The sequence below is a fragment of the Carettochelys insculpta genome, chromosome 10 (genome assembly GCF_033958435.1).
Source record: "Carettochelys insculpta isolate YL-2023 chromosome 10, ASM3395843v1, whole genome shotgun sequence".
NCBI lineage: Eukaryota > Metazoa > Chordata > Testudines > Carettochelyidae > Carettochelys > Carettochelys insculpta.
This window is the reverse complement of record NC_134146.1, coordinates 1,397,705-1,519,600: the sequence shown is the minus strand read 5'-3', so window position 1 is coordinate 1,519,600 and position 121,896 is coordinate 1,397,705. Positions and strand designations below refer to the sequence as shown.

The 121,896-nt window shown below is 45.0% G+C and overlaps 7 protein-coding genes across 15 annotated transcripts in view; 5 read left to right on the top strand and 2 right to left on the bottom strand.

Annotated features, from left to right (window-relative positions):
* Window positions 1-402: 402 nt before the first annotated feature.
* FBXO45 (F-box protein 45) lies at window positions 403-15,665 on the bottom strand. Its single transcript, XM_075003908.1, has 3 exons — window positions 15,285-15,665; window positions 14,248-14,604; window positions 403-4,224 (listed from the first exon to the last, which is right to left on the bottom strand). The coding sequence occupies exons 1-3, from the start codon at window positions 15,543-15,545 to the stop codon at window positions 4,039-4,041; spliced, it is 804 nt and encodes a 267-aa protein (XP_074860009.1). The 5' UTR covers window positions 15,546-15,665; the 3' UTR covers window positions 403-4,038.
* Window positions 15,666-15,790: 125 nt separating this feature from the next.
* On the top strand, window positions 15,791-26,261 carry WDR53 (WD repeat domain 53). 3 transcript variants are annotated; one of them, XM_075003998.1, is made up of 4 exons: window positions 15,791-16,099; window positions 18,333-18,446; window positions 19,235-19,730; window positions 23,907-26,261. In XM_075003998.1, exons 3-4 carry the CDS (start codon window positions 19,251-19,253, stop codon window positions 24,492-24,494), a joined length of 1,068 nt encoding a protein of 355 aa, XP_074860099.1. In that variant the 5' UTR covers window positions 15,791-16,099; window positions 18,333-18,446; window positions 19,235-19,250; the 3' UTR covers window positions 24,495-26,261. The 3 variants fall into 3 exon arrangements, with proteins under 3 accessions (XP_074860099.1, XP_074860098.1, XP_074860100.1); XM_075003997.1 differs by lacking the exon at window positions 18,333-18,446; XM_075003999.1 differs by lacking the exons at window positions 15,791-16,099; window positions 18,333-18,446 and adding an exon at window positions 18,477-18,851.
* A 2,128-nt stretch (window positions 26,262-28,389) lies between these two features.
* Window positions 28,390-33,972, top strand: SMCO1 (single-pass membrane protein with coiled-coil domains 1). 2 transcript variants are annotated; one of them, XM_075004001.1, is made up of 3 exons: window positions 28,390-28,445; window positions 29,875-30,024; window positions 33,177-33,972. In XM_075004001.1, exons 1-3 carry the CDS (start codon window positions 28,390-28,392, stop codon window positions 33,598-33,600), a joined length of 630 nt encoding a protein of 209 aa, XP_074860102.1. In that variant the 3' UTR covers window positions 33,601-33,972. The 2 variants fall into 2 exon arrangements, with proteins under 2 accessions (XP_074860102.1, XP_074860101.1); XM_075004000.1 differs by lacking the exon at window positions 28,390-28,445 and having other exon boundaries at window positions 29,416-30,024.
* A 513-nt stretch (window positions 33,973-34,485) lies between these two features.
* Window positions 34,486-47,072, top strand: RNF168 (ring finger protein 168). Of its 2 annotated transcripts, none has more exons than XM_075003996.1 (7): window positions 34,486-34,548; window positions 35,839-36,188; window positions 38,343-38,419; window positions 41,191-41,367; window positions 42,071-42,195; window positions 43,682-43,769; window positions 44,469-47,072. In XM_075003996.1, exons 2-7 carry the CDS (start codon window positions 35,888-35,890, stop codon window positions 45,537-45,539), a joined length of 1,839 nt encoding a protein of 612 aa, XP_074860097.1. In that variant the 5' UTR covers window positions 34,486-34,548; window positions 35,839-35,887; the 3' UTR covers window positions 45,540-47,072. The 2 variants fall into 2 exon arrangements, with proteins under 2 accessions (XP_074860097.1, XP_074860096.1); XM_075003995.1 differs by lacking the exon at window positions 34,486-34,548 and adding an exon at window positions 34,789-35,079.
* Window positions 47,073-50,213: 3,141 nt separating this feature from the next.
* Window positions 50,214-91,336, top strand: UBXN7 (UBX domain protein 7). Its single transcript, XM_075003804.1, has 11 exons — window positions 50,214-50,317; window positions 59,375-59,522; window positions 61,839-61,906; window positions 62,972-63,037; window positions 66,551-66,663; window positions 74,656-74,802; window positions 75,173-75,263; window positions 79,518-79,645; window positions 81,648-82,041; window positions 82,669-82,748; window positions 83,881-91,336. Exons 1-11 carry the CDS (start codon window positions 50,245-50,247, stop codon window positions 84,040-84,042), a joined length of 1,470 nt encoding a protein of 489 aa, XP_074859905.1. The 5' UTR covers window positions 50,214-50,244; the 3' UTR covers window positions 84,043-91,336.
* Window positions 83,968-119,527, top strand: TM4SF19 (transmembrane 4 L six family member 19). Of its 5 annotated transcripts, none has more exons than XM_075003808.1 (6): window positions 83,968-84,105; window positions 113,368-113,563; window positions 114,906-114,983; window positions 116,668-116,837; window positions 117,591-117,772; window positions 118,489-119,527. In XM_075003808.1, exons 2-6 carry the CDS (start codon window positions 113,387-113,389, stop codon window positions 118,521-118,523), a joined length of 642 nt encoding a protein of 213 aa, XP_074859909.1. In that variant the 5' UTR covers window positions 83,968-84,105; window positions 113,368-113,386; the 3' UTR covers window positions 118,524-119,527. The 5 variants fall into 5 exon arrangements, with proteins under 5 accessions (XP_074859909.1, XP_074859910.1, XP_074859906.1 ...); XM_075003809.1 differs by lacking the exon at window positions 83,968-84,105 and adding an exon at window positions 110,185-110,325 and having other exon boundaries at window positions 112,820-113,563; window positions 117,591-117,766; XM_075003805.1 differs by lacking the exon at window positions 83,968-84,105 and adding an exon at window positions 110,185-110,325 and having other exon boundaries at window positions 112,820-113,563.
* A 1,018-nt stretch (window positions 119,528-120,545) lies between these two features.
* The window catches only part of NEU4 (neuraminidase 4), a 9,523-nt gene continuing 8,172 nt past the window's right edge, over window positions 120,546-121,896 (bottom strand). Inside the window, exons 4-5 of the mRNA XM_075004587.1 lie at window positions 121,207-121,633; window positions 120,546-121,074 (exon numbers count right to left, since the gene is read on the bottom strand). Of these exons, the coding sequence (XP_074860688.1) occupies window positions 120,546-121,074; window positions 121,207-121,633 (956 nt within the window). The remainder of the gene's footprint in view (window positions 121,075-121,206; window positions 121,634-121,896) is intronic.

The following is a 121,896-nucleotide window of genomic DNA, read 5'->3' as shown; positions in this document are numbered from 1 at the left end:
AATAAGATGGTCTCATGTTTACTCATCCACTCTTAATACAGATCACTGCTTCTAATTAAAGACTTATTTTCAGATACACAGCTTTAGAGTGCATGGCTAAACTTCACTAATGCAACAAACCAAAGCAGCAGAAAACTTTTCATTTGGGACACGTTTTCTCAAAATTCAACCATTTTAAAAACAGCATCACAAAGAAATTGGTTTGGGGGTAACAGCATAGTTCCTTAAATCTTCCATTCCTAGTGATTCTACCCATTAAATGCATCATTTTAAGAATGAGGAGGGGAAAAAAACCAGAAAGCTACAAATAAGCATATTTCTATAATACTGAAGTAACAAAATGCTTACCAGTGAGAGGGTGAAAAAATGTAAAACCTCTCTGTAATGAATGCATTTGCCATAAAGTCAATCATCCAGGAGAAGACCTGAAAGGGCATGCATGTCAGCAGGATGATAAATCTCAATGAGCAAACCAACCCTTTGATGATTGTCCCTCCTGTGTAAAATAAGGGATGAGTTCTTGCCCCAGATTTATACTATTCAAAATAAAAGGACAACTGGTTTTCTTTACTCTGAGTGATGAGTTCAAGGTGGTAAAAATGCCTCAAGAATTCTTTATTTAGCTTTTGCCATACAAACAACAGATTCATCATCACGTTTCGCTCTAGAACAGCATTTCTCAAACTGGATGTCCTGACCAAAAAGGGGGTCATCAACAAGGCTATGTCATAGGGGAATTATGAGACCCACTCTTTTGGCCTATTTATTGGTCATCTCAAAGCAAGATTACCACGCATTCAGGTTTTCCTGGACACCACCTCTTTTTTGGTCCTCTGATCACCATCAGAATAGATTTTTGAAATAGGAACCCATGTTCATGACTTGGTATTGCCACCTTATTTCTGTGCTGCCCTCATAGCAGCCTCCTGAAGAGCTGGCCGGGCACCCAGTTCCCAGTAGCAGTGCAGAAGTGAGAGTTTCATGGGATGGTATCGCCTTCAGAGCTGGGTGGCTGGAGAATGATGGTGCTGTATCCCCCACTTCACCCTATAACCCTGGTAGTGTCCTCTATTGAGGCACCTGAAATATGGTAACTCTGCAGGAGAAGAGGGTCATCACAATATGCAATATTTTCAAAGTGGGGGCAGCAAAAAAAATTTGAGTACCTCTGCTCTGGAGCCTCTTATTAAGAGGGGAACTTTAAAGGTACCCAAAATCTTTAGTTTTCACATCAAGAGCCACAGAGTGGCAGAGAGAAGCCTATGCAGTACTGCACACACTGCAATACAGTCTTCAAAATCAATATCAACTCATCTCCTGGTATGAAACTTGAACCAATATCTTTCTGGTTCTTTGGGAGCGTGCCCCCAACAGAGTCAGCCACCCGTGAGATTTTGTGTGTTTCAAAAAGTACACAAGTACATAGACACACAGTTACACACTCTTCACAATCATCAGTCAAGTTCTCTCCCTCTGTCTTTTTAAAATACTCACTCCAAAAATCAAATAGCAGAAGTCAGTCAAAGTAGCCCTCACTTTTTGGCCAGTTGGACTTAATGAAACTCCTCTGATTCAACACTCTCAAAACTGCTACTTCAGCTTCCCCACCAATGCCTCCTGAGTGCCATTATTACAATAGACAAACATTTCCTTTCATATTGTAGCACAGTTTATTTTAATATTTTGTACAACTAGCATTGGTCTCCAGTAATAAGTTATAAGAAGTGTACACAAGAAAGATGTTCCCAATCCCTACCCCCAACAAAATAAATGTTCAGCTTCCACCATTTCTAATTTATAGGGAAAGAGAGAGTAAGACATTACTTGAAAAACAAAGGGAAACCAAATTCATGAACAAAAGCTCTCTGGAAAAGTTCTTGGGATTAGCTATATCTACTTGGATTCCATAAACAAGTACAGAGGCCACACCTTCTGAGATTCACTGAAAGCACATTAATCTAACTGAAGCTCTTCTTTCATTTTAGGACAGTTTTTAAAACTGATGCCATAATGTTCTGCTGTACGGAAAACACAGTGCACAGTCTAGTACAAATAGCAAATGTTTGTAACAGTTTTTTTTTCCCTAAAAGCTATTCAAATCTACCAATCTGACTTCATACAACATTTCCATCTTTAAGTTCCCTGTTTTAAAAGTTCTTTCATGTCATAATGTGCATTTTGTTTTCGAACAGGATCAACTGACCTCAACCGATCTCCCTATAAGTAACAGATGATACGGAAAACAAATAAATATTTTAAAACCTTCAAGTGGCAACAATGTACACAGTCTGTGTTAGGGCATAAGCCTGTTATATTTTATCCAAAAAGCATGCCAAGCCTAGTTCTTCAGGAGCGCTCCAGTTATTCCCGACAGCTACCTGCACCTTATCTCCTGGCTTCACCAAATTACAGAAAAAAATCAAAATCAATAAGTTAAGAATTTCCTGTCATGCCCATACACAGAGAACTCAAAGATAGGTCTGAGATTAAATTATTCATATTCTCTTGGAGACATATTAAAGATTTGTACAAACGTTTCCCTTCTCCATCCCTCAAAGCATTTTGCCTATAGCCCTGAATCTGTTAAGATATTTCTCCAAGCTGCACAGAGCTATAAACAAACAAGAAATAAAATTTTAGTACCAAGAGGCAGCCTCAGGGCTTAGAGATTAAGATGTTACTTCTAGGTTGTAGGCTAACTTTGCATTTTTATCATGAAGGCTGGCAGTTTTCTGAATCATTGCTTAGCTTTCAACCACTGGAGAAGGCAGCTGCTACAGCACCTACATATTCTCCCTTGGGGCACAAGTGATTGAGCCTTCTCAGATCCCAGGAGGACTGTAATTCTGACAAGTTTGTGAACATAGTTTTTAGGAGAATGAAATGGTGAAAACTCCACACACTGGACCTGATCCAGAATTCCTGTCAGAGGCAGGTGCAAGTTGGACTATGGCCAGCTGTAGGTGGACGGAGCCCATTCCTGGATATTTGGATCATTATTTTTTTTAAACAACTCAATTTAAGCCAAGACAAAGGAAGCCTCGAATCCTTATAAAGCATTTTAACAGGAAAATTTACTTGGAAAGATTCAGTACACAATATTAGAAAATGTATGACTTCATAAATATTGTTGTTTCAGCATCAAGAGGAAGATCAACCCAATAAACAGGTTTGCATCCCCTTGTCAACAGAGAATCAAGATTTACGGCAAAATAAAAACTCCTGGGAGACTTCTTTTTGTGACAGAAAGCAAACAAAAACCACTCGAGACAGGGAAACTTTCTGCCACACCCAAATGAGCCTATGAAGCACCTTCTTCCACAAAAGCATCCCAAGATGCTTTCCACCACTCTCATGTATGCTGTCTCTCTCAAAAGAGGCTGTCCTGATACCATGTAGTGGTTTCTCCCTGTACAAATTATATCCAAGTTTGGAACAAAGTCAACCTTTTGTTTTGTTTAACAGAATTTTTACGTGTTCTGTATATACAAGCTTTAAAATACATTTAAAAATAGCTGCACACATTTTATATCTCACTATATAAGAGAAGTGCAGTCTAGGCAGACCATGCTTCTCAGCATGTTAAAAATATAAATAAAACCCAACCAGTCTTTCCCCTCTGGCAGCTACACTGGCCAGCCGGGAGGGAGGGAAGGCAGGAACACATTTTTAAAATGGGAGTCTTTCACAAAACACGCTACCTACAAATCTCAGGTTAATTTCCTCCAGCGCTTCTATAAAACCTTTCCTTTTGTATCTGAGCTCACATACGGCCATTTTAGCAATGAAATCTGTTGCAACATGCATGTGTTAACTGCCCACTCTACCAACTTCAACCCTGAGGATTTTTCTGGCCTGACAGAAAAAGGAAATGTAACAATTCCTGCAGTATGGCTGGTCTCCAAATCACAAATCTTTGTTTTCCTGGATGTTTCTTGAACATGCGCCCATATTTATTTCAAGTTCATGTTTCCCTCTAACCAACATGCAGATTTCTCCTCCAAATCTTCCACATCTTGATGTTCAAATTAAACAATGTCATCCATCTAGAGGTTTCCCCAAGTAGACCAAAGTCACTTCTGTGTTGCCATACACAGCAGACACTGCTGGATATAGGCAGGTCTTTGGCAAGCCTCTGAAAGCAACTCCCAAAAACTCATAGCCCCGCTCAAAGGCTAATGTCTTGTCTTCCATGTCCAAGATGACTCGAATCCTCTCACCTATCTGCAAAAAGAGATAGGAAGAAGAGTCAGGAAATAGTTAGAGGAAGAACTAATAAAGAGAAATACAACAAAATTGCACATAGAGTACAACAGGAGACCTTAGGAGGACATTTTTCTATTTCTAAATATAAATGAAATAATTTTTCTGGGGCAGCATCAGTTTCACTGACATGCATAAGTTTCTATATAGCTGCATAGAAATTTTCAAGGTAACAGTGTTTGTTTAATCACCACAATGTTAAATGCCCCATATATGGTTCAACCACTAAATGTGACCATTCACATAAGACTGTTCTGGTAGTAAGAATTAATACACTGCATAATATCTACTTTAGTCTTGTATGGTATGTAGCGATTTTGTAATTGCCTCCACCTCATAGTTCCTATGACTGAACACAGCTTTCATTCTGATAAACAGGAAAGGCCTTTGCACAGAGACGCTGAAGACATGGAACTGTTTTTAAGAAAATAGGTGCTATATGCCAGGTGCACTGAAACACTTGTTTGGCCAAGGGTGCACTCTGAGCATTAGCATTACACTCTTCTTTACCAGTAGCAGAGAGCTTGCCATGTTAACAAGCAGTCACATAGCACTTTAAAGACTAAAAAAATAACTGAGTGATGAGCTTTTATGGGACAGACCCACTTCTTCAAATGTGGAGACAGTGCTATACTGGAAATGGCATGATGGTTTTATAACACAGAGATACAAAAAAATGTAAATAAAAACTGATAAAAAAAGATACGTAGGGCAGAAGGCAGAAGATTCTCTCCCCTTCTTCCTCACTCCCCACCTTCTGCTCTATGCATCTGATTTGTCAGTTTTTATTTCAATTTTATTTGCATCTCTGTGTTATAAAACCATTGTACCATTTCCAGTACAGCACAATCTCCAGATCTGAAAAAGTGACTCTGCCCCATGAAAGATCATCACCTAATAAATTATTCTGTTAGTCTTCAAAGTGCCACATGACTGCTTTTTTGTTTTCTTATTTACCAATAAAGCAGGAAATTGCAAAACTACGTGTAGGCTTTTCACATTTGTTTTTTGTCAAATAAAAAAAAAAAAAGACATCTGAGAGCAATAAACATTGAATGCACCAAGAAAATCACAGATCAGCATATAAACATGATATTGCACGTCAGCTCATTTGCCTAGAGCATGATTTAAAATTTAAATAAGTCACAGCTCCCAACACCAAGCAGTAACATGATACTGCATAAGCTTCTATTTTGTGGACAAGTCAAGTCACCCTCAAATGCAGTCAGGCTCCTTTTACCTCAAAGAGAACACTTAAGCATCTGTATCCTGTATAGTCTTAATAAGAGGAAAGATTTTATTATATGCTTTATTTAAGCAAACATCAAGTTGAAATCAAGTCAAATTAACAATCAACGAGATTTTGTCTATACCATAACCCTGAGTCTTCATAGCTATGTTTACACCAAGAGGTATATTTTAACTTATTAATACTGATCTTGTAATGCCGGATTTTATAAATTTGGGTTTGACTAATCCTCACTGCCCCACATGCTCCTCACAAAATCAACTTATTGCTGCGACACTCAATTGGCAAATCGACTGTTGCAGTAGTACACTGTGGGAACCTATCCCACAGATCCTTCATCCACGCAGCATTCTGGGTATGCTTGCTGGGCTTTGAGATCATCTTCCCACACTGCATTGACCTCATTCCCCTCCCATGTTAAGCAAGCGTCTATTTTGCCAGTTGGAAGGAAGGAAAAGTAGGGCATTGCAAAGATGGCAAAGTTAACACAAATCTCTGTCTTCTGTAACTGAATTACCAAGGATTTCATAAGAATTACCAAGTGTGTGTCTTCTCAACTGGCTATCCATTGATTGCCCACCCCCTACCACCAATTGCATCTGGTCCCTGAAAATAACACAGGGACAATGAAAAACAAAGAAAGAGTTGCTAGTAAAGATTTGAGAGAAAGGAGAGTTGCTAAGGGGAGGGTATTTGGCTTCCCTGTTCATTATACAGCTTCTGTACATAGTCTGTATTCTCAGCTGACCGCCCCCCATGCCCCTCCCTGAGTGCAAGAGGTACAGAGTTAGAAGAAAGAGGATAGAAAAGGCTAGGAAAAAATATTTTTGTCCTCCCTCTTCACTACACAGAATTTGCTAACAAGAGGGATGGCAGCAAGCACCCAAAAATCTTGGAAGTGGAATATTGCGCATGCAGGGGATTGGACTCAATCACCTATTGAGGTCCCTTCCAGTTCTATGACACTGGTGCGTGTGTGTGTGTATTATATATCTATGGCACCTTTTTGCCTCCAGACACAGTGGTTAGCCGTGGTGGTGAGGATCTACGGGCAGCATTTGCGTCTGCAGCTTCTCTCATGGCTTACCCATCCAATATTGGATTTGCACAGTCGACTGCAATAACCATGTCAGTCCATTTCCTGAATTCTTGAGTCTAAGAGCTCTTCCTTCCAGGACGAAGTCTTTTGCATGGCTTGCACATATGCACATATGCTATTCCCTGTCGTAGCAACACTGCCATGTATTTTGTTCTGGTGATGTAGAGTTCCAGGATTTTGGATCGATGTTGAATTTTTTCATGAAGTTTTTGCACATATCCTCGAATCTTAGTTTTGGCCTTCCTTTTGTTCTCAATGCACATGCCTGTTCACTGAAGAGGATTTCTTTGGGAAGACGATTGTTACCCATCCTTCTCACATGACCAAGCCAATGTAGTTATCTGCTGTAGAGGATCGCTATGAGGCTGGGTATGCCTGATCTCAACAGGACATCTGCATTTGAAACTTTACCTTGCCAGCTGATATTCATAATTCTGCAGAGACAGGGAAGCTGTTCAGTATTTTCTCCTGGTTCGAGCAGGTGGCCCATGCCTCAGAACCATATAGCAGGATACTCAATACACATACCTGGTAGATAAGTATCTTTGTTTTCACTGTCTGCTTAGGATTGTTCCATGCTCGTTTCGTAAATCTGCCAAAAATAGTAGCTGCCTTCCTGATTCTGATGTTCAGTTCTTCGTCCATGGCTAAGTTTGTGGTGACAGTAGATCCAAGGTAACAGAATTGTTGAACCACATCTAATGGGCTGTTATCCAGAATGACACTGGGTTGCTAAGTTGTACCTTGAGTGAATACAACAGTTTTCTTCATGCTTATGTCGAGGGAAAACAACTCTCAGGCTCTGGACAGAGAATCCATCGGTGACTGCAGCATGTCTTCATTATAAGTGACGAGAGCTGCACCATCTGCAAAGAGGAGTTCCCTAAGGAGTCCTTTCTTGACCTTAGTTTTGGCCTTGAGTCTTGCCAGATTGTGGAGAGAGCCATCTAATCTTGCGTGGAGAAATAAAACACTGCGTGAGTTTTGAAATGCACAATTTAGCAGAACGGAGAAGAATATGCCAAAGAGAGCAGGGGCAAGAATACACCCTTGTCTGACTCTGCTGTTCATTGCAAACGATTCTGATGGAGATCCATCATGTTGCACTGCTGCTTTTCACGTTTTCACAAATGGACGTTATGAGTTTGAGTAGGGTTGGAGGGCAGCCAATCTTGGTTAACACTCTGTATAGTCCTGGTCTACTAACCGCGTCAAACGCCTCTGTTAAGTCCACAAATCCTATGAATAACGGCTTTCCTTGTTCTCTGCATTTTTCCTGTAGTTGTTGGAGCGAGAAAGTCATGTCCATGGTAGACCTGCCAGCTCTGAAGCCCCATTCTGCTTCTGGATAGACTCAATCTGCAATTATATTCTTGAAGCTCTGCTCCAAGTCAGGATATGTCAACATCATCAATGTTCATGCACCCATGTTGGCGTCATGCACCAAACACAAGGACTGCTTTAATTATAATCTTCAGAAAGCTATTGACTCCTTTCCAACTGGTGAACAACTGTACATCCTTGGCGATGTCAACGCATGAGTTGGACGTGACCGTCAGTCCTGGCCTGTCTGCCTTGGTCATGATGGTATTGGGAAAATGGAACGAAAATGGTCAAAGGCTTCTCGAATTTAGCTCTCAGAATCAACTCTGCATCACTAATACTTTCTTTAACTTGAAAGACTGTCACAAGGTTTCATGGCGCCACCCCAGATCTGGTCACTGACATCAACATGACCTTGTACTGGTACGTAGGAAACACCTCCACACCATCAAATGTACACGCATGTACCACAGCACAGATTGTGACACTGATCACTCCTTGATCAGCAGCAGAGTGAAAACTGTCCCAAAGAAACTCTATATAACAAAGGAATGCAGTAAGCCAAAGATCAATAACCTCAATGCCAGAGATGCATTGAAATGCTCTTTGCAGACACAGGTATATCTCCACATAAAATTGCTCTATTGTCTTTCCAAAACGTGATGTCAGTGAAATCTTATACACTGAACTTATAACGGAAACAGGAATCTCAACTGTATATCTCAAATGCACATTTAACGCAGGAGGGCCAGTTGAAGTAGTTCCTCCGTACTGCAGCAAGTACCCAAATATCTTAGCTGCCAGGGAAGACTTCCCCCGAGGGCAGCCAGCCCCCTGGGTCCTTTTTAGGGGATGGGGGGGTTTCAGTGTGAGGCCTGTTCAATAGACCCCGCCATGCGGCAGCAAACCCTCAAAAATCTTAGCCATCGGGGAGACTTTGCCTGGTGGCAACAGGTCCCTCAGGTCCTTGTTGGGGCATGGGGCATAGAGGGCCAGCTGAAGTAGCCTCTCCATGCGACGGAAAGGCTCTGAAAATCTTAGCCACCAGGGGAGACCTCCCCCCCCCAGCAGCAGAAAGGCTCTAAAAATATTTTTGGGGGGGGGGGGCGAGTTGAAGTAGTCCCCCTGCGTGGCAGCAAGCCCCCAAAAATCTCAGCTGCTGAGAGACACTTCCCCCCGCTGGTTGCAAGCCCCGAAATTCTTTCCTACCCTGGGAGCCCTAAACACACGCAAACCAGGACATGGTGCTGCCTGGCACCAAGGTCAACACCAGCCAGCAGGCACTTCCTTTTATTGGGCTGGGGGCTACCCATGTGATGTGGCTGAGCATGGGAAAGACCCTGACTGAGCAGTGCCTGGGTAGGGGGGAGGGGGCACCCACAAATGTAAACAGCTGAGGAGAAGTTTCTTGGCCTCTTATGCAAGCACGACCCCTATAACAGCCTTGCTGGCACCAGGCAAGGCAGAAAAAATATCAAGTGTAGAGACAAAAAACACAAACTCCATGCTAGGGCCATTTGTAATGGGTAGATGCACTCCCAGCGCTAATAGCAAAGAAAGAAAGACGGACATTTCTCCGGCTCTCATACCAACATGACCTCACAGCGGCAGGCTTCCTAGTCCCAATTGAAATTCACAGTCTTCCTTTTACCTAATCCCTGCACACCTGGAGAGCAGAGGCCAGAGCAGAGGACTGAGGGCATACGAGACACCTCTGGAACTTAATAAATTTGATTCTAAGACATGGTGCTTCCACATTGGCCTTTAACCGAACTTTTAAATTTGAGCTTCACACCCAGAGGGTACTGATGATATTATGGTATCGATATTAGTGCTCCTTAAATTGAGCTAATGGTATTTGCAGTGAAGACAGTCACATGCTAATATCGAGCCAACTGCCTCAAATCTGAGTTTATATCAAAGGGTAGAGGCAGCCTATGACAATTTTTATGGTGTTAGGTTCTTCCACTCCCTCCCTTCCTGTCTGTGTGAAAGGTCAAACACTAAAGGAATCTGACCACAAAAACTAAATAGGTAGAGGGACCACACACAATACAGTCAAATGCAGAAAAAATAATTTCGCTGATCTGTAAATTACAGTAATCTTACGTTTTCTCATAAGACGGGGGCAGGGGAGCAAAGCCTGCAGGTAAGTGGAGAGCATGGATACCTGGAAGATGAACTTGAAATGGGAGGGAGTATGGGCTACACTGGGAGAGTAAAAAGAGGGCCAGGGCAAAACTGGGAGGCAAGACCAAATCAATGTCTGAGATGCCTATATACAAATGCAAGAAGTATGGGAAATAAACAAGAAGAACTGGAAGTACTAATAAATGAATACAACTATGATATTGTTGGCATCACAGAAACTTGGTGGGATAATACTCATGATTGGAATGTTGGTATTGAAGGGTACAGCCTGCTTATGAAGGACAGACAGGGAAAGAAGGGAGGAGGTGTTGCCTTGTGTATTAAAAATGTACACACTTGGACAGAGGTGGAGATGGGCGTAGGAGATGGACAGGTTGAAAGTCTCTGGGTTAGACTCAGAGGAGTAAAAAACAAGGATGAGGTCCTACTAGGCGTCTACTACAGGCCCCCTAGCCGGGTGGAAGAGGTAGATGAGGCTCTCTTTAAACAGCTAACAAAATCATCCAGGGCCCAGAATTTGGTGGTGATGGGGGACTTCAACTATCCAGGTATATGTTGGGAAAATAGTACAGCAGGGGACAGACTGTCCAATAAATTCTTGGATTGCATTGCAGACAACTTTTTATTCCAAAAGGTTGCAAAAGCTACCGGGGGGAAGCTGTTCTAGATTTAATTTTAACAAATAGGGAGGAAATTATTAAGAATCTGAAAGTGATCATGAAATCATAGAGTTCACAATTCTAAGGAAGGGTAGAAGGGAAAACAGTACAATAGAGATAATGGATTTCAGGAAGGCAGATTTTGGTAAACTCAGACAGCTGGTACGTAAGGTCCCATGGGAAGCTAAACTGAGGGGAAAAACGGCTGAGGAGAGTTGGCAGTTTTTCAAAGGGACATTATTAAGGGCCCAAAAGCAAGCTATCCCGCTGCGTAGGAAAGATAGAAAACATGGCAAAAGACTGCCTTGGCTTAACCAGGAGATCTTGCATGATCTCAAACTAAAAAAGGAATCCTACAAGGAATGGAAACTAGGACAAATTACAAAGGATGAATATAGGCAAACAACACGAGCATGCAGGAGCAAGATTAGAAAGGCTAAGGCACAAAATGAGCTCAAGCTAGCTACGAGCATAAAGGGAAAGAAGAAGGCTTTTTACAAATACATTGATAACAAGAGGAAGAACAAGGAGAGGGTAGGGCCATTGGTCAGTGACGAGGGAGAAACAGTAACAGGGAATTTGGAAATGGCAGAGATGTTTAATGATTTCTTTGTTTCGGTCTTCACTGAGAAATCTGAAGGAATGCCTGACATAGAGAATGCTAGTGAAAAAGAGGTAGGTTTAGAAGTTGAAATACGAAAAGAACAAATTAAAATTTACTTGGAAAAATTAGATGTCTGCAAATCACCAGGGCCTGATGAAGTGCATCCTAGAATCCTCAAGGAGCTGATAGAAGAGGTATCTGAGCCTTTAGCAATCATTTTTGGAAAATCATGGAGACGGGAGAGATTCCAGAAGACTGGAAAAGGGCAAATATAGTACCCATTTATAAAAAGGGGAACAAAAATAACCCGGGAAACTACAGGCCAGTCAGCTTAACTTCTGTGCCAGGAAAGATAATGGAGCAGGTCATTAAAGAAATCATCTGCAAGCCATTGGAAGGTGGTAAGGTGATAGGGAACAGCCAGCATGGTTTTGTTAAAAACAGATCATGTCAAACCAATCTAATACCTTTCTTTGATAGAATAACAAGCCTTGTGGATAAGGGAGAAGCGGTGGATGTGATATACCTAGACTTCAGTAAAGCATTTGACATGGTCTCACATAATACATTTATCAATAAACTACTCAAATACAACTTAGATGGGGCTACTATGAGGTGGGTGAACAACTGGCTGGATAACCGTACCCAGAGAGTAGTTATTAATGGTTTTCAATCCTGCTGGAAAAGTTGAAGATCAGACAGCTAGCAGAGGAGAAGCGAGCGCACAGAAAGCACAATAAGGACTTGCCAGACACCCACTACATCTGCAAGAGATGCAGCAAGGACTGTCACTCTCGTGTGGGTCTTCATAGTCACAATAGACGCTGTAAACAAAGTCCTCAATTGAAACTTTAAAGGGCGCGATCCATAGTCTATGCAGACTGAAGGATGCCTACTACTGGAAAAGTATAACTACTGGGGTTCCACAGGGGTCTGTTTTAGGACCGGTTCTGTTCAATATCTTCATTAACGATTTAGATATTGACATAGAAAGTACACTTATTAAGTTTGCAGATGTTACCAAGCTGGGAGGGGTTGCAACTTCTTTAGAGGATAGGGTCATAATTCAAAAGGATCTGGATAAACTGGAGAAATGGGCTGAGGTAAACAGGATGAAGTTTAATAAGGACAAATGCAAAATGCTCCACTTAGGAAGGAACAATCAGTGTCACACGTACAGAATGGGAAAGGACTGCCTAGGAATGAGTACAGCAGAAAGGGATCTAGGGGTTACAGTGGACCACAAGCTAAATAAGAGTCAACAGTGTGATGCTGTTGCAAAAAAAGCAAACATGATTCTAGGATGCATTAACAGGTGTGTTGTGAACAAGACACGAGAAGTCATTCTCCCGCTCTACTCCGCGCTGGTTAGGCCTCAGCTGGAGTAGTGTGTCCAGTTTTGGGCACCGCAGTTCAGGAAGGATGTGGAGAAATTGGAGAGGGTCCAGAGGAGAGCAACGAGAATGATCAAAGGTCTAGAGAACATGACCTATGAAGTAAGGCTGAAAGAACTGCGCTTGTTCAGTTTGGAAAAGAGAAGATTGAGGGGGGACATGATAGCAGTTTTCAGGTATCTAAAAGGGTGTCATAAGGCAGAGGGAGGGAACTTGTTCTTCCTTGCCTCTGAGGATAGAACAAGAGGCAATGGACTTAAATTGCAACAGGGGAGGTTCAGGTTGGACATTAGGAAAAAGTTCCTAACTGTCAGGGTGATCAAACACTGGAACGAATTGCCAAGGGAAGTGGTAGAATCTCCATCGCTGGAGATATTTAAGAAGAGGTTAGATAGATGGCTTTCAGGGATGGTCTAGAAAATGCTTGCTCCTGCCATGAGGGCGGGGGGCTGGACTCGATGGCCTCTGAAGGTCCCTTCCAGTCCTACTCTTCTACGATTCTATAAAAACAGAGATAAATGTCTTTTTTTTTTTTTTTTAACATTTAAGTGCCATTACACAGATCATGTTTGCTATATCATTCAAAGACAGCTAACTTTACTTACAGGAAGCATTTAGAAATATTATATACGTTGAACAATGTTCACCCACTGAAATGCTGTTACATCTTAAGTGCAACCATCACACAAAAGCACTATATAGCAGTGTAAATCAGGAAGAACAGCCTCTTCAACTGAAGTTGTAATGCCAGAAAAATCTAGTAGGCAGAACTTAGATGTCCAAAGGTGGAATTTAGCCAAAGTGACATACCACTATTCTGAGGGGGGAAAAAAAAAAAAGCCTCTCACACTTCAATTATGGCAAATTAGCTGAACATCAATGTTATGTCTAATCCAAAACATGTTATCTTGCAGAATACCAATTACTGAATTATCACCACTTGAACATCATTCAGGATTTCCTTGGAGAACATTTATCCACCCACAGATTAGACCCAGCACATTTAACATAAAGATGCACACACAAAAAAAAGTTTACCAAATAGTTCTGTTATTAGCAGACAAATCCATGGTTAAAACACATAGAATTCTCTTGTATCTCTTATTTAAAAAAATATAGCTGCCTTTCAGTAAACTTTATGAATGCTGGATAATTTCAGATAAGATCTGAAATCAAAAAGGTACAAGATTAATTTCATTCATCTCGATGAGACAATGCTGGATCCTGAATCGGTTCACCATTCAGTGATGTAATTTAAAAAAACTAGTAAATTAGGAAAGAAATTAAGGTAATAAGGTAAATCTTCCCTTCAAAAGGTACACATATTGTATACCCTGCCATGTAAGACCTGTTTAGGAAGCGCATATTTATAGAAACAGAAAAGGACCCTATTGAAAAAGAGTGTTAAGGCTTATTGAGCAATGAAGTCTTGTTCAACTCTTGCTGAAGGAGAAAGGTATTCACAGATGCAGTAAAACCTGTAGCTGGTGTTTCTTCTCACTCACCTGGTATTTTGGTGCATTATTGCACTGTGGGAAGCTGCCATTTACTTCTCCATTATGTAGCAAATTATTGTCCACCAGATTCCATCCCCAACTCTGGTCATCACTTCCGAGAAGGGCTACGTAGCCCTGACACTGCATGGGGGCCCGTTTCGTGGCAATTCCAATTACAGCCACCGTGCCAAGGGGGCCTTCCCACCAAACTTCCCAAGCATGGCGACCCTCGCTGAAACCAATCTTGGTCCTTGCCCCATCTGTGCTCTGAGCAATGGGGTTCCGGTGCAATGTAAATCCATTTTTCTTGATGTACACATTCCTGGAGCAGTCATTGGTGCTGAAAGCATGTTGAAAAGCCCGTACCTAAAACCACAAAAGAAGGGATTTTTGAGTGGAAGAAAATCATCATAAACAAATTAATTCGTTAACATCTTACACCTCATTCCCACCAAACGGGATGCTTTTAGAGACTCCAGCGAAGAAGCCAATGCAAGGGCATTCAGGCGAGTGGGTTTACAGGCTCAAGACTCTGGAGACCGGCAACCCGGACCGCCTGACACAGGGAGCAGCGAAGAGGTCTGAGGGCACTGGCAGGCAGCAGTAAGATAAACCCTCACAAGCCCGGTCTAGAACAGGGCAATTTTTCAAGCCGCCATCCCCGGGGGAGGCAGCCCCGGGCGGGCACCTCCCTCACACACAGGCACCAGAGCCCCTCGAACAGCTGACAGGACGCGGGGCAGGGTGTGCACTCCCTGTTAGAGCAAGGAGTCCTGTGGCGCCTTAGAGGCTAACCCATATTTTGGAGCATAAGCTTTCGTGGGCAAAGCCCACGAAAGCTTATGCTCCAAAATATGGGTTAGCCTCTAAGGCGCCACAGGACTCCTTGCGTGGGAAGACACAGACTAACTCGGCTACTATTCCCTGTCAGCTGAGCGCTGGGGCGGCGGTGCGCGGAACAAAGTTTACTCCGCCCTGCATGGACGGATCTCGAGGGAGCCCTGGAGCGGGGCGGCGGCTGGCTCCGGCCCGGCGCGGCCGCTCACCTTGCCCTTGTAGGTGGGCACGTTGCAGAGGATGTCGGTGCGCAGCGCCTCCTCGGCCAGGCTGCGCGCGGCCAGGCTGCGCCACACCTCGCTGTTCTCGTCGCCGTGCAGGACGCGGTGCCACAGGCGGCAGACCAGGGCGCAGCTCCGCAGCTCGCGCAGCTCCAGGTAGGAGAACACCAGCTCCAGCACCCGCCCGGGCAGCCGCCAGCCCGCGCCCCCCGCCGCGCCGCCGCCGCCGCCGCCGCCTCCCGCCGCCATCGCCTCAGCCGCCGCGAGCCCCCGAGGCGGCGCGAGCCGCACTCGCCAGCCTCGCGCGAGCCGGCGGCGGCGGCAGCAGCAGGCAGCAGCGCGCGTGCGGGAGCGGGAGCGGGAGCGAGAGCGAGAGCGAGAGCGAGAGCGAGAGCGGGAGGGGCGGGGCGGGGCGGGGCGGGGCTGGGGAAGCCGTTGGCCCTCCCCCGACGGGAGACAGGCGCGGGCGGAAGTGAGCGCGGCGCTCGGGCAGGAGGGGCCCCGCCGGGGCTCCAGCGCGCCGCCGCTCACCGCAGGAACACGGCCCTGAGCGGCGCCCCGGCCGGCCGTGCGCCCCGCGCTCGCGACAGCGGCTGTCGCGGCTACTTTGCGCGAGGAGAGAGGGACGGAAGCGCTGCCATCTTGGTTATGGGCAGAACCGGCCCACGATCCCGGAAGCACATGCGCTGCAGTGGCGCGGCGCGAGCCGCCGACGGAAGGAGCGAGCGGCGCGGTGCTATGACGCAATCATAATGCGCCGGAACAGGCGGTGGGGGAGACGCGACTGGTCGGTGCCGTGAGAGGTAATACGACCGCCCGCCACCCCAGCCCCGTAGCGCGGTAGGAGCCGAGCCGATTGGATCGGCTCAGATCGGCCGGGCCTTTCCCCTCCCCCGCTCACCCCACCCCCGGCCTTTCTCCCCACACCGCCGCTCTCCGTTCCACCCGTCTCCCGCCTGCTCGGGTGACTGCGCAGGCCCGGGACGGAGTCCTGCTCCGCATCGCAGCGCTTGTTTTACACCGTGTGCGCGGGCCCCGGTGGTTAGGCTGGGTCACGCCGCACCCCTCAGTAGCAGTTACCTGACCTAACCCCCGGTGGGGACAGCGGGTCTTGTGTCACCAGCTGCACAGCGGGAGGAAAGTTTCCTGCCAGCGTTGACAATAGCTTTGATGCAGTTGTTGGGCTGCACTGCTCCGACTCTGGAAGTGTGCGGTTAGGTCAGAGAATTTTCTCCCCCGCTGTCTTCAGTAAGTAAGTGCATTAGAAACTTTAACTTATGTGTAGTGATCACACCTTGAGACTCCAGGGACCGCACTGTACTCTGCATTATTACATGCAGACAATGAAAAGAGGGTCCCTTTTGCAGAGGGTAACTTCCATCTAGACAGCTACTGAAGATTAGCAGAAAGTGCTTTGGCATAGCTCATGGACCGAACGTGGCACTTCTCACAGCAAGGAGGGCTGGGGCACAATCGTAGAGTCCTTGGGCTGGAAGGGAACTTAGGAGGTCGTCTAGTCAACTATATCATCCCAGCCAGAACTTTCTCAAGCTGAGACTTAAAAACCTCTAGGGATGGAGATTCCATCACCTGTCTCGGCAAAGCATTCCAGTGACTCTCCACTCTCCTGGTGAAATACTTTTTCTTAATATCCAAACTACACTTGTCCTTTTGTAACTTCAGACCATTGCTTCTTGTTCTGCCATCTGTCACTACTGAGAAGAGACTCTCTCCATCCTCTTTAGAGTGCTCCTTCAGAAAGTTGAAGGCTTCTGTCTAATCATCCCATCTTCTCTTCTGCAAACTAAATAACCCCAAATCCCTCAGCCTCTCCTCATATGTCATGTGCTCCAGCCCCTTACTCATTTTTGTTGCCCTCTGCTGAACCACTCTAATGCGTCCACTTCCTTTCTATATTGGGAGCCCCAGAACTGGACAGAGTACTTCAGATGTGGCTTCATCCAATGCTGAATAGAGGGGAATAATAACTTCTCTAGATCTGCTGGAAATGCTCTTCCTAATGCACCCCAGTATGCCATTAGCTGTCTTGGCTACAGGGGCACACTTGATTCATAGCCAGCCTCTCATCCACTGTAATCCCCAGGTCCGTTTCTGCTGCACTGCTACTAACAGTGGATCCCAAGCACGTAACACGTCCCCTTGTTGAACCTCATCAGATTTGTTTTGGCCCAATCCTCCAATTTATCTAGGTCAGTCTGGACCCTCTCCCTACCCTCCGATGTATCTATCTGTCCCCCTAGCTTAGTGTCATCTGTAAATTTGCTGATGTGATCTCCATGTGTTTTCAGAGATAACAGCTAAAGTCTCTGCAATGACATCTGCCAATTCCCTCAGTACCCTTGGGTGCATTAAATCTGGACCCATGGAATTGCGTGCATCTAGCTTTTCTGAATAGCTCTTAACCTGTCCTTTCCCAACTGAGGACTGTCCACCTCCTTCCCATACTGCACTGCCTAGTGCCGTAGTCTGGGAGCTGACCTTGTCTGTGAAGACTGAGGCAAAAAAAGCCTTTCCCACATTATCTGTCACCAGATTACCTCCTTCATCCAGTAACAGCCCCACACTCTCCTTGATCACCGTCTTATTGTTCACATGCCTGTAGAAACCCTTCTTGTTGCCCTTCACATTCCTTGCTAGCTGCAGTTCCAGTTGTGCTTTCGCTTGTCCTAATTACTCCCTGGCATTCTCCAGCCATATATTTATACTCCTCCTTCGTCGTCTGTCCAAGTTTCCCCTTCTTGTACGCATCCCTTTTAAGTTTCAGCTCATCTAGAATTTCCCTTGTAAGCCAAGCTGGTTGCCTACCATATTTGCTTTTCTTACTGCACATCAGGATGGTTGTTCCTGTGCCTTCAGTAAGACTTCTGTAAAATATTGCCAGTTCTCCTGAACTCCTTTCCCCTTCATATTAGCTTCCCAGGTGATCCTGCCCATCAGTTCTCTTAGGGAGTTGAAGTCTGCTCTTCTGAAATCAAGGGTCTGTATTTTACTGCTCACCTTTCTTTCTTTTGTCAGAATCCTGAAATCTACCATCTCATGATCGCTGCAGCCCAGGTTGCCACCCACTTCTGTTTCTCCTACTAGTTCTTCCTGGTTTGTGAACAGCCGGTCAAGCTGCACACAGCCCTGGTCAGTACCTTCAGCACTTGTACCAGGAAGTTATCCCCAACATTCTCCAAAAACTTCCTCGATTGTCTGTGTGCCGCTGTATTGGTCTCCCAACAAACATCTGGGTGATTGAAATTTCTCATGAGAACCAAGGCCTGTGATTTGGAAGCTTCTCTTAGTCGTCTGAAGAAATGCTTGTCTCATCTCCGTGATCTGGTGGTCTATAGCAGACACTAACCAAAACATCACCTCTGTTGCTTACACCTCTATGCTTAAACCAGAGACTCTTCACTGGCTTTTCTCCCTCCATATAGTGGAACTCTGAGCAATCATACTGCTCTCTCACATACATCGCAACTCCTCCTTTTCTCCCCTGCCTGTCCTTCCTGAGCAGTTTATACCCTTCCATGACAGTGCACCAGATACGTGAGTCATCCAAACATGTCTCCATTATTCCAATCGTTTCATACTTCTTTGAGTGTGCCAAAGTCTCCAATTCTTCCTGTTTGTTTCCCAGACTTCTTGCATTTGTGTACAAACCTTAGATAATTAGCTGATTGGCCTACTTTCACCTTTTGAACCAAGGATGGTCTTTTGTTGTTCCTTCCTTTTTCCCCTTTATAGTGTCAGTACTGTTTGAGCCCAAGTACCAGCTACTGTTTTTACCTTTACAAGAGTCTGTTTTACCTGAAGAACACTAGCATCTCATACCATACGTGTTACTGAGTTAGCCAAGCACACATGCATTCCTAATACTTCATTGTAGTAGAAAAACCTCTTGTGTAACATCTGTTTGCTTTCCTTTACAGACTCCCTTGCAATATCATGGCAGTCAAGTGGAGAGATGGACATTCCTCTTCTATATTGTGCTTGAATGTAAACAAAGAAGGGCTGGTAGCTTCTGGAGCAGAGAAAGGAGAACTCACGATCTGGAATGAGGAAGGGATTCGTGTAGAACAGATACAACTCCCAAGGGTAGATGATGTCACCTGTGTTGTATTCTCTCCCACCTGCCCCAGCAGGCTGTACACCTCCCATGGTGAAACCATTAGCTTGCTGGATGTCAGATTCATCAAGGGGCCAGTTGAATGCTTCCAGCTGAATGAGGAAGAGATCAATTGCCTTGCAGTGAATGAGACTGACAGCATCCTGGCTTCTGCAGATGACTCTGGGGCAATAAAAATTATGGACTTGGAAAACAAGAAAATCAGCCGGTCCTTGAGGGGGCATTCAAACATCTGCTCCTCAGTTGCCTTTCGACCTCAACGCCCTCAGAGCTTTGTGTCTTGTGGACTGGACATGAAGGTGATTTTCATAGTAGAGGGTGGATGATGGCTTGAGAACTTAAATGTCATCCAGATACAAGTTAAAGATATTTGCTGTACTACTTTTCCATTCTAGGATAATTAATTTGATTCTCCAACCCTTTTAATGTGGCCCCAGCATGATAATCAGCAGTGTAACGAGGATGTTCATAATGTTTTCTTCATAGCACTTAGCTTGTTTCTCTTGTTGCTTTCCTTTAAAGAGTTGCGAAAGTAGGAATTAGAGCAGGAATACTTGGGCTTTTCAGCCACAAGTGTCTCTCAATGTGCCTCTTGCAGCTTTTTACAGCACGTTAAAGTATGATTTAATTATTAACCAATCAGAATGCTTTCTCTGCATATCACTGAATACAGTATTCTGTCCACAGGTGTTGTGGAAAGTGGCAACAGAGCTAAAATAAGCAAATAGCCTAAGACAAAGGGGAACAGCCCTTGGATAGTTGTGGACAAGGACTTCAGTCTGTTGTCAGCAAAGAGACCGCTGGTCAACTGCGTGCCCATCACCGAAAGCCTAAATCAGCTAGGCTGGGTCTACAGTTGCCATGGAAGGTTCGATCTTCCAGGGTGCCATTCCACGTATGCGCAAAACGGCACATTCCAGGGTCACTGTCAACCCTGGAACTCCTTGCAAGTGGCAAGGGTTAAGGAGTGCCGGTGGGAGGAGCACTCTCATCAGCATTCTGCAGTGAGGACAGGGACAAATATCGATGGCTGCAAAACTGATGTTTGATATGCAATTGGCATTACCTAAAATTGCATAGCCGCTGTCGATATTCTAGATAACTGTAGACCCAGCCAAAGGTTCAGAGGTTTTGTCTGGTGTGGAGAAAAGAAAAGAAATCTTGACAGAAGGTGGCAGTAGAGAACTCTGCATTACGTCAGCTCTCATTCTTTTTCTTTATGCGTGCTGACTTTTCCCAAGAGACTAATGCAATATTGCAAACAGAACACTGTGATAGGTTTTCAAAATGTGCTAACTTGTGAACCTAGTGTTCTGACATTTAGTGCAGATTTATTAAAAGCACATTTATATGATTGGTACGTACAATAATAACGGGGTTTGTTTAAAATTTCAGGATTTTCCTTTGCTTTAAATAACTTCATAGATGCTTGAAAATGAATTCAGTTACTTATTTAAATTTGTCCTGTTACCTCACTTCAAATTCCAACTTTTATTTTAGGTTTACTAATTAGGACTATATTTTTTTTAAAGAAAAATATTTAAATATTACTGAATCGCATGAACTTTGCAAAAAGACAAGGAAATTCAGTGTGGGGTCTTATCCTGATTTTGGCAGTGAACTCTTTGCTAATCCTATAATGGAAAAACACAGCTCAGCTTACTCTGAGTATGGAGATTTTGTTTTCTTTTGTTTTTTTGTTACTTGATGGCATATAATGCACAGGGGACTAATACAAATGTAATGCAAACATCATCCCAAACACAATGCCATACCCAGGTTTGGATAGCTTGTTGGGATACTGTCTGCTGAGACTCATTCGTCCAGATAGTCCCCTTCATGCAAAAGCACTACTTCTGTATGTAAAGGCGTTGAGGTTCAAACCCTGATGCTGGATATCTATTTCCACATCACGAGGGATAGAATATACCTGGGATTGGCATAGCTATCTATTCGTCACTGCTGCTCTATTTACTTGTACCTAAATTTTAAGACAAGAAGGCTATGTATACTCTTGCCCCCCTCTTTGAAGGGGGCATGTTAATCAGGGTGGTGGGAGATTACTAATGAAGTGCTGCAGTACGTATGCAGCCCTTCATTAGGCAAATTCTCCTCCGTAGCAACTTTGCAGTATTAAACTTGGAAGTGCCAGCAAGCTGTGTAGCCGCAGGCTCTTCAAAGTGCCTTTGCTCCCCAAAGTTTTGGTGAGTACAAGCACTTTGAAGTGGCACAGGCACTTCAAAGTGCCCGTTTGACTCTTTGAAGTTGCCGCAGGGGAGAATTTGCCTAATGAAGTGCTGTATATGCATCGCAGCACTTCATTAGTAATTTCCCATCACCCTAATTACCATGCCCCCTTTGAAGCAGGGGGCAAGTATAGACCTAGCTAAAATGTAAAAAGCCATGTTAATCCTATTATTTTAGCTGCATATATACTATTAATTCCCACTAGCACTCTCACATGTGTCATGATCTAATTAAAGCTGTAATTCAGTAAAGGCCAACTTTTTACATAATCGTCCAGATTTGGAAAACTGGTTGCCTAAAGGTCCTTATATTTAAGAATTTTGATAAATAACCTCAAAAGTGCTGAGTACCCAAAAAGTAATTGAAATTAATGGGAGGTGCAGGTACTCAGCACCTTTTGAAAATCAGACCACTTATTGTGTCGTACCCAAATATAGATTTAGGAGCTTAACTTCACAGACCAGGTTTCAAAATTTGGGCCAGAGTTTTGGCCTTTATGTGTCTTTTTCCTCACATATAGGGGGAGGGAATAGACATTTTAGTTTCTGATGCTTACTTGTGCTCCTGTAGCTCATTAATATAATTTGTTTGCATTACCTGGCTTGTCTGTAGTTCTAACTTGCAGTTCTGGAAGTCAGATGCGCCATCTGAAAGCAAACGTATTCCATTATGGGGATTCTGCAGGAGGTAGAGTCTTACTAAGTTTTATCATCTGTAGAAGTGTTCTTGCCTGATTCTAATGATATGGGAAACTGTTCTAATCATTTTGTATTGTCACATCAAATAAGTGAAGTCAAATGTTCCGTGAGGTGAGTGTGGAATTTGAGTTGTGTTTCCTCTCTGCCTCTGCTAATGGGATCCATGTAGGTAAATCTGGGTGTGGTATTGGAAACTGAGGAGTTGCCGTTAAAAGGGCACTATCGTGCTAAAATTGATAACATTTTGTTTATATTTTACTCAGGTAGGCTAGTGAAACTAGACTGGCCTCATTCTTATCAGTTTCATATCTCATGCGCTAGCACAATGCCACACTGAAGGAGGCAGTGGTGTAGTGTGATGAATTGGGAATTTATCTGTATAAATAGTGGATTGTGCGTGACATTATGAACCCTGTGTTTGTCAAGCTGCAAACTTGATTTTGAACATGCAGCCTTTTGACTTCTCTACACTGTGATTGCTTCCATGCTGGCTTAAATAAAAACTCTAACGGCGAACAGTAGAAGAGAGTAGTTGACTCCTAATTATCCAGTCATGGGAAATCTAGTCATTCTAGACAAGAGTGGTTCTAGCCCTGGGAAGGGCTTAGTGGGAGAAGTCACCTTGACAGCCAAGTCACCTGTAGGGTTTGCCTTCATCTGGGGAAGCTTCAGCCTTCCATGCTGGTGTCACCTAACCTGGAATGCTGAAGGTTTGAGAAGACAGAGGATGCTCTGCCAAGTGGGGATTGGTGGCCATCTGTTCTAGTCTGTGAGCAGATCACTCACCATGGAACACCTAGATGGTACTCCAAGGAAAGGACAAGCTAGAAGATGAGGAATTTTGCAATTTCCAATGTTTGTTTTGTACGATCTGTAGCCTCCTGTGCTGTATAGATTAAAGAGCCATGGTGCTAGAATCGGTGCAAAGCCTGACTACTGGTTTGCACTGAGCACTCGTAAGTTTGTCCCTGAGACAGTTCAGGTAAAATTAGTAACTTCACACTTTGGGTAGAGTTCAGGGAGTGGCGTGTGTTTACATACCGGCGGTCTGATAGGCTAGTGCAGCACTCAGAGGGGCTAGCCCAAGGGCAGTACATTCCAATGCTCAGAAGGAGGTAACAGAAGCTCTGCAATCTGAGCATCAAAGGGCTCATCGATTGGGGCAATGGCTGGATTCCATTCAGGGTCCTGGAACTTGAAACACCCTGGGTGTATAGATCACAGAGTCTTGAATTCTCCTGAACTGTTAGCACGTTATCGTGAAAATTAGTTAGTAATTACGTGGTGTTCAGATACCTTCAGCATGCTCTCCAAAGTCATCAACCCCCCACACCTATGAAGCATGTGTTCTCCCTATTTTACAGGTAAGGAAATGAAATGGGTCACCAAAGGCAGCAGATGCCTCTAGAAGCATTCAGTGTGGTCTCTTCACCACCCACCTTTTGGGTAGGTCAGGTCAGGGTCAGGTCTTAGATACCCCAAGTATGGGTGTTTCAGCAACTAAGTCATGTTTTGTGGTTTGATTTGAAGGTTATACTGTGGACTCTGCAGAAATCTCGCCCGCTGTGGACTATGACCCTGCAGGAGAACGAAGCAGAGGAAGTGGGACAGCAATCAGCTGGCCAGTTCTTTAACCCTCCCCTGGGCCACTCTCTATCTGTTGCAGCATGTGGTAATGTCGTTGGTTGTGGAGCTGAAGATGGTAAAATCAGGATCTTCAGAGTAACAGGTGTCAAGTTTGAACAAGAGCTGGGATTTAAGGCTCACACTTTGGGCGTGTCACAGGTCCTCTTTTTGCCAGAAGTATATTGGCTGCTTTCTGGAGGAAATGATGGCAAGGTGTTACTATGGGATGTCAGCAATGCAGCGGGGAAACAACTGAAGAGTCCTGTGAAATCCATCCACAGGAGAAAGGCCAGAACACCAACTTTCACCAAGAGAGTTGGAGAGCCTAACGCAATGGGTACAACTGAACATGCCAGAGTTTTACCTAAACTAAGCATAGAACATGGAGAGAAGGTGAACTGGATTTCATACTCTGAGATCAAAGGCTTCAGGAGGGTGTTAGTTGCTGATCAGAGCAGCTGTATATCTGTGTATCCTCTGACAGCAATCTAGACATGCTTTTAAAGAAGTCTTGGCAAGTAGCTAGACTTTTTGAGTTGTTGTGAGCTGGCCTTGGTTCCCTGCAGAACACACTCCTCTTTGTTACAATAGAGAGTAAATTTCCTGTATCGTAAATAATTTCCAGTTCTTCTGCATGTTTAGAAGTGGCCAGGAATTTGCTGTGCCCCATAAATTACGTGGCTTTCTTTTTCAGGAGTGCCATATCTTCATTGTGAATATCTTCTTGTGGGGTTGGAAGAAGGTGCATCCTGAATATAGGCATGACTGTGTATGACATGGATGGAGAGGAATTGCAGGCTCGAAAATGGGCAGATGCTGGGGCAGTTTCATGGTGTGGGTTGTATTATTTTATGTTTGTCTGCAAATAATATATTTGATATTAAAGATATTCAGTCCTGCAGAAAAACAGGGCCTTTATGTAGAAATTAAATCACTGGGTTTGGTAAGCTTAGCTGAATGTGTAATTGACTGGAGTCCTCCAAAATTGCTGCACTATAACAAAATTATTTATTTTCCTTCTTTGCCTTCTCACCTCCTAAGTTCTTTGCTTTCCCTATTTCTAGCAAGGGACTAAATTGGACATAATCTCAGAAATACAGCAACTGAAAGTGTTTGCCAGCATGTTTGAACCATTTTTAATAAGGATAATATTACTGAAGTAGGTTAAATGGCTAAATTGATATACAGTTCATCATGAAGTGGAATTTTCAGACAAACAAAGTGGGAGGGGATGTTATTTGTCGTGTCCTTTAAATTCATGTGTTACAGAAGCAACCATATCTTTTAAATCCATCTCAATAAAGGCTTTTTCCCTCTCTGTGCTCCTGCTATTTCCTATGACTATCCTACGTAACCCTGTATGCTGTGCAAAAGTAGGAAGTTCAGCATTTTATAACTTAAATGCCAGACGCAATAAAAATACAGAGGGCCAGATGCTGCTGTCTTCCTTACACAGTGTCCCTGATTTCAAAGGCTCCATGCATGATTAGGGCAAGCAGGCTTTCACCCTACGTGGAAGTTAGCTTACCAATGTCAGGGGAGGTGACCAAATGTGAATCCTGTGCCTTCAAAGTTATTTCATAAACTCTAAGGGTGTGTCTACACTAGGAACTAACTTCAAAGTTAACTTTTAAGTTAGGCACTACTTCAAAGTAGGCAGCAGAGTCTACACAGTTTCCCTTTCTTTGAAGTTAACTTTGAAATAGGGAGCCCAATTTCAAAGTCCTTACTCCATTCCTGGGAATGGAGTAGTGCCCTACTTCAAAGTTTAACTTTGAAGTAGGGTGTATGTAGACATTTAACTTCAAAATTGCTTACTTCTAAGTTGTACTTTGAAGTAAGCAACTACAAAAATAACTTTGAAGTCTAGACACAGCCTAAGTATTTATGGGGGGTGCAAATAATTCAGAAAATTTATTTTCCCAGGATATCCTGTATCGCTAATGTGCTGTACAGTTCGGAAACCAGTTGGATGTTTGGTTATTTTCTTCTCATTGAATATACGTGTAAAAGTGATCTTTGCCAAAAACACTGAACTTTGAAGTATTTCTGACATTACGAGTAAGATTAATTCATGTTTGTCAGTTAGAAGCTGTTTTGGGAGCAAGTGGTGAGAGAGTTGGAGAGACGGAATGTCTTTTTATTATAAGAAAAGAGTAAAACTATGAAATACTTGGGAGTCATTCCCTTTTGGCTCCCTGAGCTATCCACTGTACATCTTATGCATCAGTAAAGATTAAAATATTCTTTACAATCGTGTATGTTTGATACTGTCGTCTTATCCTCTTCTTTTGAATATTTAACACTTACAAATTTCCAGGTTGACATGGTAATGCCTGTGATCAGAATGTCAAGATATAAAAGTAGCTGCTCTATGGCAGTGGGAATCTTCGTGCTGCTCTCATCTTTTGTGATCCTCACATCCTGAGCAAAAGGACAGGAATTTACTTAGCAATTAGGAGGTCTCATTCATCACTTCAAACATCGTTAACATTCCTCACAGCCACACAGGAAGCTATGGGAATAGGGGGAACAAGAAATAAGGTGGAGCCAGAAAAGGGAAGAACCTGAGAGGAAATGGCAATGCAATGAAGGTCCCGTAGCAGAGAAAGAAAAAGAACTAGAAATGGTGCATGTTGTTAGGGTTAGCAATTGATGTTTACATCTGACTCTTTACCCACCAACCGAGACCTATGCCGGCTCCTCCTATATCTCTGCACTACCACAGCTCATGGCGGGTCAGACATGGTAGGGTCCAGCCTCCCAATCTGAGGATGAAAAGGAAGTCTGAGGTTAAAAAATGACAAAAAGCCTTATTTCTAATTTCTCAGATCTAGTGATGCTAGTCTGCTAGCGCACAAACATTTGTGGTGTCCAGAGTAGCATGGACAAATGTCTTCGCTAACTTAACTGGCAGTCAACTTAAGTGAAATGAGTGTAGTGACAAACCTTTGAGTCCTGTGATGTCAAATTTCACTAGATACCCAGCCATCAGCAGTTTTCCAGCTTAGACGGTCTGTGTATTTGTTATATAAGGCCACACTTTGTTTTATAAATACATTTTAGGCCATGGTTATACACCTGTCCCCCCTGTCAATACCAGCTTCCATTGTCCACTTCTCCCATTTTCTACAATTTTCAATAGCTCCCTTCTGTTTCCTTTGCTGTGCCTCACACTTAGGAGAAGCTCTCTCTCACCCTTCTCCAAGTCCATATCACTTTCCTTTGGAACCCACAGAAAATATGATCACTGTTAGATTGCTGATGTCCTGAGACACTGCCTATTGTCTAGTGGATACAGCACTTGACTGGGACTTATTGAACCTGAGCACTTTTCTGGGACTGCTGCTGGCCTGCCAGGTGACCTGGAAGGACGTTGTTCTGTGTCTTTTTCCCTACATGTAACAATACTTACCATACTACCTTTGTAAATCACTTTCAGAGCTACAAATTATAAGCACTATATAAGAGCTACATGCAGTGCTATTGTAGCCATGTTGGTCACAGGATATTAGACACAGTGGTTGAGGTAATACTTTTCATTGGATCATTATGGGTGCGTCTACTAGTGCATTCCTCGTTCGAAAGAGGTATGCAAAGGAGGCATAAATTTGCATATTTCACATATTTGCATATTCTAATTTCAAAATAGCTTCTTTCAAAAGAAGACAGCCAGTGTAGATAAAGCTGCTCTTTTGAAAGTAAACCCCATCTTCGAAAAACTCCTTCCCTTTAAATAAAAGGAAGAAGGATTCTTTTGAGGATGGGTTTACTTTCAAAAGTGCAGTGTCTACACTGGCTTTCTTCTTTCAAAAGAAGCTCTTTTGAAATTAGAATATGCAAAATGAGGTGCCAAATATGCAAATTTATGCCTCGTTTCCATTTTCAGTTTGCCTCATTTGCATAGCTCTTTCGAAAGAGGAATGCAAGTGTAGACACACCCTGTCTGTTGCCAAAAGAGATGAGCTTGTCTTTCACAACAGAAGTTAGTCCAATGAAAGATCAACCTCACTCACCTCATCTCTACATGAAAGCGTGGTACGTTTCTACATGAGCTAGCACATTGGAGTCCTTGTCAGTAAATGCAACATGAATGATGTATCAGAAAGAACCCTAACAGGGCATAAGCCCCACTTTCAAATCATCTTTAAATAAGTAATCTGTATACAATGACAGTGGGGTGTTTGTAATTCATTAAGTAACCTGTTAGTGGACATATGTTTGTGTGCTTCTGAACTATATTTGGATGTACTGGCTATAAAAAGCCTTCAGTGCAATATGACCTTCCCTCGAAAAGTCAGATCTTCTCTCCATGCTATTGCTGACTGCCCACAAGAGAAGATCAAGCCAGGATTCAGGCCTACTAACTTTGCGTTTCTTATTCCCCATGAAGATGACCAAAGAGGCTGTATCTCTGCATTCCCTGAACGAGACACTAAACAGGTTACAAAGCTCTCTCTCATTCTCTGCCTCTGCCTCAGTAGTAGAGGGAGGAACAGGCAAGACTACATTTTCCCGGGAAGGGGCTATAGCACATAGGGCAAGGGAAGAGACTCAGAACTATTGGAGTGATGGATCTGTACATTAGATTAATCTGATGTTGATTCTTATTTATGGGAAATGGAGGGGGTACAAGCATGAACTTAGGGGGTCAGAGCACAAGGAAGTTCCTTGTTACTTTATCTCTGAAAACAAACTACCACCTGTTTTGTGAACAAAACTTTGCACCGTTCACAGGCTTTTAACCCTGTAACCCAGGTGCACGAGTGCTTTACCATCAGCCTGAACGCAACCACTTGATTCCCAGTCATATATAATTTTTTTTTTTAAGTTGCAATTTCATTAAGGGCCAGCAGGAAATTCTAGTATTTCCATGTTGAATTGTATGCTCATGTTCTGATAATGTCCAGTTCTGAACAAGCGTTTTTAGGTAAGCCTCGGCCCAGGATGGATAAGAAGTAAAGAGCTCAGAACTCTCAGTGGATTTAAGACAAGGAAAGGGAAGAAGGCAGCCCACAGAGGAATCTCTACTTCGTATTGTGTCTCATCAATTGCTGGGTCACATAGTCACTTTTTTTTTTTTTTTTTAACTTGAAGACTTTTTCTAATTTAAATAGTTAATAGTTCATATGAAAATTAGAAGGGAAGGACAGAAAAATATGTGAAAATGCTCCTACTGTTACTGGAGATGGATAAAATATAGTTCCTTTTTACTAAAAAGTATTTATATGGGAATTCCAAACCTTCTATTATTGTGCAACTTTCATCTAACATTAGAAGCTGCGGTATGTATAAAGCTGGCATCTAGTTAAATAAATATTATAGTAAACGTGGCAGCTGTAAAACAAATGTTACTGCTGCTGGGATGCAGTAACTTCAGTTAATGTTTCTAATTTCTCAACAGCTGCATAGTTGTAAGTACATTATTTATATTTACAGGAAGAACAGCAGGAAGGGTTTTAAAAGTTTTCTGGTAAAAGATCAGTATTTGATTTATGCTTTTACAGAACAATGACACAAGACAATAGTAATTTAGTAGTAATGTCATTAGTTACCAATTTCAAAAACTAAAGAGATTAATCACTCTACATTATGAGTGTTTCACCAATATTAATAAATTCTCCTAAGACCCCAATGAAATTAGGAAATGCACAGATAACCTTGACAGCCTTTGAAGAAGGCTATGGAAGACTTACAAAGGTGCCCACACTACATCAAGCAACTGGAGTCAGAAGGACTTCTAAGTAAAATGGAGGAATCTTAAACTGGATCTGAAGTTAGTCATAATGCAGCAGAAGTGGAGTCTTCTTTCAGTGCAGAAGTTCAGCTACGTTGGTTCTAATAATCTGACTCTGGTTCTTATATTACACAGGGTGGAAAACAGGCTGCAGACCTTGGAGTCTCAGTTCAAAGAGTTGAACTCTGCTATGGAGAAACTGACACAAAAGCTACAGTTTCAGGGTAAAACTCTGGAGAAGCAGGTGGATCAGGATGAGCTGTGGATATCCTTGCTGGAGGACAGGTGAGCCACAGAAAAAAAAGAACCAGATCAGTTTTCATTGTGCACCAGAGAGGAGACTAGAGAAATCTGTGTAACATTCTATACATGCTGGTAAAGATGAATAGATCTATGCTACATTGAATAAAAAGAATACAACTTTCTTTGTATATCCAGGGTACGGCTTTGAATTGGTTTTTACCACAAATGAATGCACAGTCTGTTGATATCAATAAGACAAATTCTATTTCAATTGCAAAAAAAAGTAAAGAAATTTCAGATATTCACAAAATACTATATCTTTAAAAAAACCCACAGCATTTCCAAGACTACTGGAGACACCATGTGCTTTCAAAACCTTTCAGATAACTTTGTTGTACTGTATGCATTAACAATCAGAATTGCATTAGTACCCTGGTTTTTGTCTGCTCGTAAATAAGACCAAAATTTACATTACAGTGCTTGGAGCTAGGAACCCTGAGCACCAGCAGGAGCCATAGAAGGCCAGGTGCCCCAAGCTCAGCTCTGGGGCTGCACGCAGAAGTGGTGGTGCAACACGCTCACTTCTGCGCTGATGTTCCCACCAAGAGCGTCTGTTTAAGGGAAAGACGAGTCCTGTCCATCTCCAGCCTGGCAGAGACTGGCAGCTAAAAGCCTCCATCTGAGGTGCTCCTAACTACATGGGGGAGATTGGACCCTCCTCCAGCTGCAATAAGCTCCAGGGCTGTTGACCAACCATAGAGCTTCCTGCACACTCCAGAGGTGGGTCTGATCTCCTCTTAGGGGGTCCAGAAAGGAAAGGAAAGGAAATTCTGTCTCGTAGAGCCAACCAGGACCAGCAGGTAGGCACCCCAGCTTGGTTTCTCCTAGCAGCACAGGAGATAGGATTTCACGTGGAAAGACTTATTTCACAGTGTGAGACACACTTTCCACTGCCATGGAATTGGTAGAGCCAAAACATGCATAAAACATTTGTTCAGATTACAGCTGCCAGGCATCTGTTTTTCAACCAGAACACCCGGTTGAAAAGGGAAACTGGCAGCTCTGCATGGCAATGCTGATAGAGCCATTAAAAGTCTAGTTGGTGGCACAGTAGCGTCCAAAGGCTAAGGCAGGCTCCCTACCTGCCCTGTCTCCACGTGGCTCTGAGAAGTAGCCACCAGGTCCTTGTGGCCCCTGGGCATATGGACAATCAGAGAGACTCCATGCACTGCACCTGCCCCAAGTGCTGGTTTTGCAGCTCCCATAAGGTAGGAACTGAGACTAGTGTAGCTGCCTTCTACATTTTAAAATACCTGGATTTCAGTTACAACACACAACAAAGCAAACCCTCAATTTAACAGACTAATGGTGGAAAGGGTTGTCCGTTACAGCCAAAAGTCCATTAAATCCAAATGGTTTACTGTATGACAATGCACTGACCTTCCCAGACCAGCACTGAGTCCTGTCCTTTGCCCCCAGCCCCACCCTGCTCCTGCCCCATTCTCTTCACACCTCTATCTCCCTCTCCCATTTACCAGGAGCAGAGCTGCGTGCTGGCTTGGCTCCTTCCACCTCCTGCTGCTCTTGGCGCACTCAGTGCTGCTGCTCCTCCAGCCCCAGAGGCCCCCCGCTTCCCCAGCTGCTGCAGAGGCCCCGCTGGCTCCTTTGGCCCTGGTGGCCGCAACGGTGGCAGTGGCTCCCGTGAGTCACCTGCATTTACTTTCATTGGAGGGAGGGGGGCTGGCAGACATCTGTTATTTCCCAAGTCTGTTAAATCGGGGTCCGTTGAATTGAGGGTTTACTCTAAGTGGAAAGTGCTCGCTTTATGTTATTGTTCACAAATATTTGCACCGTAAAAAACCCAGTATCTTTCAATTCTCATTCAAATACGACAGAGCAAACTCTTTATCCTGAAAGTGCAATTTATAAATCTAGATTTGGTTTTGTTACACAACTGCACTCAAAACCAAAACAATGAGCCTACAAGGGCACTCAGTCCTCCTTCTTGTTTCGCCAAGTGCTAAGGCAAATGAGTTTATTTATATTTACAGGAGATAATGCTTTCATGTGACATTGAAAATAAGCAGGCAGCAAAATATTTATATGCCATATATGCTAAACTTACATAGGCCCCTTTGTGCTTCAGACACCATTCCAGTGAACATGCTGATGACACTTGTTTTAAAAAAAAAAAAAACCATCAGTTAAATTTGAGAGAGGAAGAACCTCTTAGGGGAGAGAAATCTATGTCTCTTGCTCTGTTTTTCCTGCATTTTGCTATACTTCACATTACAGCAGTTTTGGGTGATAATCCAGCACATTGTTTGTTTTAAGATCACTTTTTGTGTAGATTTAACAAAACACAGAGAAGATACCAATTTGAGAATTCTGAAGATAGCTGCAGCATTCAACCCAAGGTTTAAGAATCTGAAGCGCCTTCCAAAATCTGAGAGACACAAGGCCTGGAGAATGCTGTCAGCTTTAAAAAAGTAACACATCAATGCTGAAACTACAGCATCCAAACTTTCAGAATTAAAACATCAACCTTCTGCTGGTGGCAGCAACCTGAGATGACAAAAATGAATGTGCATCATTCTGCACTGCCTTGAGCATAAATACCTGTCCTCTGGAATGATGCTTGAACCATGAACAGGCATACTTCTAGTGACACTGTAAATAAGAAGTGTTATCTCCTGCAAATGTAAACAAACTTGTTTGTCTGCATGATTGGCTGAACAAGAAGTAGGACTGAGTGGACCTGTAGGTTCTAAAGTTTTGTATGCATTATTTTTTTACATAATCCTATACTGATAAATTCAACTTTCATGATAGAGATTGCACTGCAGTACTTGTGCTAGGTGAATTGACAAATACGATTTATTTTGTATTTTACAGTGCTAATATTTGCAATAAAAATGTGCATGGTACACTTTGTATTCTGTTGTAATTGAAATCAACATATTCAAAAAACTAGAAAACACCCACAATTATTTAAATTAAATAATTAAATGCATGATTTCTAATTAGTAGTAGTAGTGATTAATTTTAATCACTTGACAACCCTAATTACCAGTGGCTGCTGAGGTTTTTAGAGACCACCAGAATTTTCCACTTATTACCTAGTAAGAGTGAACTGAAGTCTATGGGAAGTATTTTTGTCTGAGAAGTGGTTTGTCTCTCCATCTCCCTGGCAGGTTCACTTCAGTGGAGATAAACCTTTTCTACAGCTATGTCAGTGAAATGCTTTGCTACTTGCATTCGTGTGTGAGAGTGAAGCTGCCAGATCTGGCAGGAAGCCTCCCCACCTTAGCCTCTGTCATGAGGCGCAAAGACAAGAACCAGAAAATTAAGCTGGTATGGGAAGCAATGCTGGAGATGCTAGGACTGCAAGACAGAGATGTCCTAGCTCTATGCACCTTTTTGCTCATACACTGCTCTGAAGCACAGTACTATCCAGCTAATCAGAGGCAAAAGTACACAAGAGATATCAGCACAATGGTAACCAAGGTGGTGAAGAATCAGATCCTTCGGGAGAGTCTGCTGTGTGCTGTACAGGTGGTAGAGAATGACAGAGCACAAAAGGATCCAAAAAAACCAGTAACCCTTGTCCAAAAATAACCTCTGTGGCATATGTCTTAAACTTCCTTAGCTATTTACAACAAACAAGCTTACAACCTAAACTGGTTCCTACATAAACATGCAGTTACATCCTCCAGCTGCTTCTGTGCACGTTAACGCACAGATCCACGTGTAGAGACTCTCCCAATCGTGACAGGCTAATATGTAGCGGTAGTCTGAAAAACCAGGCAGATTCCTAAAAGCAATACACCAGTCATGCAAGATTTGCGTCACCGTATTGTACAAGCTCAGTATGTACACACGACTCTCTCTTAGCCAAAGGATTCTGACGCTTCCATCGTACAGAAGAGTTCAAATGCCAACATCTTTCAGCATCAAATCTGCTGTACTTTGTATGCGACACTAACCTCTTTCAATAAAAACCCTTGGTTTATTGTTTAATGAGTGTTATTGCTCTATGGGAAAAAAAATCAGTCTTTTCCCAGAAGCCTACAAATACAGGTCTGAAAAAGGATCTCATGAAAACAAATCCATGGGCCAGATCCACCTCCCGGCTTATCTCGATCCGGCCCATGTCACGATTTGGGGCTCCCCCCCCCCACAACAACAGGGTGGGGTAGCGCTCATGCTCCAGCCAGTCTCGGGGCCTCAGCACTGGAGCCTGAGCGCCAGTCCCCGCCAAACGAGGGGAGCGGGGCCAATGTACGAATGAGATTTTAGTGGCTGCTGCCCAAGGCCCCAGACGAAGGGTCGCTTACGTTCCAGGCCGGCTCTGCCCGGCAGGCGCTCAGAGCCCGCTCCTGCACCTACCTCCGAGCAGGACCCCACCGCGGAGCCCGGGGCGCCCCCGCAAAGTCTACGGGGGGAAGGGGCAGCTCAGCGCTCCGCGCACCGGCCCTGCAAGCCCCTCGAGGGGCCGCAGGATGGCGGCAGGCGCGCGCAGGGGACGGGGCTCAGTGGCCTCACGAGGCCCCTTCCGATGCCCGGGTACGTGTCGCTCCCCGCGGGGCGGGGGCCCCGCCACGGAGTTACACCCGCCCTGGCTCGTCGCGCCTCGGCCGCTCTCCGCCGGCCTTCCCCCAGCTCCAGCCCGCGCCCGCTCCCTCCCCTCAGGAGCCCGCGCGCCGGCGGCCGGGCCGGAAGGGGCGGGGCCAGGGGGCGGGACGGCCAGAAGCGCGGGCAGCGCGCGCGCCTGAGGAGACGCCCTCCGGTCCGGGAGCCGTTGGGTTCGCCCCGAGACGGGCCGGCGCTGAGTGTCAGGCCGCGGCTCCGGGGCCTACGACCGAGCGCTTGGCTCTTCCTCGGCCCGTCCCACACCTGCGGGCAACGGGCCTCTGGGACCCACGCTGGAGCGAAGGCCCGGGTCGGGGGAGAGGCGCCTGAGCGGGGTGGGTCAGCTTGCAGGGGAGGGGTGGCCGAGCCTGTCCTGTCCTGTCCTGCTGGTGCTCGGCAGCCATGCAGAGAAGGAGGCAGCAGTGAGGAGCAGCAGCAGTGCCTAGAGCTCCTCAGTTGAGCCAGGTAAATCCTGTGGTTAAGAGGGCGGGTTTGTGGCTGAAGAGGTTAAATCTGAGGTTTTGGGGGGCAGTTTTGGGACTCAGCGGGGAGGTGAACATGGAGATCGGGGTGTGGCTTGCAGGGTGGAGGGGTAAAGCTGGGGCATGAGAGCAGCTTAGCTCTCTAACTGGTAAAAATCGTTGTGAGCGTGCTGGTTTCAAAATAGGGGGTACAAAACGTACAGCTCGATGTTGTTTATTATTTTTTAAATATTTATTAAGGACTGTGCCATATTCATGTGCATTGCAGCTCATGAAGTATTGATCTCATAACTGAATTTGGAAAAAAAGGCTCTTGGTGCTATTTCGCTTTCAGACCTCCGTTACAGGCTGACGTATATTGGAGCATAAGCTTTCGTGGGTAAAGGCTCATTTGGCGAAGTGGGTCTTTGCCCGTGAAAGCTTATGTTCCAAAAAATTTGTCGGTTTATAAGGTGCTACAGGCCTTCTCTTTTTCAAAACTCAGCATCACATTAGCTGCCCTCTTGTCACCTGGAACAAAAGCTAATCTAAATGGCAGGGTCCACGCCACAGTGAGGAGTGCGCCAGGTTCATGCCTCAGTTTCCTGAGAGTGCTGGGGCGAGTGCTTTCCTCTTGCCCTATTACAATTGAAAGTACCAGCCTTTTAATACATTTCATTAAGCTTTTGAATACATTTTTCCGCAAACCTTTGAACTCTGTTATAAATCGTGTTCAAAGTAAGGAATGTGTTCTTTGTTTTAGTTGCAGATACTGATGCTGCATTAACCTCCTTCCTTTACCTGGAATCAAAATGTCGAAGAAATCTGAGGGTCCCCTTTCTTTGGCTGACTGTCTTTGTCAAATCTGCATGGAAATTTTTGTGGAGCCAGTGACCCTGCCGTGCAGCCACACACTCTGTAACTCTTGTTTCCAGTTGACAGTGGAGAAGGCAAGTCTGTGCTGCCCCTTTTGCCGCCGTCGGGTCTCTTCTTGGGCACGATATAATGCCCGCAAAAATACTCTTGTCAATTGGGAGCTGTGGGAAAGGATTAAACAGAATTATCCAGAAGAATGCCAGCGCAGAGTTAATGGACAAGATCTGGAAGAGGATAGTAAGTGAAATTATACTTGTCTTGTATCTATGCCATAGCAAGATAATTTGTATTACCTTGAGCTTTTGTGGGTCATGAAGTGATATCATGAAGTATTTACTGGAGTAGCTAAATTATTGAACCACCTTACAAATGCAGTCTCTCCCTAGTTTGCTGTAGTTAAACATGACTTACAAAGGAAATAATTGTGCTTATATCTTTTTTTAATATAAAGGGTAGGTTGATTTAGCTCATGGTGACTTTAAAATATGATTAAAATCACCAAAAAATCATTGATATAGTTTAAGTTAACAAAAAAGCAAAGATTGATTGTGCTTAGTGTACTTAATTTTGGAGTAAGACTCTTTGAACTCACTGGCACTTACGTTTTTGAGGAAACAAGTATACAGTCTGGTTCACTTGGATAAGATGAGTTGCACTGAAGTAAAACAGGAATAGAATTATGGTTTTGCCACTACAGTCTGAGACCATGATTTTCCAAAATAAGGGGCATGTATTAGGTAATATAAAATAAGAAAATTACCCTGGCACCTGGCAACACTACATTTCTGTATTGTGTACTTGGAATGTATCATTCTTCTATCAGTCAAAGTGAATTATTGACACTACTAACCAGATGATCCAAGTAGTCAGATCCACATAATTTTTTCACAATAAGCAGTTTTCATTATGACATTTCTTCTTGCACTTGGGCCCTGCATCATCATCTTCCTGTACTGCTTACACTTCATGTGTTTTCCTTTTTCACCCTATCAACAGATTTCCTCAGAATATTCCCAGATTGGATCTCTCTTATGCCCAGAAGCCATAAGAGATGTTCTGCAGCAATATTGACCTCCTAATATTCAGCAAACTTTCTGGTTTGGCACTATTCAGGTCCCAAGGGTCCAGGACGAGAGAGGTGCAGGCCTGGAGAGGCTAGAACAATGGTATCCGATAGTAGCTCAAGGATTTCCACACTTGTGGTTGTCCTCCTTCCATATTCGCCACAGCGCCCTCCCCACCCCACTCTAAATAGATGCCCTCCCGCAGAGCCAGGCTCTGTCAGCCCCCCCTCAACTGACTGCCCTCCCCCTGAGGCAGGGCCCCCCCCGCCACCTCTGAGTGAATGCCAGTGACTCACCAGAGCTGCAGCCACCGGAGCTGCGGCCGCTAGGGCCATGGCCACTGTGCCAGAGCTGGAGCTGCAGGGGTCACTGCTGCCGCTGCTGCCACACGCTTGTCTCACCAAGTGGTAGGGTGCATGCACACAGTGGGCGGAGGGCACACTACGTATGCAGCTCTGAGGAGCTGCATTTAAAGGCTCCAAGAGCCGCATGCAGCTCCAAAGCCTGGAATCACCACACTGCAGTGTCCTGTTCGCCACATGTGGCGAGGGCAAATGTTTTGGATACCACGGTTTTATTAAATGCAACATGTGTTAAGCTACTTAATCAGGAGTGAAAATCTTATTATGGAATCCTTTAAAAAAGGAGATTACAGGTCTCTTGCTTTTGGACAGTAGCTCAAGGGATGGACCATAGTTCCATTGAATAATCTGCACGTTAGTGTTTGTAAAATAAGGGCACTTCTAATTGATCTGAGAACCTTCAAAGCCTAATATTGCAAAATTTCAAACAAGTAATCAGGGTATCATGTTCTCCATCAAGAAGGAATGAGATATGCTTAATTCTGCTTCTTTGGAAATAGTATTTTTCCAAGAATCTCACTTATCTAAGATCAACTTTGTTCCCTAGTGTAGATCTAGCTTTTGTGAAGGTTCAGTATTGGATATGGCTGCGTTCTGTATGTTTAATGTTTAAGTTAAAATAGGGCTAGAGCTACATAGCTAGCCATTAGCATAGCTAGAATCGATGTGTCAGAATCAACTTTCTGCCCTAATGTAGACTGGGTCTCTTTGGGCTCACGCCAACGTCCCGTACGCCATACAATAGTGTGGTGTACAAGGGTCATTTTTTTGCCATGTCTCCATACGTGGCAAAATTGAACTCCGCATGATCAATTGTAGCGCATTGATTGCCCGGTTAAGTATAGATGTACTCTCAGATAAAAAAACAATTGTAATGGGCGGTGTTATGAAAACAATCTATACAAATAATGTCTAAAGTGATTATTTTGTTTTCCCCACATTTCTTCTCTTTTTCTTTGGATTAGTTTGTACATCCCAACCACTACATCAGCTAAGCAAGCCTGGGGAATTGAGACAAGAATATGAGGCAGAGATTAGCAAGGTAAGCCTAGAAAATCCTGTTCAAAGTAATAATTGCCTTGCGTATTTATGTATTTGAATCATATGTATAGAATGACTTCGGTATTTGACTCTTTTTTTAGGGTAACTTATCTTCCGTTTTAAAAGAGAGAGGAAGGTATAGTAATGTGGTGGAAAACTGAAAAGGAAAGACCTAAAAATTGTTTGGAATCATACCTTATGTTAGAGACACTTGAGTTCAGTTTTTTTCTTACTGAAGCAAAGGTTATGAGATGACTTGATCATGATGTACAAGAAGCTAACCAGGGAGAAGATCTTTGATACCACTGGACTCTTTAATCTGTTACAAAAGGGCGTAATGAATCAAATGTCAGGAGATCAAAGCTATAAAAATTCAAACAAGAAATAAGGTGTACATTTTTAAGTCAATATAATTGACCATTGGAATAGCTTACCAAGAAATGTGACTAATTCTCAGTCTTCATCTTTGAGTAAAGATTGGATGTTTCTCTAAAGACATGCTGTTCAATAAGAAATTGTTGGGCTCAGCACAGGAATTATTTAATTAAATTCATAGCATGTTCTGCAGGAAATCATATTGGATTTATCATAATGCTCCCTTCTGGCTGTAAACAGTGAAGCCGTATCCTCGTGTGGATTTGAACATTTGGTTTAGGTGTAAATGTGGCATAGCACTGGCAGTTCTTGGATCTCATCTATGTCTGAGCCTTCTCCAGGAGGGCTCCAGAAATGAGGCAGCAGCCTCCTTATACATGCATACCTACTCATCCATCCTATGAAATAGCATTGTTAAGTCTTTACAAGCATGTCCACTGATTTCATGCTTGGACACAGCTCCTATATGCTTATAGTAGGCATTTGTAACCTGTCTGTTTTTTACCTGTTACCTTGCTTATTCCATTTTCCTAAAGGTTATTACCATGGCTGCCACTAGATGGATCACAGTATCAGTCATCATTGTCCTTCATTCTTATGTGTTTCTGGCAAGTCTTCCAATGTTTCCTCAGCTATACCCCACATTTTTTGAGATGGGTTTCCACTGCTTTTTGCAGTTATATCAACTTATTATTCTCTTACTTAGTGAGTTCATGTTGATTCAGCTAGTAGAGAGATAAAGTGGGTGAGGTAATAACTTTTATTGGATCAGCTTCTGTTGATATGAGAGAGAAACTTTCACAGGGCTCTTCTGATCTGAGAAGCATATTCGGAAGTGTTACAGGTAAATATGAGATGGAACAGATTTCTTAGAATATTCTAAGAGACGGCTCTTTAAGGTGAAGTGGCCCATTAACATCTCTAGTTATTAAGACAAGCATGTCTTTCTCCAACAGAAGCTGGTCCAATAAATGGTACTACCTCATCCACCTTGTTACTAATTTCATGGGGCAAACACAGCTGCAATCCCACTACAAAAATATGCAACTGCAGTAGATTGCCTAGGGAGATGATGGAATCTTCATCCTCAGAGGTTTTGAGGGGCAAGCTTGACAAAGCTTTGTCTGAGATGATTTATTTGGTGTTGGTCCTACTTTGAGGAGAGGGTTGGACTCAGTGACCCCCCTGAGGTCTCTTCCAACTCTGCTTTTCTATTTTTCTACTGTAGAACAGACACAATGCCTTTAGTCCGACTGGGTTCTAGTGGGTTGGTTCACTTCTTCTCAGGAGCATCTTCTGCACCTTTCCTCAGGAGTTCTTGAGGCCATGTTCTTCTTCCTGTCTGGTCAGCCCCCTTTGAGCTGTTTGGACACCCTTTAAGCTCTACTTCCTCCTGGAGCATGCTCTACAGGGATGGCTGAGTGAGTGGAGTTCTTGGGCACAGAGTTGTTGCTTAACCTTTTTTTACTCCCAGTGCTAGGTTTATACACCCCCCCTCAGAAGGGTGCACAAAAAGAGAGAATGTACGAAAGGTTCATGGGGATGCCTAATACAATAATTGAACGCAGGCGCAAAATTTTAATTTTGATACACAGGGCAGTGGGAAGCCAGTGAAGCACTACTGCTATTACTGTTCACTCTTCTCTAAAGTTAGAAGCAAGATTAGATGCAAGAAGAAGACAGTCTTCAATCTTCATTTAGTGTTGTTCAGCGCTTTCTGGGGTGGTTTTTGCTGGCTGATCTCCCAAAAAGAAAGTCTGCAGAGGTAATTCTTAAAGGAAGAAGAAAATTTAACCCGTAACTGGGATTCTCAGTATGTTGTGTCAAGAAAGCCCCATTCACCCACTCCACTGTTAGAGTTCTTTTGAAGTTTTAAAGAGCTAGAAAGGAATTAAAAGGTGAGGGCTGTGCCATCTTCTCTATCACTGAACTAGAGGATTGGCTGTATAAAAGAATGAGCAGTTTTTCTGTAGTCATTGCATTGCGAATGCTTTCCAGTCTGGTGTGTTGAGGGCACGTATTTTTCTCAAGATTATCTGTAGATACACATAGTTGGAGAATACTGGCTCTCTAGGTAAGTAACCTTTTCACACTGAATCACTAATTCTTGCAGATTAACAAGTTTACAATTGTAGTTTCCTAAGAATCAAAAAGGAACTCATTAGTGTACTTGGTTCTTTTTATTATTGAAACTTTAATTAGTGAAGTCTTAATCATGAAGATTCACAGCCTTCTTCCATTAAACTTTTGCTGCAAAACATGAGTGCTTCTTTGTGAGTTATGGGATGGTAATATTAACAAAGTTAAGATAGAGAGGTTTTACTGAATGTAATTAATGTGGTGTCTGCAGGTTCACTTGAAATTTAATTTGAGATCTTTTAAAAATGTCTCTTTCAGGTGGAGGCAGAGAGGCGAGCACATGAACAAGAGGAGAGCAAAGCAAGTGAGGAGTACATTCAGAGGCTATTAGCAGAGGATGAAGAAGAGCACAGGCTTGCTGAAGAAAGGCAAAGAGAGATGGAGAAACAGCTTAAACGAGATGAAGAGCTGGCATGGGAGCTGAGTATCAGTCTGGTGAGTTTGGGAGTAGGGCATTAAGAGCAGTGTGTTTCTAAGAGGGAGTGATCTTTGCATCTTCCAGGGCATATCCAAAAATTCTTATGAAGAATCCACCCACCCACCCCCAATTATTTTTTTAATATTTAGGATGTTAGATTGGAACCCTATATTAAATATTCAGTGATTTAATAACTTAATGGATAAGTGTTAAGTTTTAAAATCCAACAAAAGAGAGGAGAAAATAACAATTTCCACTTTCAAAATACACTTGAAACACTTACCAGTAGTTAATTTTAAATCTTCCCACATGCCAGCCATCTTCTTGGATACCAGGAGCTCCTTTCTGTATTTTAAAAATGCTTGTTTGGGGGAAGTTAATGTCTGTAGCCTATTTTCAGAAGTGGAAATACAATGGCAGTGTCTAGGAGAGAGTAACTTTAGAAGAATCCTAACCACTGATATATATAGGTGTGGAACATATGTGGTCCTAACCTGCCATTTTGTGATGATACTAATGAAAAACGGTGGATTTATCACTAATGGAAAAACTCTTCGCCTGCTATTCCTGCTTCCAGATACAGTTAAGGCCTGTTGAGTGCAGTTCCCCGTCTATGCTTATTGTTAGCATCAAAGATTTCATGCAAATAACTAATTCTGTATACAGGATCACACTTAATTTCAATTTTGTATAACTTTTGTATGTTTTCTGTCATTAAAGAACAAGTCTACTGATGAGCACGTATTCAGCAGTCCTTTACTTCCAAACAGTCACATGTCTGGCCCATCTCCAGTTAGTTCATGCAAGACAAAGAATAAATCAAGCAACTCTGGAGACATCCAAAAGTAAGTAAGCCAGCTTTCAGTCTAAGATTTGTTGGTATAGTTGTACAACATACACAGCATCTGAAAGGATAAATACCCTTGTTGGTTTGGAAAGAACTAAATGTAGCTAAACTTTGAAAAGCGCCACTGTAGGATAGCATGCTGGCATCCTTTGTTGAGTCTCTTAAACTACTTCATTATCCAGTTTTCTCAGGTAGCGAGTAAAAAGGTGAACTTTCTATTTGTCACTAGAGCAAATTCAACTTGGAGCTGAAAGTCAAGCTGTATTCTTCCTCTGAGATGACACAGCAATAGAGATTCTGCAGTTGGAGCTCAGTTAGTATTTCTGTTGATGTAGGGCTAGCATAAGAACAGCCATAGTGGGTCAGACCAAAGGCTCTTTTAGCCCGGTATCTTGTCTTCTGACAGTGGTCAATGCCAGGTACCCCAGAGGGAATGAACAGAACAGGTAATCATCAAATAACCCATCCCCATCGCCCATTCGCAGCCTGACAAACAGAGGCTAGGGACACCATTCCTGTCCATTGTAGCTAACAATCGTTGATGGACCTATCTTCCATGAATTTATCTAGCTCTTTTTTTTGACCGCTGTTTAAGTCCTGGTCTTCACAAGACACTCTCACACACCCAAACTTCACAATATCCTCTGGCAGGAATTTCCACAGGTTAAATAGAATCAGTCTTGTTCTATTGCAGCTTCAGTGCACATAGTGAAAATGTCAGTAAACAGGTAAGATTTGACACATTCTGTGCTATTGAACAAGTGCCGCCTTTACGTAGCAGATTCTTTCGACTATAACCTTACTTTAAGAACATTGTGTTCTGCCTCTATATCTGTTGTTGCCTTATTCACCTACTTAAATCGAACTTATTTTATATTTGCTTTAAATTTTATCTCTGTGGCCCCTTTTGTTACTCATCTTCAGTTCTGTTCCTAGCAAATCATTTTGTTAACTTTTTCTCTTTAAGCTCTCTTTTTCAGAGACTCGTTATTCAGTCCCTATACACTTGTATGCCATCCAGTCTTCCAGTTAATATCAGAGAATTTGACCCTTTGTTGTCCTCCATCTGTGTCTGGAAGCCACACTGGACAATAACTGTTGCCTTTTAAAGTAAATATGAACTGCTTCTCGTGGCTTCCGTGAGGCTTGGAAATATAATGCCAAGCATTTGTTTGTTGTTGATGCAATAAATCACCTTCAGAATAACTATTAAGTGCATGATTTTTCATTTGTACAATAAGCTAACCTTTAATTATTTGAATTCTAGTGGTGAGCTGCTTTACTTTTTTGGCATACCATATCTTTTGGGTAATTTGCGGTAACTGGAGGCTACTGAATGTTGCAATATTTTATGACAGGGTAACATGGCAGATAATAGTGGGACTCTCACCTTCCCTGATCTGAAGGTTGAGAGAGAATTGAATATCTCTCAGACTTTAATTTGATGCTTGTTGATCTTAATATGTGCCTTTTTTTCCCTTAAGGTATCTATCTCCAAAACCGTCTTGTGCCTCGGTACCATTGTCATTCTCTAAAAAAGCAGAGAATGGCAGGAATAACTCCTTTTCTGTGGTAATGAGTGTTTCTATATGAAGTTATGTAGAACAGAATTTATTAGTAGTTGTATGTTCTTTTCTTTTTGTTGAGGGTATGTAGACTGGATGTACATATTTAGCCATGAAAAAGAACACATGATCTTAAAAAGTAATGTCGTATTTAAAAATAATTTCAGAAATTTTGTCCAGACTGAATCTGTCACTGATTAGGCAAAATATATTTTTGTTACATGGTGAAATCGCAAGATCTGAATATGAATTCTGTTTCTCTGACATTCAGTGTTGGAGCCAGAAAAGTCATTGTTAAGATCTGCTAAACAGGAGTCGTATCTTCTTAAGTATCAGACCTTTACTTTTCTGACCAAAAATGTATTCTAACTGCTAAATCAGCATTGCATCTGGAAGGCAAGGTTGTACTCATTTTGATTTGTGCATCATCCCTAACAAGTATTGGATGGTGGTGTCCTGGTTAATAATTCTCATGGTGGATAGGCCAGAAAATAATCCAATTTAATACCGCCTTGCTTTCAGAGCTAATGTAGCCAATGCAATGAAACCTGCTGTTATTTTATCAAATTTTCTATTTATTATAAAGCTAATCAGAGGACAATAAACATTTCTGAACAGAAATAAAAGCTTATAGAAGATTAACTTTTCGCCAAGCTCAACTTTAAAAGTTTTGTTTTCAGTTTTTCTTCATTTTTTTTTTCTGTAGGAAAATTGTAGTACTGAAGATGACATCTTAATGTGTAGAGAGGAAATGCCAACACTATCTCCACAAACCTCCACTGTTCAAGACAGAAATGTGACGGATTCATTTTTAGAATCATGTCTGACTTATTTAAATACCTCTCCTGCAGTGGGGTCTCAGTCCATCGATTGGGAAGGTATACCACAACCAAACTATCAGGTAGATAAAATTACAAACGCACTTAGCAATGTCGCAAAACAGGCAACGCCTAATACTGGACCTCCTAATTCCAGTGGAGAGTTAGCCAGGAGTGCCCTTGAAAATGATAACTCTACATGTACAGAAAACATAGACTCTGAAAAGTGTGCAGAGATTAGCTCTTCTCTTCAGGAAACAGGTGATTTTGTGATTTCTGGCAAATTAGAAAACAGGGATGCAACCTGTAGTTTCACAGAAGTGGCTGCAAACTGCTTAGTAGAAGGCAAAACACAAAATGCCTTACGAAACAGTACGAAAGCTCCAAAAAGAAAATCTCAAGAGTCTCCAACTGAAGCAGGAGTTGATTCATGCTTGATTGACAAAAGGAGGAAAACTTTTTCAGAAACTTCTATAGACCAGGAGGAAAAGGTAAATGATCTTAATATGCAAATACACATTGATTTGGAGAAACAGCTTTATGAGAGACATAAGCAAGAGGAGCAAGACAGGCTTCTGGCTCTGCAACTTCAGAAGGAGATAAACAGGGACCAAATGACATTAAACCGAAAGAAAGGCTCTCCAGATGAGTATCTTCTGCGCCATAAATCATCTCAATCTCTGGAGGAATCTCCAAGTGGGAAAAGTGGTCATAAAATGGCAAGTGATTCAACATCTCCCAAGAGTCCGACTGAAATGAGTCATCGGAAACTACGAAGAAGCTCTCATAATGAGAACCGGCAACCTCCCAGCAAGCCCCAAAGTAAATCGTCCAGTGTTAGAGGAGGGAAGGTGTTGAACTGTGTCAACAGCTGTGACTCAAAGGATATGCAGTCACTGTTCTCCAAGAAAAAGCAAAATACGATCCTTCAGATGTTCAAGCGGTCTGTTTCAAAGTAAAAGATTGATAGGACTATGAAGGCACAGTGGATGATTGGGAAATAAAGCAGTGCTATTCCTTATATCAGGTAAAGCTTCTTGTAAACAGTTACTTTTAAGCTGATTGTATTAAGGGAGGATCGTTTTGAACCATAAATGCACTCGGAATTATACACTGTTGTTAAAGCCAAGGAGCCTCTAATGCGTTCCTTTCCTCTGGGCCTTATCAGTTTTAACTAATTTCTTAATTAATACAGAATGAAACTAAGCAAATTATTGATACAGTGCAGGGATACAGCACTAAAGGCTTCCATCAACACAGCTGCTGGGCAGTATATTGATGGTTTAAACTGAAATCTTACCATGCTTAATTAGCGTTAGCTGGTGAAGATATGACAGCTAGCCATGTCTGTTGTACCTTTCCCCTCCCCTATTGAAAATAGTAGCTAATTTAACTTTACTTATTTTTTTTCCCCAGTAACAATGAGTTTCATCAAAAGTATAAAACATACAAAATCACCAGACCAGGAAGTGTATAGTGGGGAAGTCCAGATAAACAGACTATAATTGGGAGTCAGATATAATTAATCAAAAAGTGTGAGTGAGAACTAGGTTTATTCCCAGCTGAGAGTTGGTGGTTGGTTATAAGAAGACTCTTTTTTGTAGTCTTTGTAAGATGATATCCCTTCATGTAAGTAGCCATTTTCTTCTTTTGTTTTTTTTGCTATGTTAAATGTTTTTTTAATCAAATAAGCAATTAATATCAGAGTTTTAAAATTCTGATGAATTGCTTTTTGTCTAGAAAATGAGACCTAAGGCCTGTGAGCAGTTGTTATATACTGGAGGGTTGATGAAGCATTCTCATTTTCCCACATTGCTTCCTCTTCATTACTTCTCTGAAACTCCTAGTTCACTGTTTGCATTGTGAGGAAAGAAAAATCAACATTTTTTTTTTTTTGTTTGGACTTTGCCAGTCTTTAAAAGACCTAAATATTAATCTATGGTAATACTGATTAGGATGTTCAATATATATTCACATTTTTAGTGAATGAGTATTACAGTATATGTTTGGATCCTATTTTGAGCCATACATTTGTTTGAAAAACAGTTTGGGTGTAGTTGGAATGAAAAATTCTGAAACAAAAACTAATAACTGTGTTTTGGCTCAGCTTGACCTTAAGGACTAAACTCACTTTTCGTGGTTTGTGTGAGATGTTTCCAAGACACAATAAGGTTGCTGTATCTTCTTCTGCCTTACCATCCATTAAAATGGCGTTCAACACTATATGACTTGAATTAATTATTTTGTCATTCTTTTCCTGGGTCAGATGAAAAATGTGCATGTTAAATTGTGTGCAAACATTTTGAAGTAATTTCTAGAAAGCATAAGCAGTGGGACACTCTAAAAACCTATGCATGACTTGTCTTTTGATAGTATCAGCATGGTATTAGAGTCCAGCAAAGACAGTAGGTGAGATGATACATCAAATAAAAAATCCAAACCAAAACCATTCTCTGCTTTACCCATGTTACTGTTTTCTCAACCCTTGTGTAGAAGCCTTCATTCACTATTTATTAATGCTCTAGTCTAACTTCTAGTCTAGTCTAGTCTAGTGTTCATTTTTTCAATTTTTATAACTATTAAATATGTATTTACTCTCTTACTAATTTGACCTGTTTGCCCCAAACTCCTTCATCCATTGCTATATTAAAATGTCTCTGAAGACAAAACGTGGACTTGATTCTTGCTCTCCCTACATGCACATGCGTGAGACAGGCAGAGACTAGTAGGCCTGCACAGTTATGCAGCTATGGTACGATGAACAGTAGCTGCAAAGCTCCTGCATGCATAAGGTCACTTTCATGGAGCTTTGCAGTTTGCTTTCCCCCACTCTGAAGTGCAGCAGTACCAGCATGAGACCCACTCTGAGAGCTGAGGTGTGTGACAATAGCCCTGTGAAAGCTTGCGTCACCACACAACTTCTAGTCAATGTGGAATCAATTTGTAGTGAGTAAATCTATAGGGGCGGGGGTTCTGTGATTCCAGTTGACAAGGCAATTGATACCTTTCTGTTATGAAGGACAGTGACTCTGGGAAATGTGCAGGACATAGTGGATGGCGGTACTCTGATGGAGTTCGTTAACTGGTGGAGTGATAGATGAAATACGTGTCCCTATCATAGCACCTGATCACCATGCCAAAGAGTACATAAGCCACAAGGGCTACTTTCTGATGATGTTGAGCGCACTGGTAGGACACGAGGGCTGTTTCACTGATGTCAGCATAGGATGGGTAGGAAAAGGTGAATGACATGCATCTTCAGGAACTCCAATATTTTCAGAAAGCTGCAAGATGGAAATTTACCATTGGTGATGTTGAAATGTTAATATCTGAGAGGTAGCCATGTTAGCCTGTAGCTTCGAGAACAACAAGAAGTCTTGTGGCACCTTATAGACTAAAAAATATTTTTGAGCACAAGCTTTCATGGGCAAAGACCTGCTTAATCAGATGGAGACCCATCCTACCCCTTGCTCTTGTCTCATGAAGCCTTAGCTGGGCAGCCTGGACAGCAGTAAGGAGCAGTTCAGGTACAGACTGAGCAAGTGCAGAATGGTGGTAGTATGTGCTTTTGGATGTTATAAGGGAAGGTTTTGCAATTTATTTACTAGGTTAGACTTCAGAGAAGGCAACAAGGCTCTAAAAATACACTTTTGTGAATGACCAGCCAGTGATATGACAGTAATGTCTGTTGCTCTTCAGCAGGTGCCCCCTGCATTGTGTACCAGACTCAAACCTCCCACCCCAATAACAAGCAATAAAGAGCCTGTTGAGCAATCATGTATTTTTATTTAGTGAACACATGGAGCAGAGACAGAAAAGGCGTTCATGGCTTTAGCTCTGAGGGATGGGGCTAGGGACCAAAGGCAAGTGGTTATTACAATCACTTGATCAGTAATGACAGGTGTGAGAATGACAGCCTTCTGTTCCAGGAAACGTCCCTGGGTGTTGAGTGGGAGGCTGTCCTTGACCTTTACCTGCCCCCGCCCCCCATACATTCTAGGCTGCCTGAGAGAGGTGGCTATGGAACATGGTGAGGAGCGGAGGTGGTCCAGCATCAGTGTTAGCTATCCTTCAGCCATCTGGTATGGAGGCTAATTTAAGCAATAGGATACATACCACACTTAACAGTTCCACAAGTTCTTATTTGAGTTCCTTCAAAACTTCCTTGGCTCAATACTAAGTGGTTCTGTATTTTTTTTTTTTAATTTATCACAAAACCACCTATTGGCACTTCCAATCTAAGACAGTTTGTAAGATTTGTCACCTAAAAAGAATGGCCCATGTGAGAACCTCCCTTACATGCATCCCTTCCAGTGAAGACTCATGCAAAGAATTAATTTAGCTTCTGTACAACAGCCTTGTTTTCCTGAAGTGCTCCTTGAGTACCTTGTTAGGCTTCCCATTTCTGGTGTACTACTTTATTTTTTATTATTGTTTGCTGTTTGTGTCCTGCTATTTGCTCTTCATATTTTTTTTGACCTGCTTAGTTACACTTTTACAATCACCTTGCAAAAGTTTATGCTGCATTCTGTTTTCCTCAGCAGCATGTGAGTTCCGGTTTTTAAAGGATGCCTGTTTGTCTTTAAACTCCTTTTTTAGGCCGCTGCTGAGCCAGGGTGGCAAATTTATACTCATTATTTACTGGGTACATGTTTAATTTGAACCTCCATTATGATCTTTGTTCAATGCAACCTGCAGACGATTGATTCTTGTCATAGTACCTTTTACTTTCCATTTAACTAGCTTGCTCATTTCTGCACGGTTCCTCTCCTTGAAATTAAAAATGTTACCATTATTGATTCCTTTGGTGTTTTTCTCCCCTTACCACAGTATTAAATTTAATTCCAGGGGGGTTGCTGCCCATGTTCTCTCTAATCTTTTCCATTCATGTGCTCTGAGGCCCGTGTGAACATGTGTCACCGGTAGAAAGAGAAAGTGTAGCTCTACTAATCAGCGGGGCGGCACTGGAATCGCCCCTGAAGGGTGGCACAAACGCACGGCTTCCAGGGACCACTGGGTGCGGTGATGTCTAACTGTATCTGCAGGAAGCGCCTGAGACGTTTGAATTACTCCATTCTTCCGCCTGCTGTGCCGACAGCCCGGCTGCGGGCAGGGCCTTCCGCCCCCACCGGGGCAGCTGAGGGGTGGGTGAATGCTGCCGGTGGGGGCTTGCCCGTGCCTGGCGGCCACGCGCGTGCCACGGGGACGGCGCTTTCGCTTCTGGCTGCTTCCTGGGGCGCTGCAGGACACTCGGTGCCCTCTGTGAAGCCCCAGCTCCCGGAGTCCGGCGAACAGCAGCGGCTGCCTGAGGCCGGGGCCCGGGGGGGCCCGATGGGCACAGCCCTGTCTACTCCCCTTTGGGCCGAGCCCGGCCCCGCCTAGGAGGAGCTGGGGGCGCCAGGCCTAACCCTCGGGGCCCTCAGGCTGAGCCTGGGAAGGGGCGATGGCGGCCCGCCCAGGGGGCGCGGGGCAGCGGGCGCGGCACCCCGCCCCAAAGGCTCCGCCTCCCTTGCCGCCGCCGCCTGTCCCCAATAAAGCTTGACATTGAAATTGAAAGCGCTCCCTTGGCGCCTAGCGGGGGACAGGGCGCGGGCGGTTCCGCGCATGCGCCCAGCGGCCGGGCAGGTGGCTGGCGTGTTGTTGTTCTGCGGCGGCGGCGGCAAGATGGCGGCGCACGGGGGCACCGCGGCCTCCGCGGCGCTGAAGGGGTTAATCCAGCAGTTCATCGCCATTACGGGTGAGGCGCGCGGAGGCCAGGGCCCGGGGGGTGGGCGTCGTTAACCCCCGCGGCTAGAGCTGGCCGGGGCGGGGGCAGTGCCCCGGGGGGCGGCTGAGGGGCTGTGGGGCCCTTCCCCCTCGGGCTCGCCGGGCCGGGCCGGGCCGGGCCGGGCCGGGCCGGGGGCTGCCCCGTCTCGCTGTGCGCTCAGGGGCCCGGGCGCCCCGTCCGGCGGGGCAGGGGAGCCGCCGTCCGGCCTGGACCCGGCGCAGAGCCCTGCGGCGGGCCGGGGCGGGGGAGACTCCCTGGCGGCTGCTCGGATGCGCTCCCCCCTGTCGCCTCCATCCCCGGGCAGGTGCGCGTCGCGGGCCGCATCGTCCGGCTTCCTCCTCCTCCAGCCCCCCCAACAATCCCCTGCCGTTCGCTTGAGCAACTAGCGGGCGGGTTCCGGTGTAACCCGGTGATCCGCTGGTGCGCGGGAGTGGGGGTCTCCCAGTCGGGAAATACTTCCCCGCCTCGCCTGCCGTTTGTCCTGGGCTGCGCCCGGTGACCCCTCTGTGCTCGGTTCGTCTCGAGCATCTGATGCCGCTTGTGCACAGCCTGTTTCGGTACAGCGTCCTCTGTCTGTGTCGCTTCGCGCAACAACCGAGGAGGGAGGGGACTTACTGTGTGGGAAAATACCCTCGTGAAACTACAAGAGTCCTCAGAGGGGCTTGGCAGTGGCCTAAGTGGAACTTCACCGTTTCTTTTCTTGAAGTTTCCTTTCCTGTAAACAATGTCGGAAAGTAAGGAAGATTCTCACCACCCATCACAGGCTACACCACAATAATACTAATCCTGGAACTTTTCCTTGCAACAAACCCTGCTGCCAACTTTGCCCACATGTTTATTCTGGGGATACCATCGCTGGGCCTAACCATGTTAGTCACAAGATTAAAAGCGCATTTGCCTGCATTTCCAGCAACATTATATTTGCCATTATGTGCTGACAGTGTCCTGCCAATATGTACTTTGGACAGACTGGGCAGAACCTTTGCCAAAGAATAAATGGACACCGAGCAGGCATCAAGAAGCTCAATACACATAAGTTGGTCAGTGAATGGAGTCGGCCATTCTGTTAAAGACCTGAGAACTTGTATCCTCAAGCAACAAGAATTTTAAAAACAGATTAGAGCTAGAAATTCGTGAGTTGGAATTCAGATTCGATACATAAATGTGTGGTATGAACAGAGACATCAATTACCTCATGAGTTACAAGGACTGCTTCCCTTCCCTTGATGCTCCTAATTATCTCAGGCAGGACAATTAACACCCCTCCCTGCCCACCCCCTCCACCCCTCATCAGTCAGTTTTTATTGCAATTCATGTGTTTGTGTTTTTGTTTGGTTTTGTTTTGTTTTTTGGGTCCTCTGTACTTATAAATAGAACACAAGAACGGCCCTATGGGGTCAGACCAAAGGTCCATCCAGCCCCATAGCCTGTCTGCTGACATTGGCCAATTCCAGGTGCCCCAGAGGGGGTGGACCGAAGACAACGATCAAGCGACTTGTCTCCTGCCATCCATCTCCAGCCCCTGACAATCAGAGGCTAGGGACACCGTTCCTACCCTGGGCTAATAGACTTTTATGGACCTAACCTCCATGAGTTTATCTAGCTCTTTCTTAAATTCTGTTATAGTCCTAGTCTTCACAGTCTCCTCTGGCAAGGAGTTCCACAGGTTAACTATGCTCCGAGTGAAGAACTTTTTCTTTTAAATGTCTGTAATGGAAATGAGATTGATCTGATGAACTGAGTCTGTCCCAGGAAAGCTCATCACTGAATGAATCCTTTTGTTAGTGTTTTGAAGTGCTACATTTCTGCTGTTTTGTTTTCTTGAAGTACAGACTAACACGGTTACCTGTTACTATGCAAAGTTTCTTGTTATAACTAAATTTCAGACTATATCTTCTTCTAATAGTCAGATATGATTGGCTCAAAATCTGAGTTAATGCTATTGGAGCTGTCACTAGTAAACAGACAGGCATACCCCTTAGTGTACATTTTGGAGAATTCTTAGTAAATCAGTTAAATTGCAAATCGCAAATAATCATTTTAATCCTCTCCGAGAAAGTACAATATCCTATGGCTCTGCTGTGCCTCTACTAATGAAAAATGAGGGGAATAGTAGTCACTTAGCATATTGATGATGTCGGAAATAGAGAACTGACTTTTTGTTGCTCACCAAGAAGAGTGGCTGAAAGAAACTGCAAAAAAATACATACCAGCTGCAATGAAATTGTGACTTCTTTTCTTCATGTTTCAATGTTTGCACTGCTCATGCTGTAACTGAAATATTTTGTAAAGAAAGTAAGCCTGATTTTAGAGCATTTATTGTAGAACATTGGTGCAGACGTGCTTGTTCTGGACAACTTTAGTCTTTACAAATAGTCTCAAAATAGAGTTGACTTATGGGATAATTGGTGCTACTTGTCTTGGCAAGATGTCTTTGGAAAGCTCGGATGAGCTGAGCTTGTCTGTGGCTTAATGTAATAGCGTAACGTAGGCCATTAAGAGTCACTTTATCGAGACATTTTCCAGCTCTGGTTCTGTTTCATTTGATGGCTGGGCTCTCCTGACTAGAACTTCCCAGAAACACTGCTGTTGTCAAGCACAGGTTGAGTGACTAAAGTAAAATGGTAACTAAGAGATAACTGTGTTAGTCTGTATTCTAACAAAACAAACCAGCAGTCATGTAGCACTTTAAAGATCAACAATGTAATTTGTTAGGTGATGAGCTTTCCTGGGACTCACTTCTTCACATCAGAGGTCTGTTCCACGAAGGCTCATCATCTGTTAAATTAAATTGTTAGTCCTTAAAGTGCTATATAACTGCTAATAAGGCAAAATGGGCTTAGCGAATTACAGAGGCAGAATTCAACTGAGTCTACTTTAAGGGTAACTTTTGTACTCATGGACACAAACTAATGAGATTTTTACTTACCAAATACCATATAAAGGAGGGAAAGATTATATATAAGATAAAAAGTTAGAGTTGTAGTAAATTAAGCCACATTCGCCTAACTGCCATCACCTAGTGTGACCTGAAGAAGAGCTGTCTCTAATCTTAAAAGCTTTTCTTTCACCAACAGACGTTGGTCCATTAAAAGCTATTACCTCACCTTGTCTTTGCGTATGCTTGTACTGTTGCAGAAGATCGACACGCTCAGGGCATAGGTAAAATCGTGTATCAGAAGTCGACTGTGTCTAGTGTAGACATAGTTTCTAATGTGCTGGGATCAACATGATTACAACAAAGCACCATTATCTCTGAGGGATGGAGAACTCACAGTTGGGCTCTGGTAGGTAGACTGTTGACGAAAATAAGTTCCACAGGTGAGAGCGTTTCTATAGCCTGATTAACAAGGAGATAGTCAGGCTGGAGGGGAAGGTCTTTTGATGTGGAGAAGGAGGTGGCATTGTTACTGCTCACAGATACCTGAGTAACAATGTATGCAGTAACGAGGGGTCCTGTGGCACCTTACAGACTTATGCTCATACATTTCTGTTAAGGTGCCACGGGACCCCTCGTTGCTTTTGCAGATCCAGACTAACGCGGCTCCCCTTCTGATATTTGACAAAATGTATGCAGCAAGACACTGAGACTGGGAAACATTTTAACAAATGGATAGGTATCAACAGCTAAGCAGGCCTTTAACCACTCCTTCCTTCTGCCAGTTGTAATGCTCATCTCTTGATTGAGCGTCTGCTTGTTCCCGCTGTATCTTGGAGAGATGATAGCCATGCTCTCTATTTTATCTGTCTGCTATGACTATCTGTCACACACTCACTGAAACTGTTGTACTCACTGATGATTTAACATTGAATTGTCCACAGAGTAATAAGTTGTATGATGTAATGGGGGGTGCTTGTGAGAGTGAGGCTGAGCAGCTCACACTGGCTGCGGATGACCCCCTGCTGGCTGTAACCTAAGCTGTTGGGTAACACCTCTGTCCCCAGACAAAGAGCGGGGTGGAGCCCAGCTGGTTTTCAATTAAAGGCGGGCAGTCAGTGTGGGGAGTTGGAAGGCAGTTAGCCTGGACTGGAGGAGAGGAACAAAGCGGGGGAAACCAAGGCCCTGGCTTGGGGGGCTCCTCTTGGGCCTCCCCTCCTTGAGATGGATTGGAATGACTGTTTCTGGCTGCTGTAATTATGCCTCTGTTCTACACTGTGTCTCTGTCTAATAAAGTTCCTGTTCTACCTGCTGATTGAGAGTCACTTCCGGCTGCAGATGGGGTGCAGTGCTTGAGGACCCCTGAACCCCCCCATCACAGCTGGGGGTAGTGGTGGGATAAGTTGCACCTGTAGATAAGCTTCTGGCAGCGAGTGACTGGGCACAGTAGCAGGAAGTGGGCTTGCAAGAGCCAGGCATGCTGGAGGCAGAACAAAGCTATTCCTGTGAGTCATAGGGCACTGCAGCATCAGCCAGTGTGCCTGCACCCTGGGGAACGGCGGGGAGATAAATTACACCTGACTCCTGAAGGCAGATGGAGCTGCGGTTAAAGGAACCGGAGAACCGTAGGCAGGAGCACCAGGACCGAGAAAGGGAGCAGCAGTGTGACTGTACCATGGCGGAGATGAGATGCCAAGACACCCTGGCTGCAGAGTGTGTGGAGAGGACCAAGAGCCTGGGACTCGCAATCACTTTGAGAGCTCCAGGCTGTCCTAGTGTAAGGACGTAGGGTACCTGGATGGGTTTCTTACCTCCTTCGAGTGAGCCTGTGAGCTGCACCAGGTCCCCCCAGCTGAATGGCTCTGACAGCTCACCCCCTTGCGGGATCAGAAGGCCACAGAGGTGCTCAGCCAGCTGGAGGGGCTGCAGCCTGGGGCCTATGAACGGGTCAAGCAAGCCTTGCTGTATAAGTTCAGGCTGACCCCTGAGACATACCAGAAGAAGTTTCAGGAGGCGCAGAAAGGGCTGGAGGATACCTATGTAGACTTGGCCTCCCACCTGATGTAGTACTTGCACAAGTGGGTGTTTGGGACGCGGGCCCAGAACACAGAGGACCAGTTAAGCTGATGGTCTTGAAATGGTTCTGTGGGGTATGCCGGCCCAACCTGAGGCTGTGGCTGAAGGACCAGAAGCCAGAGGACCCACATGGTGCAGGGAAGCTGACTGATGAATTCGCACAGCTGGGCCAGGTGTGAATGGGAATCTCAGAGATAAAGGGAACCCATCCCCAGCTGTGCAATGGAGGGAATCGCTTACAGGGTGAGCCCAGGAAACAAGCCAGCCATGGCCTGGATGGAGCAGCTGGCCTGAAGGAGCATGAGACCTGGCCTGTTACCCCTATGGGCAGAAGGGGCATAGACACACCCAGCAGCCAGAGGAACTGGCTGCCCAGGCGGGAGGGACTGGCAATACCTTGTCAGCTTGGGGGGACGCGGATCCACAGGCCAGCTCCTCTGGGAGACCTAATGCACCAGAGGCGGATGCCTCCATGTAGAGGGTGGGGGAAGGGCGGCCTCTGCGAAGCAAATGCTTCGTGCCCCTGGAGGTGGAGGGCAGGAAGGTGATGGGCTTCTCGGACACGGGGGTGGAAGTGACCCAGGTCCAGCCCAAGCTAGTGGCCCCAGACCACGTGGGGCCCAACACCCAGCTGACCCTGAAGGGCATAGATGGGACCTGATTTGAGGTACCCCTACCCTGGGTGCATCTGAAGTAGGGGGCTCAGGAGGGCCTCAAGGAAGTGGGGGTGCTCCAGCACTTGCCTGTGAAGGAGCTGTTGTGTGGGGGTGACCTGGAACACTGTCCTCAGTCCCTGGTCTTGACCCCTAGCCAAAGGAAGTGAGGGTGCTCTCCCTGGCTCCGGGGGGATACTCAGCCAGAGCCACAGGGGCCTACGTTGGGGGAGACAGGGCCCTCGAGCAGGATCCAGGAAAGGAGGGCGAAGTGGCTCCCATCCCTTCCCTGGCCACAGAGTTCCAGGCTGAGTTGCAGAGAGAGCCTTCCTTGCAGAAGCTGAGAGAACTGGCCCACCTCAGCCCAACCCCACCACTGGGGGAGGGCTGTGGGGAGAGATTCCTGTGGGAGAAGGGAGTCCTATACCGTGAATAGGTTTCCCCAGGGAAAGTGGGATCATGGGAAGTTTCAGTGGCAGCTGATGGTTCACCAGAGGTATTTGCCCCAGGCTGCTGCACCTGGCCCATGATGTCCCGTTCTCGGGGCACCAGAGGATCCGGTGCACCCAGCTGAAGCTGCTCAGACTTTTAATTGGCTGGTGATATTTGTGGCTGTGCAGTGGTACTGCTGGGCCTCTGACCCTTGTCAGAGGGTGGGGAAAGCTACCTCAAGGCACCTGCACCATCATAGAGGAGGCTTCCCAGAAGGTGTCAGAGAGGTAGCCATGTTAGTCTTCATCTTCAAGAACAACAAGAAGTCCTGTGTTATCTTATAGACTAACAGATATTTTGGAGCATAAGCTTTTGCGGGTGGAGACCCGCTTCTTCAGATGCACGAGTCATGCACTCATGCATCTGTCGAAGTGGGTCTTTGCCCACAAAAGCTTATGCTCCAAAATATCTGGTAGGCCCATCTATATGTATCGCTGCCTTCTGGGAGCAACAAGAAGTGCTGTGGCACCTTATAGACTATCAGCAAGGTGACCTGGACAAGGAAGAAATACGTGCTGCTGGTGGTGGATTTCACTACCTGCTACTCGCAGGCTGTGGCTCTCTCCTCTAACGAGGCAGAGACTGTGGCAGGTGCTCTGCTGGGCATTTTCAGCAAGGTGAGGTTCCCAAGGACTTCCTCACCAACCAGGAGTCCAACTTCATGTCCGCCCTGCTCTGGTGCTTGTGGGCCTCAGGGTATTGCTCCCAGTCCAACATGCTGGTGGGAAGGTTCCATGGGACACTGAAACATATACTGGAGGCCTTTATCCGCTGGAACCCACAGGACTGTGAGTAGTACTTGCCCCACCAGCTGTTTGCACCAGGGGAGGTGCCTCAAGAGTCTACCTGGTTCCCCCCACCTGAGCTATGGTGCAGAAGGAGGTGGGGGGCCCTGGGCTTGCCGAGAGAGTTACAGGAGCGGGAGGCTTCTGCGGATGGAGAGTCAGGAGTGGAGGGTGTCTGGGCTTTCTAAGAAAGGACCATGAGCTCAGCAAGCCTGGTCGGGGAGACCCTGAGCAGAGCCCAAGGGAAGAGGAAGGGCTGATACAACCACAGAGGGTGGGCCTGCACTGGCCCCCTCAAAGTCATCCACCAACCAAACAAGGTAGAGCTGGCTCCAACAGGATATTGGTGCAGCAGGCCCAAGCAAAGGGGAGTGGCAGTGTCACAGCTGATGCTTTACCCGGCAGGGCCCTGAACTTCCCCAGGTCACTGGCTAAGTGTCTCTGCTCAGCTCAGTCCGGAAGGCGGGCTGCAGACTGAGCAGCTCACACAAGCTGTGGAAGACCCCCTGCTGGCTGTAACCTAAGCTGTCAGGTAATACCTCTGTCCCCAAACAAAGAGTGGGGTGGAGCCCAGCTGGTATTGAATTAGAGGTGGGCAGTTAACATGGGGGAGTTGGAAGGCAGTTACCCTGGACTGGAGGAGAGGAACAAAGCAGGGGAACCAAGACCCTGGCTTGGGGGCCTCTCCTCCCCAAGATGGATTGGAATGACTGTTTCTGGCTGCAGTAATGACACCTCTGCACTGCGCTGGGCCTCTGCCGACTAATAAACTTCCTGCTCTACCTGCTGATTGAGAGTCACTTCTGGCTGCACTTGGGGTGCAGTGCCTGGGGACCCCTGATCCTCCATTGCATGTTGGCACTTCATTTTGTATACAGCCCCATGTCTTTCAGGATCATTGCACCATCTTTGTGTTTTGGATTTAGTGTTCGGGAAAAGTTTCAGAGCTATTAAAAACAAACACACAAAAAGATTAAATGTCTTCTGCTCACCTAGGAATGGGGAAACTTTTCTGGGCTTGGGGCCACTTACCCACAGAAATGAACCATATGGAAAAAAAAACAACTACCTGGCACCCCTCACTGATGGAGCCCCTGAATGAGACACCACCTTCCTCTGACCCTTCAGTCCCACAGGGAGGGTGGTGGGAGAGGGCTGAGATTCAGGACTTCCCACAGACTAGATTTTGTGGGCTGCCAGGCTCTGGAGTAGGGCCAGAAATGAGGGGTTCAGTATGTGGGAGTGAGCTGCTGGGGAGCAGGGTGGGGGCAGGTTCTGGGTGGGAGATAGTGGAACAGCAGGCTGGGGATCTGGGTGGCAGGCAGGGTGCAGCAGTGGGGAGGGGTGCAGGGTCTGGACTGGAGGTACGGTGTAGGAGTAGGATAGGCTGCAAGGTCTGGGCAGGAGGGGAGACACAAGGGTGCTTACCTGGCCCAGTTTCTGGGGAGGCATTCATGCATGGCTCCATGTCCCCACCACCCTCACATTGCCAGGCATTGCTGCACCCATAGCATCCCGATTCACTGTGATTCTGGCCAATGGGAGCAGCGGTGGAAAAGCCTCTAGGCCAGCTGTCCCAGCCATGCAGGAAGAAAACAGCATCATGTAGAGCTGCTTTCTTCCTCTACCAGGCAGAGCACATGGGCTCAATCCAGTCCTCGCTTACCCAGATTGGACCTTCGTAGCTTGCAGCCCCTGTCCAGCCCAGTAGGGAGCCAGCACTCGTGCTCCCTCCTCACAGGTTGGTGCAGTGCTAGAGTGCTAGCCGAGGGCTCCCCCGCTACAGGATAGAAAAGTGCTGAGCCTTGTGGGCTGGATCAGGGCTGCTCATTGCCCACCTCTATGCTGAATGCCTGGGTTTTTTGGTATTTTTTTTTTCTTTTTTTTAAAGGAAGGAAATAAAGTGTGACTCTCCATCAGTCCTATTTCCTTTTCTTTCCCCTGAGACAAGACATGTATGTTAGGTTTCTTCAGGTGGTTTCTAACTGTAAGTGCAATGCAAGTGACAGCCAGATAAGTTGTGCATTCTTAATGGTTACTAATCGTTTGAAAGGATAATCTTGCCTATCAGCTGTTCCCAGCTCCTCTTTGATCACCTTGACACCATTTTCTGAGGCTTCTTTTTTTTTTTTTTGTCTTATAGGTGCTAGTGAAAGTGTGGGGAAACATATGCTCGAAGCGTGCAACAATAATCTAGAGATGGCTGTCACTATGTTTCTGGATGGTGGAGGCATAGCAGAGGAGCCCAGCACCAGTTCAGCAGCGGTATCAAATGTCCGACCTCATACAGAGTATGTGTTTGTGTGGATGTATCCATAATAGTGAGTAACCTGTGTTAGACCGTGGTAGGATGGAAAGGTGGAAAAGTTATGGCATCAAGACTTTTTGCTACTGCATTGTTCATTTCTTTTCTAACTTGCTGTCACTTCACTGTTACTGTGTAGTCCTTCGTGATCTTCTCTACTTTTCCACTTCTTTGGTAGGTTCATTCTAGTAAAACTTCTGGTTTCTAGTGAGAGTAGTCCTGTGGCTGAAATGCAGGGCTGGATTTTAAAAAACCTGGAATTTTTTCATTTTGACGAGAAAATTACCTGTTCTCGCTTCTGATATTGCAGTAGTGCTAAGAGGCCAACAACATATAGCAGAGAGATGGTCTCTGGCCTGAAATTATACTAGGACTCAATTTTATCACCTGTAAATTTTGGGTGACATTTGCTTACCTAAAAGGGTATTGGTTACAAGCCATGCTAACTAAAAGCTGCTTTCAGGGGGCTTAGAAGCTGGACCTTGCATGATGAATGTGTAAGTGGTGGTAGTGACAGTTGCTGTCACCTCTGTCGCTGGTTTGAACTTGGTCTGCATTGGATTTCTTGTGACTAAAAAGTAGTTAGGTTTTTGGTCTTCAAGAAACAAGTTTGTGTTTTCTGTCCAATTCCTGGGGAGCTTCTGCTCCATTCTAAAAGCTACCACACTGTTTGCTGTTACTTGGTGCCCATGTTGTGTATGAAAGGCCAGGATGTGAATTATTATGAATAGCAGATTACCCTCTTGTACCTAACAGAACAGAACAGAACAAGACAAAACTCTTGTATGTAGTCACTGAATGGCATGTGTGGGTTGCATTTGGACATTGTAGAGAAGCTTGCAGTGCTGCTCAATTTGCTCTCCCTGTTCTGTGGGTAAATAGAGAATGGCGATGCTGAAAATAGTCTTACTAAACTTTTTGTCTGAATGATAAATTATAAAGGTAAAAGTGCCAAAAGAGGTTAAATTGAGGTTCAGACATTTGGAATAGTGCAAACAGTACTAACTGACACCAAAATCTATACCTTTCTGCCATTTACCTTCGATGGGCACCAAAGCTACAAGTTTATATTTTGTCAGTTTGGAGGCCTTGTTTCTGTTCAGATTCTTCCTGAATCAGTGATATTTATACCACTATAAGGTGAAGCCTGGAAGAGCTCTTTTTGGAGTAGCTTTTATACTTTGGCTCCATTCAAGAGCCATCCAGTCAGTCTCCTGTACTTCAGACAGACTGCCTACAACAGTGTTCATTGAACTTTTTGAGAACACCAAACAATAATATTTTTTATGTGAAACATCTATGGCTACACGTACTCAGGGTGTTATTTCGGAATAAGCTGTTCCGGAAGAGATTTTCTGGAATAGCTTATTTCAAAATCGTGCATCTACACGCAAAATGCATGTCAAAATAGCACTCAGCACTATTTCAAAATAGAACGGCCGCAGTGAATGGATGCTGACTCTCATTTAAAGACACCCTGGATAGGGCTGGATGACCCCTATTTTAAAATAGACCCTATTTTGGAATAGGTGCTATTCCTTGTACAGTGAGGTTTACAGAACTAGAAATAAGGTGTCCGTTATTTCAAAATTATTTTGAAATAGTGGGTTTGTTGTGTAGACCCTCACAAAATTATTTCAGAAGAGCATCCATTATTCCAAAATAGCTTTGCCGTGTAGAGATATGAAAATTTCCTTTAAAAAAGGCTGTCAGAGCCAAAAATACCAAACAGTAACACATACAGCAAAACAAAATCAAGTAATTTAATCAGGTGTCATAGCAGTAAAGAAGGAACATTGCATCTGGTTTTAATAATAGAAAATATAACATCCATGTATTTTTCCAAACTCTTGTGCCACCTCTGCGAGTTGTTCACAAAACATCAGTGTTCTGCAGAATGCAGTGTAAGAAACTCTGGCCTATAAGACTCTGAAGTGGTTGGTAAAACAAATCACTTATCTTCATTATGTAGGATTTTTAGCTCAAGTCTGAGACCCCTTCTTGGCATGGAACCTCTTCGGTGGCAATGAGTCTCTCTCAGTTCAGGTCTTTTAAACATTCATGTCCTCTGTGGAGCCTTTGAGCCACTCAGAATAATAAAAGAATTAAAAATTTGTACAGCATCCTTACTTCTTGGCATAAGTATCATGCCTCTCTACTCCTGTGCCTGTCCTGTAAGCGGGAAGATCCTTGGGGCATGAACTGGTGTTCTTTGTTTACACAGTGCTTAGATATCCATCAATAAACAAGTTGATTTTTGTTTGTTTGTTTGTTTGTTTGTTTTTTTGTTCCCCTCTTTTAGGGAGGAAGTGCGAGCACCGATTCCACAGAAGCAGGAAATATTGGTAGAACCTGAACCCTTGTTTGAAAGTAAGGCTTTTTCATTTGTGATTTTGTTTGTTGCTGATGGGGCAAAGCCCCGGGGTCTTTGTGGGGCAGGCCCCGCCCCCATGCTTTGTCAGATGTTGGGCCATCACATTTATTTGTTGATGAATAAAATATGCAGAATTTTGCAAAATTTTAATTTTTAATGTGGAATTGCCTCAGAAGTAGACAGTGCCCGTTACTTCAACCAGTCTCCCTGCAAGTAGAGTTTTCAGCGGCAGACACGTACGTTTAATTTGTACGGTAGGCTCTCTTCACTTTTAGTCTTTGCACATCTCCTGTAACTGAACTGACTTTGAAAATACTGTCTTCAATCCATTTTGCTCCTCTCGTCTTTAAAAGTGGCATTCCCAGACAAAGGAAGATTTTGCAATAAATTTCTCTATAGTGTTTTGCCTTGGCCCCATCAGGAATACTCTGAAGCAGCAGCTGTAGATAGTGATGCCAGGTGACTTCAGCCCTGCCTTTCATCCTGGTATTACAGAGGTCTGTGTGAATTAATTGCCAAGACAAAAAATTAGAACAGTATCTCTTCCCCTTCTTTTATATCGTAGACAATTGCGTGTGGTTTACTTGGGGATAGGTAATGGCAAGATTCTTCCTTTTGAATCCAGGTATTGCCCATCCCAACCAGCACCCTGGATGACAGTGTGTGGGAGGGGACTGACAGAGGTGAATTGGGGAGCCCTTGAGAGGAGCTGCCTTCCTAGGGGGAATTAAGAATTATTTAATTAAATATAATATTGCCTTTCTGCCACGCGGCCCAATCAGCAAGGGTGTCTGCAAACATATCAGTGGAATATTTTACCTGCTTTCGTCAGCACCTGGATTTCCTTTGAGGAAAGACATGCGCTCAGGGGAATATCCTAAAGTAAAATGTGGTGATACTTGGTCTGTTGTTTTTATTCCTCCACCCTTCCCCATGGCAATATTCCTTCACTTTGGGTCCTCAGTCTTGTATGTTACAAACTTGTGGAACGTCATCATTCAAAGTGATTCGCTGACAATCTAGCTTTGAAATTACATGTGAAATGTCTATTTTTTTTAAAGTTCCTAAACGACGCAGACCTGCCCGTTCAATATTTGACGGTTTTCGAGATTTTCAAACAGAAACCAGTAAGTATCTGTGGTTCATTATGGCAGGGTTTCTAGCTTGTGTAATATTGTGGTATGGAGTGAACAGTTACCTACTTTTTGGATGGTTCACTGACTGTAATCATCTATTTTGATTTTAAATGATATTGTAATTTCCTTTGCAGTAGGCAATATTCTATTCTAAAACTACTTTATTGATTTCTAACTGAAGTGGTGCTATTTCTGCTTTTATACATTAAAGACTTGCTTGTTTATTAACTACAACTCTGTCTTCACACATGCTAGTGTCATAAAGAAAACTTTTTTTCTTTTAAAATCGTGGCACCTTTAGATAGCTGTAAAGTGATTATGGTGAAATTGATAAGTAATGGAATTATGAATCATGGCCAATACTATTGGACCTTGTCGTAACCCTGGTATATACTTAGTCTTGTAAAACAAAACAAAAAACTGGTGTGTGTTCCATGGCAGTAGTGGACAGATGTCCCAGAATGTCCCACTACCAGAACGGACGTGAAGAACTCTGTCTAATCCCTCAAAAACAATGTTTTCTGTGGGTAGTCGAGTTGGAAAAGTGAGAAGAGAACTTCTCCTGGAGGAAATGAAGCTCTTATTCACTGAGCTGGTCTTGCATGGTCACTGTTGCTGTGTGCACGTTCTTTCTAGTCTTCAGCTTAGTTCTGGGTTTTAGTAGCTAGGACACAAAATTCTTATTGAATTTCTTTAGCCATTTACCTTTATATCCACTCAAGTGCAAATTCTCCAAGTGACAAAAAGAGTAAGAGAAATAGAAGAAACTCATAATCCATAAAATTTCAAAAACAGCTCCTTAGGCAACTGTGACAAATGCAGCCCGTAACTTTTATTATTAATAATTTTCGTTCCCATAGTGCCGAAGGCAGGGATCTGCAACCAAAATAGCAAGATGAGCCACTTTTTTAGAATCTGGGGGGAAAAAAATTAATTCAGGAGCCGCGATGCATGTGACTATGAGACTGTCCCTTAATAAATAACCTCAAACCATACTTTTTGTAACCCCTGTTTTAAGAACCGTGTACACAATTGTTTATAGTGTGATACATGTTTACTGTGGGATGTTCACGAACTTTTTACTTATTCTGTTTCCTCACACTTTACGTGTGTGTTTGTACCACACTCTGCCTGACTTTCACTCCCGAAACTGTTTCAATTATGTCAAGTTTATTTCACATTTAATTTTGGTTTTCTTTCTTAAAATGTGTGTTGCCCTTCACAGCAGGAATGCCACAAGCATTCCTTGTCAGAATCAAGACTTTATTAGCAAGATGATTAAAACACAGTCATAGTATCGTATCCCACAATGCACTGCACATATTGAAGGTGGAGTTAGCCAACTTTTCGAGAACACATCATTTGCTATTTAGATATGAGTTGTTCATTGTTGGGCTTTTAGACATTCACCATTTATCGAAAATAATCAGAAGGGTTTTTTTTGTTTTTGTTTTGCTTTTTTTGTTTTTGTTTTTGTCTTTGTCTGTTTTCTTTGTAATTATAGTGTTGGGAGCCACAAACAGCTCCTTACAGAGCTGCATGCAGCTCCAGAGAAGCAGGTTGCAGACACCTGGCCTAAGGGATCTAGTCATGGACCGGGATCTCTGTGTGCAAGGCACTGTACAAACACTGAACAAAAAGCTGGCAATCTTTCGTTGGCCTCACTCAAGGGATCCCAGTCAGACTTCAATAATCTATTTAAATGTAGTACCATTGGCTTCTCTGTGAATACCCTGTGTCTACTGTATATTGACACGTTTTGACTTTGCTCAGTCTGGAACAGAGTGCTTTAAACTAGCTGAACAAAAGGTATACACATTGAGGAGCCTGTGTCCGAGTTTAGTGGAGTATGGGGAAGTGGTAGATTAAACTAAATACAGTAGAATTTAGGGTTCAGTTATTGTTTCCCCAAAGGAAGATGTTCCATATTGTTTTTATGACCCATCCTTATGATAACCCAAAGTGGAATGGCTCATGTTGGTGCATAAAAACCAGACTGTACAGCTGCATGCTCACCAGCCTGGGTGAAATAGGAAAGGTCGTCTGTTCCATCCCTGTTACTAGGGGGTGTGCTACTAAAAGTTATTTAACATTTCGGAAAATGGTTAGTTCTTTCCTGTCACTGTACTAAGTGTCTGAGAATCTGTCTGCACTCCACCTTGTGAACAGTAGCTCCTGACCAAGAATAGATGATCCAGTCACATGTTGATTTTTCATTTAATATAACAAAATTCCATCAATACTGGCAAGTACCAAAAGCTTTTTCACCCAGATTAAAGCTAAAAACTTAAGTTAGTCTGACACTAATTTGGCCTTTAATATTTGCAAATATATTTCCAGGGTCTGCAAAATAGTGATATTTATGGACAGTTAGGCTGTGTCTAAACTGGCCCCCTGCTTCAAAGGGGGCATGATAATCAGCCTGAATGGGGAATAGCAACGAGGTGCCATGATGAATATGCAGCACCTCATTAGGCTAATTCTCACCACAGCAACTTCGAAGTTGCAAACTTCAAAGCACCTGCGTGCCATGTAGCCTTGAGCACTTTGGAATACCCGTGCAACTTTGAAGTGCCCTTGTTCCCCTTTTGCATATTCATCACAGCACCTCATTGCTATTCCCCGCTTGGGCTGATTACCATGCCCCCTTCAAAGAAGGGGGATAGTGTAGACACAGCGCTGTACTCTGGTCCACTGCCCACTTGCTTGTGTTCACTGGAGAGCTGGCTGACTACGTGATATTGACTCTCCATTTGCAGCTGCTAAACTGCATAAAATGGTTTGTGCGTTTCCTTTTTTTAGGTAAGCAATTGCTGTAATTTCCCCTCTTGCCCCCCAAGATTTCCTGTGATCATGGATGGTATGGAAAGTGATCTCTGTGGTCATGAATGTGAGAGGTGGTATCCACAAGACACAGACTCTTCTAAGTTGTGATCTGCTCTGTAGGAAGATCTTGAGGCCCCCAACGTAAGAGGTTGCAATAATGATGTCTGTCAGTGGACAGATTTAGGGCTACATGTTAGTTTCAAAGAATATTCTCTTCCATATGAAGAAACAGCCGAGTCTACCAAAGGGGTCCTTTATTAATGACACTTAGGAAATGTCAAATTTGAAATATTTTTACATGTAGATCGATATTTGAAAAAAATAGGAGCCTGATGTTGGAAGACTAAATCCATATCTGGGCATCAGAATAGGTGGCCTGATTTTTTTTTTTTTTCAGGAGCACAGAGTCCATAGCAGGTTCTCCTAATGTGTACATTTTGCAAATGAAAATATATTTACATCACTGAGATGAGTGTTCAGCACGTCAGAGGATCAGAGCAGTTAGTTACCTTGTTAAGGATTTATGATCCTGTCTTAAAAAATCTTGACATGTGGACTTACTGATCTTGTAAAATTGAATTCAGCCAGGTGAATTTGTAGGTAGGGACTTCAAATGTAATGCCATGTCCTGTGATGAATCTGTTGTCTAATTCAACTGTTCTTCCCCCTGCTGTCTAGTTCGACAGGAACAGGAGCTGCGGAATGGAGGTGCAATAGATAAGAAACTCACTACTCTTGCAGACCTCTTCAGGCCGCCCATCGATCTGATGCACAAAGGCAGCTTTGAAACAGTAGGTTCCTGTCTTTCAGTAAGACTACCTATGTGTTAATTGGGCATAGCTTGCAAGCTGTACATCAGCACGTGTGTTCAGCTCGATTTGTGGTATGATTGTACAATAAGTAACAAGAAAATAGTCTGCTTCTAAATATTGGCAGCTGGCACCTTAAATGAGTAAGTAATTTAATGATATGTGTAGGACTGATCTCCTTAGTAACTAGAGACTGATTTCTAACAAGGGTGTTTTTTTCTGGCTCGCCTGCTTTTCCTTTTTTTTTTTTCCTCCCTTAAATTTTAAATGTGAAGTTGAGCAGATGCCACTGGTGAAAGGTTTCAGTGCATCAGTACAGTTGATTTAAGATGGAAGAATCCTAGTTACTTAAATTTAATTGTGGCTAAGGGTTTTCTATACAAGTGCTTTGAGTCCAGGCTTTCTGTGCAGAAGCAAGATGTTTGGTTTTTCTGTGCAGAAGTGTGTTGGGAAGGGAAGGCATAGTCCCCAGTATCATCATCATCAATATTGTCCTTGTTCTTTCCCCTCTCAAGGCATTCCACAACAGTATAATTAGATGATTCTCCTGTCTCACAGATGAGCATCGGAGGGGCAGCTGCATTTGTCTGTATTGGCAAAAACAAGAAGTCCTATGGCATCTTATAGACTAACAGATATATTGGAGCATAAGCTTTTGTGGTCAAAGATCTACTTGTATGCATCTGATGAAGTGGATCTTTACCCATGAAAGCTTATGTTCCAATATAGCTGTTAGTCTATAAAGTGCCACAGAACTTCTTGTTAAAACAAAAAAGCAGTCAAGTAGCACTTTAAAGACAAACAGTAATTTAATAGGTGATGAGCTTTCGTGGGACAGACCCACTTCTTCACATCATAGTCTTTCCAGAACAGACTCAATATATAAAACAACAAGGTCCAAAAATTCTTAACACGGTTGGCAAATCAGAAGAGCAGAGGAACGGCGGAGCAGGGCGTGTGGGGTGGGAAAGTTAAGAGTTAGATAAAACATAAAAGTATGTAAAAGAGTCCTTATAATGGATCAGGTAATTGTTGTCCCTGTTCAAACCACATGTTAATGTGTCAAATTTGAATATGAATGTTAGTTCTGAGCATTCCCTCTGTAGACGGTTGTTGAAGTCCCTTTTCAGTAGAATACAAACTTTCAGGTCTTTAAGAGAATGGCCCACTCCATTAAGGTGCTGTCTTGACAGGTTTGTGTATTTGGAGATTTTTGATGTCGATTCTATGTCCATTCATTCTTTGTCGAAGATTGTTTGCAGTCGGTCCAAAATATATGGTGTTTGGGCATTTTGGGTACATGATGGCATATATGATGGTAGTTGAGCAACAGGAGAATGTGCCCATGATTCTGTAATTAACATGGTTAAGTCCAGTGATGGTATCTCCAGGATAGATATATGGACAAAGTTGGCAACAGGGCTTGTTGCAAGGAAAAGTTCCAGGATTAGTAGTATTTTGGTATAGCCTGTGGTTGCTAGTGAGAATCCTCATAAGGTTGGGAGGTTCCTGGAACTTTTCCTTGCAACAAGCCCCATTGTCAGCTTTATCGACATATCTATTCTGGAGATACCATCACTGGACGTAACCTTTTTTCTGATTTGTCAACCTTGAAAACAATTTTTGGACCTCTGTGCTTTATATATAGAGTCTGTTCTAGTAAGGCTATTATCTGAAGAAGTGGGTCAGTCAAAAGCTCATCACCTAATACATTATTTTGTTAGTCTTTAAATTGCTAAATGACTGTTTGTTTTTTTTGTTTTCATAGAATACAGACTAACATGACTGCATCTCTGTCACTACAGGACTTCTTGTTGTTTTTGCAGATACAGACTAGCACAGCTACACCTCTAATGCTTGTCACCATGCAAGGCACTGAATTTAGCTGTATGAAGTGGAAATCCATCAGCCTCAGGAAAAAAAAAAAAACCTGTCCCACAGATGATTCCGCAGTGCTCTTCTCCATGCGTGCATTAAACCCTTGAGAAGGGGATGAGATAGCAGAAGGACAGGTCTCTAATTGCCTTGATATCTACCCCTCTACTCATGAGCTCCAGTGTTCACTCCAAGCTGAGCACTTGGGATGGAGTGGCACCCAGAAGAGATCCAGATGCTGTCCCGATGATTAGCAGCGCGCCCGCAGCACGTGTTTCTAGGGGCGGCCCACATCTACACGTGCATCCGTGCACTTAACAAAATTCAGTGTGCACGTGGATGGGAGATATTAGAGGGCTCTTCAGTTTTACAAGTGTGGATGCATCTGGCATCTCACCCTGATGGTCTGACAACTCATGTGCAATGTGGCAAAGACTAGATGGTAAGCTCAGTGGGGCAGAGACCATCTTTTATAGCTCCTAACCCAATGGAAGGCAGTGAGAAGGGCTGCTAGAGGATCTGCATCTTTCCCCATCCCCAAAACATTCTCCTGTTGATCATTTAGCCACTGTTCTTGCTCCTGTATTCTTCATCTGAGTTCTTCTCTGGTACTGTTATGCCTGGAAGAGCCTCCTACCTCTTACCTACCTAGTAACCATCTAGATGTTAGACCTTCCCAAAGTAACTTTGCAGGCACAACTAGCTAACCCATCTCCATGTATCTTACTAAATAAATTTATGAACTCTAATAAACCTAGTGTAACGGTTCTAACAGTCATAAGCTAAAGTGCCTACCTCCAGAAGTGTCCTGAGAACAAATGTTTCAGACTGCTTACGCCCTCTGATCTCGGTCTTATCTTATTTAAATATATATTCTTCCTGTATGACATTCTGTATTCTTCAGGGAAGGGGTGATAACTCATTTTATAGGTAGGTCTTCACATCTGTGACTTTACACAAATGAGTGTGGGAGTGGCAGTGTTCTGTCTAGTAAATGTAGCATGTGCTTTTCTATTCAGTCCCTTATTTTCAACCTTTGAGTGTTTTGTAGTTTATCTCATTGTGCTGACCTTTTCTAGTTTTCAGCTGTGCCTTAAATTAAGGTACACAAAACTTACCCTTTTGAGATTTTCTGTCATGATTGGTTGCCATTTTTAAATACGCATGGAGAGAGAGAGGGGGAAAAAAGCTTCTCCAATTATTTAAAAAAACGAATTGCTTTTTCCCCAAGCCATTTTCCCCATCCCAGGTCTAAACGTTTATGGATAGGAAAACTTTGGCATGGGGAATGGTTTTGGTGAATGGAAAAATGCCTTTTTTGAATATTCCAGTAAGTATTGATTTGTTTTTTATCAAAATGACCCATTCTTTATGATGAGTACACTTTACATAAGGTTTATAGCTATCTGCACATAGTTAACTTGGCTTTATTGTAAGGGTGTACATAGTCTGAGTCTGTAAGAGCCCCAATTTTAGCCAGTGGCCCTCAACCAGGATAATGCTTGCCTCTGGGAGTATGCAGAGGTGTTTCAGGAAGCACATGAACTAATCTGGATTTTTGCAACAGCCTGTGTTAGTGAATTCAGTGCAAACTAAAATTTTATACAGTGATTTTATACTGCTATGTATACTATGCATGGAAATGTAAGTATAATCTATTCCACTTTTATTTTATAACTATGTGGTACAAACTAGAAGGTAAGCAATCTTCCAGTACTAGTGTGCTGTGACACGTGTGTATTTTTATGTCTGATTTTTTTGTAAACAAGTAGTTAAGTGATAGAGGGAGCTGGTGTCAGCGAACACCTGAAAGTTTTCAGGAAAGTGCTCTTTGTCGCTCCTCATGTCTTTGGAAAAGGACTTCTGTGTAAACAGGAGAGGGAGTCATTCCTGCAGCTCTCCCGAGGTACATAGCAGGGAACATACTTCTGTACATCTTAAACAGCTTGAAACCACTCCCACCTTTCTTATGTGAGTGAGTGAGTAGACTGTCATTGTGTGTCATATGCACTAGGAGCCAGAATTGAGGTTGCTCATGCAACTTTGGCTTTTCCTGAAGCTAGAATATTCAGCCTTGCAACCAATCTTTTTTAATCAGTATAGATTTCTGTAAGGAACAAGAAATTAAACTACAGCTGAGCCCATGTGCTTAAAGTACTGTGACACTAAATATTGTGTCTTTTGTGCATGATTAGGGTAATGAAATAGGTGATGTGAAATGAAGCACTTTATGATAGGCGTTACCATAATACTTGAAAGTAAGGGGAAATATGCCTGAAGAGAGTGTGAAGATGGACATTAGGAAGAGATTCTGGGACAGGTCAGTGGGTTGACAATAATAAAAGGAGAGCTTTTAGCCATGGTTAAAAGAAGCAGATAGCTCTTGCAGGTCATAAGTGAACACTGGGTTTATCCTAGTCCCAAAAGAACAATTTGGCATGTGGTAGGCCTGTTCTGTTCACCATCCTCACAAGTATTGTAGCTGTAATTAGCAGCTTCTGCTCAGGATACACTTGAAGCTGGCATAGCTAGGAATCTGGTGGGCAAGATTCAGGTATGTTCTTAAATGTACATAATCAAGTTTGTGTTTGTTCCCACATGTGAAAAAGGCTCTCATTTATTCCTGTCCTGTCCCATCGGGCAGCGGGTTTGTACTGCTGGAACATAAAGGACCATAGTAAATCATTTAGAAATAGAAATTCTTAAGTATTTTCCTAACAACACAAAATAGACAGCAGCAAGGCCTCATGGTACAAATAGAACAGCTGATACAAGTAACTGTTTGGATCAACCAATTCAGACTTCTCTTTCACACTACTACATTTGACCAAGAGAACTCAGAGAAGATGCAGTCCTAAAATATGCAATTTATCTTATTTGGCCATATTCTCTCCTCCCTGGGCCAGGCAGCAGGGTCTGCTAGGTAGGACACCAGACTGGGATCAGGAGACCCAGGAGTTCTATTTCTAGCTCTGCCACTGACAAGCTGTGACTTTGGACAAGCCTGTGCCTCTGTTTCTTCTCCCTTGTGTGCCTAAACTGCATGCTGTCTACTAACAGCCTGTGTGTCTGTATAGCACCTGGCGCAGCAGGGTCCCAGTGAATAAACTAACTTGACACTGGTTGGTTGGTTTAGTAACGCAAAAGGAATGTATCAGAAATATGCATCATATTATTGAAGCAAATTGTAACTGCTCTTGAACCAGGTCAAGTTTTATTAGAAAATGTCAGGTACTTTGTCATTTTGGGGAGACCAGGTTTGCAGAAATTTTGCTGTTGTTGAAAATGTCCAGAGCCCTCCCTAACTCAGACTCTCTCCCCATCTGCCTGTGAGTCTGCAAGGGAGTTTGGGTGCAGGCTCTGGGCTGGGGCAGTGGATTTAGGGGCAGAAGGGGATTCAGGATTTGGGGTAATTTGAGTACAGGAGGGATGTAGTGTAGGGGTCTGGAGGGAGTTTGGGTGCTAGAGGGAGTCTGGGGTGCACTCTGTGGGATGGAGTCAGGGCGCAGGCTCTAGACCAGGGCTTGGGAGAGGGGTCCAGGAGTGGGTTCTGGGAGCAGACTCTAGGGTGGAGTTTGGGGGCTGAAGAGAGTGCAGGAAGGAGGGGTGGGGCAGAGGGTGTAGGCTCTAGTCTAGAAGCAGTGGGCTGTGGGGCGGGGGGGGTGCATTGGCAAGTAGTTGGTGTCACGCTTACCTGGTGTAAGCCCTTGGGCAGTGACGGTACCTGTGGCTCCTGGGATTATGCCCATGCACTGCTCCAACTGCTGAGAGCAGCAGAAAGCCTGTCTAACCCTGTTTCTCTGCTGGTGATGGGGACAGGGACTCCCAGGGCATTTTAAATCACCTGGGGGCAGCAGTTGGGACCAGCAGATGCCCAGGGGAAGAGGTGAGGGCATGGGGTGGCAGGTAGGGTAAGGGGGATAATCTGAGAGCGGAGGGAAGCACACAGGCCAGCAGGCAGAGAGTGCACTGGGGTGACCGATGGGGCCAGGGAGAGACCCAACCTTGAACTTCGGCAGAGACCACCCTGAGGTCAGGAATATTCTTGGTGCCTTGGCACCATAGGCCCATACAACTCACTGCCTGTGTTCTGTGCCTTCCTAATACTGTAATCTCTATTTATCAATTATAAATAAACGTAGTGCCAAGATCCTATGACTTGAAAGGCTATAGTGTGAAATCACATTAATTTAAATAATGAATTTTAAAGTAATTCTGGCATTACTCCTGTCCTGGAGCCTTTTCCCCAAATCAGTCTCTGCAGGCTTGTTTCCGTAAGTATATTGTATTGGTTTTTGCCCTCATAAAGGGGAAAGTGATTATATTTTATGTGGGAGGCAAGTGAATGCAAATACAAAAAATGCTGGCAAATGCACATAAAAGTAGAAAAATGACTTTCCCGTTCTGAATTTTCATAGCAATTTAGCTGTTAGCTAACAAGAATAATAGGGGAACTGTGTAGACAGAATAGACTCGTTGGCATCCATCTAATTCAGAATATTTGGGGGCCCAAGCACAGCTCTAGGACTTAGGCTCTTGTTCTAAATATACTTTCAAGGATGGATTTCCCCCCGAGTGTTGGATAAGTCATTATTCCAAAAACTAGACATACAAATCTATATTTAGAATAAATACTTAAAATAGAAGGCTTGTCTGCTTTGGAGCTGGTGAGCATATTGAAAAGTCGAGCCTCTTATTGTTCCCTACTGTTAAAATAGGTTCCCAGGGGTTTTGTTTGGATTAACTAGTGAATGAGAGATACTTTAAACAATAAGGACTGAAGTGCTTAATATATGACCATACAAAAGTACTGGCATATGCTACAGGCATCTGATTCCTGTATAATGCCCTCTTAAGTGAATGAAAAATTAGGCGATAATTGATATCACTTGGCCATGCAGAAATTTGATTACTTAGATGTTTAATCTGAGGTCCTCTGTGCAGTAAGTAAATTTTATCCAGTTTTCCTTAACACATACAGGGCATAAACGAATAGTAACAGAGAGTAAGCTGTGCTAGTCTATACACTATCAAAACAAAAAGCAGTCAAGTAGCATAAATGAATTATCAGCTACGTATGAAGTATTACTATTGGAATGGTAATACTAAGACTTTAAATTTAAAATTCATTGACATGAGTCGGTAAAGAGTAAAAGAAACTTCATTCTAAAAGTTAAAGCTTAGATTCTGAAGAAAACTATAAAATTTGCTGAAATACTTTAAACCCTTTTATTTGCTATTTCCCCCCCTCATGAGTAATGCAGTTAGTACAAACTCCTGTCAGTAAATCTCCATTTGAGGAAAGTTCATCGCTATTTCCAATCTATCTTGGAGATATGAGCATTCCTACTTTTGATAAAGCCCTCTTTTTTTCAACAGGTATGACAATTCAGCGATCAGAATTACATTCTTGATCAAACTCCTACCATTAACTTGCAACCAACCAATCAGACAATGCCAGCTTTGTGACTCAAACCAGTAAGATCTCTTCCTGTGACTTCAAACCCTCCCAGCTGCCCCCTCCCCAGTACTTACAATCTGAACATCAGAAAATTACTCCTGATTTGGCAGTCAGGCCAAAATTAAGTTTAACACCCGATCTACAAAAAATGAATAGCGAAAAACGGGGCTGTATAAATATAAGTCCCCAGTCAGTGGTGTTACCCTGTTTGCACAGAAAAAAGAGTCCATGAATTTTCCTTCTGAGTAACCAGGTCTTTCCTCTTCTGTCAGATGTGACTCACTTCATTCTTGTTTTCTCTGAATAAATGCATAATTCAGGTTTTGTTTTTTTTTCCAATATTAGCGTTTTGCTTCTCAAGTTGTTTCCTGTCCCTTCCCTCCTGGGCTTGCCTTGTTGAACTCAGTTCACCAAATGTTATTTAAAAATATAAGCCAAATTGAATTACAGTTGAGCAGGTCTTTTAGCCCTGCCCTCTGTTTGGCACGTGTTGAGGATGACTTTTGCTCGTCCTGATCACCCTTTCTACTGTGAAGCAGTTTGGTGAAGACTTGTGTCCTAAAAGAAACAATGCCAGCAATGATGGGTTCTGTCTAGCCTTTACTTTTAAATAAGGTATTCTTTCTTTCTGCTTCCAGGCCAAAGAATGTGGTCAGATGCAGAGTAAGTGGCTCATGATTAACATCCAGAATGTTCAAGACTTCGCATGTCAGTGTCTTAACCGTGATGTCTGGAGCAATGAAGCTGTGAAGAACATCATCCGGGAGCATTTCATTTTTTGGCAGGTAAGTGGCTAGTGCAGAGACACTGCAGATGCAAATTAATGGGAGTGGGGCAACAAAAACAAACCTCTTTTAGTTCATAATTAAAACTCAGGGCTCTTTCTAAGAAATGCCAAGAAAGATTGAACTATGGAGTTAATCTGAGATTACTGAAATGAGTGTGTATTAAAACTAATTTAAAAAGACTCGTTAAGTTCAAAACTAGTCTTTTTTTTTTTTTTGGTTCAGGGCGTTTTTGCGCTAACAATCCCATTAACTCCTCCAGATATGAGTATGTGGAATTGTGTTACACACATAGTATCCTATATGACAAAATGATGCCTCAAACTGATCAAAACGTGGTTTTAACTTTTTTAAATGTGGTGTTCTCTAGGTATACCATGACAGTGAGGAGGGACAGAGGTACATACAGTTTTACAAATTGGCAGATTTCCCTTATGTCTCCATTCTGGATCCCAGGACAGGTAAGATAAAGAACAATACATACAGACTCTCATGATTATAGTCTGGAATGTTTAGTTCTGCTTGTTTTTGACAGGGCTAATTAACATGGATTGAAACATGTAAATTATCTTGTAACATTCTAAACATCCACACACAGATTAGCATTTTCTCTGAGAGGCACCAGAGTGATTGAACATCACTTGAATCTAAACAAAAGAACTAAATGAATTTGATGTTCGAATGTTCACCAAGCCTGGCAATTTGATTGCAGACGTTTCATTACCAATCGCGGTAACGTTGTCAGTGTGCAGTAGGTTTTTAATAGAAGTCCTCCCAGACCACTCTTTATATAGTCTTTTATGTGACCATAACCAATAGTTGATTTTGATTGGTTACTTACGGCCAACCAATCATTGTTAACCATGTTTTTATTAGGTGTTCTTTTTCCTATTATCCCTCAGCCTCATAAGTTCAAACACCGGGTCTAAATCAACATGCCGATTAATTGAATCATTTCCAGAAAACCATGCCTCTGGAAACTCCTTTCCCTGCCTAAATCCTGTTCATCCTATAACTTTCACATTGTTGAAATCAAATTTGTGACAATTATTGTCCTTGTGTAATGAAATCAATGACAAAGGATCATGTCATTTCACAGCCATTTGATGTTCATGTATATGTGTACCTAATCTCCTTCCAGTTTGTCCAACACAGTGTTCAAAACAGTTTGAACATTGAATTTTATAAATCACATTTGTTTTACATGTACATTGAATCGGATCTTTTGGCCTGGGTAGAGTATTTCTCGACATGTTTGTCGGTTTGTGCACGACAGTAATTCCATATGGTTTTAATAGTCTTGATGTCATTTTGGAAATATTTTTAACATATGGTAGTCCTATTCTTTTGGCTGAAGGTTCCATAGTTATCGATTTTGATTTTTATATACATCTTCGAACAAAGTTCCTTGGGTAACCATTTAGCTTAAATATGTGATTTAAGATGTTTCTCTTCAGCTTTGCATAATAAATCCTTGCTGCAATGCGTTTTAGCTCTATTAAAGAGGGTTCTCATGCAGCTTCTTTTGTGACTGACAGGATGGTTACTGAAAACACTGAGAATTTTGTCCATATGTGTTTCTTTTCTATATACAGATGTTTCCAAATGCCCTGTTTCTCTATGATTCACTAACCTGTTGAGAAACGGAAGTTTTTGACTGCATTTGTTTTCAATAGTAAACATGATACCTTTAGTTGTTTTACTTAAATGTCATGAACGCATTCTATATCAGTGCGCTTAATGACCACAAATGCGTCATCAACACATCGTATTCAAATACTTGGTCTAATTAATGGTAAAGCAATTCATTCTAAACATTCTCTTCTATTTTAAAACTAAATGAATAAAAATCCAAGTTCTGCACAAATTTTGTGTAGACACACTTGTTTTCATTTTAGTTTGCTAACTTTATCTGTCCATTTGAAAAATAAAATGTGTACCACTTTGTGGTCAAAGCATGAATTGGCTTTGAAGTGTCCTTTAAAGGGCCAATTTAAACTGCTATAAACATATCTTTACTTGTGGTATTAAAATACCTAAAACCATTAAAATTAAATCAATTATCTGTTCACTCACTAGTGGTGCTCTTTGCTCACTATTTTCATTTCTCTCTGGGTATGTCTATGCCAGGAGATTCAATTTATTTTATTTTTTTTAAGCACCCAACTTTTATAAAGTTCAAGAGTGCATGTCCACATTAGCACCTGAGTTGGAGTGCATCCCCATTAGGGTGGGCAGCCTTGGCTTTGTATGCAATGCACTGTGGGTACCTATCCCACAATTGCTGCTGCCCCCTTGCACTGTGGGTTAAGCTTCTAGTGTCTGACAGGACGCCACGTGCTGGGGGTGAGTGGGGTCAGCCTCCCACAGTGCATTTATCTCTTCCTCCTCACTTTTGGAAAGCAATGTCAAGAAGTAGTTTTGCACACTTCTTTCACTGGGTATCTGTGCAGATGCCATTGCAAGGCTAGCATGGAACATGTCCAGGCGCAAACTGTTATGGCAAGTATTATGAGCACCTCACGCATTGTGCTGTGGTACGCACAGCTGTCGGAATGATGAAGGCTGAGGACGACGTGAACATGTGCAAATGTGAGACACTGGAGAGGAGGAATGGGGAGATCCTGGCTGCACCTGACACTTTGTACACAGTGGAGTGCTGGTTCTGGTGCCATGAACCAAGCTCTGTCTGGTGAGACCGTATTGCTCTGGAGGTATCGGACGATCAGCAGAGACGGCAAAACTTCTGCCTGTGTAAGGCCATTTCTGTGGAACTTTGTGAATTGTTTTCCCCCGCCTGAAGCACAGCCATACCAAAATGAGACTCAGTTTTGACAGTTCAGGAGCGAGTGGCAGTAGCTCTGTGGAAGCTTGCAGTGCCAAACAGCTATCGGTCCGTGGGCATGTCTATGGTGAGAGCTGGTGTCATCTAGGTAGCCAAGGCAATCAGTACCCTTCTGCCATGAAGGACAGTGACACTGGGAAATGTGCAGGGCATAGTGGACAGATTTGCTGCAGTGGGGTTCCCTAACTGCAGTGGAGCACACATTTCTATATTGGCACCAAACCACCTTACCACTCAGTATATAAATGACAAGGGGGATTTCTCGATTGTGTTGCAGGCACTGATGGATCACAGGGGCCATTTCACTGACATTGTGGCTGGAGGGCTGAGGCAGATCACCTGGCTGCTAATTATGAGCAGCAAGACAACAGAGCAATAAGGAGAGCACAGTGAGGGGCACTGCCAGTTAGGGAGACTTTAAAAAAAACGCTTCCAGATGGTGACATGACACTCATGTCTGTTGCTTTAAGGAGGTGTCTCTTGTGTGATATGTGCTGGCCGGTAAAGCCCCAGGCAACACAGGCAATAAAGACACTTTTTGTGAGCTTAATCATTTTCATTTAGGGGGCACAGTGTAGTGCACAGTAAAGGCGGGGGGGAACGTCAGCCTTCTGCTCTGAGAAGCATCCCTGGAAGTGGAATGGAAGGCTGTCCTTGACTTCTGCCCTCCTACCCCACATTCGGGGGGGGGGGGGCAATGTGTGGGGAGGGTAAAAAACATAGTAAGGAGGGCATGTGGTTCATCATAGTCTGCAGTGAGGCTCTGTGCTCCTGTACCAGGCACCTCAGGAGCTCTGTTTGCCGCACCATCAGCTTCAACATCTCTTCCTGGATCTGGACTTCATGCTCTGAGCACCCTTCTTTCCTCCAGCCTGGTTCTGCTCCATTCATTTAACTGTGTCCTGTCCGTGCAGGCAGCTTGCATGTGCTCTAGGAACACCTTCCCGTATTCGTTTTCTCCTGAGGCTCTGTGCCAGTCCAACAGCTGGAAAGAGAGGTGGACCTAAGTCAGCTGAGTTTGACCTGTTCTTCTAATGTAGACCAGGTCTTAGCTTAATAAAATATAAGTGCTGTTGGATTTGCGTGTGTGATTTAGTTCTTACCATTCCTAACGTACCGCTGCTGCATCTGCAGCTTCACAGAGGTATTTTGGTTTTTTATTATCTAAAAATATTAATTAAGTATATCATCTTAGATGTTGTCAAATGCTGTGCTGAGTCGTAAATTAACATGCTTTAGCGATCAGATTTGCACCATTGTGTAAGAATTATGTGATGAAATATCAGTGAGAAAATTTATTTAAACAATGATTATTTTCTCATGTGCTTTTTGAGCAGTGAGACACCAGGGCAGGAGGGAGAAGGTGTTTGGTTTTTTTTCTCTCTCGCTCTCTCTGGTGGCGTCCATCAATGCACACTGCCACCAGAAGGCTTAAAATGATTATTTTGGCCGCACTTTAATTTTAAATATGCATGCAGGTTTTTGTCCAATTCCTTTTGTCTTTGACCTGTTTTTGAATGCTGGACAGAATTTACTGTTTTTGTTTTTTTTGTAGATCCCCAAAGAATCTTCCTTTTTTCCAAAACCCTACTGGTTCTAAGCTTCTTCATACTGAATTGTTGGTTTCCATTATGGGTGCTGCCTTGAAACTTTTTACTACTTTAACAGTAAAAGAATTTCTGCATTACTGTAACTCAAGTTGGGGTAATCCACCCTCCTGATTTTTACATACTAGGGTATAAAAGTACCTTCTCTAGTGCTCCTTCCAAAGGGACTGAATTGCACTTTATGCTCCTAGTGGCTAAGCAGAACTCAATCTTGAGTTTCCCTCTCAGTGAAATAAAATCCCATGTTCCTATGTTTTCCATAGGCCAGAAACTAGTCGAGTGGCACCAACTGGATGTAACTTCTTTCTTGGACCAAGTGACTGGTTTCCTGGGTGAGCACGGGCAACTGGATGGACATTCTACCAGCCCTCCACAAAAGTGTTCCCGCTCTGTAAGTATAAGACCTTGACATGGGGGAGGGGGAAAGGAAAACTCAGCACACGTGTGTCTGGGCTAGTAGAACTTCTGATCCCCCTGCATCGGAAATACTAATAGACTTGTGGGAACTAGTGAGTGCATAAAAACACAATGCAGATGATGCATCAATGAAAATACTTTTCTCTCCTCCTTAATCTGTAGTTCTGTTGGATCCTACATAACCTGTAGGACTTGTTGCAGCTGTAACAACCATAGTAATGTGAGCTGTGTCTACAAATTGCTGGGACAAAATGAGAGGCTTGTGGAATGTGAGTTATGAGGTGTAAAGAGTAGAAAGGGTGCACTACAGTTTAAATGGTAACAGAGAGGAAGCCGTGCTAGTCTATACACTATCAAAACACAAAGCAGTCAAGTAGCACTTTAAAGACTAGCAAAATAGTTTATTAGGTGATGAGCTTTCGTGGGACAGACCCACGGAAGCTCACCTAATAAACTATTTTGCTAGTCTTTAAAGTGCTACTTAACTGCTTTGTGTTTTTACAGTTTAAATGTTTGTTTTTGATAGTATGGGGGTTGGGAAAATTTTGACCCCAGGTCTTCAAATAAATTACGTAGTGAGTGTTAAGATTGGTGTCTTGGTAGGAGGGGCTGAAAACAAAGGTGAGAGGAGAGTGTAATTGCTTGGAAGTAGTGCTTGTTCTGCCACCACCTGATAGACTTGTGCAGTTTTCTGAAATACAGTAACCCTAAAAGGAAAGGTTTTTACAAAATACTGTGATTTTTTTTTTTTAATGTCTTTCGGAAAACAAATTTTTAGTACTGGAATTAATCCATGAGACCTACAGAATGCATAATTCTATTTTGAGGTTAGTTAATGTCCGTAGAACTGACTGTCTCTTTCAAAATGTTAACCTTTTTTTTTCCTTGCTTAATTGTACTCCAGACTGGATTCTTAGAGTTTCCAGAGCTTTTTGTGGGCAGCAAAACTAAAACCTAAGCAGCTTGCTGTAACTTGCAGAGTAGCTTTGCTTATTTCTGTATGTCCTGGGAGAAGGAGAGATTCATCCAGCTGCTGCACAAATCACATTAAAATAGTGGTCCCCAAACTGTAGGTCACAGCCCTTTAGGGAGCAGAGAGAAATACTTGGGGGGTACAGTGAGACCATGGGAGAAGTGGAGGGACCACCACCTAGCACCTCTCCATGCCCAACTAGCTCCAACCTGGACCATCACCCTCCAGCTGCATCTCTGGGCCAAACCTCAGCTCCTTTATCCTGCCTGCTTCTACCCCCAGGAAGCCTCATCCCAGCTCCTGACCATTGTTCCTTTTAATTTTTTGCATCCATGGGCAGAATAAATTTTGTTACATACACTAAGGCATGTGTGGCTGCACACCACCATAGAGAAACACTGCTGGCTGTGGGTGCTCTGCTAATCAGCTGGGCGGCACCTGAATCTCGCCTGGGTTCCCACCCGCGGGCTCAGCCTACATGGAACACTCTTCCCGACTGTACCCCTGCTGCCTTCCACTCTGCAGGAGCCAAGGTGGAGGGGAGGTGATGTGAAAAATGTGGGCACCTCAACATTAAAGGACGCTTCTTAGAACCTTCCTCTTTAGTATAGATCTCTCTCGGTACTTTTCTGTGCAGACAAATACTGTAGCTACCCCATGGAAATCAAGTCTGGACAGTTGGAAGAGAGCAGGTGATCTGCCAAATGATTGAGGGTTGGGGATTAGTGGAACAGACAGCCAGGTGAGCATGCTGCAGAGAATGTAGGGGAGGGGGAAGTGTCATTTTGGGAGAATTTATGTATTTCCCGAAAAGGAGAAATATTGAGGGCTGTAAAGTAGTAGAAAAGTTGGCTGCCACACCATGTAACCATTACACACCTATTGGATGTCACCAGAGATCCCTTTGGTAAAGTCCTGTAATTGCTGGGCGCACACTGTTTAAAATGCTTTGCTTATTTATGGTTTTTTCCTTTCACTTCTCTATCCTGGCTACGTCAACCAGGAGAGCCTCATTGACGCCAGTGAGGACAGTCAGATGGAAGCTGCCATCAGGGCCTCCCTGCAAGAGACACATTTTGATTCCTCCCAGGTCAAACAGGACAGCCGATCGGACGAGGAGTCTGAATCGGAGCTCTTTTCTGGAAGTGAGGAATTTATTTCTGTTTGTGGGTCTGATGAGGAGGAGGAGTCAGAGAATCCTGCCAAGTCGAGGAAGTCTCCGCACAAGGATTTGGGGTATAGGAAAGAGGAGGGCCGGAGATCTCTGCCTGAGCCCCCCATAAGGACTGAGCCTGGAACAACGGCAAACCATCGAGTAGCATCCAGCGTTGATACTGGGTTATTAGAGGAGTCAGCCGACAAGCCTGACGGTGCAGTGGAGGGATTAAATGTGAATGGTGAGCTTTTCCCCTTCAGTGGTAAATAGCAAAGCTTTTAAAAGCATTTCTAACAGCCTTTTCACATTAGCGAGTATGTTTGTCCTTTTGTAACAACCCCTCTCTGTCTTTATCCTTGAATGGAGACTTTGCCATTTTGATACACCCCTCTGCTTTCAGCAGCTTTTTTTATGAAAATACCTCACAGAACCCCGAGAGCAGGTTAATCATTGAATTGTAATAGGAGTTTGTATTAGTCTGAGTGCCTGTCTGTGATGGGGAAATATGCACTTGTGTAATTTAGATGTGCTCAGAGAGGCTTGAACTGGTGGTGCATGCTTCACAATGTAATGTAATTCCACTTTGCACTGGTGTAGTTGTACCAAAGCATGTTTTCCTGGTGTAGATGGACCCCAAAAGATAGGGGAGTGTAGGAGTCACTGGTTTTAACTTCAAGGAAAAAAATACATGTAGCAGAAGTTCATTTTCGTGGATCAAGCTTTGCAACTCACCTTTAAGACCCTTTGTGAATTTCCACTCATTAACCCTCTTTTCCCATATAGTAAAATACACCAGCTAACCCTAAATCTACAAAAGAGCTCAAATCAATGCCCCCTTGTTAACCTGTCGCAACTTACTTTGCTCTAGGACCAAAAGCACAGCTGATGCTAAGGTATCCAGATGGAAAGAGGGAACAAATTTCACTGCCTGAACAAGCTAAACTCCTGGTAAGTGAAGCTAATTGGCAATCCCTGTTTGAGCAGAAGAGAGCTGAAGCTAGAGAGTACCTCTTTGTGGCTGAAATTAGACTTTGCCAACTATGAAAGTGTCTGTCGTGCATGTGGAGGGGCTAACACTATCAGGCTTTGTGGCTTATTCCCTGCAACATGACATTGTTATTTGCAGGAATGCAGTACTGCCTTTCACCTGTGGCTCTCAGACTGTGTTGTCTGGAAAATATCTGTTACTTCACAAGTGGCTTGAGGTGTATGGGCGGGACCGGCCTTAAAATGTTCAGTGAGGTGTGAGCAGCAAACTTACTGATTTAATTTTTGAATAAAAGGGGAGGGAGAAGAATTTGTTTTCCTTCCCATTCTTGAAAAGTGGCATCTGCTTTTCTATTATCCTTTTCATCTGCCTGGTTTGTGATCTTGTTGCTTCCCTCCTAGGCCCCTTTTAACTACTCCTGTGTTCCTTTCTATCCACTGTCTGCTTTTCCTTGGCTTTAGATGTGGTCTTTCCTTTCCTTCGCCTCCTGTTCCTCCTGACATGGGCATTCCCCCTTCCTGACTTACTGCTGTTGTTTGACTAAGCTGGAGAGTGTTTCCTTACATTTTTTCCCCCTTTTCCTTCTCAGAAACCATTGATGTTACCGCAAAAGAGCTAATGAGAGCAGTTATATATATATATATAGTTTGAAAACAAGAAAGATTAAAATTGTAGGTTAAAAATATGATAAACTCAACATTGTCCTCCTGTTCAAGAAACCTAGAAAAGTCCCTTGTTTCACACAGACTCAGTTAACTTCACTTCTGGTAGTGATTGCCAATAAACAGCAAAGAGGATATTCTATGACTTTTTTTGCAGATACCTTTTTACTGTCTTAATGTGTAATCCAAAATCCAGTGTGCTTGCATTAGTATGCTAGTGTGTTTCTGTTCTGTTTGAAGTATTAATTAGCCAGGCACCGGTAAGCTTAATAGTGCCTAGCATTTCAATCTTGGGAGCTAGAGGGGGAGGGTGGAGTGTGCACACACGCACAGACACACTCCCCCAACTCCTTATTATCTATAATTCAAAGAGAAAGTTGTCTCTACTTGATTCTGATGTGACTCAACTCTGTCCTTCCTTTTTCTGCAGGCTCTTGTGAAGCACGTCCAGTCCAAAGGGTACCCTAATGAACGTTTTGAACTTCTCACGAACTTCCCTCGAAGGAAGCTTTCTCATCTGGACTATGACATCACATTGCAGGAGGCTGGCTTGTGCCCTCAAGAGACTGTCTTTGTTCAGGAAAGGAATTAGCACCATGGGCTGAGCTCTCCCAGCCTCCCTCCCTCCTCTTTGCCTGTGACACCAACTCCTGAAGTAAGCAGTTGGGCTCATGGGATCACCGAGCTGCTATTGGGCAGGCAGACATTTTCCCCATCTCCCTCTTACTCCTTTCTCTCAGTCTTGTGACCAAATGAAAATGCGAAGATAGGAGTTTTCCCAGCTTTGGCCTTTGGCAAATCACACTCTAACTGGGGGCGGGGGGAACATGCCTCTTACAACTGTGTGCGTGCAGAATAAAAGGGTAGTCTGTGCAGCCAGCCTGCTGGGGTTAGGGGTGGCCATAACTTCTCGCTGCCACCCCTAAAAATGTATTTTGTTAATATATTTTATTTTTATTGAGAAATGCCAAGTGGCTAGGCACTGAGTTGGCTCTCTACAGAGAGAAATTGTAATTTGCAGTACAGTTTGTTTGTTTTTTTCCTCCCCACCCCCACTTCCCCAGTTCGTTTTGGTTCTCTGTACAAATGGTCTCCATTAACCTTACAGCCTGGTTTGAGGATCCCTTCTCATGTCCTCTGCAGAATACTGATTTGCTGGCAGGGTGTGGTGGGAGCTGTTTCAGGCTGGGACAGCTGGTAGATCACACGTGTTTTTTTCCTGATGATTAGGTGACATCTTCTGTTAAGTGAGGGTTGAGCTGCCAGGGGATTTGGCAGATATCTCACATGCCTAACATGGCAGTTGGATGCTTGGTCTGGAGCAGAATCTTCCTATTTAGTCAGCACTTACTCCTCCAAAATCTGTTCTCTTATTCCAAAATGTGGCCTCTTTGTCATTAGGACTTTGCTGAGGGTAGAATATTTTAAGAATCTCTAACTTTGACTTTTGCCATTGTACAACTTTAAAACCTAATTTGATTCTCTGTTTTCCAGGTAATTCACTTTCTTGGCAATAGGGCAGTGACAGAGCAGTCAGGTTATAAGAAAAGTAGTTTCTAGTGCTGAGATTCCTTTTATTATAGAAAAAAGCCTATCATTGATGGTCATTCCTCTAAGTTAGAATAGTCATTTCTGTGGTTTACCTCATCAGGTGACTTAGTTGTCTTGGCAGATTGAGAGCCTGCTGTCCCACTTGTTAGTTGGAACTGATATGAAGTATATAGAATTGTATCAGTAACAGGATTTAAGAGTCATGTAAAACAACAGTAACTAACTGGTGTATGACCTAGGCTATAAAAACTGTCGGCATAAGCCACGCATACATTATGAGTAAGATATCAGTTAACCAAACATATATAGTGCAACACATGGACTACACTTCGCACTACATACTCTCCCTTTACCCCAAGTCAGAGCGGCCGGTAAGTCAGAGTTCCAGGATTTACAGTAGACTGCAGTGAGATGCAACCACTTCAGTGCTAACTTGTCCTTTTATAGATACAAGTACTGATGCAGGATGTTGTTTTCTAACTGGTAGCTTGTCCTAAGAAATTCTGCATCTGTGGAGGAAAACAAGCTGCTTCACAGTGGACATAAAATACAGGTGGGGTTAATTTGAGAATCAGACAAAACTGGCAGTTTTTAAGAGGTGAAAGGTTAGTGCGTGCACCCACGCCCACCCCCGGCAGTGGGCTTCGTAGTGTTTTGTCTGCAAATCTGATCTCCTAGCATTAGGGTCAAAGCATGAACAGAATTAATACCAGCAATAACTGTTTCCAAACTGGAAAGAACTCTTTTAGTGGATGCCTAGGAACATAGCATGGGACAACATTTTCTGGATGGTTTTTGCTTTTAAGGTCACTCCAGGCTGTATTCCTCTGTTAAAGGATGTTACATGGGAAATCAGTGATTACCCAGTTTATTCCCATTTGCAAGCTAACTGTCTTTTCCCCTTAAACCTGTGAATTCTTATGTGTAATTTTATAATTGTATTCATATTTATAAGTCATGTACATGAGGCTTTATCAGTGGGTAATCTGACTAAATTCATTCACTTTGACACCACTTTGCGTTCTGCTCCAGGGTATAAAAGCCCGTGCTGATCTCTCTTCCCTGGCTGGTTATTGAGTCACAGCAGAGGTGACATGGTAGGACTCTAAAGCTTGTAACCAACCATTGTTCTCAAAGAGAACTGTTCCAAAGCACTGGCCCAAGGAAGAGAACTGCGGTAATCCAGAGAGAGGGTTTGCGTGGGTGGTTGTGAGGGGAAGGGAAAATGGTGTTTCTGGAATGGAAGAAACTCTGAACCAACCAAGAAACAATTCAGACTTGGCTGTGGGGAGAGGTGCTGCGGTAGCCGGTATCATTTAATTCTGAACACTTTCCTGGGCCTCAGAGCTAACTGAAATGATTAACTCAGACACTTGTGTACGTGAATCTGTTTGCACCTATCCTTCTGGCAAACCCCTGAGGAGTGTGAGGTTTAAGGCCACCAAGACGTGATCTGTAGCATGTATGCAGGAGCTGTTCCTTGTCCATTAAGTCAATGAGGCCTGCACATTTCTGTGACTCTCCTGTGAAGACCCTTTAGGCACAAAAGGAGTGGGGCCTTGGCAGTTCAACTAACTCTTGTGTTAAATTTGTTGGTGGGTTGGTTGGGGGGGCGTGCTGATTGTTCAAAGCAATATTCAGATTAGCTAGCTGATCCTTTTGACATACTGTGCTTTCGTGATGCACCGGTCTGGTTTCCTAGACTATTCTGTTCCCATTTATATTGAATGAATAGAGGAGAACTTTTTCTTCCCGAAACCTATTCTTAATTAAATGTTGACTTCACCTGCAAGGTAGCCAAAAGCCATAAAAGCCCCTGTTTAGCTTCCCCACTGGTCAATTTCAAGGAGTAGGACTTTCTTACGTTAAAAAAGATGAATTTGGAGTCCTGAACCAGCTTTCAGTTCAGCCTGAAGTTACATTAAAAATTGCCAACCCACCTCGTAATCAGTCGGTTCTGGCAAGGAAGCAACAATCCTGTTTTGAAGAGAAGGCACTCATGTACTTCAGCAGCAGAGGAATGAATAGAAAATCTGCCTCTGATCCAGTCTGGCAGTGGTGCTCAGCACTAGATATTAACATAATCTGATCTAGTCCATGAGCCTGCAGCTAGCTCTTAGGTTATGTGTTTTTAATCAAATGACTCTTTCATAAAGAGTCCAGCTTTGGGGAGGGAGGTGATGCCATTTCAGTTTTCAACTGCGTCTACCTTCTACTCCATCCTTTTTCCCAACTGTACACTGACTAGTGCACAGTGAATTTCTATACACTGTCCTGTTCCTCCAGGGATCACTAACTTGCCACTTAAGCTCCCAAATTTATTTCTATAATTTTAAGCAAGCTGAAATATCCATTTGTCAGAAACTGATGTTGAAAGGCAGCTTGAACGCTCAGGGTTGTGGACGTGGAAAGACAAGATATCAAAACTCCAGGGAACCTGAAAGGAAGGAAAATAGAACAATGAATGTATTTATAACATGTTACTTTCTCTGTGCACAATAATGGAAGAGTGTTTGGTGGATTAAACCCCACTCCTCAAAGAAACTGGCTTCTAATGATTTTTAGTTAGAACGCTCCTGTTAAGAGAAGTCCTCTTTCCCCAGCCTGAATCTTAATGCCCTGCCTCTGGCAGTCCTAGTCTTCAATGGCCAGAGGAGTGAGAGTGGGAATCTAACCTGGTATCTACATAGAACAGAGCATTGTTGACTGGCAGGAGTGTGAGCTAGCCTGGTCAGAGGTTTGGTTTTGTCACAGAAGGTGCGCTGTAAACAAAACTCTGAAATTGCTTCACGACACTGAGGCTGAGAGGTACATTACTTTGGAATGGTCTGGGAACAGGTCTCCCGTTTGCAAGGAGAGCTGGTGATTTAAGGACTAGCAAAGCAAATGTTTTGAAGTGGACTTTCTGTGTAGCTCCCCACAGCATCCCTAACCTAATGACTGGGTGATTTGGTCTCCCTAATCATTGTTACTTCAGGGGCCGATCAAGAAGGCTGTCTACACAGCAGGTGCTATTTAGGCATATACCAAAATCCTAAAATAGCTGCCAACGTCTAAGAAATGTGCCCATTGCCTCAAAACTGTTTTTGAGATAATGGGTTCACTGTTCTGGCATCCCTCTGCTCCTCCTTGATGGAGGAATAAGGGATGCCTTGAAAGAGCATTTCCTTTCAGCATGTGGCACCATTTAGACGGCGCTACGTGCTGAAATAGCCTATTTTGAGGTTAGCGTGCCATGTAGACAGAGTTAGAGTATGCTAGGGAGTAGAGTGGCAGTCCAAATCCGTGGTGGATGTGTAAGAGAATAGCCCTCTCTGTCCTCTCAAGTGAATAACATTTTGGGCTCTTCTGCTCTGAATTGTAACTCCTTTCTTTTAAAGGAGCCATTTGTCTTGTTTTGCTCTCTAACTCTGTTAATTATTTGAAAAATTACTCTTGAGTATTGCAGGTACTCATGATGAGGAGTAGACATGCAGTAGCTTTATAAGCATCAAGCGACCGTAGTTTTAAAGGTGGATGATATTGATTCATCCCTATGAAGGAGGAATTTGAGTTGTGCGACTCCCAGGGTACTGGGAGCCCTGGCCTTCTGGCAGTTGTCCCCTCAGCTTCCGCTCCCCAGAGCAAGAGATCAGTACTGGGATAGTTTTCCAGGCAGAGATGAGTAAAAGCTTCAACCTGACAGTACACTCCAGTGGCCAGAAAAGGCAGCGCGGGCTAAGCAAAGCCACTGGGAGTCTTTCTATTGGCTTTAATGAGCTTTGAATCGTGACCTGAAAGATTGGTATTGTACATCCACACCCTAAACTTTGCCTCTGGAAGCACGCTGTGCTTCCTGGCATGCTTGTACACAGCTTTAAAGAAAGAACCAAATCTTCTAGTTTGTTAGTACGGTAGAGTGGAAACCTTGGGAAGGGCGGGGTGAAGGATGCTGGAATCCATTGCTAACCGTTGTGGATAATTGAGTAGAAATTTAGGTGTCTGTAATATGTTGGTATTACTGTTTGTAAATACTCACAGTTGCATATAATTCTGCATTTTTCATCTAACACATGGTAATGCATGCAAACCTCTACTACTGCTGTTTGGGTTTTGCAAGTGCTAGAAGCCATTTAAAACACTTCATAGAAGTAACAAACTCCTCGCTTTTTCTTCTTCTCTAGCTTTACCCACATAGTTGTGCAGACTGCAGTTAAAATGGAATTTATAGACTGAAAGAAAAAGCTCATCTCAATGTTCCTTATTCTCCATGTTACTTCCCCATAAGAGTTACGTATTTAAAGAAATTTGGATGAGCTACATAACTGACAGCATGAAGTACTCATTCTGCTCACAATGCAGCTTTATTTTAAGAGCAGAATTGCTAAAGATCCTGGCATCAGAACAATTTAAAAAAATCCAGTTTGCCCTTCAGGAGCCATATATTCCTTGCATGTCCCTCAGTGGTGAGAAATCACATATCTGTTATCAAACCGAACAGATGCAATATACCTGCAGATGGTGCTGTTACAGTACCACTAACCATAACTAGCTTTCACCTTTTCTGTTCTGAGTGTTCTGTAGAGCTCCAGCAGAACCACACAGGTAGACTTGTGGTACGTACAGCCCAGTGGATTCCCAGTTGGGTGGTGTATGACTAGTTAATGACAGTGGTGATTAGAATGCAGTCTTCAGAATCAGAAGTTTTTATCCATGTGTTACATTTGTTCTTCACAGTTGGAATGCTGGTTCTACCAGCACTAAAGGACCATAAAGATTTGATCAACAAATCATCACTTCTCTAGGAGGAAAATAAAGGGCGATGTGAGAGAACTCATTGGTGGGCATCTGGAATATGCCCAACGGTGTAAAAATAATACAGATGGGCGAGTGATTAATGATTTTCGTGCAGGGAGGTTAGCTGAGGGATTTGCTACATAGACATTTCCAGGCAAAACCCAAGATATCCTTTTGAGATGTTATCTCTTTGGCTCTGATCCTGTGGACTCCAGGATAGCTGGGTTTTTTTCCTTCCATTCTTGCCTAATTCAGCAGTTCTGCTGAATCAATTTACAGTCATTTCTTAGATTTTGGCTATTGTTGTTTTTCCTTCACCGTTTGGTTAATCAGTCTAGTAGTTAACAATGGTGCAGTCCAGGGCATGGAGATTCAGGGACATGCTTTGACTGTATTAATCATAAATACTGACTCTTTTCAGTCACACCAAGAATTGGGGCATGCTTCGGTCATGCTGTTAACATTTCTGATTATGCTATTTTTAAAAAAGTAATCTTCCCCTGTTCTTTTATGTAAAGGTCTGAATCTTCTTGTAACTCAAATAACTCCAACGTTGGAGAATGTATTGACCCATATAAATGTGCCAGACACCTTCCTGAGTTAGTATTCTCATTAATGTCCAGATTATAAGTAGTTCCTCTGAATATTAGTCTGAACAAATGTCAACTGGCTTTTGAAATCTGTATACGTTATTGCTACAGTAATTCTGAAAGAATAATCTTACAAAGATTTTCCTTTATAGGCCAAGAAAGTGCTCAATTTTATTCCAACTTAGTTACAGTCTGCTATTTGCTTTTTGAACCTGTGAGGTTAATGGACACAGTCTTGTATGATACAGGAGAATTTTTATTCAAATCTCTGAATAGCTGTGAGATCACTTACAGTGTCTGTCTGGTCCCAATAAAAATGGCCATACAGACTGTTCTTTTAATTGAAGACTACAGCACTTAGTGTCACTGTCTTATGCCTTAAAGTGCTTCAGTTTTGTTGTCTACCGTTACACAAAAATGCATTACTAATTATAGAAATTCTAGACTTGGTCACTGTCAGTTATCATTATTTCATTAGTATGCCTTCAATACGGAGGAGGGTAATCCTGTATCTTATTATTGTTTAAAGGTGTAGGAGCTTTTGAGTTGTAAGAGGATACAGCATAAACATAGAGGAGGCAGGGGAATGAGGTGCTATTTTACTGAACAGCTTTAAATGACAAAAATCTGAGTTAAACTCAGCTGAGTCTGAGAAGTGTAGCGGCTAGCCAGGCTTATGGTGCACTCTGATACAGTACATTCAATTATGGGGTTGGGTCCTCCAGTTGATAAATGCAGTTTTTAACTGTGCACAATTGTGACTTCTTCTGTCATTTTGTATAGCGGTCATTTCACTTAATTATAATGCAACTAAGTAGGAGGAGGAGAAGTCTGAAAGATTTCAGCTCACTGTGCTTGGAGGGACCAAACTCAAGGAAACCTCTCTGATCTATATAAACAACTGCTGCATTTTTATAAATGTGTAAATGTCCTATTGTAATATTTGATCCTGGAAATAAAACAAACTGTTTTCAGTAGCTTCATCTTTTGTTATTTAGTGGGAATCGTTGTGATCTTAGGCCGCATGTGGAGCTCCTGCATTCTCCTCAGCTGACAGAATGGTCACTGGATACATATACACAGCAATAAGAGATTGGAGGCATCACTTCTTGGAGCCCGGGTCAGATGAGGTCGGCTTGCTAAGCTTGGGCAGCACGGCTGAAAGAAGCAACACAGATGACCAGATTTGAGCAGCAGCCTAGGTTCGGACACCTCCAACAAGGGGAAAGGTCTCAGAACCTGGTGTCCATACCAAATCCAGTTGTCTAAACCTGTGGTTCTCAAACTGGGCCACAAGTGCCCAAAATCAAATACCTGCAGTCCCATACAGGTGGTATGTATATATATATATATATATATATATATATATATATATATATATATATATATATAGAATCGTAGGGTTGGAAGGACCTCAGGAGGTCATCTAGCCCCCTGCTTCAAGCAGGATCAACCCCATCTAAGCCACCCAGCCAGGACCTTGTCAAGCTGGGACTTAAAAACCTCGAGGGATGGAGATTCCACCCCCTGTCTAGGCAACGCATTCCAGTGCTACACCACCCTCCTGGGGAAGTAGTTTTTCCTAATATCCAACCTACACCTCTCCCTTTTCAACTTCAGACCATTACTCCTTGTTCTGCTATCAGACACCGCTGAGAACAGTTACTCTCCATCCTTTTTAGAGCTCCCCTTCAGGAAGTTGAAGGCTGCTATTAAATCACCCCTAAGTTGTCTTCTTCTGTAAACTCAACAAGCCCAAATCCCTCAGCCTCTCCTCATAGGTCAAGTGCTTCACCCCTTATCAGTTTTGTTGCCCTGCAGTGAACCTGCTTCAGCACATGCACATTTTTTTTTTTCTACTGGGGGGCCCAAAACTGGACACACTATTCCAGGTGTGGCCTCACCAGTGCCGAATAGAGGGGAACAACAACCTCCCTAGATCTGCTTGAAATGCTCTTCTTCGGGTGGTCCCCGTGGGTGTTCCACAATAGGTGTCGGGCTCGCCTGGCGCCACAGATCAGAAATATTCTAGCAGTTTCTCCTGGATCGCGCATGTGCCGGCGCGCACCACCCCCCCTGCGCGCCCCTGGCCACGTGCACAATCTGGTCCCCGCCAGTTCCTTCTCAACCTCCATCGGCTGCTGATGGAATCCACTCAGGCTAAGGCCAGAGTCAGATTACTTAGTGGTTTTTCTTTTCCACGTGTGATTTTGTTTTTCGGTTATTAAACAAAAAAAAAAAAAAAGAAAGAAGAGAGAAAGCAAAGACAAAGAGAATACCAGCAAAAAAAAAAGGAAAAAGAGAGGAGCGGAGAAGAAAAGAGCGGACGTGAAGGCCATTAGGCCACCCACTGCCGCAGGCCAGTGATTACTCTTTGGGGTGGAAAGGCACGGATTAAGTGCTAAGTACCCTCTTAACAATAAACGACTCACCACAATGGCCTCTTCAGGTTTTACACAGCGTGAGTCACGCCGTGAAGCTATGCCGGCCTCTGTGGGGCATAGCGAAGGCATCCGACGCCTGGGGGAATTACAGGCTTCCTGGCCGCGTTCTCACTGTGCTCTGACCACCCCCCACTTCAGTGCAGAAACGGAGGGAACTTTCCCTGGCTCAATCCTTGCCGTGCATCTGCAGTGAGCAGGAGGAGCAGAGCACACAGCTACCAGCCGCATACTCAGGCGGCGGCACCATCACAGGCAGCACAGACCCCCGCGGCACCAGCAGTGCAGGGGTGCCAGGCACGGAGCTGCAGGCACCGGAGGGGGGTACCCGTGCGGCACTGCAGCTGACGGTACCGAGCGCGGCGCTGACAGCGGGGCCGAGATCCCTGGCGAGGAAGGGGGCGGTGCTGGCCCTGCAGTGGAGGGGCAAGGCAACATCAAAAACCCGGCACCGCAGTCCATCTCTGGACCACGGCTGTGCTGCTGTTAGCACCAAGCCCTCCCCCGTGATACTCACGCCCCACCGAAGGCCTGTCTCTCCACCGGCCCATCAAGGGAAAAAGAAAAAACAAAAACAAAAAAAAAACCTCCTTCTCCATTCCTCCAACCAGTGTCACTACGGCTTGGGCCACCTTCACCATTTTCTGGGATTGGATCCCCTGGGGTACTATCACAAGCCAGTTTCACCTCTATCAGTGTCGTTGCAGGGGTCTCGCTCTCCCAGACATCGGGGGTACACACCCCGTGAGTGGTCCAGGTCTCCATCTCTGGACCCTTGCCCGTGCTGCCATGGTTGTCCTTATTATGCTAGACACAGACAAACCACAGGCCTGCACCCAGGGGCAGCCCCCCCCCCCCCCCAGGCCGCTCAGTACCCCCGTGGGCGTTCCCGATCGGGGATGGAAACACAGTTGTCTCAAGGGGAGTTAATTTTAGAACCCCGAGACTTTCCTTCACAATCCTCCAGCGAGCAAGTGTGTCATCGCCCGCGGGAACCCGAGGGGTTGAGGGAGGTTTACCTTAGGGGTTCCTCCTCATCCTCCCCAGATGAGGCCATGGCCCCCGGGGAAGTCTCACCCCGGGATGACCTTAAACAGTTTCAGGAGCTGTTTTAAAGGGTGGCTTTCATGCATGACATTCAAACGGCAGAGGTGCGGGAGAAAAATCACACACTCCTGAAAAATTTGAGACCCCCGGCTTCATCCAAAATTGCTATTCCGCTGGACGAAGCCATTCTGGAGTCAGCCATTACTATACGTCAGACTCCGGCCTCTGTTCCGCCTATGAATGAGAGAGCGGATATAAAAAAAAATACTTCGTCCCGGCAAAGGGCATGGAGTTCCTCTTCAGTCACCCACAACCAAATTCTTTGGTGGTTGGGTCATCCCAGCAGAGGTCAAAGGCTTCTCAGTACAAATCGGGGGATCGGACAAAGATGCTAAGAAGCTAGAGCTGTTTGGCAGGAAGGTATATTCCTCTCATATCCTATGATTGAGAGTGGCAAATTATGGGCAGACCTAGCAAACCATAATTTTGGTAATTACTCCGGGCTTACTCCCCTCATGGATTCACTTCCGGAAGACAAAAAGCCAGTGTTAAAGGCGATTGGTCAAGAGGGCTACGCAGCATCGCGGACGGGAGCCCAGATTGCCCTGGACGTGGTGGACACGGCGGCACGTTCAACGGCTACATCAGTGGTCATGCGTAGAGAATCCTAGCCCCAGACGTCAGGTATCTTGAGGGACCTACAGGCGACGATCGTGGACCTTCCCTTTGATACACAAAAGCTGTTTGCAGACTCAACCAACTCGGTCCCTCACTCCAGTAAGGACTCGAGAGCTACACTTAGAACCTCGGACATTTATACTCCCCCATACAGGAGGGAAAAAAAAAAAAATTTATCCTCAGCAAAGACGCTACGCTTACAACCACAGCGTGCTCAATATCAACGGGGGTACGGCCAAGGGCGCTATCAATAGCGGCAACAGTACAGAACTCCTAGGCGACGTTCTCAACAAAGCCGTACACCCTCAGGTCGGGCCTCAAAGGCAACAAGTTTGATGGATATGTCGGGGGCTGCACTATCAATACCCTCGCTCAGTGCCACTCTCATCTCATGTTCCATCATCGCCTCAGACCGTTCCACTCCCAATGGCAAAAGATCACCACAGACATATGGGTGCTGGAGATCATAGCCACTGGTTACGCGATCCCCTCCCAGTCACTTCCACCAACGAAGCCTCCCACCAGGCCTCACCTCAGGGACGCTGCCACGAGGCGAGGCTCAAGCAGACGGTGACTCACCTTATGTTCATAAGGGCGGTAAAAAGAGTGCCGGAATAATTCCAGGGGAAGGTTTTTATTCACACTGCTTCCTATCAGGGAAGAAAACAGGACACTGGAGGCCCATCTTAGATCTTCGGGGCCTCAGCCGTTACTTGCACAAGCGACGGTTTCGGATGATCACAGTTGCTTTGATACTCACAGCACCGGATGATGGAGACTGGGTTGCAGCACTCGACTTACGAGATGCTTACTTTCATATAACAATCCAACCGGCACACAGACGCTTCCTCCGCTTCACGGTCGGCCAGGAGCGCTTCCAGCACAGGGTTCTTCCGTTTGGCCTTTCCTCGGCCCCCAGAGTCTTCACCAAAACCTTGGCAGTGGTGTCAGCCTACCTGCACAGACGGGGAGTTTATTTTCCCAGATCTGGGCGACTGCCTGCTGAAAGGGGACCTCGAAGGCAGAGGCCTCACGCATGACACATGTCACAGCGGACACGTTTCTTCGCTGGGTCTAGTCATCAACCTCGCAAAGTCAAAGTCCGAACCCACACAACGTATAGAGTTTACAGGGGCACGCAGAAACTCTTATCACAGCAAGGGTGTACCTGCCTGACGCCCACTTCCGCACAATCAGTTCGCTGGTGAAAGTCATTACATACAGCCCCACGGTGCCGGTCTTAATGTGCCTACAGCTGCTGGGCCATATGGCGGCAGCGATGTTTGTGGTACAGAATGCCAGGTTGCACATGTCAAGTCTGTAGCATTGGCTGGTGAGCGTTTACAAACTGGCATCCCACACTGTCCACAGGGTGGTGTCGCCCACAACAGAGGTGTGCAGATCCCTGGCGTGGTGGGAAAACCCTGATAATCTGCTAGTGGGGGTGCTTTTTCACCAACCACAAATTTCTATTTTTCTTACCACCGACGCCTCCCACATGGGATGGGGAGCGCACATCGGCGACAAGGTAACGCAAGGGCTATGGTCCCCTGCGGAACAGGCACTGCACATATCCATACTGGAGCTCAGAGCAGTGTTCAACGCCTGCAAACATTTTCGAGATTACATACCTGGCAAAGTAGTCGGGGTTCAATACCGACAATACCTCCATTATGTTCTACATCAATCGACAAGGAGGAGCACGATCCCGTGCCCTATGTGCGGAAGCACTCCGATTGTGGAATCGGTGTATCACCAACAACATAACGTTGAAAGCCTCGCACTTGCCAGGCGCTCACAACGTGAATGCAGATCAGCCGAGCAGGCGCTGCGCAATCACACACGAATGGCAGACCCGCTCCAATCTGCTACAGCACGCTTTTCGTACATGGGGGTTTCCCCAGATCAATTTGTTTGCCACCCAGTTAAAAAAAAAAAAAAAAAATGTCTCCAGTACTGCTCCAGGCCAGGAGTGGGGCGGGGGTCCCTGGGAGATGCATTCATGTGTTCATGGAAGGGCTCCCTACCTTACGTGTTTCCCCCACAGCACTTATCCGCAAGGTCTTGCACATAGCCAGAAGGGAGAGAGCTCGCATGATACTCATAGTCCTGCTTGGGATCGGCAGCAATGTTTTCCCTTGCTTCTGCGCATGTCGGACCGCCCACCGCTCCCTCTACCGGTGGCACCGGACTTACTCACGCGGGCTCAAGGGTCCATAGTGCACCCACACCCTCAGGGTCTGCACCTACAAGCATGGCTAATCCATGGCTCAGCTCCTTAAAGAGCACATGTACGGAGGGAGCACAACAAGTCCTGGAATGTAGCCGAAGGACCTCCACCAGGAGGACTTGCAACCAGAAATGGACTCGATTCACAGCCTGGTGTTCCGCCAAGCAGTTAGCTCCCCTTGACGTCACTATACCTGTAATACTAGAATACTTATTGGACCTAGAGAGGCGGGTTTTTCTCTCTCCTCGCTAAAGGTCCACCTCGCCGCTATATCAACCTTTTGGCATACAGAGGAAGGGCCCACGGTATTTGCCCATCCTATCGTTACCAGGTCCTTGAAGGGGCTGGTAAACCTGCACCCCCCCTCGGAAACCACTTCCACCATTGTGGAATTTGGACTTGGCGCTCAGCACGCTATCGGGTCCACCTTTTGCACCATTAGCCACAGTTCCCATACGTCTCCTTACGATAAAAACAACCTCCCTCCTTGCAACTATGTCAGCCCGCAAGGTGCGTGAGCTCGCGGCAGTGATGGCAACGCTGCACTGCACAGTATCCTCAAAGGAGGCGGTAACCTTAAGGCTGCACCCAGCCTTTGTTCCAAAAGTCTCTTCGGAGTCCAATCTTAACGACCCAATAGTTTTACTCTCGTTTTACCCAAAGCCTCACAGCTCCAGCAAGGAGGCACGCCTGCATCTCCTAGATGTGAGGAGGGCGTTGGCCTTTTACACAGACAGAACTACGTCCTTCCAGAAAACAGACAGGCTTCTAGTCTTTCTCGCTCCTGGGTCAAAGGGAGAAGGTCTCTCTTCACGAAGAATCTCAAAGCACATTGCGTCCTGTATAAAAATGTGCTTCGAGCTTCGAAAGGCTCCTTTGCTGGCCCCGCCCAGGGCTCACTCCACCAGGGCGGTGGCGGCGTCAACAGCCTTCTTCAAGGGCATCGCATTAACAGACATATGTAGAGCGGCGACCTGGTCATCATATGACACCTTCGCCAAGCATTATGCCCTGCCTCGGGTATTCCAAGAGGATACCCATCTGTCGACAGCAGTCCTCTCGGGGACAAGCTGCACATAAACCGATACCCAGCAGTAACCCAAGTAAGGAGGTGGGTAAGTCACCTATTGTGGAGCACCCACGGGGACCACTCGAAGAAGAAAGAGAAGTTACTCATCTGTGGTAATGATGGTTCTTTGAGATGTGTCCCCGTGGGTGCTCCACCACCCGCCCATCCTCCCCGCTTCGGATCTCTGTCTAGTGTTTTTCAGGAGCATCCGAGGCGGTTGGTCAAGGAACTGGCGGGGACCGGATCGTGCACGCGGCCAGGGGTGCGCAGGGGGGCAGCGCGCGCTGGCGCATGCACGATCCAGGAGAAACTGCTAGAAGATTTCCGATCTTCGGCGCCGGGCGAGCCCGACACCTATTGTGGAGCACCCACGGGGACACATCTCGAAGAACCATCGTTACCACAGGTGAGTAACTTCTCTTTCCTAGTGCACTCTAATATGTCATTAGCCCTGGCTTCAAGGGCGCACTGTTTACTCATATCCAGCCTTTCATCCACCATAACCCCTAGGTCCCTTTCTGCTGTATTGCTGCTCAGCTAGTTGGTCCCCAGCCTATAACAGTGCTTGAGATTCTTCCGTCCCAAGTGCAGGACTTTACACTTCTCGTTGAACCGCATCAGATTTCTTTTGGCCCAATCCTCCAATTTATCTGGGTCACTCTGGATCCTATCTCTACCCTCCAACATCTCTACCTCTCCCCCTAGCTTAGTGTTGTGCGCAGACTTGCTGAGGTGCAATCCAGTCCTTCATCAAGGTCATTAATAAAGATGTTGAAGAGTACTGGCCTCAGAACCAAGCCCTGCAGAACTCCTCTGGAAACTGACCACCATCCAGATATTGAGCCATTGACCACTACCCATTGGGCATGACTGTCAAGCCAGCTTTCTATCCATCTTATGGTCCTTGGATCCAACCCATACTTCCTTAATTTATGGGCAAGAGTTGTTGTGGGAGACTATATCAAAAGCTTTGCTGAAGTCAAGATATATCACATCCACTGACTTCCCCATGTCCATAAAACCTGTTACCTTGACATAGAAGTTAATTAGATTGGTCAAACAGGAGTTGCCCTTGGTGAATCCATGTTGACTACTCTTGTCCACTTTCGCCTCTTCCAAGTGCTCCAAAATGGATTCCTTGAGGATCCCATCCATTATTTTCCCAGGGATCGAGGTAAGGCTGACTGGGCTATAGTTTCCCTGGATTGTCCTCCTTTCCTTTTTTAAAGATGGGCACTACATTGGCTTTTTTCCAGGCATCTGGGATCTCTCCCAATCTCCAAAAATCTTCAAAGGTAGTGGCCAAAGCTCGGCAATGACGTCTGCCAATTCCCTCAGTACCCTTGGGTGCATTAAATCTAGACCCATGGATTTGTGTACATCTAGTTTTTCTAGGTAGCTCAGAACTCGTTCCTTCCCCAACCGTGGCTGCCCTCCACCTTCGCATACTGCACTGTCTAGCACAGTAGTGTGGGAGCTGTCCTTGTCCATGAAAACTGAAGCAAAAAAAGCATTGAGTACTTCAGCTTTTCTTACATCATCTGTCACTAGGTTACCTCCCTCATCCAAACAGCCCCACACCTTCTCTGACAACCCTTCTATTATTCACATGCCTGTATAAACCCTTCTTGTTACTCTTCTTATCCCTTGCCAGCTGCAGTTGCAATTGTGCTTTCACTTTCCTGATTACTGCCAGGCATTCTCCAGTCATATGTTTATACTTCTCCTTAGTCAACTGTCCATGTTTCCACTTCTTATATGCATTGTTTTTTAACTTAAACTGACCAAGGATTTCCCTGTTGAGCCAGGCTGGTTGCCTACCATATTTTGCGTTTCTTACTATGCAGTGGGATGGTTTGTTCCTGTGCCTTCAGTAAGACTTCTTTAAAATACTGCCAGTTCTCTTGAACTCTCTTGCCCTTCATCTTTGTTTCCCAAGGGGATCTTGCCCATTAGTTCTCTGTGGATGTGTTGTGTGGATATGGCCCACAAAACAACCGTCCAACCCTCAGTGGTAAACCACTTGAGACTCACTGACTACACTGCTTTTTTTTTAGTCTCCTAGTCTAAGCCCCATGTGCCTGAGCCAGCTGACTTGCCTACCTGCAGCTGTGCTGGACGTTAGGTTGGTATGCATGTGGTGCTCAGATGTTACTTTCACTGCCTCTCTGACTAGTGCTCTTTCTATCACTCTTTTTTCCAATAGTAACAGAGAGGGAGCCGTGCTAGTCTATATACTACCAAAACAAAAAAGCAGTCAAGTAGCGCTTTAAAGACTAACAAAATAATTTATTAGGTGATCTTTCATGGGACAGGCCCACTTCTTCAGACCACAGCCATACCAGAACAAACTCAAACAGACTCTGGTATGGCTATGGTCTGAAGAAGTGGGTCTGTCCCACGAAAGCTCATCGCCTAATAAATTATTTTGTTAGTCTTTAAAGCGCTACTTGACTGCTTTTTTCTTTTTTCCAAGTGCACTCAAAGCTAGAAATGCTCTCCTACAGTTAGTGTATCTGGAACACAGCAGAAAGGCCTCTTCCCATGTGGAGGAGAATATCGCTCCGGTGTCTTAGGGGTGCTCCACTTCAGATGTTGGTGCATCCTTTGCCTTTAATCAGAGAATTTCAGCCCCAGTACCTGTCTGGGTACCATATGCATTGTCCCTGTCTCGCAAGGTTGTTGGTGCCTTATCTAGCATGTGCATCACCTGACACTCTGTCCCCTACAGTTCTTTCTCAAACATCCTTGGCCTGAGATGGAGCTTCCAGCAGTGTCATGAAGTTAGCTCACTTAGCATGACAATAGCTGCAGCTTGGCAGTTTTGTTACCTCCCTTTCTCTCTTTTTCCTTTGTTGGTTGTATTTCCATAGTCTAGTTAAGCTCACCCCTGAAGTGAATGGACATCTTCCTGGTTCTGCCTGATTCACTGGGCTTTAAGTGGTGCTTTTCATGCTGGGATGCCATGATAGTGTTGAATAGACACTCAGTATGCCCACTGCTTGGGTGAGTCGTACATCTGTCAAAAATGGACTCATTGCAAGAACCAAAAGACTGAAGCTAGGAACATGCTCTGAACTTGAAGTTAATTTTAATGGAGTCGTTGCTGCACCTGGCTTCAGACCCCAGCCAGCGGACTCCCTCTGCACAAAAATTGCAGGAGACATCACCTTCTTCCTCGTGGAAGGCTCATTCCTCAAAAGAATCAACAAAGAAACAAGCAACAATTTTTTGGAGAGAACCAACCATAAAGAAACGATCTCTGGCTCAATCTCCTCATTACCAGCTGCATTGCAGCTGAGTACCTGTCAGGCAGTGGGATTCTCTGGCATCATCCACAGTGGCCTCTGCCAATCCCTAGCCCTCCCTCCAGTGCTGTGACACTGTTTACACCACTTAACATGGCAACATGACGAGGTAACAAGCTCTGTGGACATGGGAAAGTCAGTGGATGCGATATACCTTGCCTTCAGCAAAGCTTTCGATACGGTCTCCCACAACATTCATGTCCATAAGTTAAGGAAATATGGATTAGATCGTTGGAGTATAAGATGGATAGAAAGCTGACTTGATGTTCAGGCCAAACGGGTAGTGGTTAATGGCTCAGTATCTGGATGGCCGTCGGTTTCAAGCAGAGTGCCGCAAGACTCGGTTCTGGGGCTGGTGTTGTTCAACATCTTTATTAATGACCTGGATGAGTGACTGGATTCACCCTCAGCAAGTTTGCGGATGACACAAAACTAGGGGGAGAGGTAGATATGTTGGAGGGTAGAGATAGGATCCAGAGTGACCTGGATAAATTGGAGGAGTGGGCCAAAAGAAATCTGATGCGGTTCAACAAGGAGAAGTGTAGAGTCCTGCACCTGGGGCGGAAGAATCCCAAGCATTGTTATAGGCTGGGGACTGACTGGCTCAGTAGCGGTATGATGGAAAGGGACCTAGGGGTTATGGTGGATGAAAGGCTGGATATAAGTAAACAGTGTGTCCTTGTAGCCAAGAAGGCTAATGACATATTAGGGTGCCATAAGAGAGCATTTCAGGCAGCTCTAGATAAGTGGTTATTCCCATCTATTTGGCACTGGTGAGGCCACATCTGGAATATTGTGTCCAGTTTTGGGCCCCTCAGTATAAAAAGAATGTGCATGTGCTGGAGCAGGTTCACCAGAGGGCAACAAAAATGATTAAGGGGTGAAGCACATGACCTATGAGGATAGGCTGAGGGATTTGGGCTTGTTTAGTTTACAGAAGAGAAGACTTAGGGGTGATTTAATACCAGCCTTCAACTTACTGAAGGGGAGCTCTAGAGAGGAGGTGAGAAACTGTTCTCAGTTGTGACAGATGGCAGAACAAGAAGCAATGGTCTGAAGTTGAAGAAGGAAAGGTGTAGGTTTGATATTGGGGAAAAACTACTTCACCAGGAGAGTGGTGAAGCATTGGAATGCGTTGCTTAGAGAGGTGGTGGATTCTCCATCCCTTGAGGTTTTTAAGTCCTAGCTGGGATGACTTAGTGGGCATTGATCCTGCTTGAAGCAGGGGGCTGGGCTAGATGACCTCCTGAGGTTCCTTCCAGCCCTATGATTCTGTGATTCTGTAACATCAAGGCGTCCAAAACGGGTGATGGTGCCAATGCTGGTGCTGCCAGCTTTCCCTTGGTCAGGAACCCCACTCAGTCCCAGAACCTCAATATACTATCTACTGGGTTCCTGACTCCTTAACCCTTACAGACCTGGTGCCTGCTCCATGGATCCCTGAGGATTGCCTTTTGGATAATAGCTATGACATCAGCTTAAACGACCAGATAGATTCAGGTCCTCTCAGCAAGGCTCCTGCTTATGCAATGTTTCATAAGGGTAGGGTTGGTCTCCACCTCATCCCAAGTTCCTGCCCAGAGCCTCTTCAGAATTCCATTTGAACCAGCTCATACACCTCTCTCCCTTCTCCTCCAACCCTCGCTCAGCCTTGGAGGAAGCTAGACTTTGTGCATTTGATGTAGTGAGGGTATCATCAGGCTACTTTACCCCAGGACAAAACAGTCAGGAGCTCAGCTAGACTATGCACTTTGCAAAAAGAGTTAACGGTGAGATAATAGGAACAAGGGATTGTCAAGCTGGGTTTCTAACAGCATAAACATGTGCAAAGAGCTCAGCGCCTTAGCTTCACCTAGCTGCATCAGAGCTCTGCTGCCAGTTGGAAGTGTGTCCCTGTTGCTGAAATTGTAGGGTGGCTATGCAGAGCTGGGCCCGCACAGTCACTGAGCGCTGTGGTTTTTTTGGTAGAAACTTCCAGATTATATGTCTGGTTTAGTATGTCTGTCCTGGAGTCATTTAAGCAGGATGCCCGTCCCCCCACCTCAAAGCAAGGACAGGAATGATTGCACGTTTGGTGACTTGTGACCTGTGTAAACAAATACGCAGAGTGTTTCTGCTTTTAAATTTGACTGAGCCACATACTGTTTTTGTTGTTGCTTTGTTATTACATATAGTGGGTAAGGAGTATTCTGGAGTCAAAATGGGTGCGTGTTTTCTATTTAAGCTGCTTGCTGGCTCAGAGCTTGTCATTAATGTTGGCAAATGAGTCTGGATCCAAAAAGTTGAGAATCACTGATTTAGACCAGGTGTCGTGAAGAAGCACCGTTACTGTAAGAAAGAAGTCAAGCAGCACTTTAAAGACTAACAAAATAATTTATTAAATTATTTATTATTATTATTATTATTTATTAAATTATTTTGTTAGTCTTTAAAGTGCTGCTTGACTGCTTTTTTGTTTTGATAGTATATAGACTAGCACGGCTTTCTCTCTGTTACTGTAAGGTAAGTAATGTGCTGCTGGGGAAGAAAGATTAACAACATGAGCCTTGTATCGAGCTAACTCACATTCTCTCAAATAAAAAGGGGGAAATATTCATCATAGTAGTTAATAGCCTGCATTAAAAAAAAAAAAACATGTACAGCTCCTTCCACCAGCTTTTTGTTCTCTTGGGTGTTGACAGGTCATGGCGTTGACTGCCTGCCAGACAATAACTCTATGTGGTCCTTAAAGCATCATTCAATGTCAGTAATATAACGTGTCAGCAAAGAACTAGGGAAAATGACAAAATAGCTTCAGCACCGAGCCTGGTATTTCATTTCAGAAGCCACATAGGCTAACCAAAGGAGCCTCAGTGAGGCAAGTTCTGCTGTCTCCAATGTTTAATTCCTAGTGCTGTCTTGAAATCAGCCTTCCCTTGCCAGCCCAGTTCACCTGTCCTATAGTCTCACTGCATGGATCTATCTTCTGGCAACACCAAAGGAAACGATGCTAAAGACAAACCATCTTGGGAGTTGGAATGTTCATTTCCACCTTTTTGAGCTGGAAACTGGCATGAGTCTACCTTGCAAAATTTCAAGTACTGACCGAGCCAAATACCCATCTTGGTTTATCAGAGGAGGAGGAGGGAAGAGGTTCTTCCAGTATCTAGGTCAAAGAAACCTAGAAGCAGTCATGTCAGAATCTCTTCAGAAATGTTTTCAGTGGTGGGTTCTTGTTTTGTATGTGCTTAGCTGGCTGGACTCCCTTAACCCTAAAGTTAGACTAAATTAGGTTCTCAATGAGCTAAATCGGAGTAGGAAAAGTTAAGCAAGGTTGGTACTTCATGCAGGATGCCAGGTTGATAATTCTTGAAACTAAAATCTGACCTGTGTCTTCAGGGGCTCTGAGGATTACAGCAGGATCTGAGTCAAGAGTGTGCCGTTGTTGCCTAGAAGGCTAATGGCATATGGGGCTGTGTTAGTAGGAGCCCATGCCTTGAATACTACATGTGTCTCTGGGTGACCCATCTCAGAAAAGAGAGAGAAATGTACCAAAAAAAAAGGAGTGGGGAGGTAATTAAGGGTCTGGAGCAGCATCCAAATGAGGGGCAATGCACAGTCCCAGTTGTTTTAATCTATGAAAAGAGATGATGAACAAATGATAGGGGAGAATTTACAACGGATCTTCAAGATCATGAATGGTGTGGAGATAGTGCAAGGGAATTGCTTGTGTGACTTCTTGCTGGCCAGTGTGGCATCTCCAGTGCTCATTGTGATGGGCCTGATAGTGGAGGATACTTGGTCTTGGGCTGTCAGTAGCCCTGTTTTAAACAATTTGCCCTGGTTTGGCCCCCTCACTGTGCTCCGAAAAACCTCCATATGGCACCCTAAATGAAGGGAGGTAAGAATGCTGGAGGCCTGTCAAGGAAAACTATTTCTGACATTTCATCCTGGGTGGTTTGCTTTGAGCCACAGCTGATCAGACCCTTGGTGTCGCAATGGGCTGCTCATGCCGGTATGACGTATCAAAGAGACGAGGAAGTTGCAACACTTTTTTTTTCCCATCGGGGGAAAAAACACTTCCCCTTGTAAAAAGAACCTCCTCCAGTTATTCTTTATCAGCTCTTTTGACACCGTGACTTTCTTAAGGAAATGTTTCTTTGGTGCTATCACCTGCTGCCTTCTCAAGGTTAAGCTAACCGCTAGATTGAGCTGAGCCAGTCTTGCTGTCCAAGAATAAACAGGTGTTTCCATGCTAGAGTATGTTCTGATTTTTCTCCTGGAGGAAGACAACTGACCTCCTGTGAGGAATTGCCAATGTGGATTCCCATGCTCTGGACAAGTACACCCCCGGACCACAGGATCTTCCAGAAAGCAAAGCAAGGTCCAGTGAGACCACTTGCTGCCACCACCTGGGCTTTCATGCAAGGGTGCACATAAGGGCCTGGCACAAACAGCTCATCAGTTCCTGCCGATTAGTGAAGGTGCTTAGAGCACATTTAGCATTCTCCCTGCTTCCGCTGGCAGCTGTGTCTAGACTGGGAAAGTCGGCTGTTTTGGAACAGTGGCAAATGCTCTTCTGGACACTGCTTCACATCTAATGCAGGGAAGGCCGCTCTGCTTGTATAATTCTCAGCGACGATATCCCCCTCTAGCTGACGTGGAGTTACGTTCGTGGGGGCCCACCTCCGAATGTCGGTCTTCTTCAGACAGTGTTTCTTCGTAAGCGTCCAGACTGCTGCACTGAGCTCCCAAACAGCTGACCCTGTCTTATGCCTCAGCACAATGCCTGTTACAGAGCCCACGTTGGGTGGCTGGTTCCTGACATGAGGTCACTGCTCAGAGAAATGGCCCAGTTGTCCCATGACTCAGCCCCCGAAGGTCAGGCAGTCATTTCAAACCCCTGGTGAATGGAAAAACTCCAGGCCTGAGCGACTGAGTCCAGTGCAGGGCATTCGGTGGCAGTTAATACACAGAGGTGTATCTGTTCTGAAGACCTGATTGCCAAAGCCCTCTTCTCTCCTGCGCAAAATGAGAGTCCCTCATCCTTCTCCAGACACTCCAGCCTGTTCTCCCCAAATGCCTTTTAGCTCCTCAAAGGGGATCATAGTCCTGCCGCCTGCTTGAGCTGACCAGGAGCATGCAGCTGGGGGCTGGTGCTGAACAGGCTCAGAATCCCAACTCTGCACAGAGGCCCTGTCGGGGGACCCTTGTTTGCTTGGGCTGGAGGAAAAAGGGAAGAGGTTTGGTTCCCTCAGCTCACTGCTGTGCTGTCTTAAGGCAGCACTTTGTCATCTGCTTCAGTGATAGCTCAGTCCCTGCTCCCTCCATGCTGGCACTGACCTCCCTGGCATTCCCTCAGATGCTGGGAGGAAAGACGGGAATGCATCTCTCCTCCCAGAGCATCGTATGGGGAAGGGGACAACCGGGGACAGGCCACTGCTTTCTGGTTGCTGAGCCACTTTGCAGGGTGTGTGCGTCAGTGGGTGTGACCATCCCTCTTAGGGCAAATAACAGGGGTTTGAGTCAGAAACCTGATTTTCTTCCTGGCTGGCTCCAGTCCTTGGATCTCTGCATTCCTTTGCAGGCCGGCAGAGGGCCTCATCTCAGAGGAAAAAGGAGAATCCATTCCTTTTGGTGGTGCAGTCCCGGGTTTTTCTGACTGTTGAATGCTGTCCCTTCTGTTGGCTGCATGTTCAGACCCCAGTGGTGCATTCTCTCTAACCTTTCCCATGCTGCGAATGCATCTAGTTTCACAGAGTAAATCTTTTTTTTTTTTTAAAAAGGTATATTTTAATGATTTCAGCATGAGTGCACATACAGAAAATGCTGCTCAGCATTTGAATACATCATTAATTTATGCAAAACAACTTTTAAAATTAAGAATACTTATTCACAACCAAAAAAAGGGAAGAAAAGCAGCATGAATGGACCCAACCTATTGGTTTCATTTTAGGTTTTTCTAGTTTTCAAAAGCTTTTTGTTTTGTTTTTAAAGAAGCATCAGTGTTGCTAGCTCTGCCGGTACTGGGTGCTTGTCTGAAAGGCCCAGTGGCTCAAGTCATGGGATGAGCTCAGCTTTCATTAAGTTTCTATCCCTCCTATAGTTGTGGAGCAAAACTGGAAAAATGTGAACCGCAATGGCTCAAAACAACTCAGGCTAATCATAAGAATCCGAAACGTATTTCAAACTGTCATGCTTTTTGAATGCTGGGGGTTGGTAACACTGCAGCCTTTCGGAAGGGTTTGGGGATGGCCATCCCGTAATTTAAGGTAGTTGTTAGAAAACTTTGCAGCGAGCAGCTATTGCAGTTGAGGGTGGCTTTGCAAAGATGTAAAGCGTGAGGATATATATTGTAATACAAAGCTGCAGAACTTCAACAAATTGTAATTTTGCATTAGGTTCTTAGAAGTACGCCCGGTATCTCTCTCTTTGTGAATGCGATGTCTTTTCTTGCAGTCTGTCTTAAACTTTTTGAGACCACAGACACCAAACAATATTTTTATGTGGCTCACCTATGAACATTTTCTTAAAAAAAAAGTCAAATAAAAAAAAAAAGAGCAAAAGTTAAAAACCAGTAACATGTAGAGCAAAAACAGAATGAAGTAATTTAATCGGGTATCATAGCAATGAAGGAGTCACACTGAATCTGTTCTGAATAGCAGAAAAGATAAACCATCCATGTAGCTTATCAAAAACGTGTCAGGTGCTCCCAGCAAACCTGCGAGTTGTTCGCAGAACACCAGCATTCCGCATAGCCTGGTTTAAGAAACGCTGCTTTATTAGATGTCTCTTGTCAGAGATTGCATCTGTCAGATGCACCTTGCGACATGCAAAGGCAGTATCTGGAGGCCAGAAGACTTTCCTGTGAAGGTATTCATTTGTCAATCCAAGAAAAAAAAATTCTAAAACACCAGGATGAGCCTCAATAGATGTAAAAGCCTGGTCTCCACTGCTATCAATAGTGACAGATTTTTGGAAAACATGATTGTTTTGACAAATAATTTACAATTGATGAGAAATAGGGCCAACAGGACAGTATGTTGCTTGTAAACATGACCTATAAATATCTAATTTTCTTTAGTGATGTTTGTAACCTGCCATCAGGCATACCCGTTCATGTCTGTAACATGCTTCTAATGTCTAATAATCATTTAATAACCCGTCTGTGGAACCTTGCTAGAAAGTATGATTTATTTCCCCCATTTGATGAATTCTGATTTGAAACAGCCATTTAAAAAAAAAAAAAGGCATTCCCTTATGAGGAACAGATTTCTCTCCCAGATAACCACAGAGCTTCTCCAAGAACTTGCGATATTCTCGCCCTTCCTCATGCCCTTTGGATGCATTGGCTAGATGGAGTGTAAGCTCTCTGGGGCAGGGACTGTCACTTACTGTGCGTGGACAGAGCACCTAGCGATAAGGGTCTCCGCTCGCCATTGATCACCAGACATTACTGGAGTACATACCAAAACTGGATGAATGTGTTTTTCTTGAGTGACAAGTACCTGAAAAATGCCAATGTGATACTTGTAAGGTTTAACGCTCTGAACATGTTGTTCCCATAGCTTGGGACATCTTAAATGCAGTGGGCATCTTGTGCTGTTTTTGCATTTCATCTGTTGATGGAAATACATGTGTATCCATGTTTGTGATGAAGTGGAGGATTTGTGGGGATTCAAAGGGTTTGCATGCTGGGGGGCCAGTATTCAGTGTCCCTGGGTGGGAGGAGGGGCAGAGGGAAGGAGTTGGTTGTTGCAGAGACCAGCACAGAATAGAGACCCAGCGACTGGTGACCGGCAGACCCAGCTGGGATGGCACAGAGATGGGATGCAGAGAGAGGACACTGGTGACCTGCCCAATTGGTTCCAGCCATGGGGAGCAAAGGAGGGATGAGAGAGGAGGTGGAGAAGAGACGGACACCTGTTTTCCTGGATGGAGGGCAAAGGACAAGGGAGGTGCCACTGGAAGGGGATGTCTGAGGTTCAGCTGGAAGGACAAAGCATCTGGACAAGGCAGGGGAAAGATGAGGGAGGGCCCACCTGGATGCAGGGGAGACTCAGCTGTGCTGTGCTAGGGAGGCCAGGCCATCTGGTCCTGAACATTTCCATGCCATGTTCAATACTCCATAAACGTTCCTCTTTTATGCTGTCTGAGAGCAACTCCAGTCTAGAGAGCAGGGCTGCTGCATTCCCTCTGGGACTGGAGACCCCGGTAGTCCAGAGTGAGTGGACTGCCCAAGGGGACCCATGGCAGACACAGGCATGATGGGGGCTCTGAGAGCTGGGGATCCCAGGATGCTGAGGGGCTATGCTGAGGGCTCACCTGAGAGACAGTGGGGTCCCCAAGGAGGGGCTGTCGCACAGAGGAGCAATGTCCTGGGGGGTGGGCACAGCCAGCGAGTCTATGACAATGGTCTCTGGAGAACAGTCTTTCTGGGCACCTGCCACGCACATAAGCGTGCAGCTGAGCACTTCCATGCACTTCTGCAGCACTTTCTCATGCATCGGGTTACATCCTGGCCTAACTGCATTCAGATAGTGTGGCTGCGCGTCCACTGCCAGAGTCTGGACCATAGCCTAGATATCAGGTCTGCTACTGCCTGTGATGTGTCATGATGCTGCTGCTTTAGCTCCAGCAGACCCAGGTCCAGTCCCCACAGATGGCTTCAGTGGAGACCCCATCAGAAGTGTTTGCTGGAGCAGGGCTGCTGGAGGCTAAGCCACTTGCCTTTGCTTGGCTAATTCACGTGCCTTACATGGCCAATCAAACCCCTTTGCCTGGTTCTTGACTCTTCACATTGAACGCAATGAGGCACGCCCTCTGCTTCTCACTCAGTTTCTCCGGGGAGCCGCTTTCTTGTTTAGTAACAATTCTCATTTCCTTCCATGAGTCTGAGGTGCTTTGGTGAGAATGGGTCATCACAGCTTCAGAGCTGTCAGTCATGTGGCAGAGATGAGGCACATGACTGGTGTGTGGGTGATGGATGAATAGAATTCAGACCATCTATGGGAAAAACTGGACACAGCCCGATAGAGTCATTATGCTTAAATATCCAAGGCACTTCAAGGATCTTCACCTTTCCTCGGGCTGACAAGAAGATTCAGTAGATCCTCTCCAGGAGCCCGCTGTGGAGACAGGTGAGACTGCCCTGGTACTGGGAGACAACGCATTGGATTTGCATAACTTCACATCGTTTCTCTTGGGTAAGTGGCGAAAGAGAGCACTGGCTGGGACTTGAGACGACTGTGGGGGAGGATTTAGCGACTGAAAGCACCTGCTGTTGGTGGTGGTGTTGATGATGATTTACTTGTGTTACCATAGCACTGAGATATAACATCAATTGGAGGTTAAAGGGAGTGGGGAGTTTCTCTTTGGTTCCCCGGCTGGAACTGATGTGGGGTCTCTTACCAAGTCTTGGGCCTCGGTGCTTGTTGGTCAGATTCCACACCACCTGTCACTGTCTCCCATTTATTTTCTTGGGGTGAACCAGCAGTGGGGTGACATGGATTAGATCAGCTGATGCAGAACCTGTTTGCAGCTTGAGGGCAAGGGTCAGTCAAAGCACTTAAAAGAAGCTGATGCTGTTCCCAAAGCCATCGAAGGGTGTCCTTTTGTACAAGAAGCAGGGAGGCCGTACTGATGATAGCCGGTGTGGAATGAGCTAATTCCTAGCCGGAGTGGCCCATATTTTATGTGCACAGAGGCATGTGAAAATGTGCAACACTGGTAGAAACAAACAAACAGCAGCTGTGGGCAGTTTGCTAATCAGCTGGGTGGCACTGGAATCTCCCCTGAGCAGCTCCACAAGTGCATACCTTACAGGAACCTCTGCTGTGCACGCACCCAGTTTCTGCCCCAAGAGCTCATAATCAAAATAGACAAGTGAGCAGGTGGGAGAGGAAACAGGACCACAGAAAGGGTTGTGAATTCCTAAAGGAGGGTAGCAGATCAATGTCCATCCCAATTCTAGCACCCTTGCCACATCTGTCCATGTCAGTGAATTTATGTTAGCAAAGGGCTGAGAGCAGTGCATTCCAAGTAACAGCCCACAAATCTTGTAATAGGCAAATTATATTGTTGCTCTGGGGTCTTCCTGGCTTCTGATTAGCTTGTTACTGGTCAGTTGCCCTGGCTGGCTGGCATCTGCACAGCTCTGATTTCTGACATCCAGCTTCCTGAGAATGTGAAACAGCTTGCAAGAGAGACGTCTCGGTGACGGGCAACTTGGTGGGGTCCAGATCCTCTTTCTTACGGTTCAGTTCTGACAAGACAAATTGTTCTGCCCCCTTTTGCTCTTGGAAAATTGATGCGTCCCACCCTGGCGTGGTGGTGTGTCAGGGCAGCAGGGGTGTGCAAGGGTGGTTGGGTAACTGTTTCAAATTTCACTTCACCATTTCCAAGTCTATTTTTGGAAGCAAAATCATTTAAATTGTGATGGCGCAACAGATGCCACAGAATCCTGCTTCATCAAAGAACTGAGTTAAATAGGAATGGAAATTAATGTGGGTCAGGCACAATCTCATAAAAATCCCTGGAAATCCGCTGAACCTGAATGGGCTTATGCTGATGTGAATTAACTGATGTCGCAGCAAGACGGAGTTTCACTTGCTGCAGCTTTTGTGTGCAAAACTGCTAGGCAGTGTTAAAGTCCCTGCATGTTTTAAGTACGTTGTCACTTTATTTGGCCAGAAGTTAACGTTATTTGATTACAACAGCCCAAAAGTATAGGGAGTTTGCATTGCCCCTTTATAATTTGTAGTTCCTTGCTACACAAATCAAAGCGAATCTAGATAGATATCACCCAACAACACTGCACCATGGTTCTAGCTACACTGCTCTTACTCAACTGTGTCCATTACTAACCAAAACCTTCACAAAGAAGATGCTAAATGTTTGGGGAAAGTTTATTTGTGCTACTGATCTACTCTCACAGCTATTGTTGGGAGATAGACCTCTCTATCTCAACAGACGTAGGGGCAAGCTTTAGTCTTGGCAAACAGGAGTAACTATTTCAGATTTATGCTGGTGTGGAATTTGGCATGAGTACTTTTGTTTCAGATGCATCCTTTCCCTAGTTGCTTCTTCACCTAAAACACTAAATATCCTGTGAATAGGACAGAAGGTGAGAGAAACTGGAAAACTCAGGACTTGGATGAAATCTCCAGGTTAGGCGGTATATGCTGCCGTGAGAACTTGTCCCTTAGGCTCAATCTGATCATTGACTTCAGAACTCTCAGTAGAGTCACGGTATTAGGTTCAAATCTGCCACCCCAGTGCAAATCCAAGTATTATTCCTGGCTTTGAATGGCTCTTGGTGCAATCACTGAAACTTTCCGTGCCTCTGCTTCCTGCTCTGTGAAATGAGGACGATGGTGTTAAGCTTGCTTGTGAGGTGTGCTGAGTGCTCTGGCTATGCAGTGCGAGGTTAGAGCTTAGGCGTTCATTGGTAACATCTTGATAGTGATGATTTATGGCTGCTCTTGGGCAGGTAGATTTGCTTTGTTTTCATGCCCTGCATAAAGCTGTGTAAGCAAGATTTGCCAGTGTTGCACCCCTAGGTCATTCCTCTCGTCTTAGGGCAGGTTTGTTTAGATTAGTACTGGCTTATGCCTCTTTATCCTTGCTATCGCTATGCCATAGAAGATGACGTTTTACTTTAGTGACCAAATATTTTCTGTACTCTGTCCGGTACGCCAGGTCTCAGCTGATGGGTCGATTTTGCCATTTCCTGAAACGTAACAGCTTAAATCAGCTGGCAGTTAATTTTGGAGCGCCCCGGCAGAACTCACCTTGGGGGTGGATTTTGAGAGCTTGCCTTCCATTAAACACCCCAATAAACAGGCTGGGTTTCCTACAGCGTTGGACATCTCCCTCGTGCTCACCAGCTGCAGGCCTGAGGCAGGAGTGTGGGAGCAAGGTGGAACCACACTGGGCATATGGAGTTGATGCTTCTAGCATAATTACAGCAATGCTCCTGCTTGGGTACATGCAGCTAGAGGGAAAACACCCAGCCGCCGGGGAAGGCAGATGTGACCTTAAGAGCAAGCAAAGAGGCAAGTGCCTGTGGCTTAGTACGTCTTAGGAATGACATTTGGATGCCATAAAACCCCAGAAGGGGAGTCTTCTCGGCAGCAGAGCTCTGTAGGCCTCGGTGGCTCAGCGCTACGCTACCTGCTTCTGGCTCAGGCTCTGGCACCAAGAATGTGAAATACAACAATTGCTATTTTCCCACCCCCCGCATGCAGGGCTCACTGGCTGCTGACCATGTGTGTAGGCAAGTGCTCTCGGATTCTGGGCCCGTGCCTCATCGCCTTGGGCACGCTGTCCATTGCTGCCAACGTGCTGCTCCTCTTCCCCAGCTGGAGATGGAGCTATCTGCAGGAAGGCCACATCAGCAAGCAGGCTATGCAAGTGCCAGGAGTCTGGGGAGGAGGCATAATTGTAAGTGGTATGAGTCCTTTGCCCCGCTCTCCCTTCCCCCTGGCCCCCAGCACACATGCACTGTCTTGGACAGAATGTGGAGCAAGGCTTAGATACAGTGTATTCAGTGGCGAGGGCTGCTGGGTAACCTTGGGCAAGTCCCTTCCTCTGTGCCTCAGTTTCCCCATCTGCAAAATAGGGGATCCGGTAAGTTGTGGATGTGTTGGGCTCCATGCTAGACTGCCTGGCTGACATTTCTGGGCTGTTTTAGACAGCAGGCTGACTGCTTACAGATTAAATGAATTCTTTCCTCCATCAGGTCCTTAGTTAGTATAATGAATCCTTCTTCCCGGTCTGACTTTCCAAGTGCAGGAAAGCATTTGCTTGGAAAGCAAAGTGTGCGCACACATCGCCAGCCCCTGAGATGCTCCAGGCAGGCATTAGATGTGGTACTGCGTATTGCCCAGAGTCTAACTCCAGCCCTGATCCCTCCAGGAGCTCCACACCCACCAGATAAGCCTGCCAATTTTCTATTCCCACAAAGCCAAATACCCTTGCCTGCCCCGCCCCTTCTCCGAGGCCCTATTCCTACTCACTCTGTCCTCCCTTCCTCTGCTGCTTGCTCTCTCTCCACTCTGTCCCTTCGGACCAGTCTGGTTCAGAAGGCTAGGGTGCAGGCTTTGGGGTGGGGCCAGGTACGAGAGATATAGCACCTGGGAGCAGGCTCTAGGCTGAGGCGGAGATTGGGGCATGGTGAGGACAGTGGCTGGAAGTACAGACTCAAGCATGGGGCTGGAGATGAGGGGCTTGGGGTGCAAGGGAGAGAACAGGGCTGAGGGAGAGGGTCGAGGCCTGGGATAGAGGTATCAGGAGTGCAGACTCCAGGCAGTTTGTAGCCAGTGGAGGCTGCAGGGGTGGTGCCTGCTGACAGGGCAGTGTGCACAGCTGCCCGGCCACGCTGCTGTGAAGGAGCCAGAGGATAGTCATCCTGCTGCTTCCAGGAGCTGATCAGACCCACAGTGGACAGAGAGGCTGCCTCAGTCCTGCTGCGCCACCAACCAGACTTTAAATGGCCTGGTTAGTGGTGCTGACTGACGCTGCCAGGGTCCCTTTTCAACAAGGTGTTCTGCTCAAAAACTGGACACCTGTTGACCTGACAGCCAAAAGCTCCACGAGTAACCTTGCTGGTGCTCTGGGGATGTCCGTCCACAGGTCTTGTTGCAGGGTGAGGGCCTTTCAGACTGGTGTGAAGGGCAGCTAATACGTGTTGCATGTGCAGAAGGGAAGAAACCCTCTCTGCCAGCTCTTGGTACCCAGCAGACTGCTCATCCCATTCATCCTGAATCATTTCCTGCTCCTGCAGGTTCTTCTGGCTGCAGCGCAGATCACGGCTGTGGGGTGGCACTGTGACCGTTCCTCCAACTGCGGAACTTGCCAGAACGTAAGGCTGAGATTCATCTGACTTGTGAAAAATGTTCTTATTTTAGTGCAGAACTATGCCTCAGACCCATGGCGCTGGAGTTTGCAGCCCCACTGCTCTGTGGCCAGGCTGCCCGATTGCACAGGCCTCTGTTAACATAACCCTCAAAGGAAATGAGACATTTTGCAGACAGACAGAAAGAAAAGTCCCTTGGCTTCTGTTCCAAAGAGACCACTGTTTCAGTGGGGACGAGACAGCCCAATGAGCAGAATTCTGTGGTGGAGGGTAAGGGTGCTGCAGCAGTTAGAGCACTTGGCTGGCACTCCAGAGACCTGGGTTTTGCTGCTTGATTTGCCTGGACTCCCTGCCAGACCCACCCAGACAAATTCAGGGCCCTGGACACAATGTTTGCAGGGGCTCTTGCCCCTCTTATTTCACTCCAGTTACAGGGGTTTTGGGGAGTCCCTTTTGCCAGCCCTGCTCCTTGTAAGCTTGAGTAAATTCATCGTCTGAAATGGGGCTTGTGCCTGTCTCACAGGGGCAGGTTGGCGCTGCAGATGAGCACACCTCTGGCTGGTCTCGAGGCAGTTTTGGCCCTCCTCTCATGCACCAGAGTACGAGCTGCACAGGCCCAGGGACATGCAGTCTGTGTGTTCACGTTGGGTGGAGTACACAGTGATTCATGCTCTGCCTCTGCATTCACTGCCAGTCCTGCCCGCACATGCGTTTTGAGGAGAGTGACAATGCACTTCTCAGTAAGCTGAGCCCTGGCTTTGCAAGTCAGGATCTCCACACATACCCCAAGGGCTAGGGCACTGGGTCCCGAAAGGTGAAAAGGACATGCAGCCCTTTCTCCAGGGCAGGTCTGAATGTTATTTCACAAGAACTTGTGCAAGAGCAGGACCTTAGTCATTGCTTGCTGCTCTGTCCCCACCAGCTGCTCTGTTTGGCAGGACCAAAAACTACCGGGTGCTGGAGCTCTCTGCCTCTTCCCTGCAGAAGCCAGGAACCTGCCTTTCCTGCCTGTGCTGCTCTGATGGGAGTTTCTGATCCTTACACCCTTTAAAGGACTATGCCTGATCGTGGCAGGGAAGGAGTCAGCGTGCCTGCCCCAATGGAGCAGGAAGGGTACTGCCCCCAGCCCTTCCCTAGGCTATCTCCTGCAAATCAGCTTCCTGGGGAAGCACAAAGCAGGCTGCCCAGGGCAGCATCTGCTTCCATTGCCGTAAGCTTCCATGCTAAGGCCAGGCTTTCAGAAGGCATTTGGGTGCCACCTGCCTGCTGAGGGACTCCTCTGGCCCCCAACTGAAGTCTTGGGTACTCAGTGCCTTGGCAAATCAATCAGCTGCCACTCTTGCCAATGGCCTTGATGCCTCGTGGCCAAGTGTGAATTGAAGTGGAGGAGGAGAACTGACACGGCAGCAGTACAGGGCAGTGGGGCATCAGGACTCTAAGCCGCTTGGGCCAGAAGCCAAGCTCCCATGTGGACTCCTGCAATGAATGCTGCTGTTATAGTCCTATGGCAGCTGCCACCAGGGTCTCCTAGCTTCTTCCAGCAGCTGGAATTGCAGCACACGGGGTCATCCTCTCAACCCCTTGGCACCTCTGCCCAGGGTTGGCCCAGCTAAGTGGGATTCCTGATGTTTGAGGGTAGACACGTGATCACAAGGACTTACTAGTGTGTTTCTATGTCTTTTGCCCACAGATGTTCCTTTCCATTATATTGTCGGGGATGGCGCTGTTGGGATCATCTGCTTGCTTTATCCTGTCGGGTGTGGGCTTGACAGATGGACCCCTCTGTTTATACAATCAGACTGGAGCCCAGCAGTGGGGTTACCCTTTTGTAAACGTGAAACCTGAGGACTCCTACACCAGGTAGAACAAGTTGGTGATGTCCTGACAGTTGTAGGGCTTAACACCCCTCCCTCACATGAAGCTTCACCTCTGCCTTTGAACCCAGCAATCTGAGGAGGAACTTTAATGATTCAGTATTCCACGAGCTTGGCAACATGGGGTGAAGTTCTCACCAACCTCCTGCTGAGCTGGCTTGTTGGGAACCGGGGAGTGGAGTGGTCCAGGCTAAACCGCCACTAAAGATGACCTGCAAATGGGGCCCCAGTGGGGAGGTGATTCCCTTTTATGGCCTCATGCTATATAAATACAGGTCTGAAAGGTGGGCTAAGGATGGGGCTTTTTCCCTTCTGGTCTCTTCCATGGGAAATTTAAGTCCTGTCTAGCTCAGACAGCTTTGTGGCACCTGGAGAAACAGTGAAATCGTTACACTAATGAGTGCAAGCTGTGCCACTGCCAGCAGTGGGCATCTTTAGCATTCCCTGCATTTGCCATTCACTTCAGTGGCTGCTGAACAATTCAGAGGAAGGAGGCATTTGCTGATGTTTAATAATTGAGGCTCGATTGCTCCCTGTGTGCATAGCTAAGACCCCTGTAGGGTCATTGTCAAAAAGAACATCTAATCAGATTTGTGTTTTAAAAATAGAACAGGCTGCCTTTATCCATCAGAGCGAAGCACAAAGCAAATACACACAAACAGTTTTCCCACAGTCAGCTGCATGCTGCTTCTTCTGATGTCTCTGCCTTAGCTCTGTCTCACCAGTCTCTCTCTTTAAGGACTCGGAATTATTTATATGACCAGTCACTCTGGACCTCCATCTGCATTGAGCCCCCAAATGTCGTCACCTGGCATGTTGTCTTCTTCTCTGTTCTGCTGGTCATCAGTGTGGTTGAGATGGTCCTGGCGTCTCTTCAGATCATCAATGGCTTCTTCGGATGCCTCTGTGGCTTACGTAAAGGCAAATAAGTAACTTCAGTTCCTTATATCTTGCTCTGTCTGCTTTTCCTCACTTTTTCTGAAATCCTTGGTGCAACATTTGCACAGGGAGGGTTGAACTCCTGCAGGCTTTCCCATGTGCCCTCCCAGCACCATCCTGTTGCTGAGATTTCTTCTGCTCTGGTGTGGTAGACAGGGAAGGCTTGATCCTGCACAGAGTGGGGGTGGCGTTCTGTATCAGTACAAGGTAAAATGTGATGGACAGGGCAGAAAGTGGAGGACAGGTGAGAGCACGGTTGCCTGGCACCAAGTTACCCGTTCTACTGGACTGGAGGAAGGGTGTTGGAGCAAGGCTGGCAACTGCTGAAAATGATTTTCATGGACAGCATAGAAAAAATTATAGGAATGCAGACTTTTTTTATAGATGGTCTTATGTAACTCAGAGATGGCTCAACAGAGGACAAATGAACAATTTTCAATGTTTTTATTTATGCAACACAACAGCGATCTTGTTATGCTCGTTTAACATAAGTGCTAGCCACATCAGTGTCCTCCAGTTTGTGATCATACATTGCAGCCGTCTGTGATCCTTCTAGTTAGGGGAAAGAATATTCCCATCCATCACAACTGGAATTTACAGATAAGGAAATAAGAGAAATGCTGCTCCTGGATAGGCATGTTGACTGAGCACTCCCATGACATTAGGGCTATTATATGAACTTCCTCTGATTTCTACAGGTGCAGACCCAGGAAGAAACAGAAATAAGCCATGATAGCTGTTTACCTTCATCTGGGAAGGCTGTGATGCCTCTTAGCATCAAACTCAGGAACTGTATGGTCCTTTTGTCAAGGGAAGCAGACTCTGCAAGCCTGAAAAGAAGCCAAGAGCTATAGCACCAGACGTGACCGATTCTGCACTTGCAAGGGATCCCTTTTGAAGAACCAGTGATTCCTGAGTCCTCTGGTCTGGATTTTTCCACCTGGTGGTTTGGTCTGTGCTGAGGCAATGCCTCTAGATCAGTGTTTCTTAAACTTTTTGAGACCACGGAACACCAAACAATAGTATTTTTTTATGTGGAACACCTATGAAAATTTTCTCAAAAAAAAAAGGCAACATAGCAAAAGAAAAAGTAATGTAATCTGGTATCCTATCAGGGAAATAGTTTTAATAACGGGAACCGTAGAACATGAGTGCATTTTTCCAAACAGTCATGGTGCACCTGCAAGTCGTTCACAGAACACCAGTGTTCCACAGAACATAGTTTAAGAAACACTGCTCTAGATAAGGGCTTGAATCTGGCCTGGCAAAGGGCTGCTGACTCGGAGAAGAGGAAGAGAAGCTCTGGGCATCCGGATCACCCTGGAGCTGACATTTTCACTAAGGACAAGGAGGTGGAAGGGGGCAATGTTGGGGACCAATAGCCTTTCTGCCTGTTATTTAGCAGAACAAAGCAAAATACCCATTGGTCCTGTTCTTCTGTCTCTGTAACCCACACACCTGTCTGTGGTTAACTTTCCCATGTAGTGGTACCTAGACAACTTCACAGGGAAAGAATAAGTGTGCTCTACAGCCTAAGCTGAGTGCCACCTGGCCTTTAGCTCAAGGTGTAGAGGTGTCTGTACTAAGCTCCAGAGGTACTAGGTTGAGTCTGTCTGTGGGCAGTTACATTTGCACAACCCATCTGACTGTAGTCCATGTAGCAATATTTATAGTGATGTTAGTCCAAAAAGTGGTTTTATTTTTTCACTTTTTTATTTAATTAATGTATGTAATAAATCTGCACTTAAGCAAAGTAATCTGGAGCCTTCTGGATTCTTTTGTTGGATTGGATGGTGGTTCTGCATCTCTGAGGAGGCAGAAACCAATCCTTCGGCACTGGGTCAGGGTGAGGGATATACTGTTCAGAGGCAGAGTGGATTAAGCCATTCCCATATGCCCACTTACAAAGACAAGACTGGTGTAAATAGTTACTTGGGTAAGTCAGCAGGAGGCAGTGCCTACGGGTAAGGTCAGATGGGAATGCACAAGCAATACCTAATTCTGGGTTCGTGGGCCCCACCAGCATCCACTGAAGTCAGCTGGGTACGTTCCTGGACACTTGATACTGGAACAGAGCCCTGGTGCTTGGTGGTACAGAATGGAAAAGCCAGCCTGTATACATGTGTGCAGTGCTGGATATTTTCTATTGACCTGAAGTAGTCACAGAATCCTCAGATTCAGAATTCAATATTGCTACCTCAAAGCCTTTTGGAGCATTTCACAGCAGGGCATAATACTGTCCCAGCAAATCAGGCTCACTGTAGCTTTCAGCAGTCACACATCAGGAGGTTTTTCTTATCCAAAAGTGAGTCTCCTTTAAGTGGAAGCACCCAACTTTTTTGTGATTACTGTAAAATGGACAGTGTTCCTGCACAGTCACAATGGAACAGTGTCTCTGAGCAGCAGATCCTTGTAGGTTAGTGAACCACACCTTGGGTATGAGCTTTCAAGCTTTTGCATATAGGAGCAAGCTTTATTAAAAGTATTGTAGTCCTATGGGCTTCTGTAGGACATGTGAACACGGGCTTGGGACCTTTGAAGTTTGCATTGTGTTAGCCTTGATGAAGCCAGGGGTGAGCTCCTCAGCTGGTGAAAGGCAGCATCACTACACCGATGGCAGGAGAGCACTGCCGGCTTAGAGCAGATGAGGATCTGGCCCACTCAGTCTGAATACAAATAATTGAACATCCTTCATGGTGCCATCTAGCAAGTTCTATCCCACCCTTCTACCTGTGAGTCCTGGAGAGTCGGAGCTCTAGGAGGTGACACAACTCCGCACCCACTTTTCCTTCTCCGATCGGAGCTTCCGGTCTGGTGCACTTGCTCTCAGGGGGATGTTCTGAATCACATCATACAGGGTGAACATGCTGAAGGAGATCTGCTCATAAGGAGACCTTGTGCCATTTTCATACAGGCAGGCAAAGGCTGTAGCTGGGATCCCAGTGGCTGAGACCTCCGAGTAGGGCAGTTCAACATAGGCTAGATCGGAGTAGGCACTGGGGCCTTCGTAAATGACCCAGGGCTCTGTCCAGCTGTCTGCATCCCTTGGGAACGTGCTGAGATAGACACCCATGTCCACCCGAGACCTGGAGCTTGTTGGGTGGGAATAGAGCACCCACGTTGGGGTTTGGAAGGGGAAAATGGATTCGGAAATAGCTTCTGGCTTGGGCTCTCCATGACCTCCACCAGACACAACTGAGGACATGGAGTCATGAGGCTCGTGATAGCTGCTGGAAGGACAGGGCTCTCTAACTCCTGCTGGCTGTTGATGGCCCTGCAGCTGGCTGCCCAACGGCATGGACACTGGGTTTTCAACTGCCGTGTCACAGAAAGGGAGAGAATAGTGTCTGGTTGTTTTCCTAGACAGCAGGGAGCAGTCCAGGTCATTGAGAGCCTGAGGCATGCACCACCATGACTGGGGCCGCCTCGGGGCATAGAAGAGAGGGGCTGGGAAGCCAATGATGCTGCCGTGACAGCCGTGCGGGGGCTCTACCAGCCTCTGAACAAGCTGCCCCTGGTGGAAAACAGCTCCATCATCTGTGCTGAGCGCCTGCACTCTGAAGCCCAGGGGGCTCCTGGCATTGCAGTAGAGCACATTGCTACCATCCTCCTCATCCACAGAGACCATCTGACATTCCACAGTGGGCAGGTTGGGGACAAACTCACCAAAGCGCCAGCTCTGGCCGTGGTCGTCGCTGTAGAAGGTGAAGGCGTGTGGGGTTGTCTGGCAGAGCTTCCCGAAGCACTCCTTGCAGTCGATGTGGTAAGCGTAGGCTGGAACCAGCAGCCGTCCTGACCTGAGCTGAATTCCATGCCCAGGGCCTAGAGCAAACGTGGCCCAATCTGTGCAGAAAAGATCAGTATCAGGAATGCACTTAGCACCAGCGCCAGGGCCCCCTGGTCTCCTCTCCTGCCTCTGGTGACTCTGCTCCTCCTTTCCGGCTCTCCCTACTGCCACGGAATTAGTTGCTTGCAGCCCTAGGCAAGGCTGCAGGAGGTGTACTTTCACCTCACTGACTCCCACCTGCTGCTCCCGAGGAATCCATGAAACAGCATTTGGCCAACCCTGCCTTCTAACCCCCCCACCCCCCAAAAAAAAATTAATT

Bases quoted from the DNA above. Each gene is read 5' to 3' on its own strand.
- RNF168 (XM_075003996.1), top strand. From the start codon at position 35,888: ATGTCGAAGAAATCTGAGGGTCCCCTTTCTTTGGCTGACTGTCTTTGT. The intron at 42,196-43,681 runs GTAAGTAAGCCA...TTTTCCCTTAAG, and splicing joins AACTCTGGAGACATCCAAAA to GTATCTATCTCCAAAACCGT. The intron at 43,770-44,468 runs GTAATGAGTGTT...TTTTTTCTGTAG, and splicing joins GGAATAACTCCTTTTCTGTG to GAAAATTGTAGTACTGAAGA.
- UBXN7 (XM_075003804.1), top strand. From the start codon at position 50,245: ATGGCGGCGCACGGGGGCACCGCGGCCTCCGCGGCGCTGAAGGGGTTA. The intron at 61,907-62,971 runs GTAAGGCTTTTT...TTTTTTTTAAAG, and splicing joins ACCTGAACCCTTGTTTGAAA to TTCCTAAACGACGCAGACCT. The intron at 82,749-83,880 runs GTAAGTGAAGCT...CTTTTTCTGCAG, and splicing joins CTGAACAAGCTAAACTCCTG to GCTCTTGTGAAGCACGTCCA.
- TM4SF19 (XM_075003808.1), top strand. From the start codon at position 113,387: ATGTGTGTAGGCAAGTGCTCTCGGATTCTGGGCCCGTGCCTCATCGCC. The intron at 113,564-114,905 runs GTAAGTGGTATG...CTGCTCCTGCAG, and splicing joins TCTGGGGAGGAGGCATAATT to GTTCTTCTGGCTGCAGCGCA. The intron at 116,838-117,590 runs GTAGAACAAGTT...TCTCTCTTTAAG, and splicing joins CCTGAGGACTCCTACACCAG to GACTCGGAATTATTTATATG.
- WDR53 (XM_075003997.1), top strand. From the start codon at position 19,251: ATGGCAGTCAAGTGGAGAGATGGACATTCCTCTTCTATATTGTGCTTG. The intron at 19,731-23,906 runs GTGATTTTCATA...TTTGATTTGAAG, and splicing joins CTTGTGGACTGGACATGAAG to GTTATACTGTGGACTCTGCA.
- FBXO45 (XM_075003908.1), bottom strand. From the start codon at position 15,545: ATGGCGGCGGGAGGCGGCGGCGGCGGCGGCGGCGCGGCGGGGGGCGCG. The intron at 14,605-15,284 runs GTGAGCGGCCGC...TTGTGGTTTTAG, and splicing joins TGCCCACCTACAAGGGCAAG to GTACGGGCTTTTCAACATGC. The intron at 4,225-14,247 runs GTGAGTGAGAAG...CTCTTTTTGCAG, and splicing joins ATAATGCACCAAAATACCAG to ATAGGTGAGAGGATTCGAGT.
- SMCO1 (XM_075004000.1), top strand. From the start codon at position 29,789: ATGCAGCAGAAGTGGAGTCTTCTTTCAGTGCAGAAGTTCAGCTACGTT. The intron at 30,025-33,176 runs GTGAGCCACAGA...TCTCCCTGGCAG, and splicing joins ATATCCTTGCTGGAGGACAG to GTTCACTTCAGTGGAGATAA.